Genomic DNA, 144,179 nt, shown 5'->3' with positions numbered 1-144,179 from the left:
CCTCAAAAGCTTATATAGATTTCATAGTGCTAGTAAAATTGGCAGCTACAATGCAGGGGGAGGAAAAGAAAAAAGAAAAAAATCCAAAAGAATCTACAGGACAAGTCAAAACATAAGAATAGTAAATGTTTTTCTTGAGTCACTGCTGCCAGAGTCCTTTCCCTCGCTGGGAGTCCCAGTCCACCTCACCTCCCTAGGTTGCCCTCCAACACTGTGCTGATCTCTGGACCTGCTGTGGGGGCAACTCAGATTCTAATCTGGCCCTGTGTGTTCTTACCTCCAGTTTCCAGAGCTATCAGAACTAGTGCGTTTCTGTTTACAATAGCCAGGACATGGAAGCGACCTAGATGCCCATCAGCAGACGAATGGATAAGGAAGCTGTGGTACATAAACACTATGGAATATTACTCAGCCATTAAAAAGAAGACATTTGAATCAGTTCTAATGAGATGGATGAGCCTATTATACAGAGTGAAGTAAGCCAGAAAGATAAACACCAACAGTATACTAACGCATATTTATGGAATTTAAAAAGATGGTAATGATAACCCTATATGCAGGACAGAAAAAGAGACACAGATGTATAGAACAGACTTTTGGACTCTGTGGGAGAAGGCGAGAGTGGAATGATCTATCTGAGAGAATACCATTGAAACATGTATATTATCAAGTGTGAAACAGATCTCCAGCCCAGGTTGGATGCATGAGGCAAGTGCTCAGGGCTGGTACAATGGGAAGACCCAGAGGGATGGGATAGGGAGGGAGGTGGTAGGGGGGATCGGGATGGGGAACACATTCAAATCCATGGCTGACTCATGTATGGCAAAAACCACTACAATATTTTAAAGTAATTAGCCTCCAACTAATAAAAATAAATGAAAAATAAATTAATTAATTAAGAAAAAAAGAACTAGTGCATTTTCTTTTATATTCCATAGACACAGAGTCTGCCTAGTTGACTGTGTGAATTTTATCTGCAACTTGTACAGCTGGTGGGAAGGTTTGGGGTCTTCTTCCTTAACCACACTGCCCCTGGGTTTCAATTGTGGTTTTATTTCCACCTCTGCATGTGGGTTGTCCACTGGTGTTTGCTCCTGAGGCTGCCCTGGAGGACTTGGGTTTGCCCCTCTGAGGGCCAGGTGTGGAGATGGTACAGCTGCTTGGGTTGCAGCAGGTACTCAGGAGAGTTGGTGGCTAGGGCAGCAGGAAATATAGTACTCTAGAAGGGTATGGTAACCAGTATTGACCAATACACTCCAGTATTCTTGCCTGGAGAACCTCCCTCCCTGACAGAGAAGCCTGCAAGGCCACACTCTGATATCTATCAAAGTCTTTATTTGAGCCTCTTGTAGCTGGTGATCAGAAGGCCTCTTTGGACAGTCTTTCTCCATAGCTCCATCCATTCAGGCACTTAGAGGGCTCCCTTTGCCTGGGATCCTTCTCTGTTGTTCCATGCATCAGGCACATAGAGGGGACCCCCTGGCTGGGGTCCTACTCTGTAGATCGGCACATCAGGCACTTAAAGGGGCACCCTGGGTGGGGTCCTACTCTATAGTTCAGTGCGTCAGGCATTTAATGGGCCAGGTTCTCTATTGTTCAGCTGCCAATGCTGGTGTGTGGAGAGAGGCAATGGTGATGGCTCCACCCCTACGCATGACTCAGCAGTATCCCCTTGCTTCCACGGCTACCTGGCTTTCCTCCACAGACATTTCCCACCACAATCTCTTCCCTCACATCCCCTCAATCCATCTCTCTGCAGTCAACAGCAGCCCTCACCCTGGGATTGCTCCACAATCCCTAAACTTCAGCTCCCAGCCACTGCACCTTCTAGGGGACCTGCGTCCCCTGTCCAGGGTATATCCAGGGTATGTATGTCTTGGCTACGGCAAGAACTGTCTGATTCTCATTTCATTTAGGCTGCCACAGATCAGCTGTTTCACTCTTAGTCTTAAATGTTTCTCCTCTGACTCAGACAATTGCCCCGATGTGGGGATCGGACCCCTGCTTCAGTTCCCCCACTGACCGAGGGTAGGTCCAGTCCTACTAACACTCCTGTTTTTCCCTCTAGTTCCTACTTCATCTTACCGAGTTTTGCGTCCTTCTATATATTCTTTCCCACTGTCTGCTCTCAGCTGGTGTTCTGCATGCACTTCTGTGCCTGAAGGTGTATTCCTGATGGATCTGTGAAGAGAGGTGTACTCCACGTCCACTTACTCCTCTGCCATCTTGTTTCTGGCTTGTGCTTCCTCCAGTCCAGCGTTTCTCATGATGTACTCTGCATATACGTTAAATAAGCCGGGTGACATTATACAGCCTTGACATACTTCCTTCCCAATTTGGAACCAGCCCATTGCTTCATGTCCAGTTCGAACTGTTGTGTCTTGACCTGCATACAGATTTCTCAGGAGGCAGGTATGGTGGTCTGGTATTTATTCCCATCTCTTTTTTTCCACAGTTTGTGGTGATCCTCATAGTCTAAGGCTTTGGCATACTCAATAAAGCAGAAGTAGATGTTTTTCTGGAACTCTCTTGCTTTGTCTATGAACCAATGGATGTTGGTAATTTGATCTCTAGGGCCAACTACTTTGCAACTTTCCAGAACAGAGAGGAGTCACTTCGTGTTTTAGTGCATTGTGGATAAGAAACGAAATTCCTCAGGCCTGAGGGTGTGGAACAGGAAGAGCTGGCCCTCCTGCTGTGACCTTGGGAACCTCAGCCACAATCCCACAGTAGGGCTTGGCACCATGGTGACCACTTCAAGTTGAGTGCCAGAAACTTTCACCGTTTTCCTGGACTGCATAAGCCTCGAATCTCCAACCATATTAGGAAAGGGAGCAACTGCTGCCCCAATACCCACATACACACTCAAATGACTGGTAATATCAGCCTAGTCAAGCTTGCCAAGGGGGAGGCTCAGCTAGGAGTAACATTTTTAGGATATGTAAAAAGTGCTGCACCCCACTTCGTGAAACAAATATATTGCCTACAACACATATTTCCTACTAGCACACAGGAAACAAATTTTTTATTTCAATTTCTTTAATATTAACCTTTTCCTCTCTTTCCTCCTCTTGGTTCTCTGATATTGTTCCTGCTGTACAGGTGATACTTGAGGCAAGTCACTTCTTGTTTCTTTTATATATTTGCTTGTTTCATTCCCTGTGGTCCTCCATAAAATCATTTCCATGGCATTTTTCTTTTATCAGATCAATATTTACGGAATGTCAACTGGCCTCTGAGCACTCACTGGCAAATTAAGACCCACAGGCCTGCTCACAGCCTGTGTTTGTGAATAGAGTTTTATTGAGCTATATCCTCTCCCATTCAATCATGTATTATCTATGAATTTTTCACACCTCATCAGTACATTTGGGTCTTTGCAACAGGGACCCTCAAAGCCTAGAATGTTTACTACCTAGTCTCTTTCAGAAAACATTTGCCAACCCCTGGTCTGGCAGAAGAAAAATACACGCTGTACTGCATATTATTAACCTGTACTCTATCCATTTTGGGGGGTGATGTTTTAATAGAGGTCAATGCAAAGTGTTCTAAGAAATATCATTAGATTCTAATAGGTCCTCCACACTTAGTTTATAGCTGTCATCTATACAAAGTTGAAGTTTAGTGTTGAAAATGACAAACTATTCAAGCTATATTTAGTCAAAAATAAGAATTTTTATGAAATAATACGATGCTGGTTTCTTCTCTATCAGTTAGTATTCAATTAGAAACAGAACCACTATCACTATTACAGAATATCAAATTTATTATTTATTATAGAAATGATATTTTGCACAATTGTGGGAGTAGCTGGGGAAAAAAAGTTCTGGAAAAGGCAACTGGAAGATGAATGGAAAGTCACTAACCAGACTACCTAAAGCCTAGCCTGGGGGGTCAAGCCAAAACAGAGTAGGGAAGCAATGAGGGTACAGAAAAGCTTGTGTCTACTAACATCTACATTGACATTAACTGCTACCCTTCCCCTCCCTCTCCTTTTATAAGAGTCCCACTTGCACCCATTCAAAGAACAGAAATGCATCCCCAAAGTCTAGGCTTTGGAGGCGTTATAACAGCTTGCCTTATATTGGAGTAAGGGTCCACATTCAAGCTCCTCATCTTTATCCTTTTATGTAAGAAGTGATAATGATATTCTCCTTTTACTTCTCTGCAGGAGTTTCTGTCTCACTCAGAGTAAGTGTTAAGTCTGGACTTAATTGATGTTGCAAAACTTCCAGCAAAGTGATTGGTTGAGTAATGGCTTTGAAATATCTTTGCAAGTTTGTTGACACTTCTCCCAGGAAATGTGGAGTCTAAATTCAAACTCCGCTTGATCACAGGCTGGCCTTAATGACTTCTTCAAAGGGATAGAATGCAATGGACATGACACCATAAGACTCATGACCAGATCACAGAAAAACAACACACCATCTACTTGGTTTTTCCTCTGTCCTTAGTACATGCATCTCTAGAGCTCTGAGCTGTCATGTGTGTATGTGCATGTGTGTGTGTGTGTGTGTGTGCGTGTGTGTGTGTGTGTGTGTGTGTGGTCAATTGTGCCTGACTCTTTGCGACCCCATGGACTGTAGCCCACCAGGTTCCTCTGTCCATGGGATTTCCCAGGCAAGAATACCGAAGTGGGTTGCCATTTCCTTCTCCAGAGGATCTTCCTGACCCAGTCTCTTGCATCTCCTACATTGGCAGGCAGGTTCTTTATCACTGTTCCACCCAGAAAGACCTGAGCCGTCATATACAAAGTCAAGTTACCCTGAAGGCACCATGCTGAATCATGCTTACTTCAGGGTAACTTGACTTTGTATATGATGGCCCAGGTTAGGTGGAGAAGGCAAAGGCAATCTACTCCAGTACTCTTGCCTGGAAAATCCCATGGACGGAGGAGCCTGGTAGGCTTCGGTCCATGGGGTCGCTAGGAGTCGGACAGGACTGAGCGAACTCACTTTCCCTTTCACTTTAATGCATTGGAGAAGGAAATGGCAACCCACTCCAGTCTTCTTGCTTGGAGAATCCCAGGGACAATGGAGCCTGGTGGGCTGCCGACTACGGGGTCGCACAGAGTCAGACACGACTGAAGCGACTTGGCAGCAGCAGCCCAGGCTAGGAGCAGCTTTCAGATGATTCCCTTCTCCAGCCTCCAAGCTGCCCCAGCACACAGCAAGCAGAGCGGAAATAAACTTTCTCCACCAAGCCCTAAGACTGCATATTTGTGAGCAAATTAGATGATGCTGAATTTAAAATCCCTGTAGCTCAAATGGTAAATAATCCGCCTCCAATGCAGGAGACTCAGGTTCTACCCTTGGGTCTGGAAGAACTTCTGGAGAAGGGAATGACAATCCACTTCAGTGTTCTTGCCTGGAGAATCCCGTGTGCAGAGGAGCCTGGAGGGCTATAGTCCATTGGGTCACAAAGAGTCAGACACAACTGAGCAACTAACACTAACACTACTACTACTAGATGTTGTTGAGGAGTAAAATCATAAGTTTTGGGGTTGATTATTATGTACTCATAGTAACTGAAATAGGATGCAAACCAAATTTTTCAAATAAGTTATGAAGTTCTAACTCAGAACAGAGTTATGAAGAGCTGCCAGAGATTTAAAAAAAAAATGTGCATATACCAATACCTCACTATGGAAGTTTATTCATCCATGTCATTTATCCATCTGCTCAACAAATATTTACAAAGCATCTACTTTGTGTTCTGGGGATTCAGTAGTAAAGACAAAAATAATCTCTGCCCTGATGGACCATTCAGGCCACTGTGGGTTGGAGAGACACTGTGGGTTAGACGGTGTAGTTTGCGAGTATTACAAAAGAAGCCCAGGATGTTCTGTCAGATAATAAGTCAAATGTCTTTCTGGGAATGTCTTAAAGATACATTCCCCTTAATTTATAAGGGTCTTTTAGATCCTGTCACTGTTCCAGACATATAGAGCAAAAGAAAAGATATCAATTTACCAATTCAACAAATACAGGCTTCCTAGGTTACAGGGGTTGTTGGTGGCTGCTTTCAACTCTGGCAGTCATCAGTCCTTTCTCTGGATCAGACATACATAGACAAGATGCTAAATATATGCTTTGTTCTGCACCTACTTTGAAATTATTTATAATGAAACTATAAGACTATCTTGTCTAAGAAACACTGCTATTCAGAGTGACCATAGTTTGGTTGCAAATTGAAATTACTCACAAGATCTATATCAGAAGCTGAAAGCTGTCTCATCAGGCTGCTGATAATGAAGCCTGCTAACTATCCTAGTGTGTAAAGTAGAATTATGAAAACTGATTCAGTCTAATTATCAAAGGGTGGGAGTTTTTCCACCATTCTCAAAATGCAGCCATTGAAGCAGCTTGAAAACTCACTGTCCAGAATTTAAATTACTTATTGCCAAGGCTCAGTGACTGCTCCAGGAATGAATGGAAGTGCTTAAAATCTCCGCACTGTTTGATATCAGGTACCCGTCGGTCATTTGCTCGGTCATGTTCAACTGTGCAATTAAAACAAATGGTGGCACATGAAAGGCTGCCTGAGGTAGATTTGGCCTGTGGGCAAAGTGCCAGTCTGTTAAAGGAAGTGCCAGGCATAGTGGGGAAAACAATAAAAAAGACACAGGCCCTCATGAAACATGCCTTCTTGGAGCTCATAGTCTCATAGGAGACAAAGACAAGTAAATGAGTATCAGTAACACAATGCCTAAGAGCTGTGCTTCAGAATGGTGTGGGATCAGGGAATGCTAATGCACAGAAGCAGCCTCTAAGCTGAAGGTTGTGAAGAATTCAGCAAGGCCAAGGTAAGGGGAACGTGGGGGAAAAGAAAACACTGGTCCAGACTGAGTCAGGTACAGCCAAGAGGCCGGAGAGACCAGATGTTAGAGGAACTGAGAACATTCAAAGTGGTTGAAACATTAATAGGTAAAATGATGAGAGGTAAGTCTGGACAGGTAGGGAAAAGGGTCAGTCAGGTCATGGCAGGCTTTGTATGCCATTTTAAAGACGTTCAACTTTCTATTCCCTTGATTTTATTTTTAACACAAAATATATATGTTCAACTAGCCTCAGAATTTTTTAAGAGATTGACTTTTATGAAGATCTCTAAAACCCAGATAAACAAGATAATCAGTTCTTCTGTGGTTGGAGGTCAAGAAGACAGAGAACATGGAGTTCCCATTCTCAAATTCAAGTGCTTTTCTTCCAAAGACCAGTAGCTGTTTACTGCTTTATCCACTCAGCCCTGAACTCTCTGCCCAGCAGATGGAGAGGGAGGCCACAGAGTGAAAAAATCATTGCTCATTTTCAAGAGAATTGTCCAGCAAAAACGATAAGGATTACTGTTTCTAAAAAGCACAGGAAGAGGTAAACATTGAGAGTTTAGAACTATCAAAGGTTTCCTTTTTAATGTAAGAAAGACTCCTGTGTAGGACATTTATGACATTTATTTGAGTCTCAGAAAAATCACTTATCTTATAGTTTAGTACACAGTACATACCATCATAGTACACAGTACTACCATCATTTGGTAATAATCATTTTTACTGTAGACAAAGTAGTTTACATATGCAAATTCACCAAGTAACAGAATGACCACTACTATTGCAAATTGCCCTGTTTTAGAAAGGACCCAAACCAAGTATAAAATGTCTCCTAGGTTGAGTGTTAGACCTTAAGTATACCCAGCATGGTGCCAGGGGATAAGAATTAGTGAATGAATTATGATGGTTTAAAGAATGATGGATTAATGAAATATGATGGATTAATCATAGTGAATTAAATATAAATTACAGTCTAAGTCTGGGCACAGGCTTGATGACATGAGGCAGGGAGGGCTTCCAGAGCAAACGTAATTTTGCATTATAAAAAAACTTCACACTTTCCTGAACCAACCAAGCAAAGCTCACAGTAAAGAAAGTCCTTAACTTAAAACTGACTAAATAAAAAGACAAGTGTATTAGTTTTCTATTGCTGCTATGACAAATTACCACAAAGTTAATGGCCTTAAACCATCCACATTTAGTATCTTACAGTTCTAAAGATCAGAAATCCAGAATGAGTCTTACAGGCTAAAGTCAAGGTGTCAAGAAGGCTATGTTCCTTCTGGAGACTCTAGGGGTGAATCCATTTCTTGCCTTTTCCAGCTTCTAGAGGCTGCCCACCTTCCCTGGCTCATGCCCCTTTCCCATCACCGTATTCTGTTGTATCATTTCCTTTTCTGACTCTCCTGTCTCCCTCTTTCTCTCATGAGGATGCTGGTAACTGTATGAATGTATATATGTATGCACATGCTCAGTCACCCAGTCCTGTCCGACTCTTTGTGACCTCATGAACTGTATCCCACCAGTCTCCTCTGTCCATGCGATTTTCCAGGCAAGAATACTGAAGTGGGTTGCCATTTCCTTCTCCAGGGGATCTCCCCAATCCAGAGATCGAACCTGCGTCTCCTGCACTGGCAGGCGGGTTATTTACCTTAATCCAAGATAATCTCTCCCCTTGACCAAAACCATAACATCTGACTTAAATAAATATCCTTCTTATTGCAATTCCCATAAGAGACAGGTGTGGAAACAGCCTGCCAATGCAGGAGATATGGGTTCAAGCCCTGGGTTGGGAAGACCCCCTGGAAAAGAAATTGACAACCCACTCCAGTGTTACTACCTGGAAAATCCCATGGACAGAGGAGCTTGGCAGGCTACAGCAAAGAGTCAGATATGACTTAGCAACTAAACAGCACCCTCGGTCTTAGGGCTGAATCTTCTTCTCATTAATTTATTTGCCTCCTAAAGCACTACAATTTATCACAGGTTATGTTCATTAAGCCAAAATGTTTTCATTATGCTTTTTAAGTTAAACTAATACAGAAGAGAGCAGTCAAGCAATCAAATGTCTACTTGAGCCTTTGGTTGGTTAATTTTTCTAAGTGTCCTCATTTGTCTGCATCATGGTTATAAACACTCTCTAAAACACATTCTAACACACGTACAAGCAGACATGCACACATCCGCATACAAAGCAAGTGTCCACATGGCGCCAAAATACTCTATGGGTTCACAGATGAAATCCAGCCAGGCTGTTTGGGCGGGCTTTCCACAGACTCAACAGTCAGGATGTGGAGTGAATCTTTCACTTATTTATCAGTTCATTTGGGGAAACTGTAGACACAGACTCAAACAGATCATTCTCAATTTTTGTCCCAAAGCAACAACTAGGAACCAATTAGAGCCGTTCATTTCAATGAAGCTTATTATTGGTGCTAATCTGTGAATAGAAGAGTCCAATTGTGAGGAAGGTTAGCAACCCCAAATAACACTCCCATAAGGTTTATTACACTTCTGCCAACACCTTTGGGTTCTCTTAATTGCTTCTTCAGGGCTGGTTTCACACAGAGAATGGAGTCATTTCCAGTGCTCTAATCTAGTTTTCCCAGCATCATAAGTAGAAGACGGGGAAGAGAATAGAAAACTTGGGTCACTCTACTAAACCTGGAGGAGAGATATTTTTAAGTAACAAGAACTGACTCATTGAAAAAGACCCTGATGCTGGGAAAGATTGAGGGCAAGAGAAGGGGATGACAGAGGATGAGATGGTTGGATAGCATCATTGACTCAATGCACATGTATTTGAGCAAACTCTGGGAGATAGTGAAGGATAGGGAAGCCTGCCATGCTGCAATTCATGGGGTTGTGAAGACACAACTTGGTGACTGAACAACACACAGTGTTACACAACTCAAACCAATAGACTAGAATCCTGAACCCAAATATGTCTTAATCAAAGTCTGTCATGTTTCTTCTATATCACATACTGACCCACAGCTATAGAGTCAGCTCCCTGGAAAAGAACGAGCTGATATTTTTCTTCAACAAATATTGAACACTTCTTCCTGTACCCTGGCCCCCTTTCAGCAGCCATGTCTCTCATGTTCTTGGAGGATTCCAGTCCCCCTGCCACATACCCCTGTTAAGGAAGAAAGCATTATGGCAAACAAACTTTCATGCCAACTCTAGCAAGAATTTACTGAGTGCTTACTCTGTTGCCTGGACCTGTACCAAATGTCTCATGTGCACTATAACATGTAAAATACATTTCTCAGATATGATTGGATGAGACTGAAGCCTAAGATGTCATTACCAAAACCAAAGCCTGAATTGATGACACCAGACTGAGTTCCAGGCCTTTTTATTCCACCACGTTACCTTTGGGGCCATGACTCCATCTTCCCTACTTTAGTCAATGTCAGTAAGTGGAGTACAATATTGACTTTGTCATATAAACCAAGCAAGCCAGAGTGGCAGTGAGGAAAGCAAAAGAACAAGGAGCCCTTAGCCAAGGAAAGAAAGGACATTTCTATAAACAATGCTCTCTTACATTTTGCTTTCAAAGAATTTCTTTATAACAGCAAGGATTCTATGAAATACATTTGTGTTGGAAAGCACAAGAATGCATCAACATTTCTTTTGTGCTTTCTATGCCTTGGTTTGGAGGAGCTTCGTAGAAATTATTCCTTCCAGAGTAAAGCTAACCCTGATCATAAGAGATACATAAGCAAAGATGAAAATCCAAAGTCAGTCTTCATAGCATCCCATGGCCCTCTCAATCCTCTAACCACCATCCAACATCTTAGAAAATTAGGCTATATGGTTCCTAAGAGATTTGCTCACAAGAGGTTCATTATTTTTTAAATGAGGCTAGAGTAAAAATCCTCTTGTGAAAACAACCTTTCTTTGGATAGTTTAATGTTATTTCCTGTCTCAAGATCTCCAGGGCAGAGAGCACCCCTTTGCAAAGTCAGGAGGAATGTGGTGTGCAAGGAGAAAAGACTTTTTATAGAGACTCAGGTTAAGGAACAAGAGAAAATTCAAGCTGGATCTTGATTTTTCCTTCTTTTTTTTCCCCTCTCAACCAGTAAAACCACCCAAGAGATTCCTGAATTTCTTCTACAGACCAAAAGACTGAACATTTGAAAAGAGGGATTCTAAGCTCTTAATTTTTAGCTTTCTGAAAAGAAATCTTTTTCTCTGAAATTATGCAGAGAAGCAGGGTAATGCCACACAAACAGTGGTAAACAACCTTGAAAGAAACTGACTGGGGCAAATCAGAAAACAATATAGTTGTCAGATACTAAGTTCCTATCCTACAATACAGGACAAAGGAGGAAACTTCTCATGGGTGAAATTAATACACAGAAACTCCCTAGGTGGGCTATATGTACTTCCCAGGGAAGTTGGTGCATGAGATCAGAAAGAATCAGAGTCAAAAGTAACAAACTGCTCCAGGTCTGAGCTAAGCTGACCAACAACATGACTTTCGCTGGAGCTTGTAAAATTTAGAGTTGAAGAGTTCAGTCTTCTACTGGCAAGACTCCTGGAGTGCTTGTTTCTGTTCCCCTGCTGGTTATAGCATTTGAAATCCCCCAAGTCAAGTGGTCCTAGTGGGGTGTGCAAGGAAAATTCCACTTCATTCAACTGACACCAGGCTAAGGTCAAGTTGTGAAGTTAACCAAAACCTTGTGATAAGTCAGAAAAAAAACCACATGGGTTTTTCCCACTGACCCTGCCTCCATATCCATGGGGAAATCAATTCTAGACCTCACTTTCCTCCTCTGCAATGAGGGATTGATTAGATCATCTCTAGCATTCCTCTAAATCTTCACAATCTAGGTTTCTAAATTTATCTGTGGTCCCCTTTTATTTCCCTCTATTTCACGTCCCTCTTCCCCACTTTCATCACTTGCCTACAAATTCCAAGGCAAAAGTCTGCAGGTACTTCTGTAAATGACTACATCTGTAAATATTGTGTGTGTACATAGTCATTCAGTCGTCTCCAACTCTTTGCAACCCCATGGACTGTAGCCCATCAGGCGCCTCTGTCCATGGGATCTTTCAGGTAAGAATACTGGGGTGGGTTGCCATGCCCTTCTCGAGGGAACTTTCCTGACTCAGGGATTGAACCCACATCTCCTGCGTCTCCTGCATTGGCAGGCAGATTCTTTACCACTGATCCACTTGGGAAGCCCTCTGTAAATATTATCCAATTTAAAATATATACACACACACACAGTCAACAGGATAAAGATTAGTATCGTCACTTAGTAGATGCAGAAAACTGAGATTCAGGGAGCACTCGCCTAAGGTCAAAGATCAAGAAAAGTTCTGTGTGTGGATTTGAATCCAGAACCATCTGACTCTCAAACTCACATTCTGACTACACCCTGCAGTCTCCCTGTGGGCCTGGACCTCTTCTATGAATCACGTGACAAAAGGCTTTCACTCAGCTTGATCCTCTAAGTATAGAGCCTCTGTTCCCCATCAGAGTTTACTTGTTCTAGCTCTCATTTCCTACAATGCCTACACTTTTGCATTTTCTCTCTAACCAATGGAGGACTTAGCATCTATTCCAATCCACTTATAAAAAAAGAGGAAGAAACCGAAGGCAGAAGGGGCAGCTTGCTCAATGTCACGGAGTATTTACAGGTAAGGCCCAAATATAGCCCATATTTATGTAACATCTCTTTTTAAGTTATCACATATCAATTAAATCACTGACAACTAAAATATCGCTGAATTCTCTTAGATCAATGTATTAACTCTCATGGATATTTTCTTTTAACAAAAAATGCATGTTTCTTCTTAATAAGAGCTTATTTTGGATAATTTAGGAACTAAAGTAAATAGTACAAGAAAGAAATCCATTCATAATCCACCTAGAGAAGAGCACAATTAACTTTATTAAATTTACTTCCAGTACTTTTTCTTTTCCTTGACATTATATAAGTTTTATTTATTTTTAAATAAAACTTGCTATTTTAAAAAATTTAAAAAATAAAACTTGCTATTTTATGATTACAAAAATATGTAGTCCACAATGAGATACCCTTACATACCCTTCAGAATAGACTGACACAAATGAGATACACTTCAGAATAGAATATAGGCGAGGATATGGAGCAACTAGAGTTTGCTGACATAGTCAGCAAGAGTACAGAACAGTACAGCCACTTTAGGAAAATGTGTGGCAGTCTCTTACAAAACTAAACATTCACCTACCCTATGACCCAGAAATCCCACACCCAGATATTTACCCAAGAGAAAAATATCTCCACACACACACACAAAGAATACCCATAACAGCTTTATTTATAACAGCCCCAAACTGGGACTAGCTGTCCATCAGTAGGGGACCAGAAATACAGTGGTGTAGTCATACCGTCCCCAGCAACAGAAACCAAGTACTGATACAAGCAACACACTGGGCAGACTTCAAAAACATTATGTTGCATTAAAGAAGCCCTACAGAAGACTATATACTATATTATACAATTCCATTTACATGAAATTCTGTAACAAGCAAAGTTAATCTCTGCTGGAAAGAATTAGAACAGCAGTTGCTTTGGGGACAGAGATTGACTAGGAATGAGGGAACTCTCTGGAGTGATGACAATGTTATGTATCTCGATAAGGATGTGTTGAGTGAATACATTTGTCAAACCTCACTGAATGCTACATTAGATTTGTGTATTTCATTGTAAGTGAATTTTATAAGAAAAAATACACGCACAAATATTGAATTTTAACAATATTTATGACGAAGTACTTGGGAAGAAGTATACCTATGTCAACAACGTACCCTGAAATGCGTAAAAAAATAAGATGGATTAAATAAAAGACTGGATAGACATGTGATAAAGCAGGTGTAGTAAAATGTTCATTGTAGGATCTGGGTGGTGAGTATATGAATATTCATTTTTAAAATCCTTCCAAATTTTCTGTAGATTTGGAAATTGCTACAATAAAATGTTGGGGAGAAAAGTTTTAAATATTATAGAAAGTATGAAAAATTCACGATGTTCAAAGAAAATAAGACTCTCCCAAAACACTAGTGCCTGCCCGATAGCAATACTGAAAACAAGAGTGAGCTGCTCTCCATGCTTTTTTTCTGTATTTATGGATATGAATGGGTGTTTCACAAAATTAGTATCAAACAGATTTATACCTTTCTATCATGAAGTAGCATTTTATCAATGGCCTTTTTCCAGATCATTAAGCATTCTTCAAAAATATTGTATTACAATTTATTTAAACATATTTCAAATATTTTAGGTTTTAACATTTGGATGAGCATACATTTTGCCTGGGGCCTGATAACAACCTAATGCTTTTACCAAAAGGAAGTGTTTTTAGGGCAGTACAGCATTGTGGTTTAACTAGTGTGCATGAACCCAACGTCACCCCCTGCTCCACTGTTACCTTGAAAAGTTTTCTAAATGCCTCTAGATCTACTTCTTCTGTGCTCTGAGGCAGTCAGTGGAAAATTCCTAGCACTAGGCATGGCATATAACTCCCCGCAAATGACAGCTATTATTTCACCCAGCCATGTTACTTATGTATTATGACAGCTGGTTGAGAATATATCTGACAAAGGAAATACTCAGTGATACAAAGCAAGAACCATAGTCATAACAAGGACCATATCTGATTTGACTTGGTATCACCATATCTTGTATGGATTCAATCACATAAGAGGTGCTCAATAAATACAAGCTGAATAAATGATGAGTGATATATAAAGAAGAGGGTAGCAACCTGGCTTTAATTTGTCTAGGCCTGAGACCAGCCTCAACCTCCCTTGTACATTTTTTCTGCCCCTATACCGCTCTGGAAGCAGCTGAACACATCTTTCTCTTGTTAGTTGAAATTGTATGAGACACTTCAATTAACTTACTGGGAGACCAGGGTTCAAAGTCTGGCTCCATCTCTGACTAGTGGTGTGTCTTTGGACCAAAGCTTTAGCAACAACATTCCCGTTGTTTTATTAGACTCTTAAAATAGTCTCCAGTGAGGGTGAGGAAGCAGAGCATGTCCTGCTCTGTTCAGAGGAAGAAACTGAGGCCCAGAGAGGTGAGATGATTTGTCCAAATTCTCTCCTCCAGACAGGAGACAGTCAGGTAAACAACCTCTACAGGCCAGCTTGACTTTACAAGTTAAAACTGCGATGTTTCCTCTTGACCACTGCCTGACTGCAAATAATTTCTCCCCTGCACTGTCCTTTCTGCTGTATCCTTCTACGCTGCCTTTCCTCCCCGCTCCCATCCCCAAAGCCAGCTGTGCCAAGCTGCGCGAGGGATTATTTACAGCAGAGGGGGTTGCTGAGCCAAGCCAGGTTTTCTCCAAATAAGGAAGCAAAAGAAGTAGTCTTGCCGGCTGAGATGCAGCCCAAGTTCCTCATTCTAACCCGAGTTCTGAGAAAGACACTTAGGTTGCAGTAGTACAAAATACCCGAGGGATCTGTGGTACAAAACATAATCCGTGAGGAACATGTGCTCTGGTCCTAGCTCTGCCAATAATAATTTGTCACACTGGGCAAGTCTCTTCATCAAAATGTAAAAAAGTCCTAGCTCAGGGGTTCTCTGTCTGAGCTGCTCATCAGAGGATCTCCAGGGCTGCGTATTAAAATAAACACACAATCTGGGGCCCCAAGCCACACCAACTAAACCAGAATCTTCAGGAGTAGAACCTACAAATCTGTCATTTTACAAGTTAAGCTCCCAGGATTTTCTAAAGCACAGACATGTTTGGGAACCACTAAGCTAGATACACTCAAAGGTTCTTGTTTTCATGCTAAGATTTAAAACTCAAAATATGTTGATCTCTTTTCCACTTCCGTAAAGTAGGACTGCTTTTATTTCTGGTTTACTGGTAACTGATTGCCTAAAGAACTGTCTTAAAAATGATTCGAAGGCAGTACAGGTAGTACTGAAGGTAGTACAGAAAACACAGGTCACACATGTGAGTCACATATACAATTTTACATTTATAACCACTTAAAAAAGTTAAAAGTCACAGGTAAGATTAATTTTAATAACATTTTATTTAGCCCAATACATGCAAACATTCTCATTTCAACTTTTAAAATTAAATATAATATATAAAATAACAATATAAAAATTGAGATATTATACATTTTTTTCTTTTGTGCTAGGTCTTTGTGATCTGTTATGAATTTGACCCATACAGACTAGGCTAAGTTGGACCAGTCACATTTCAAATGACCAGTGGTCACCAAATTAGACAGAGCTGTGAAGCTGCATCAGTAGGAGATATTTATCAATTAGAAGAATCCACCACGGGATTAGTAGGAGCGGAGGCACTTATAGTTATCATCACTGGGTAGTGACACCAAATGGCCTAATTACTAGTTCTCTGAAGATGAGGCAAAAAAAAAGATCAGAGGTGACTCAGCCTAGGATTTAATCATGAGGACACAGGAAATCCACACCAGTGATTAGTGGTTAGGAGCACTATAATTGAGTATAACATTAAAATAAGAAAAAGATTTAGCCAAAACAAGTGGTAGAATATGCCCAAGAACCAGCACTTGAAAATATACATTGTATTCTTTCTATGAAAATAATCTTCCTGTCAGGGTCAATATAATGGGCCTCTTGAAGAAGGGCTATTACTGATTGATTTGTAAGAAGCATTCATAGTATGGCTCAATCTCCACTATGAGAAATAACTGGCTGATACGCTGTGGAAGAAGTAGGAGAGAAGGGTACCTACAGCCATGAAAATAATAATGCAACCAGTAACAATAGTAGATCATATTTTAAATGTATCATTTTAAAAAGCACTTTATTCATTCTCATTTGTTCCTCACAACATATGGGGCAGGCAGGTGGGATGCAGGTCCCCTTTTAGACTGGGGACCTGAGGTTCTGAGTGTTTGCCCAAGTCTCATAGCCAGAGAGTGAGTAGCATAGTTTCTCCACATGAAGCTCTCTGGTCCATATGGGAATTCAACCTTGGCCTCATTATCAGCGAGCTCTTGCCAGCTACTTACCTGATGCAGCTATGAATATCGTTAATTCACTTTTCAAAGGCCTTTCCTCTTCTAACAGATTAACTTCCTGTTAGCCTCATATTCACTCCCTCCTCTCTGTCTGCGTCTGCATCTCCTCTGTCTCTAATCATATGTGTCCCTGGAAGGTGTAAATGCCTTTGCCTCGGGCAAGGATGCCTTTTTCTACAGCACCATGTGGAGCCGCCAGCCAGCTTGTAATGCGGGAGAGGCACTTTGCAGGCTGAGTCCAGATAACAACTTGCAAAGTCATTCAGGAGGCATGGAAGGGTTTTGAGCACAAAAGTGATGTGATGAGACAGGATAGTGTGTGAGGCAGGTGAACAGTTGAAGTGAAAAGAGAGAATCAGAAGTGAAAAGAGGAAGAAGAGAATCATCATCATGATCAATCTGAGTTCTCCTTGTCTTTCAGCTCTTAGCTTATATCACTTCCTCAGAGTCCAATCTATCTTTCCAACTTAACTAAAGTAGTCATCCCCTCACTATCTATAATATTATCTATAATATTAATGCACAGCACCTGTGACTCTCAGATGTTTTTGTTACTACCTATCCCCACTCCACAGAGAAGGCAATGGCACCCCACTCCAGTACTCTTGCCTGGAAAATCCCACAGATGGAGGAGCCTGGTAGGCTACAGTCCATGTGATCGCAGAGTTGGACATGACTCAGCAACCAAACAACAGCAGTGTTCTAAGGGCATCGAATGCAAAGTTTTGATGGCCAAGCAGGAATCAGGAAGGGTCCTAATATGCCAATGCAGTTTTTCTCCTCATCAATTTTTCTCAACCTCTCCCATTTTTCCTCTAACTCTCAAATGTGAGTTCCCCTAAGGTCCAGCTGCAGGCCTCTCTCTGTGTACATTTCCACTTGTGAAGGTGAAGGTGATTTCAATCTACCATAGCCTCTTAAAACAGTCACCTCTGTGCAAATGCCTCCTACATCTACTATCTCTAATATGGACCTTTATCCTAAACTCCAAATCTGCATTTCTTTCCTACTTGGACATCCCATTACCACTTGATCTCAATTCAACAACCCTAAAATGGAATCTATCCATGGATCTCACCCTTTCAAACTAGCTAGCATTCCTGGTTTCTATTCTCTCAGAGAAGAAAGAAACCAAAGGGGAAAAGAAAGAAAGACACTAAGGGGCAAACTAGCAGTAGAAGAACTGATCTCATAGTATGACAGTCAGATTGGGAGAGTCTGAAGTAGAGTGCCCTAGAAATCAGGGCTTTAAGTACAGTGGACACATATTCGGCTGCACTTAACGAACACAAAGAGGTCTAAAGTCTTCATTGTAGAAAGTGGGATCAAGAGCTCGTACAGAAATGTTCAAATCCTTGCAGTTAAATCATTATACACTAAAGCCCCCCTTTCATTGATTCCAATTCAATCCTCATTTAGGGATGGAATAGAGTCAATAAGGAAAACCTTTAACCAAATATGGGCTTCCCTGGTGGCTCAGATGGTAAAACATCTGCCTGCAATACAGGAGACCCAGTTTCGATCCCTCGGTTGGGAAGATCTCCTGGAGAAGGAAATGGCTGCCCCCTCCAATATTCTTACCTGGAGAATTCCTTAGACAGAAGAGCCTGGTGGGCTATAGTCCATGGGGTGCAAAGAGTCAGACATGACTGAGCAACCAACAATTTTAACCAAATATACTTTCTTCTAGTACAAATTCTAAAGTTGCCCAAAGCATTTGAGCTGCTAAAACAACTGGAATACCCTTGACCTAATCAGTCAGTCAGTCAGTTCAGTCACTTAGTCGTGTCTGACTCTTGACCTAATGGAGCCAGGTAAAAGGAATGCAGAGATTGCCTAAGACTAGCCTAAGAAGTCAACTCAACTTCCCATTACTGGTGGAGGAATTTCCTATACTAAAGAAAAGAAAAGCTGAGTTTACTGAGGACAACGGCTAACCAAAAAAAAAAAATACCTGTGTGCTGCACATTCTCTGAGAAAGAATGCCAGGATTAATGAATGATTTCTGCCATAGTGGGGAGGAAGACACAAGGTAATAACAGGATTACTTCACATGGTTGCCACCTGGGTGGTCAGACAGTTTTTAGATGTATTCTGCTAATCATACTCAACAAACATCAACATTTTCTTTTTGTACAATGAAAAAAAGCAGATTTAATTTTGACCAAATATATTTTATTTGAATTAAGCTAAGGAATAGCTGCAACAATACTATATTGCCAAGGCCAAAGCCATAGGTTTAATCCCAGTGGGCAAGCGAACTTTGCTCTAATGAACAATTCCTGATTTGATCCCTCATCAAAGTCACATATTTACTTATAACAGAATCTAGTCAGTTATGTAAAAACTAGATCAAAATGAAATGCACTGTTGGCATTTAGATGTAAATTCTCCGCAAATTAACCTATACATTCAATGCAATCCCAATCATAATCCAAGCTAGCTTCTTTACAGAAATTGATTTTTACATCTAAACAAATGCAATAGATAAGCAAAATAATTTTGCAAGAAGAAAAGAACAAAAGAAACACACACTGACCAATTTCAGGAGCCATTATATAAAGTTATCTTAAAAATAAAATGTAATATTAGAAAAAAGAAAAAAAATAAAAAAATAAAAAATAAATAAATAAAAATAAAAAAGAAAAAAGACATAACTACAGATCAGTTGAACAAAACAGAAACTCTAAAGAGAGATCCACACATATAGACTCAATTTATTGATAACAAAAAACAAGGCAATTCAAATGGAAAAGGATAATCTTTTCAACAAATGATACAACAAAATAAATTTCATCCTTCCTTTAAACAATAAACAAATAATAACTCAAAAGAATTAAATGTAAGAATCAAAACTATAAAACTTCCATAAGAAAACATAGGAGACTCTGGAGTAGATAAACATTTCTTAATTCAAACCCATGAATACAATAGATTGAACTTAATCAAAATTAAAAATTTTGCTCTACAAAAAACATTATGAAGAAAATGAAAAGGTAAGTCCCAGACTGGGAGAAAGTATCCACACGAAAGTGAAGTCGCTCAGTTGTGTCCAACTCCTTGCGACCCGACCCCACGGACTGTAGCCCGCCAGGCTCCTCTGTCCATGGGGATTCTCCAGCCAAGAACACTGGAGTGGGTAGAGACCTGATCAAATATTGTAACTAAAAAATATTGTGTTTGTTGTTGTTGTTGTTCAGTCACTAAATGTGTACGAATCTTTTGCAACCCCACGGTTTGTAGCCCACCAGGCCTCTATGTCCATGGGAATTCCCAGGCAAGAATACTGGAGTGGGTTGCCATTTCCTTCTCCAGAGGGTCTTCCTGACCCAAGGATAGAATCCGCGTCTCCTGCATTGGCAGGCAGATTCCTTACCACTGAGCTACCTAGGAAGCATGGGTTCTTTATCACTGAGCCCAACTAAAACATAAAAAACACTTAAAACTGAATAATAATGGCTTAAAAATAACATATGCAAATATTTGAACAGTCATTTCACACACAAAAAAAGATATACAGCTAGCAAATAAGCACACCAAAAGGTGCTCATCATTATTAGCAATTAAGAAAATGCAATTTAAACCACAATGGGATATCATTACACAATTCCTAAAATGGTTAAATTTAAAAACACTGACCAGACCAAGTTGATGAAGATATAACTCAAATTTGCACACATTGCTGGAAGAAATGCATAATGGTAGTACAACTTTGAAAACAACTTGATAGTTTCTTAAAAAGTCAAATATATATCTATTATAAACTTCAGACATTTCTCTCTCCTAGGGATATAACCAAGAGAAAACAAAGAATATGTCCACAGAAAGACATATGTAAATGTTCATAGCAGCTTTATTCGTAATAGGCAATTGGAAACAACTCAAATGTCTACCAATAGGTGAGTGGATAAACAAACTAAAAATTCATACAGTGGAATACTACTCAACAACAGAAATGAACAAACTGTAGATACACACAACAACATGGATGGGCCTCAAAATAATTAAACCAAGTGAAAAAAGTCAGACAAAAAAGACTCATCCCACTGTATGATCCTACTTACATAAAACTCTAGAAAATGTAAAATAATCTATAGTAAAAGAAAGCAGATCAGTGGCTGCTGGGGAATATATCAATTGTAGGAGACATGAAACTTTTGAGAAGTGTGAATATGTTCATTACATTGATGCCAGTGATGGTTTCACAGATGTAGACATTAGCGTAATCAAATTGAACACATAAGTGCAATTTATTTTATGGCAATTATACTAAATAAGCTGCTTTTTAAAACATGAGAAAGGACTAAAAATTTAAATAAAATGTTTAAGAAATTATATTTGACTACAGAATTACAGATACTATACATTTTCCTTTGCCTTATTTATATTTTCTAAAATTCTGATATTATTATTTTTGAAGGTTTTTTCCCCCTCAAATATACCTTTATATTTGCTCATGATAATAAAGTTAAACAATAAAGGAATTTAAAAGGTAAAATCTACTCATCACCCTTACTACCACTATTACATCCCAATCCCAAATTAACCACTGTTAACATCTTGGTATGAGGCTTTGCACATTTATATACCGAGTACATCATGGGAAATGCCAGGCTGCATGAAGCACAAGATGGAATCAAGATTGCCCAGGAGAAATATCGATAACCTCAGATATGCAGATGACACCACCCTTATGGCAGAAAGTGAAGGACTAAAGAGCCTCTTATTGAAAGTGAAAGAGGAGAGTGAAAAAGTTGGCTTAAAACTCAACATTCAGAAAACTAAGATCATGGCATCTGGTCCCATCACTTCATGGCAAATAGATGAGGAAATAATGGACACAGTGACAGACTTTATATTTTTTGGGCTCCAAAATCACTGCAGATGGTGACTGCAGCCATGAAATTAAAAGATGGTTACTCCTTGGAAGGAAAGTTATGACCAACTTAGACAGCATATTGAAAAGCAGAGACATTACTTTGCTGACAAAGGTCCATGTAGTCAAAGCTATAGTTTTTCCAGTAGTCATGTATGGATATGAGAGTTGGACTATAAAGAAAGCTGAGTGCTGAAGAATTGATGTTTTTGAACTGTGGTGATGGAGAAGACTCTTGAAAGTCCCTTAGACTGCAAGAAATCAAACCAGTCCATCCTAAAGGAAATCAGGCCTAAACATTCATTGGAAGGACTGATGTTGAAGCTGAAACTCCAATACTTTGGCCACCTGATGCAAAGATCTGACTCATTGGAAAAGATCCTGATGCTGGGCAAGATTGAGGACAGGAGGAGAAGAGGACAACAGAGGATAAGATGGTTGGATGGCATCACTGACTCGATGTACATGAGTTTGAGCAGGTTCCAGGAGTTGGTGATGGACAGGGAAGCATGGCATGCTGTAGTCCATGGGGTCGCAAAGAGTCAGACACAATTGAGAAACCGAACTGAACTAATGAGGCTTTCCAGACTTTTGTAAATGAATAAATTAACATGAACTATGTATGTGTGTGTGTACATATACACATATAGATTTTTTTCCACATTTCTGTAGGAAGTTAGATCGTGTTGGGTTTTAGAGATTCCTGAGATAACACTAATTCTTGGAAAGGCATGATGCATGATTCTACCCATTAGAAAATGGACTTTTGACTCAGGGTCATCTCATAGTGGGTCCAGTGCTTCCCTCATTCCACCCTGTGTCAAATACAAAATTTCTGCTTTGTGCATCCAAACTTACAAATTTGGATCTGGTATAATATTCCTTTTACCCTCACCCATCCAGATTGATTCCCTAACATATTCCCTAGATTTCTATATATACAAAATCTTTCAAAATTGTTGGCACTTATGATCCTTCCCCATGAGTTACACTTTGTACCTTACCTCCTGACTCCTGCCAAAACTAAGTTTGGGTTAAGTCTATAAGCAATGAGAGTGATAGGAGGTAGGTAGTGAGGAGGAGTGGCATTCTATTATAAAGCTACCACTTCAAGAGAGGCTCTTATAGGTACTTCAGTCAAGGGAAACAGGACTTCTCCAACATGAAAGATCACTGCTACTAACCAGAAAGATTCAGCAAAATGTGGAGTTTCAACAAATCTCAAATGTTGGCAAGGATGCAGAGAAAAGGGAAATTGATGCAACTACTGTGGAAAACAAAATGGAAGTTTCTCAAACGGAAATAGAACTACCATATGACCCATCAATTCCACTCCTGGGTATATATCCTAAAAGCAAAAACACTAATTCAAAAAGATACATGCAACCACCCCAATGCTCATAGCAGCATTATTTATAATTGCCAAGATAGAGAAGCAACCTAATTGTCCATCAATAGATGAATGGTTTAAAAAGGTATACATGTGTGTACACACACACACACAAATATACACAAGTCAGAACGAGAAAGACAACTATCATATGATATTACTTATATGTGGAATCTAAAATATGACACAAATAAATTTATCTTTGAAAGGCAGGGGTCAGAGCTCAGACTGCCACGCAGGTAGAAGAATAACCCTGGAGTGGACATAGACGGCAGTGAGGCTGGTGAGCCCTCTACCCAGAGGCATCCTCCTACCTCAGCTCCCGCCTTCCCTGGGCCCCCTTTCCAGAGACTGTGGCGGAACGCTTGCTCCAGCCCCCTCAGGCAGCACTTGGACCAACACCCTGCGGCAGGTGAAGGTTTATATGTTCAAGGAGGACCGGCAGAGGGATGACCAGGGCACCAGGAGGGTGTCGTCTAGCTACATGGAGAGGCTGAACAGCATGTCCCTACTTGTCAGGGCCAAGAGCAACATTAACCAGTGGGGAGAAGCTGGCAAATACCTTTAGAACCTTTCAAACATCCCTCCACCAGCGTGTAAGCTTCACAGATTTTTAAACAGATCTCAAGGTTCAAAGACCAAGTTGTTTTAAGATACGTTTTTCACATTTTTAAAGACTCACTCTTCAGGAATTGTCACTTCCCCAGTGGCTTAACCATGAATTTCCCTTAAGGAAAAAGTTCACCTCAGTTGTTTCAAACTGGAGAACAACAATACCAAAGAAGTTCTCCCACTACTGCGAATGTTCTATGCCCCACATCCGACTTCCCAACCTGAGGATTCGGCAGAAGGACTGGAATCCTCAGGAAATCTGACTTTGAAGGACAGGGGATTTGATTACAGAACTTCCACAGAACTGAGGGAAACAGAGACTCTTGCACGACACACAAAAAAATCTTGTGTGCACCAAAACCTAGGGGAATGGGCAGTGAGCACGCGAGACTGAGCCAAGCCTGCCTTTGAGGGTTCGAGGGTCTCCTGCAGAGGTGTGGGTCAGCAGTGGCCTGTCATGGGGACGGGGACACTGGCAGCAGCGGTACTGGGAGGTGCATATTTGCATCAGTCCTTTTTGAAGGTCACCAGTAGCCCTACCTTAGATCCTGTAGACTCCGGGACTGAGTCGCCTCAGGCTAAGCAACTAACAGTGAGGGAGCATAGGTCCACCCATCACCAGACAATTGGGTTAAAGATTTACTGAGCAAGACCGAGTTTTGCCCATAGCCAATCCTTCCCATCAGGAAGCAAGAACTATAATCCCACAGCATCCAGAACAAAAACCACAATTACAAAAAGCTAACCAAAATGATCACATGGATCACAGCCTTGTGAAACTCAAGGAAGCTACGAGACATGCCATGCAGGGCCACCCAAGACGTACATGTCACAGTGGAGAGTTCTGGCAAAACATGTTCCACTGGAGAAGGGAATGACAAACCACTGCGGTATTCTTGCCTTGATAAGCCCATGAACAATATGAAAAGGCAAAAAGATACAACACCAGAAGATGAGTCCCCCAGGTCAGTAGGTATCCAATATGCTATTGGAGAAGAGTGGAGAAATAACTCCAGAAGGAATGAAGAGGCTGAGCCAAAGTGGAAATGTCGCTCAGTTGTGGATGTGTCTGGTGGTGAAAATAAACTCCAGTGCCATAAAGAACAATTTTGCATAGGAATCTGGAATGTTAGGTACATGAATCAAGATAAATTGGACGTAGTCAAGCAGGAAGAATGAACTGGGAATGGGAAGAACAGGAAGAATGAACATATACATTTTAGAAATCACTGAACTAAAATGGAAAGGAATGGGCAAATTTAATTCAGATGACCATTATATCTAGTACTGTGGGCAAGAATCCTTTAGAAGAAATGGAGTAGCCCTCATAGTCAGCAAAAGAGTCTGAAATGCAGTACTTGGGTGCAACCTCATAAATGACAGAATGATCCTGGTTCATTTCCAAGGCAAACCATTCAATATCATAGTAATCCAAGTCTGTGACTCAACCACTAACGCTGAAGAAGCTGAAGTTGAATGATTCTATGAAGACCTACAAGACCTTCAAGAACTAACACCAAAAAATGATGTCTTTTTCATCATAGGGATTGGAATGCAAAAGTAGGAAGTGAAGATATATCTAGAGCAAAAGGAAAGTTTAGCCTTGGAGTACAAAATGAAGCACAGCAATGTACCTTGGAGTACAAAAATGAAGAGTTTTACCAAGAGAAGTCACTGGTCACAGCAAACATTCTCTTCCAACAACACAACAGATGACACAACACAAGACATCACCAGATTAGTTCCATTAGTTCAGTCGCTTAGTCATGTCAGATTCTTTGCAACCCCACGGACTGCAGCATGTCATGCTTCCCTGTCCATCACCAACTCCCGGAGCCTGCCCAAATTCATGTCTTTCAACACTGTGATGCCATCCAACCATCTCATCCTCTGTCGTCCACTTCACCTCCTGCCCTCAATCTTGCCCAGCATCGGGTCTTTTCTAATGAGTCAGTTCTTTGTATCAGGTGGCCAAAGTATTGGAGTTTCAGCTTCAGCGTCTGTCCTTCCAATGAATATTTAGAACTGATTTCCTTTAGGATTGACTGATTTGATCTCCTTACAGGCCAAGGGACTCTCAAGCGTCTTCTCCAACACCACAGTTCAAAACCATTAATTCTTCAGCGCTCAGCTTTCTTTATAGTCCAACACTCACATCCATACATGACTACTGGAAAAACCATAGCTTTGACTACATGGACCTTTGTCAGCAAAGTAATGTCTCTGCTTTTCAATATGCTGTCTAGGTTCGTCATAACTTTCCTTCCAAGGAGTAAGCATCTTTTAATTTCATGGCTGCAGTCACCATCTGCAGTGATTTTGGAGCCCCCAAAATATAAAGTCTGTCACTGTGTCCATTATTTCCTCATCTATTTGCCATGAAGTGATGGGACCGGATGCCATGATCTTAGTTTTCTGAATGTTGAATTTTAAGCCAACTTTTTCACTCTCCTCTTTCACTTTCAATAAGAGGCTCTTTAGTTTTTCTTTGCTTTCTGCCATAAGGGTGATGTCATCTGCATATCTGAGGTTATTGATATTTCTCCTGGGCAATCTTGATTCCATCTTGTGCTTCATACAGCCTGGCATTTTGCAAGATGTACTCTGCATATAAGTAAAATAAACAGGGTGACAATATACAGCCTTAACATACTCCTTTTCCGATTTGGAATCAGTGTGTTGTTCCATGTCTGGTTGTAAATGTTGCTTCTTGAACTGCGTACAGATTTCTCAGGAGACAGGTCAGGTGGTCTGGTATTCCCATCTCTTTAAGAATTTTCCACAGTTTGTTGTGATCCACACAGTCAAAGGCTTTGGCATAGTCAATAAGGCAGAAGTAGATGTTTGTCTGGAAATCTCTTGCTTTTTGTATAATCCAACGCATTTTGGCAATTTGATCTCTGGTTCCTCTGCCTTTTCTATATCCAGCTAGAATATCTGGAAGTTCACAGTACACGCACTGTTGAAATTTGACTTGGAGAATTTTGAGCATTACTTTGCTAGCATGTGAGATGAGTACAATTTGCAGTAGTTTGAATGTTCTTTGGCATTGCCTTTCTTTGGGAATGGAATGAAAACTGACTTTTCTAGTGCTGTGGCCACTGCTGAATTTTCCAAATTTGCTGGCATATTGAGTGCAGCACCTTAACAGCATCATCTTTTAGGATGTGAAATAGCTCAACTGGAATTCCATCACCTCCACTAGCTTTGTTCATAGTGATGCTTCCTAAGGCCCACTTCATATTCCAGGATATCTGACTCTAGTCCAGTGGTCACACCATCATGGTTATCTGGGTCATGAAGATCTTTTTTGTACAGTTCTTCTGTGTAGTCTTGCCAGATAGTCAGTACCAAAATCAGACTGATTATATTCTTTGCAGCCAAAGATGGAGATTCTCTATACAGTCAGAAAAAACAAGACTGGGAGCTGACTGTGGCTCAGATCATCAGTTCCTTATTGCAAAATTCAGGCTTAAATTGAAGAAACGAGGGAAAACCACTAGGCCACTCAGATATGACCTAAATCAAATCCCTTATGATTATACAGTGGAGGTGACAAAGAATTCAAGGGATTACATCTGGTAGACAGATTGCCTGAAAAACTATGAACAATGGTTTGTAACATTGTACAGGAGGTGGTGACCAAAATAATCCCCAAGAAAAAGAAATGCAAGAAGGCAAGGTGGTTGTCTGAGGAGGCTTTACAAATAGATTAGAAAAGGGGACAAACAAAAAGCAAAAGAGAAAGGGAAAGTTACACCCAACTGAATGGAGAGTTCCAGAGTATAGCAAGGAGAGATAAGAAAGCCTTCGTAAGTGATCAGTGCAAAGAAATAGAGGAAAACAATAGAATGGGAAAGACTAGACACCTCTTCAAGAAAATTAGAGATACCAAGAAAACATTTCATGCAAAGATGGGCACAATAAAGGACAGAAACAGCAAGGACCTATGGAAGCAGAAGAGATTAAGACGACAGGGCAATAGTACACAAAAGATCTATACAAAAAACGTCTTAATGACCCGGATAACCATGATGGTGTGGTCACTCACCTAGAACCAGACATCCTGGACTGTGAAGTCAAGCGGGCCTTAGGAAGCATCACTATGAACAAAGCCTGTGGTGGTGATAGAATTCCAGTTGAGCTATTTCACATCCTAAAAGATGGTGCTGTTAAGGTGCTGCACTCAATATGCCAGCAAATTTGGAAAACTCAGCAGTGGCCACAACACTAGAAAAGGTCAGTTTTCATTCCAATCCGAAAGAAAGTCAATGCCAAAGAATGTTCAAATTATTGCATAATTGTACCTACTTCACGTGGCAGGAAGGTAATGCTCAAAATCCTTCAAGCTAAGTTTCAACAATACATGAACTGAGAACTTTCAGATGTACAAGCTGGATTTAGAAAAGGCAGAGGAACCAGAGATGTAACTGCCAACATCTGCTGGATTGTAGAAAAAGCAAGGGAATTAAAAAAAAAAACACACACACAGCTTCAATGACTACGCTAAAGCCTTTCACTGTGTGAATCACAACAAACTGTGGAAAATTCTTAATGAGATGGGAATACCAGACCACCTAACTTGTCTCCTTAGAAATCTGTATGCAGGTCAAAAAGCAATAGTTAGAACCAGGCGTGGAACAATGGACTCATTCACAATTGAGAAAGGTGTATGTAGAGAATGTATATTGTCACCCTGCTTATTTAATTTCTATGCAGAGTACATTATGCAAAATGCCGAACTGAATGAATCACAAACTGAAATTAAGATTGCTGTGAGAAATATCAATAACCTCAGATATGTATATGATGCCACTCTAATGGCAGAAAGTGAAGAGGAACTAGAGTCTCTTGATGAAGGTGAAAGAGGAGAGTGAAAAAGCTGGCCTAAAACTCAGTATCAAAAAAACAAGATCATGACATCCAGTCCCATCACTTCATAGCAAATAGATGGGGAAATAGTGGAAACAGTGGCAGATTTTATTTTCTTGGGCTCCAAAATCAATATGGATGGTAACTACAGCCATGAAATTAAAAGACGCCTGCTCCTTGGAAGAAAAGCTATGACCAACCTAGACAGCATGTTAAAAAGCAGAGACATTACTTTGCCAACAAAGGTCCATGTAGTCAAAGCTATGGTTTTTCCAGTAGTCATGTATGGATGTAAGATTTGGACTATAAAGAAAGCTGAGCACTGAAAAATTGATGCTTTTGAACTGTGGTGTTGGAGAAGACTCTTGAGAGTCCCTTGACCTTCAAGGAGATCAAACCACTCAATCCTAAAGGAAATCAATCCTGAATATTCATTGGAAGGACTGATGTTGAAGCTCAAACTCCAATACTTTGGCCAGCTGATGCAAAGAACTGACTCATTAAAAAAGACCCTAATGCTGGGAAAGATTGAAGGCAGGAGGAGATGTGCACAGCAGAGGATGAGATGGTTGAATGGCATCACTGACCTGATGGACATGAGTTTGAGCAAACTCTGGGAGTTGACGATGGACAGGGGAGCCTGATGTTCTGTAGTCCATGGGGTCACAAAGAGTTGGACACAACTGAGCAACTGAACTCATTATACCAATATTTTTAAAAAGTGGAAGTGCACAGTACTGAACATTACTAGAATCTGCCCAAATATCACTACCTTAATTTCCAGGATCCCACTCCTGCCCACACAAAGCATAAATTTAATATAGGAGACCTTGTAAGATTTGTGGACACCGTTTGTGTTATAATTCAGCCACTCACAGGATTAGACTTCTGGTTTGATTTTCAAAAACCTAACCCCATGGCTACAAAAGGTAAGCTTTTTTTTTTTCCAGAGAAGTTGTAGAAGCTTTGTGTCTCTTTATTCAGCCCTTGAGCTAAGAATTAAAACCCCTGAGCCTATTATTTTCTTTATCCAAATTCTCTGGTGCCCTTCAAGTAGTTAATCAACTCCGCTGTCCTTATATTTTTATTTCCACTACAGCATTCTCTGGTAGCGGCTACTTGTTATCTTTCATAGTAGGCACTTGGCTCCAGGTGACTAGTCACTGATTAGCCACTATATACCATATATATCCGTGTCCCATTTACCACTGGCAACAGGCTCATTTATGTCATAAAATCAAATCAGATCAAAGAGCTGATTCCAGATTCTAATCTTTAAGGTTCAATTTCCTGGAACCATTCCAGTACCAACAGCTGTATCAGAGAGGGTTCAGTCAGGGAAGTGCACTCACCCTGAGTATATAAAGCAAATACTTTAATATAGAAATTGGATCTTACACAACTGTGAAAGAAATTGGGAAATAAAGGTGAAGTAGGGAAAACAAGTTGATCAGAAGAGCCGCTAACTCGTCAACCTGAGAAGTCAAGAACAATCAGCCTCTGAAGTATAACCGCAAATAAGGAGCTTGTGGAAAGGTCTGTTGAAAGCTGTTGTTTCTGTGCTACTATTGCCTCTGTGGGTCCACAGCCAAGCATCTGGTACTGAGTCTGGGGCCCACAGTTACGAGGACCTGAGAGCACCAAGGGGCTTCCCTGGTGGATCAGTCAGTAAAAAATCTGCATGCAAGGTAGGAGATGTGGGTTTCATCCCTGGGTCAGGGAGATACTCCCGAGGAAAGCATGGAAACCCACTCTGGTATTCTTGCCTGGAGAATCCCAAGGACTGAGGAGCCTGGGGGGCTACAGTCCATGGGGTCACAAAGAGTCGGACACAACTGAAGCGACTGAGCACGCACACACGAAACTGGAACCCTCCCAGCATCTGTCACTACAGCTGACCACAGCAATCCCCTGAGAGTAATGGCCACTTCTTCATTTCCATCTTCCCGATTTCACAAAAGTGCCCCTTTTGGCCAACTCTTAACACAGAACCATATAGGAAGGGAACTCTGGGAAATGATTTCCATTTAAACCAAGTTGACCCAGCATAATTTAGCACGTATAGCATATAGCTGTGTCATGCTTTCTTTGTTCCTTTATTTATTATGTACACTTAAGTGATCCTATAAGCTGTTTGAAATTGCTGCAACAAATATCCTTGAATATGTACATATACATATATTTATATTTATATTTTAACCAGTATTTTTAAGATAAATTCTTAGAATTAAAATTGCTGGGTCAAGGATATATGCATTTCAAGTGTTTATAGATGAGTCCTAATTGTCCTCCAAAATGGTTATGTCAGTTTACACTCTTTTCTGCCTTGCTTCCTTGTCCACACTATTATTTGCTAATGCTTCATTTCTTGGATTACTAAAATGATTGAGTCTTTTATATATTTTGTGTGTTAAGGTGTTTATAATTCTTCTTTGACTCATGTTTATATTCTTTTCTCTTTTTATACACAGTTGTCTCTTTCTTGCTGGTTTTAGGAGTTCTTTATCTTTTAAGTGTATTTTAGGTAAATATTTGCAGATATTTCCACTAAGTCTATAGTTTACATTTTAATATGATTTATACTGTTTGACTTTAAATTTGTTTTTGGTTACAATTCTATCATTTAATAATAAAAATTTCAATCTGGGCTAGAGGGCTTAGTGATACTGGAACTCTGTCAATGTAAAAATCCCCTACTTCAAGAGAAACCACAGATGTATAGATCCTATTGATGGCAGGTTGGAAGCAAAGCTGTGCTAAGTGAAGCAAAGAATTGTAACTATTCCTCTGCTCTAAACAACTCAACTGTAATTTTGAGAAAGTTCACAGAATACTAATTCTGAATACAGAAAATCTCTTTGAATATTTAACCAATAATCGCATTAAGTCTCAGGACTCCGATTGGAATTTCTTAAAGCCTATTCAACCAAGGAATACTAAAAATGAGGCCCCCATGCTAACATCACCACCACAACCCCCTTTTATCACTCATGGTGTATGTGTTAGTCACTCAGTCATGTCTAACTCTGCGACCCCAGGGATCGTAGTCAACCAGGCTTCTCTGTGGAATTCTCCAGGCAAGAATACTAGAGTGAGTAGTCACACCCTTCTCCAGGGGATCGACCAGACCCAGGGGGTGAACCTGGGTCGTCCCCTTTGCCAGCAGATTCTTTACCGCCTGAGCCACTAGCATCAGTTCAGTTCAGCATAGACAGTGCTAATTGATTATTCTTTCTTTCAGAGCCCAGATGTGATCTAAGAAGCTTTCTCTATGAAGCATTCAAGGGAGCTGCTACCAATCAGTCAGATAAAATCTGTTTTGCCACCTTGTCTGTAATCCAACCTTCCATTTTCAGAGGAAGAAATGAAAGTCTAAGGCAAGGATGTGACTTAACACAGGAACTTGCAGCAAGTTAGCTGCAAAGCCAGAATTCAAAACTAGCTTTCTGCCTCCCAATCTAACACGCCTTCTATGGGACCACTGTATCTTGTCTCTTTTGACACCACTAGAGAAAGCCCTTCACAGAGGATTTGGCGAAGACTCTTTCAAAGAGTGACTACTACATAAATGGTTTAATCAAAGCATATGTATTAATAGTATACTGATAGCTTTAGAGCTGGGTTAACAGGGGACTAAGTTTGCAATGAATCATCTGTAAGAGGCCCTGAAACACAATGACAAATATAAGAAAGTGGAGATCTTGTCTCAGCGAAAGCTCCACATGGAATTGCATGAAACAGTGAATAAGTTGCTTACAGAAGGAGTGAAGAGCAAGGGTCTTGCGAAGGAGCAGGCTCAGTACCTAGAGATCTCTACGCTGGTGCTCTGATTAAGTTTTGTTTTGAAAAGTGGAGCAATAATAAGTTGTTGGGGACAATCAAGGAGATAGTGAAGGCTAACAAAAGCTAGCCTTTGCTCGGTCCTTCCCTCACATACATCCCACTTTGCCTCTACACTGATCCTGAACGAGTATCTAAGGACTGTCAATTTAAAGGATCACCATACTATTGCTCTGCTCTGAGCACCAAACCACTGGTCCTCAGGAGGCAGTTCCCTGTCTCCAGACAGCTCTGTTTACCCCTGCCTCAAACACTACTACCACCCTTGCATCTTAACTATTTGACAACAGCTTTCCTGATTCCCACCCTGCCTACTGTTACCTGTTTCTCCTCTTTGTTTATCATGTGTAACCTGATTAGACCCTAGGAATGTGCCACCTGTTAAGAGTACCTCTCTATGAAGAGACAAGCTGCTGCTTCTCTACCAGGCACAGACTGAGCCTTTTCCTTATTTGCATGCCATGCGGCACCTGGTTGACATAGTCAGTGCTCAAAAAATGCCTGTTGATGAAACGGCGAAAAGGAAAACTCACAGTGACCTTGGGCTCGACTTTCAAAGGGTCTGCGGAGATCTTAGAAGCACATAGAGTTGCTTTTCCTCAAAGGCCTATCCGATTGGGTCCTGTGCCATTCGTGGAAGGATTCTGCTTAGAGAAGCATGATTTTTGAATGGCCTAAACTGTTTTTGTATTTTGACTGACTCCCATTTTATCACAGTACTATATAAAGAATAACAATTTGTTTCTATCTGCTCTCATGCCTCCGGCTAGCAACAGTTGTAACACCCACGATGTAATTTATTTTATCCTGTTTCATAAAGGCTGGAATTAGGGAGAGAGATGAGAAAGAAGGAAAAGTGGGACAGGAATAAGAAGAAAATGTGGTGGTTGGTTATGTGAGTTCACTGATAAATGCAATTCTTTATCTAGAAGAGTGGTTCATAACTAGGGGGAGATTCTGTCCCCCCAGGTAGATTACCACATTAAATACAGTGCATGCTAAGTCGCTTCAGTCATGTCCAACTCTTTACAACCCTATGGACCATAGTCTGCCAGGCTCCTCTGTCCATGGGATTCTCCAGGCAAGAATACTGGAGTGGGTTGCCTTGCCCTCCTCCAGGGGATCTTCCCTCCCAGGGACTGAACCGAGTCTCTTACATTGCCTGCATCGACAGGTGGATTCTTTACCACTAGCATTACCTGGGAAGCTCAAGTATTTCCAGTTAAATTTACTGATACTCCATTCTAAAATTTATTCATTGTCTCTCTGAAATTCAACTTTAACTATGCACCTTGTATTTTTAGCTGCTAAATCCAGTAATCCTACCCAGGGGACACATGGCAATGTCTGGAGGCATTTTTGATTGTCATGACTTGGGGGTTATTAAAAGATAAACTGAAGCATGCTAACATTTTTAAGTTCCTTTGAGCAAAAATCAATTCCTATCAGGCAATGCCAAAAGGAAAGTGATCAGGAACCTCCTCCAACAGGATCAGGGGGCAAGACTTTTACAGATAAGACACAGAAGCAGTACAAGGAAAGTATTTCATTGGCTATCACTTAAGCAGTTGCCTTATTTGGGAAAGCCTAGTTTAGCCTTTGTGCTTGGTTAAACTTAGGTTTTGATTCCATAACCTTGGGGCATTTACAGGCTTAGTTGTGGTTGCTTTCATAGACTGGTAAGGTATTATAACCACTTCAGTTTAATGGCCTTTTTGTTTAATTAATTTCACAGGGTGCTAGTAGGTAGAGGCCTGGGATGCTGCTAAACATTCTACAAGGACCGGGACTGTCCCCTCGTAGCAGAGAATGACCTGGTCCAAAATGTCCACACTGCCACTGTTGAGAAACCATGATGTAGAAAGATCATTTTCATCCCTAAAAAGTACATAGAATCGCTAAAATAGTACTGTAGGAAAACAGTGTGTGTATGTATATGTAAGCATACCTATTTTCCCCAGAAAATATGTCTGCAAAGCTTCTCTCATTTAAATCTACAAGCTGTGATGATCTAGAGTTTTATCACAGTAATTTCTCCAATTTCTCCCAGGGCAGATATGATGCAATTCAGATCAAATTTTGGGGGAAAATACTCAGAAACAGCAAGTGATTCTCCAGAACCTCACAGAGCCTTAAGGAAAATAGAACTAAAGCTCACAACTGCTAAACATATTATTCATTCCAATAAAGCCAGTCTGTCTGCTCCTCTTCTGTTCAGCTCTCACCATGCTCAGAATCAGGTGATTGCAATGGGTTTTCGTTTCCAAGAGATCAAAAGTTTTCACAACTGATTAGTATCCAGAAAGCAACAGCCTCCTTTAACCTTGAGATGCAAATAGCCTGAGATTGTCAAGGGATCTGAAGGGCTGGAGGATTTGATGGAAGATCAAATTCCCGACATTTCCAGGGCAATTAGTTTCACACACAAAGTCACGGGAAGGTCCTGCCTACTCTCCTCGAGCAGGGAAGCTGTAATAAGGCTCCGAGCTTTACAAACTTGGACTAATTGGTCTGAACTCACCCAGCACAGTTCATTATTGTTATCCCCATTTCATAAAACACAGAAGGTGGGTAGAAATCTTTTTACTCCACCACCGCTGGGCGCGGGCTTCTTTAATATTTCCCTCTTTGGATCACTAGACACAAACTCCAGTACCAAAGGTGGGGACTGCTCTGCTAATTATTCATACCAGAGGGAAGGAAAGATCTAGAATTGAGTCAAATCTCTTTTCATGTGCCTCTTTAACACTCCACTTGAAAGTGAGTCCTGGACTCAAAAAGGTTTAAAACAGTGCAGCACTCTTATCTAATAGTTTAGGAAACCAGGGAGGAAGTTGCTGTCAATTACAGTCAGGACTTTGGAGCATGAGCTAAATTGGTTTTGAAAGACCTGATTGCTGAACTGCTTCCTGGGCACTGGTGGCCCGGGACTGGAGCCGCTGCTGAGTTCTCCGGGCGTGCCATGGCAGTTGAGATTCAGCCAGGTGGCCGAGTTCATTTGATAACTCAAATGCAGCCTGTTGTCACAATGGATTTTCCACTCACAAATGTATAGTTAGGTCTGCATGTCTTTTGTCATCACCTTGGCTCTCTGAAGGGCAGCATGTCAGCTTCCTCCAGGGCTACTTAATGGCTGGAACCTTCCATCTGGGACTCTGCCTGATCGACGAGGTTTATGACAACCTCAGACTCTCTGGGGCTTTCACCTTGGTGTTTCCCTTCCTCTGGCACCAATGAGGCTTCATCTTATGCGAGCTGGCAGCTGCTTTCTCAAATCGGTCAAAGGATACTGGTCACAAAGACTTGTCCAGAGAGAATGTGGCCAGCCAAAGATGTTGATGGGATCTTTGCTGGCAGGATTGACTCTGAACAGCTCAGTACTGGCTTCTTCACCCCTTTGACTTTTCCCTACCTTTCAAGAAAAAGGTGAGGCTGATAACAGGAAGTTCAGGCCCTACAAAGGTTTCTGGCCTCCTCACCTCTAGGGGACACTTGTAATAATAAAGTGTGGTGGTTAAGAACAGGGCTCAAGTCTTTGCCACTTTAATAGCTTTGTAATCTCACACAAGTTACTTTTTAACTGCTACTTCCTCATCTATAAATGGGGTATGTTGATATTGAGACCACACAGAGTGGTGGGGAGCAATAAATGGACCATTGGCACATGGCAAGGACTCAATAAATGAGAACCTTGAATGGGGTGGTGGTGGTCTGCGCTTCCCCTGTCAATCAAAGTCATGCCAAATTTAAGCCTTCAGGCCCACTCTATGATGCCCACAAAAACCAATCAATCATAAAGAAAAAATCCAAACTCCCAAAAATCCAAACTCCAAGTTGCTTCATTTTCTTGTTTGCCTGTTGCTTTCTAAAAACCTGTCTGTAGCTCTTTCCAGCCCCAGCACCCTACTCCTGCCTTGTTTTCACTAGAAATCTACACCACCCTTTGACCTTCACTCAGTCAGCCCTGTCACAAGCACCCTGGCACACATTAAAATCCTGCTGCCCGTTACAGCAAAACTCCTGCCATCTCCATCTCTCTAGTCTCTTCCAGCATCACAGCATACACACTGGGCTGGCCCTGGGCACTGATAGGTCATACCACCACCTTCAAAGGGTGACTTGAGGAGTGTCAGGAGGTTATGCTTGATCAAGGACCTCCCCCCTGGTCAGTTCAAAGCCTTCCATTTGTCCTTACTGACCTAAAAGGTCCAGTGTGAAACAGTTAGATAACATCAACTAACCCAGGAACTACTGTAGAAATGTTCCTTTAATACATGAGTGATGAAGGAAAGACACTTCTCTTACTAGGTATCCAATGAGTCACTAGTTTACAAAAACTAATCAGATTAGTGCATCAAAAAGATAGAAGACTGAGAGAGCTGGGTCACAGATGGGGAAGTTCTACTGGGATCACAGGGAGAAAACATTTTGCTGTTTGAAGAACAGGCAGCTCTGAGGACCATAATTATTGGAGGAAGCATGCGGGCTTGATATGCAGAAACTCAAAAGGTAAGAGGCCCAAGATTGTAAGGTAGAGATGTAGGAAAGTTCAATTTCTCCCATTTTCTGACTTACAGCCTGAGTCTTGCCTCCCTGAACCAGAAGGCAACAGCTGGCTGGTTGACTATGCATATTCATGAACCCATGCTGCTGCAGACAGAAAGGTGTGAATATTTTAAATCTGTATTTTCTGTTTCTGTCAGGAGCTTGAAAAATTTTTGCGATCAAATTATGGAAGGCAGGAAGTTTGAGGGTAGAAATCATTGTCTTTTGGGGTTTAAAGAACAATAACCTTTTTCACCTGCAGGATCTGTTGGGTAACTTATAGCAAAAGAAAGGGGCAGGGAAGGGCATTCCATGAGGGGCTTTTACCATGTCCCTGTGGTGGTTCGCTTTATATGGGAAAAGAATTCAAGGGCAGAAAAAGCAATGATAAATGCAGATCAGAATACACAGACTTCTAAAGCATCTCAATTTATAAAGTTATTACTTTGGGTGACCTAAAGCAGCTGAAGTATGAAATGTGATTTCTTTGACTTCCATAGATGCCATTTGGCATCTAACTCCCTGATGCCTGCACACTTAACAATAAAGAGGAAAATAATGTAGGCACATACAGTAAGGTAAAACCTCTCCCCCTTCAACCCCAAATCTCAGTGATTTGAGAGAAAAAAGTTTATTTCTCATTCCCACCACAGTCCAGTGTGGAATGCAGTCCCTCAGGTACTTGGATCCTTCCAGTGATTTCTCTTTGGAGTTGATCGAGAAGGCAAAAGGAGAGTGCCCAAGAAAGCTTTCCTGTGTTTAAGCAGCTCAGCCCAGAGGTGACTGACATGGGAACTAGTCACATGGCCCAGATTTAAGACAAGAAACTAGAGAAATGTATATCCTCAAGCAGAAGAGAAAATGGTTTGGAAAGTACCTAATCTCTACCATAGCAAGTAACATTCATTTTAACATCTAGTCAGTTTCCCATTTGGTTTTCCCTCTATTAGCTCAATATATAATGTAGATCATGGCTGTGCTGAATAAGACTCAAATTCAAAGTATTCATAGGAATCATCTTCCCCTAGATGGCCACGTCCCTGCCAAGTTTGCTGTCACTTCCCATTTCCTGACCATAACAGACAGAGCTAATTAATCTTGACATTTTTCCCTATAATTCCAGTCACAGCCCCATAATCCTTCTCATTATGAAATACATAGATGCAGATATATAATCTAGTATATAGACACTCAGGACCAATGGATCAGAAGCAGCTTGTAATACAATATCTATTTTCATCAAGAATCACTTGATTTTTTTCCACATCTCACATTTTATATATGAAGGAACTGAAAACTTAGGGAAGTAAAATGACTTCATTCACTGAAAACTTTCTCTCTTGTCCCTACTATACACTAGAAATGCTAAGCTTAGACAATACTCCTTCAAACAAGTTACAGGCCTGCCTCCAGAAACTTAAAGGAAAGTGGAAGTCAGATGAGAGGAGGGTAGGTACAATGCATTGTGACAAGTACTAAGAAAGAGATAAGGGTGGGATGCTATGGGAGAACTTGGCAGTGACATCCAACTTACTACATCCAACCTGTTCTAGATGAGAGCTAGGCAAGATTTTCTAGAGGAACAGGCATTTCCACTAATCATAAAAATGGACAAACTTTAGCCAAGCAAGGGGTGAAGCTGAAGGATAAGAACATTTCAGGCAGAGGAACCAGCCTATGTAAAGCTCAAAAGGTAAAAATCAGGATGGCAATCCATAGAAAACAGTAAGAAATATATTTAGCCCTTCTGCACTCCACAATACAGAGAGATGAATTAAGGGTGTATCAATCAGCTACTGCTGTATAACAAACCACCCCAAAACGGTGGCTTAAAATAATAGCATCATTATTATTGCTCATGAGTCTGTAGGTCAGCTGAGCTATTCTCATCTTGGCTGGCTCATTCACATATCAGCAGAGAGCTGGGCAGGTAGCCTTTCTCTCGCAGGTCTGGGCATTAGCTAGCTGTAGACTGACTTAGGAAAGCCCTGGCTGTGACAGCTGGGCTGTCCTCCAAATAGTCTCTCATGCCCCTGCAGGCTAGCCTGGCCTTGGCCGCATGGCAGTGGCAGGGCTCCAGAAGGGAGAGCAAAAGCACTCCAAGCCTCTGATGCCAAGGCTCAGAAATTCCAGTGCCACTTTCAGTGCATTCAGTAAGCCAAAGTGACAAGGACAACTCAGAGTGAAGAGGTGAGAAAACAGACTCTGCCTCTTGATGGAAGAAGCTACACAATCTTTTTGCAAAGCATGTGCATATCAGGGGGAAGGATTTAGTCTGTTTTTTAAAAAGTCAAACTGCCACAGAGAGAGACCAGTGGCAAGAAGTAAACTGTAAAGATAGACAGGGCCAAGAAATAAAAAACCAAATTTTCCAAACTCAAGTGTTCAGAGAGGCAACAGAGAAACATGGAAGAGTGGCATGTACAGATGTGAACACTAGAAAGGTATTACTTTAACCCAAAAGATAGTTGAAGGCCTGGATTATGGCAGGAGAGATGGATTATGGCAGACAGATGCTACCTGTCATAGGAGTGAAAAAGAGGCAAACATCTAATGTTTTATAGCTGGCGAGTGGAGGAGCTTAAAGCCAGCCCTTCTACACTGCAATCTCATGTCACTGTCTTTTTTCCCCTAAGTACAGTATTTTAAGTTCATAGATTTTTCCATCCCTCCCCTACCAGTTAGTGTTTCCTTGATTGTTTTCTAAACCCATTACCAGGAAACAGGCACCAAGGCCATTGTAAGAAGCAAACCTCATTGAAATTTGCAGCCCTGCTTATCACATCTAACTGTCAGTGGTAGAAAGCCTTTAGTGATAGAGAAATAACAATAGACCCCAGTAACATGCATATCCACCTGGTGTGGCCTGGAAAATCATTAACCACTGTTAGATAAAGAAATCATGACTAGAGTCCATGGGGCCGCACAGAAAAAAAAAAGAAAGAAATCATGACTACTGCTTTCCCAGGAGCATGCTTCTCAAAGTTGCTTATGAGAGAAGAAGCTCAGTTGCAAATCAACACCTCTCATTAGGAGCATTCACCCTCTGGACTTTCAATTTAGGACTAACTCATATTTGAAACTATTCTGTTTTTCTCTGCCCATAGCATCTCAGTCCTTTGGCCAGTCTCTCTCAACCAGCAGTCTGCAGGCCTCAGTTCAATACCACAACTCTTCACAAGTCAATCCCATGCATGCCAAATCAATGTTGCCCATATTTTGTCTGATCTTTGTAAGTATACCCTCCAAATCCGATAAAGTCCACCTAATTGGTTTTGTAGATCATGGTGACAAACAGAAACTAGCTTCTGTTTATTTATTGTAGACAACTGACAAGGCATGAGTGCTAAATCTCTACAGTCGTGTCCAACTCTTTGCGACCCTATGGACTATAGCCTGCCAGGCTCATCTGTCCATGGGTTTCTCCAAGTAAGAATACTGGAGTGGGTAGCCATTCCCTCCTGCAGCGGATCTTTCTGACCCAGGAATCGAACCTGTGTCTCTTATGTCTCCTGCATTGGCAGCAGTTTCTTTACCACTAGCACCACCCAGGAAGCCCACAATTGACCATACACTGCACTTTTCTAGCAAGGGGTTCAAAATAGTTTTTGGTTGTTCTTTCATTTAATAGTACACCTTTTCAGGTATGAACCAGCTGTCATTATTTCTTTGTTTTCAAGTTCAGTGGGATAGCTGATCTGCAAAGACGGTCTGCCCACGTTTTATATCACATATCCTTTTTCAGGAATTCCCACCAGGAAATGGAAGCTGTTTCCCCACCTCTTGAATCTGATTTGTCCTCATCACTCACTTGAACCAACAGAATATGGCATAAGTGGCCCTGGCATCTCAACTGACCTTGCAGCTTCTGGTGTGGCTCTCCTGGAGTTGCTGCCACGTCAATTCATGAGAGTCAGCCAGGGAGCCCGCCAAGTTAGCCAACTGCAGGATTAAACAAGAGAACGTATACTGAGTCCCTATGGGAAACTAAACAAGAGACTATGTCCTGAGTCCCTAGCACACAGTAGGTGTTACAGTAGATGTGAGTTTCTTGCCTCATTTTCTGTAGTAATTGGTTCCTATCAAGGTAAGGCTTGAATTAAATCAGTAATTTTTTCACATTTCTCTTTAAGAGTAGGAGAATGGTTTTCCCCTTTTCCTTGTTCAGAAATGTACTAAGAACCTGGTGTGAGAATGGCCAGTTGAAGTATGTCAGATACGATTACCATCTGAAGGACAACAGCAGGGCTCTTCAAAAACCCTCTGCCCCTTACTGAGAGAAAGGGCTCACTTTGTAATATGTTCTCAAGCCATGGGCACAGAGAGGACTTTGAGTTCTGAATACTAAGTATAGTTCAAAAATCCAACTCATTGGAAAGGAAAAAGGAAAATCACAGGTTTTACAACAAAGTCGCTCTTCAGGTTTTCAGAATCACTTGAAAAGACCAATTTTAGTGTTTGCCTGCCAAATCTGAGTATTTCTGTCCCATGGCTGCTAACCACATAGGTCTCCATGGGTCACCAAGGCCTCAGAGGCTGGTCTGCTGCAGCAGGAAAAACCAGTCAAACTGGTGGGGGGCAGTGCAACCGGTGGTAACTGATTCCTTCCTTGGGAGTTCTTTGAGATTTACAAGGAGAAAGGGGTATGGGAGGTGGGTGGTGGCAGAAGTGAGGGTTGTGTGACACTCTTGCCAAGACAGTTGTGAGGGCAGCAGCAGCAGAGCTGATAACAGCCCAAAATCTGGATAGTCATAAACGTCCTAACTGCCAGCAGGAAATACAGTCAGCCAGGGTCTGCAGCCTTTCAGAAGCACCCATTCAAGACTTCAGTGTACACACTTCCATTCTCAGAGACTGTGCCTCCTATCCAGGGTGCCGTGGGCACTCGGGACAGAGAGTAAAGAAGGCAGTAAGAAAGTCAGTAATCCCCATACCCAGGTGCTTTAGCTGGGGCGGTAGGGTGGGGAAGGTGACTCCTATGCCAGTTTTCTTTGGCATATGAGTTGACACTTGCCAATATTTGCTATGAATTGAAGTCTGTATGAAAGTTATTTTAATGAGTAGAAATTGTGACTTGATACTCCAAATATGAGCAATGTCACGTATTTTTAGGTTTATAAACCACACAAAATCTACCTTCATGTCCCAGGCAACAAGGTCAGTGAGAAGATGACACCCATCATCAGTCATTTTTGTGGCTTCTCTCCTCTGCCTTGGTTTGCATCAGAGCATGGGTGGGGTGCGTTCCGGCAGGGGATGTAGGTAAAAGCCCTGGCCAGTCCCTACTGGTCACTCTCAACACCTCTATGCCTTTTGTGAGCCATGATGAAAAGCTGCTCCCTCTCCCTATGTCCCTAGACCACAAAGGCTGAGACACCCTTTCCAAGAGCGAAGCTTTCACACGACCACCTGGTGGCCAAGGGCCTGAGATTTTTAAAGGGTTTTGTATAAGAGGCAGCCCTGCATAGAAGTCTACAATCCCTATCCTGCCCTCGTCTCCAGCTCAGACCTTCAGCACAGCCCTCGCATCTGGAAAATAAACAAGGGTGTCAATGCACCTGTGGAGCAGGAACCTGAAACTCAAGGCTGCCTGCCCTTCCTCAGATGTGAATGGAAAAACTACCTCCTCATTCTTCGGCTCTGAGTCTACCACAATAAATAAAACAAAGCATAAACTAAATAGTTATAAATAGCAGCCTGTCTGATGCTGAACCATGCTCATTTCTCTGTATTTTCACTGTTGGTAAATAACAGTAAACTTTTCTCTATACTTTCTTGATGTGTAAAGTTGCTTGACAACTTGTCCATGCTTTCTTTGTCCAAGCTACTATGGTCTCTAAGACTGTCAATTCTCAGGGAGTCATCAATAATTATTTACGTTTCAATATAATTACAATATGATGCACAACTAGCTACTCTTGTATAATGATCCCTTCTAATAATCATCATTATCATATATTGCCCTTTATTGAGAGATTATTTTGTGATAAGCCCTATGTTAAAACCTATACTTGCATTATATAATTTTGTCCTCAGAGCAACCCATAGAAGTAAATGCTATTATTCCCATTTTCCAGTTGTGAAAATCAGAGCACAGAAAGACTATAAATTGCCCATGATCACTAGTTACTACGCTAGTAGGGTCAAGGATACCTTGTCTGACTTGAAAGCCCAAGTTTTCAACCTCTCTGATACATCATCTTCTATCACATACAGGATAAGCCCAAGTGTGGCTCCCCAAACCCCCACCAACCCCTCTGACCTTGTACAGCCACAAGGATAATTTCAGGTCCATCAAAGAACATGAAACTCCCTGAGCACAACCTGTTGTTTTACACCTTGGAGCCTTAGTTCGTTCTTATGGGGTCTCTGCTAGGATCGCCTGCTCCCCACTACTTTTGCTCACTCATCTCAGACAAATCAGCTGAAACACAATCTCCCCAGAACTTTCCCCAATCCTTTCACCAGGCTGGGTTTGTCTCCTCACTCTGCTGTCCCTTTGCACGCTAGGCATTCTTCTTTGTACTTACACTGAAGTATAGGATTACATTTCCTACTCATTCATCTGTCCTACTAGACCTTGAGCAACTTCAGAGACAAGAGTATGTGATATATATGTAGATTTTACATAATATAGAGAAATATACATTTATATAATATACATTTATTATATATATATATATAATATGTACAAGACCCTTGAGTCCACTGTTAATCAAAGCACAGATGAAAGACAAAGGGAGTTATGTCAAAATACCAAGGCATATCTGCATATCAATCAGTCATATAGTATTTATGTGCATATCAGTTCAGTTCAGTTCAGTCACTCAGTCGTGTCCAACTCTTTGCGACCCCATGAATCACAGCACGCCAGGCCTCCCTGTCCATCACCAACTCCTGGAGTTTACTCAAACTCATGCCCATCGAGTAGGTGATGCCATCCAGCCATCTCATCCTCTGTTGCCCCCTTTTCCTCCTGCCCCCAATCCCTCCCAGCATCAAGGTCTTTTCCAATGAGTCAACTCTTCGCATGAGGTGGCCAAAGTACTGGAGTTTCAGCTTCAGCATCAGTCCTTCCAATGAACACCCAGGACTGATCTCCTTTAGGATGGACTGGTTGGATCTCCTTGCAGTCCAAGGGACTCTTAAGAGTCTTCTCCAACACCATAGTTCAAAAGCATCAATTTTTCAGCGCTCAGCTTTCTTCACAGTCCAACTCTCACATCCATACATGACCACTGGAAAAACCATAGCCTTGACCAGATGGACCTTTGATGGCAAAGTAATGTCTCTGCTTTTTAACATGCTATCTAGGTTGGTCATAACTTTCCTTCCAAGGAGTAAGCGTCTTTTACTTTCATGGCTGCAATCACCATCTGCAGTGATTTTGGAGCCCAAAAAATGAAGTCTGACACTGTTTCCACTGTCTCCCCATCTATTTCCCATTAGGTGATGGGACCAGATGCCATGATCTTAGTTTTCTGAATGTTAAGCTTTAAGCCAATTTTTTCACTCTCCTCTTTCACTTTTATCAAGAGGCTTTTTAGTTCCTCTTCACTCTCTATCATAAGGGTGGTGTCATCTGCATATCTGAGGTTATTGATATTTCTCCTGGCAATCTTGATTCCAGCTTGTGCTTCTTCCAGCCCAGAGTTTCTCATGATGTACTCTGCATATAAGTTAAATAAGCAGAGTGACAATATACAGCCTTGACATACTCCTTTTCCTATTTGGAACCTGTCTGTTTTTCCATGTCCAGTTCTAACTGTTGCTTCCTGATCTGCATACATGTTTCTCAAGAGGCAGGTCAGGTGGTCTGGTATTCCCATCTCTTTCAGAATTTTCCACAGTTTATTGTGATCCACACAGTCAAAGGCTTTTGCATAGTCAATAAAGCAGAAATAGATGTTTTTCTGGAACTCTCTTGCTTTTTTGATGATCCAGCAGATATTGGCAATTTGATCTCTGGTTCATCGGCCTTTTCTAAAACCAGCTTGAACATCTGGAAGTTCTCGGTTCACATATTGCTAAAGCCTGGCTTGGAGAATTTTGAGCATTACTAGCATGTGAGACGAGTGCAATTGTGCGGTAGTTTGAGCATTCTTTGGCATTGCCTTTCTTTGGGATTGGAATGAAAACTGACCTTTTCCAGTCCTGTGGCCACTGTAGAGTTTTCCAACTTTGCATATAGACATATAAATATATACATATATACATATGTCCTGTTATATACATTAAATTTATATTTTATGATACATTTGTATTTTATATATATTTTTAATCTCCAACACTTCATAAATTCCCTATCGTATATTAGATACACAATAAATATTTGCTGACCTCCACTTCCAACAACATTAAGTGAGTTTCTAATGCTTATCTAAAAGTATTACCCACAGCTTTGAAACAATAAATTAAAAATGATCACCATTTAATCTAACCAGTATTTATCACAGTCACTTAAAAGAGCACAAGGAGACCTTGGAGAGAATTCAGGATGGCATATAGATGAAAGACTGTCTGGAATGGGAAGGAAGGGACTGAGTTCAAATCCCTTGTAGCTACTTTGCAGCTCAAGCACTACCTGAGCTTCTGTTGGTTCATCTATGGAACAGGGTGAATCATATCTTATCTATTAATACCATGAATGGTTTGTGTGAGGAACAATTAAGAGAATATTTATGAATCCTGAAAACATTAGACAATTAAATGGTTTTGTTTTGCTTTTCACAGAGCCTGGGACATAGTAAATATCCAATAATTTTTATTTAAATGAATTAATGATTAAACTCTTTATTCTCTGGTTGAGATTTCAGAGAACAGGTTAAAAAACTTATTTAAGTTTACCCCTAAACTATATAGTCACTGGAAGCAAGACATTTTTTTATTCCCAGCACCTAACACAGTATCTGGCCCATGGTAGATGTTCCATGAGTTTGTGGAAGAAAGGGAGGAAAGAAAGGAGGAACATCATACAGCTGAGAATGACTGAAAAGAGATCCTTCCATCTGATCATGGTATTGGGTAGTCAAGGTCAGCGGCTTTCAACATATGGCCTGAGAACCAGCAGCATCAGCATCCAGTGGAGACTTGACAGAATCACAGACTTAGGAAATGAACTACGGCTGCCAGGGGAAGAATGGGAGGAAGGGAGAGTTAGGAAGCTTGGTGTCAACATGTACACACAGCTATATTTAAAAAGGACAACCAAGGACCTACTGTATAGCACAGGGAACTCTGCTCAATGTTATGTGGCAGCCTGGATGGGAGGGAAGTTTGGGAGACAATGGATACATGTATATGTATGACTGAGTCCCTTTGCTATCCATCTGAAACTATAACAACATTGTTAATCAGCTATTCTCTAATACAAAATAAATTTGTTAGAAATGCTCAGGCTTCATCCCAGATTTGCTGAATCAGAATCAGTTGAGTCCCTGTAATCTAGGTTTTAACAAGACCTCCAAGAAATTCTGATGTGTGCCAAAGTTGACATCATTGCTGAAGGAGAAACTCTTCATCATTTGCTTACGTTTGAAACAAAAGGGACAGGGTGAATATATTGATATCTTTTAAATAATTTATTCAAGACACCTAATGAATATTATTTTCATTGTTATTTCCTTCTAACTTGATATATTTATGATACAAAGCAGGTACATTGCTGGAAAGATTGCATCAATAACGCAATATGCTTTTGGTTAAAAATAATATTTACTGAATTATTTTCTAAGTATAGAAGAGTACATGATCATTTCTAATAATATGTATAATACTGAGAATTGTAATCACACTTACATAGTGCTACTACATACCAGGCACTATTCTGAACACTTTTTCTATCTTAAATGACTTATTACTCAAAACAATCCCATAAGTAGGTATAGTTTTTATCACTTCCATTTTTCAGAGGGAAAACTGAGGCATGTAGAGGTTATGTAACTTGCAAATAAAGGTTACATGGCTGGTAGAGCCAAGATTTGTATCCATGCAGTCTAGCTCCAAAATCTATGAGATTAACCCTATTATACTATAAATCACCCATAATTTAGAGATAATCACTGATTATTAATATTTATGAAGAATTTAGAATTTTCCTTCAGGTTGGTAAAATATATATATATATATATATATATGCATTCACATCTGTGCATTTACATGTGTGTATAATATATTGGCAAACATATTTACTTACAATTTATTTATTTACATGTAAATAATTTTAATAGTTTTTACATTTTTAACTTATCTTTATATTTTTTACAAATACATTTTTTACATTTTAAAAAATAAAAAATAAAATTGGGTCATATGCTGCTATAGCCTAATTATTTTATTTAATAATGTATCATATACACATTCTAATATTACTTCAGCTCTAAAATAATTGTAATGGCTATACTGAATTCTCTGCTAATTTAATCAGTTTTCGTGTTGAACATCAGATTATATTCAATGTTTTGTATGATAACTTGGTAATGAACATCTCTGAACTTAAGGCATGATGATAACGCACTTCAGTTTTAAATCTCTGAATCATAGAGAAGGAAATGGCAATTCACTCCAGTACTCTTGCTTGGAAAATCCAATGGACAGAGGAGCCTGGCGGGCTGAAGTCCATGGGATTACATGACTGAGCATGTGTGCACGAGGGTGGAGGGAGATGGGTTGGTAGCAATAAAGTGGTAGAACTAAAAATAAATAAATAAATAAATAAACAAATTTATTTAAAAAAATAAATAAATCTCTGAATCACTCTTTAACATGGTCCCACATAAATAAAGAAAAATAACTCTCTCCAAACTGTACATACAGTCAATAAACTTTCTTGCTTTAATACTTTATGATAGCAACATCTAATTATGCCCTCCAGTCCAGCAACAAGACTATCTAATAATTATGCAAGTCATTTAAAAATACTCTAAGTGACAATTTTATTAGCTTTATATTAAGGAAACCACAGGCACTATCATCAGAGATTCAGAGATGCAGTAAAGGAAGAACTGAATAGCAATAAAAGGTCAAAATATTTATGAAGGAAAATAAAAACTCTCTTTGCATCTAAATTTATCCCAAAGGCTAGACAAAGTCTAGAACACAGCAAATGGTTTGTGAATGAGCCTCCAATGCAGGAGAGGCCAGTTTGATCCCTGGGTCAAGAAGATCCCCTGGAGAAGAGCATGGCAACCCACTCCAGTATTCTTGCCTGGAGAATCCCATGGACAGAGGAACCTGGTGGGCTAAAGTCCGTGGGGTCACAAAGAGTAGGACACAACTTATTAACTGAGCATGCACGCACACACCCATCTAACACCAATTAATAGAGGAAAATATGAGAGAGACTAGAGAAAAGGAGAAAACAGGTCCCTTTTCCAGACCTCTCTGAAAAAGGCCATTCATCCCATTGAGGCAAATAATTTGAATATGATTCATCCATCAACACTAGAGACTAATATAAATAGCAAAGTGATTCATTTACACACCACCACGTGTGGTGCAGCCTTCTAGGGCTTTGGTGTGTTTATTTGGATTTGGCCTGAAATCTCCCAAATCCAAACTCCCAAGGAACTTGAGGGAAACCAATTTATTTAAGTCAAACTGGGAGGGGCCCAGGATGTTTGCTGCAAGCTAATAATAATAATAATAGGACCTCTGTGTCCACACCTATTACAGTGGGAAGGGAAGGTATGACTCTACTGATCCAGATTTAACTAGAGAATCAGTGCTGGGGAAAAGGTGTGGGGAGGAGGCAGGCTGGTAGTGCCAAGTGTTTCAGGAAACTCCCTCTTCCTCTGTGTGTTGTGTTGTGTGTGTGGGAGAGGGGGGAATCTGGAAAAGGAAACACCCAACAGTTCCTAAAGTTAAAATGACACTGTAGTATGGAAGTGGAGCGTTATATTTGGAGTGGTTGTGATATCTGTAACTGGAGAAGAAGGAAATTTAAAAAAACAGATTGAAATAAATATATACTCCCAAAAGCAAGCAGGTCATTTCAGTGTCAGGACCTACCATAAACCTCTTTTCCTGTTATTATCTTGTGCACTTTCTTGCCAAAGGAAAATTTCATACAGCGGAGAGACAGGTTCTTCTGGTATAACTGATCCTTTCAGATCACGTAAGTAAATTTTTAAAGGCATGCTGTTGACACAAATGTTTGAGAATCCTAAGTCGCTGAAGTTGGAAGAACTTTCGTGTTCAACAACTCTCAATCTAGCATTTCTCATATGAGAAAATGAAAGTCTAAAGAGATGAAGTGACTTCCAGAATCACAGAACAAATTAGGGGCACAGCAAGGATGAGGGTCATAGCTTTGATTTCCACTCCCACACCACATGGCCACTGCCCCATGCTTGTGGCCTCAATGCTATGATATTACACTTCCTCAGATCATCACCTAACAAATTTTACTTTACCCCAATATGGCTTAATTCCTTTGTATTCTTTTATTCAACACCAATTTACTGAGTACTTTCTAGATGTCAATGTTCTAAATGAAAGTGAGAAAGTAATTAGCAAGTTGTGGTCCTTGTCTTCACAGATTTGTGGGGATACAGATGAGCAGTAAGTGAAGAAGATAAGTTCAGATGGTAATAAATGCTATGAAGACAATATAATAATGTGGCAAAGGGTGTCTAGGATTAGAAGAGGCTACCTTCTAGAGAGTAGTGAGAAAAGGCTTAACTGACCAAGATGACATTTGAGTTAAAACTTGAAATATGAGTAGGAGTGGTCAATCAAAGATCTAGGTGAAAAGCATTTCAAGCAGGAAAGAAAATAAGTGCAAAATCCCTGAAGCCGGAATTCCAGTTCCAGATAAGATGATGTAAGCATGTTCTCTCCCACAGAAGCAACTAGAAAGCCTCAAGTATTCTTAAACCATAGAAGGCAAATTGGAGAAGACCAGAATTTGAAGTACCAAACCAGCTGTGAATCTTTCCTCTTGTGTCCTCAGTCTGGTTTCTAGACATCCTGATATCCAGAGCTGGGCAGTAGGCACAGAAATAGAGGCTGAGGAGACTTCTAGCTCTACGGTAATGCTAAGGGAGAAAGGAAAATTTCTTTGGGTTTGTTTTCTCACGAACCAGTCCTCAGACAATTAATTCCACAATAATTGTTAATACTGATAGCAATAGTAACAACAGGCAGGGCCTACAGATGCCTACATTCTGAGGAAGGAAAGCTTTCTCTCTCATCGGAGGAAATTTGGTCCTAGGGAGATGGGGAGAACACCTATTGTCTCCTTCTATCTCGCTGTCCTCCCAACACTGATGCAGGCATGGTTGTAGGAAGTCCATGGCTGAGTTATACCTGAGGGCCTGAGGACAGAACAGGGGAACAGGGACCTGGGAATTACAGGGAGCTCATGGAAAGGGAGGAGTCAGAAAGAATTCTTAAATAAAAAAAAAGAAAATGCAAACGACTCAAACATATGAAAAGATATTCCATCTCTTTCAGAGAGGGAAAACAAAAACCATGCTGAGGTACCACTTCTCACCTATCAGATGGCAAACGGTCCAAAAGACTGACAGCATATTCTGTGATGTTGCTTTGGGGAAACAAATCCTTTCATTCCTTCATGGTGGGAAGGCAAAATGGTACAACCTCTACAGAGCTTAACTGGCAATATCTACAAAACTCTCATTTGACCCAGAAATTCCACTTCCAAGTATCAATCCCAAAACTACACTTTAAAAATATGAGAAGTTCTATGCATACCATATCAAATGCAAATTGCATTACTTGGAATAAAAATTCTTCCTCTTGTGTCCTCAATCTGGTTTCTAGACATCCTGATATCCAGAGTTGGGCAGTAGGCACAGAAATAGGAAGCTGGCTGCATAAATAACAGTACATGCTTACAATGGAGTTCTCTAAGCTGTAAAAATGCTATGAAGTGATTTCTAAGGTATAACAATGAGTGAGAAAACAAGGCAGAGAAGTTATTTCAGTAAACTTCTGTTTAAATGCATATATGTTTATGTATACATGATACTTATGGTATATATATACATATATATTAATACACACACACATATATATATGAGATTGTTGTTCAGTCACTAAGTCATGTCTGACTCTTTGTGACCCTATGAACTGTAGCCAGACAGGCTCCTCTGTCCATGGGGTTTCTCCAGACAAGATTACTGGAATGGGTTGTCATTTCCTTCTCCAGGGGATCTTGCCAATTTGGGGGTCGAACCCGTGTCTCCTGCATTGGCAGGAGGATTCTTTATCACTGAGCCACCTTGGGAAGCCCATATAAGAGATTACATATATTTAAAACAGAATGTTACCTATGGGAGAGAGAGGGAAAAGGAAACATGGAATAAGATGAAAACTAGACTCAATATAATTTGTTTTATAGATTAGACTTCTAACCATTTAAATGTTTAGATGATTAACTAACAAAAATAAAAGCACTCCCTGAGAAATAAAAACAAAGACAAAAATTAACAGTATATTGAAAAGGAATTATTTCACATGATTTTAAAACATAGTAATTTGGTTGTATATCCCCAGTGGAGAAAAAGAACTGCAAAACTACCTTAAACTATGTTTACTAATCATATTGCTATTATTATTCTGAAATTATTTGCTCATGGTAGAATAAAGCAAATAAATAATTGTTAATATTGTTAGGCACCAATATTTTCAGATTAGAAAAAAATAAATACAAAGGCTATGAAAGTCAAAGAAATTATGTAATACTCTGAAATAATAAATTCTGTATTATTATGAACTCATGATGTCTTTTCTTCTTAAAAAAAAAAGGATGGCCAAGATCTCTCCACTGAAATATCATAAAAACAATAACAACTCCAATAACAATGAGCACTGCTAATCTTCAGATCATGGGTCTCTAAATACCATTTCCTTGGAGAAATGTTCGACTTGAGGTTGGAGCAGGAAATGTAAAAGACAAGCTTGGGTATCTTGTCATAATAAAAAGCAAGGAAGCAATTAAAGAAGTTTGGTGTTGCCTCAAAAGGACTCAGGAACCATAGTGAAAAAGCTCCTCTTGGACAAAGTTGAAATAATTTGAACATTAAAAAGAATAACAGCTGTAATTAATTCAAACAAGTCAAAAGTATTAAACTTCATGAGTCCATTTTTTTTAAAAAAGCATTTTTGAAAGATGCCAGGGAACCAACTCAGTATTCTAAATACTGGTAAACACAAAGAAAATCAAGCACAGATTTTTGTTCTTAGGGTTTCCAAACAACTGATGAAGGAAACATTTCTCTTTAGAAAAAATTCCAGTTGCATGAAGTAATGATCAAATCAGAATGTGACCATTTTTGCAAACTCTGAATGAAACAATACTAGTTAATAATCATCAACGTCAGCTTATATCACCACAGAGAAAGACAACCTCTCACTATGTGCCTCATGATGGAAATTCCCAACACCACGTGTGTTAGTTTTCTAGGGCTGTCTAAACAAAGAAACATAACCTGAGTGGTTGAACAAAAGATATTCATTTTCACACAGTTCTAGAGGCTAGAAGGGTGAAATCAAGGTCTCAGCAGGGTTAATTTCTTCTAAGGCCTCTCACTTGGACTTGTAGATGGTCCATCTTAGGTTTTCTTACGGTTTTCCCCCTGAAACTGTCTTTTTCCAAATTTCCTCTTCTTCTAAGGACACCAGTCGTATTGGATTAGAGCCCAGCTTAATGACCTCATTTTAACTAAATCACCTCTTTAAGGATCCTATCTCCAAAAACAGTTCACATTCTGAGGTACTGGGGATTATGATGTCAACATATAAATTTGGGGGAGACATAATTCAGCCCCTAACAATATCCACAACATATTCTTGCCAAAAACTAGAATCTGAATTAGATCAAACCTCTACTTTACAGGAAATATACCAGTTTACAGTGAATATAGGGAGAAGAGAAACATGTTAAACAATATAATGGGAAGGGGTTTCCCTAGTTGCTCATGGTAAAGCATTTGCCTTCAATGCAGGAGACCTGGGTTTGATCCCTGGGTCGGGAAGATCCCCTGGAGAAGGAAATGGCAACCCACTCCAGTATTCTTGCCTAGAGAATTCCACAGATAGAGGAGCCTGGCGGGCTACAGTTCATGGTGTCGCAAAGAATCGGACACAACTGAGTGACAAAACACACACACACACAATCCGCAACACTCAGAATTTGGAAAACTCCAACTGACTTACTTCTGCAACAAATAAATTGCAAAGACAAAAGAAAAGAGGAAGAAAGGTAGCCATAGAGTGTCAGAGACCTAAGAAATACATGAATCAAATGCTATCAATGTGCCTCCTATGGATCTCAATTAAACCAAGCAATTTTTTAAAGGAGCTCTTTGTCCTTGGGAAATTTGAATATTAACCAATTCTGAGATTTTTTTACATTATTAAGGAATTGTTTTTAGCTGTGATAATTACTGTGGTTATGTTTTTAAAACAATTCATGTGTCATGACGTTAGATTCATGAGATTCATGTCATGTCAGTAGATTCAGTCAATCCTAAAGAAATCCTGAATATTCATTGGAAGGACTGATGCTGAAGCTGAAGCTCCAATACTTTGGCCACCTAATGTGAAGAACTGACTCATTGGAAAAGACCCTGATCCTGGGAAAGAATGAAGGCAGGAGGAGAAGGGGACAACAGAGGATGAGATGGTTGGATGCCATCACTGACTCAAAGGACATGAGTTTGAGCAAGCTCTGGGAGCTGGTGATGGACAGGGAAGCCTGGCGTGCTGCAGTCCGTGGGGTTAAAAAGAGTCAGACACACTGAGGGACTAAATTTACTTATTTACTTAATAAGGTGTCAGGTAAGTATGTGCTCAGTCATGTCCTACCCTTTGCGACCCCGTGGACTGTAGCTCACCAGGCTCCTCTGTCTATGGGATTTTCCAGGCATGATTACCACAGCGGGTTGCCATTTCCTACTCCAAGGGACCTTCCCAACCCAGGAATCGAACACACTTCTTTTGTGTCTCCTGCATTGGCAGGCAGATTCTTTACCACTTCACCACCTGGGATATGATGTCAGGGATCCATTTTAAAATAATTCAATGGGGAAGGAAGTACACAGAGCAGCAATGAGTTAATGCTCATAACTGGGTGATGAATACCATGCTCTCTACTTCTGGATATGTTTTAAGTGTTCCATAATTAAAGGTGTATAAAGCAAACTGTAAATGAATGAATGGGTGGACATACCACGTATCCCACTGGGCAAGAGCCAAATAACTGAGATGGAAACAGGGAAGATCACCACACTGAGGGAAGCAATTGGAAATAAAATGCGACTAACACATAACAGCAACTGCCCTTTGCTAAGTAATAGAAAGATTTCAGGACAAGGACTAGGCAACATCATCCATCTACATGCATAGTCACAAATTTCTACTGCTTTTCATCTTTATAATATTCCTGGAGCAGGGGACATGTTGGGTCATCTTACAAATAGGGAATCCAAGATTCAGAGATGCCTGAAATCATAAGTTGGTAAGGACCTGAGACAAACCAGCACCCAGGACTTAGATCTACTATGTATATCCCCTTTCCTTTACACCACACTGCCTCTGGGGTTCAAAAGAGAATGAGATAATGGCCAAAACTTGAGTCAAGAGGGAGTGGTCTTTTATTATCTGGAAACAAAACTTTGTTTTCTTTCTTTGTTCTTATGGAAATGTGTTTTAAGAGCTTCTCTTGCTTTGTCCTCTACTTGTACTCTCTTTTTCTTTTTTTAAGCACACTAAATGGTCCTCATACAAAAGAAACGTTTATAGTCATATTTCTTCTGCAGGTTCATTTTTTAAATTTATATATTTATTTATTAGGCTGTGCCGGCTCTTAGTTGCAGCATGCAGGATATTTAGCTGTGGCATGCAAACTCTTAATGGCGGTACGTGGGATCTAGTTCCCTGATCAGGGGTCAAACCCAAGCCCTCTGCATTGGGAGCAAGGATTGTTAGTCACTGAATCAACAGCGAAGTTCCTGCAGGCTCATTTTTACAGTAATGAATACCAAGCCTGTTTTTTTTTTTTTACCTTCATAGTAATATATAGAGAGCTATAACACCAATTTGAAAAGTATAAAGAAAACCGAGATAGTTTGAAAAATATATGTGCATTCTTTATCTTATGCTATGAGTTTCTTGGTATTCCTTTCTGCCAAAATAAAATTCTTCAGACATGATTCATATGCACGTTATCTCAAATAAAATGGCATCCATCTTTTTCATTTGTAGAGTGTGCTTTGGTTCCTTTTTTAATTTCACCACACTCTTTTTAATAATACAGAGAAGTAGACTCCATTTTTAAAAGATCTCCATCAAGACAGGTAACAATGAAAGGATCAGCCCTTGAAGCTGAAGCCTGGCTCACTCGTGAGTCTACACAACCAGGCATTACTCAAACTACTAGAATGTCAGTTTCTCTCTCACCCTAGATTTTTATCTCCCTCATGAAGGTTAGGGAAAGAGTTCAGGTGGAGGTGGACACAAATGATTTGTCCCTTCCAGAATCATGTGCTTGACTGCTCCTTCAAGCTGCTTGTTCTCTGGCCACTTCTTTATCTGCAAAGGTGATGGGAGGGGTCTGGGGAAAGAGAGCCTTTACTTTCCCTTTATGAATCTGCCTCAAACCGAACACAAAGGATTGGGAGTACAGGGGTACATAGAAGCCTTTTGGTCTGACATCTCACTTATGAAAGGACTAACGTTTTCCTTTACAGACTTTTCTAAGTGGGGTTACATATAAAGATAGAAAAAGGCTGACAGGACTGGGAGATACCGATGTTTGCCTTGCCTTTCAGTTTTAGGCTTGTATCCAATTCCTGAGCTACAGCATCCATAGTGTGCAATTTGTATACCAGGTAATTACCCTGTTAAGAGCGCAGTTTCATTGTTTGTATTTTGCATGTGTGTGTTGCAAAACACTAATTTGTGATATGTAAATGTTTAAAGCATACCAATATTTTGCAATCATATTTTGTAATTTCCTTGTGTTTTAATACAATAGGAGCCTCAAAAAATGGAAGTTGCTCTGGCCTCTTTGGATATCTGAAAGACCTCCGAGAAGAGGAAGAGGAGAAGGTATGGTAATAACAGTCACAACAGTGTACATATACCAAGAATTTCTATGAGCCAAATGCTGCTTGGTATCCTAATTTAACTTGTTAATTAGCATGTTAATTAACATGTAATAATAGATTTAATCCTTACCTAAGAGGTAGATATTATCTCCATTTACAGATAAGGAAATTGAGGCACAGATGATAAGAAGCTGTATATCAAACTTTACTGAAGAGTTGGTAGAAGCCAAAGGGAATTACAGAGTGTGAGGGAAATAGTATAAAACTAAATACTAACTACAGCTGTCTGTGGTTAAAAGGAAAAGCATCTAAGGTTAAACCCTTCATAAAGGGAACTTCCTTCCTGGAAACACCCCAGATCCTATCCTTGTTTCTGGACCCTCATATTCTCATATGAGAAAACAGCTCTCTTCTCTACCAATCTCTAGAACACTCCACCTTTCCTTACAGGGACTGTTCTTGACCCAGGGTTATACCTCTTCCCCAGCCTTTTCACTAGGGAGTGTGTTCGTGCTCAGTCATGTCTGACTCTTGGCGACCCCACAGACTTTAGCCTGCCAGGCTCCCCTGTCTATGGAAATTTCTAGGCAAGAATATTGGAGTGGGTTGCCACTAGAGAAAATATCTCAAATTCTGAGTTACACGGTCTGGCATAACACTCAGAAGTCGAGGAGGCGGGTTGTTGGGGAGCGGGATATTGGTACCCCGGGTGTCCAGCCCTCTTTGGTGTCTCTCTGACATGATAGGTGACAGTTAAAGATCGTCTATCTGGGCCTGTCAATAACTGTTGAATCTACCTGTATCTCCCTAAGCTTAACATTCATCATCAGAGGCAGTTAAATCTAAATCACTCCATAGGGTTACAAAGAACCGTACCAAAATGCTTCATAATTTGCAAACGTATCTTTCTCAACACTGGAGTTAGTGCTCTGAATTATCGTGGTTCCTTGCTTGGGTTCACTGCCCCCTCCCCTCAGTATGGTTTCCTTAGGCAAACCATCTTCCTCTCCATAACCGTCTGGAGTGGATAGGAAGTATGTCAGCGAGGGTATGAAGGCTTAGGTCTTCCAGCCCCACCACAATATAAATAAGGTCATCTGAGACTTTTTTAAAAAACATACTTCCTCTGTATTCTAAGACATCAGTAAAAGACTGTGGTTGGTATTACTCAGTTACATTTTACCCCAGCACCAAAAGTATTTGAGAGATCCCTGAGGGCTTGATTGTTAATAAATGCTGTGTAACTACTTTCTCTAAGGTAAGTACCAGGGCTTGGCCCTTACCCAGCTAAGTGGTAAGAAATCTCATGTTAATGTTTTATTACGGTAAACATTATTTGGGGCTGGCTCTAAACACAGGGTTAATTTAGTACAATAAACAATTCAAGGTCAGTTTTTAGAATGAAAGCAATGCACAGAATAATAAGTTCTCCAAAGCACTTTTACACCAACTACATTGCTTCAGTCTCACGATAACGCAGAAAGGTCTTTAGACTTGGCATTATTACTTGCATTCAATAGAACAGAAAATTGAAATTTTAAGTGATTGGACAAGGTCACCCAGCTAATTAAAGTGCAAAGCTTGCTTTCAGACAGCCTAGTCCAACTCTTGCCAAAGCATTGACGTTTGCCTTCTTTATATCTGTAAAGCATTTCAGTTATTCCCCTAATGTATAGTTCTATAGGTATCTATTAAAACTCATTTAATCCTTGTGGTGGTTAATCTTATGCATCAACTTGACTGGGCTAAAGAATGCCCAGATAGCTGGTAAAACACTGCTTCTGTGTCTCTGAGGGTGTTTCCAGAAGAGGTGAACGTTTGAATTGATGAACTGAGTAAAGCGGATGGCCCTCCTCACTGTGGTGGACACTACCCAATTTGTCGAGGACCCAAATAAAACAAAAAAGTGGAGGAAGGGTGAATTTGCGATCTCTGCCTGTGAGTTGGAATATCCTTCTTCTCCTGCCCACGACATCAGAACTCCTGGCTCTTGGGCTTTCAGACTCGACCTGGAACTTACATCATTGTCTTTCCTCAGCCACTTCCCTTAGTGGGTTCAGCAGTATGTTAATCAAGAATACAAGTCTGACATATATACACTATGATGAATAAAATAGATAACTAATGAGAACATGCTGTATAGCATGGGAAACTCTAATCAATGATCTGTGGTGATCTAAATGGGAAAAAAATCTAAAATAGAGTGGATATACTTATGTGTATAACTGATTGACTTCACTGTACAGCAAAAACTAACACAAAATTGTAAAGCAATTATACCCCAGTAAACAATAAAATAAAAATTAAAAGGTAGACATGGGGAAAAAAGAACATAAGTCTGAGATCCTGGAATGACCTCTGAAAGAAAAGTACTCAAATTGGAGGAGACAAAAATTCCTCATGGAAACTAGGAACCAGCAAAAAAATAATTCTAGATATTATTATTGACATTAGGAATAACTCCTGAGAGTTACCATCAATCAACTAAAATATGTCATTAGGGACAGAATAATATTTTCAACAAGTGATGTTGGGAAAACTGGATATTTGCACATGAAGAATGAAACTGGGCCCTACATCATTATACAAAATTAGCTCAAAATGAATCAAGGGCCTGAATCTAAGAACTAAAACTACAAAACTCTTAGAAGAAAATACAGAGGTAGAGCTTTGGGACCCTGAAATAATCAATACTTTCTTAGAATCAGCACCAAATGGACAAGTAACCAAAGAAGACATTGATAAGTTGGACTTCATCAAAATTTTTAAATGTTGTGCTTCAGAGGACCAATACCAAGAAAGTAAAAAGACAGTGCATAGAATGGGAGAAAGTATTTGCAAATCATTTGCAAATCCTCTAGCTAATAAATGACTTATATCTAGAATATACAAAGAAATCTTACAGCTTAACCATAAAAAGACAAAAAGTTCAATGAATATATGGGCAAAGGGCTTGAATACATAATTCTTCAGAAAAGATAAACAATGGTACTTAAGCACATACAAGGATGTTCAACATCATTAGCCACCAGGGAAACACAAATCAAAACCACAACAAGGTACCACTTTGGATGGTACCTCCACAAAGTAGGTACCACTTTGTATCTACTAGGATGGCTATAATCAAGACTTAAAGAGAATGTGATCAAACCCTCCATACATTGCTGGTAGGAATGTAAAATAGTGCAGCCATTTTGGAAAATACTGTCAGTTTCTCAAAAAGATAAACAGAAAAGTATCACGTGACTCAGCAATTCTGCTCCTGGGTTTATACTCAAGAAATTAACATATGTGCACACAAAAGGTTGTTGTTCACATTACAATTATTCAAAGTAGCCAAAAAAGCAGAAAGAATTTACATCAACTGATGTATAGATATAAAAAATATGGCATATTCATACAATAGAATAATATTCAGCCATGAAAGAGAAATGAAGAACTGATATATGCCATAAATGAATGAACCTTGAAAATATCATGCTTAGTTTAAGAAGCCAGACACAAAAGGTCACATATCACATGATTCCATTTATATAAGATGTGCACAATAGGCAAATGCATGGAGACAGAAAGTATATTAGTGGTTGCCAGGGGCTGGGAGGAGAGGGAGATGGTAAGTGACTGCTAATAAGTATGATAGCATATTTATTATGCTATCATATGTTATATCATAACATATATATATGTGTATATATATATCATAACATATGATAGTTTAATGATAATGTTCAGGAATTACACAGTGGGATGTGAATATGCAAAGAAATAGAGGAAAACAATAGAATGGGAAAGACTAGAGATCTCTTCAAGAAAATTAGAGATACCAAGGGAATATTTCATCCAAAGATGGGCACAATAAAGGACAGAAATGGTAAGGAACTAAGAGAAGCAAAAGATATTAAGAAGAGGTGGCAAGAATACACAGCAGAACTGTACAAAAAAAGGTCTTAATGACGTGGAAAACCATGATGGTGTGATCACTGGACTAGAGTCAGACATCCTAAAGAGTGAAGTCAAGTGGGCCTTAGGAAGCATCACTACAAACAAAGCTAGTGGATGTGAGGAAGTTCCAGCTGAGCTATTTCAAATCCTAAAAGATGATGCCATTAAAGTGCTGCACTCAATATACCAGCAAACTTGGAAAACTCAGCAGTGGCCACAGGACTGGAAAAAGTCAGTTTTCATTCCAATCCCAAAGAAGGACAATGCCAAAGAATGCTCAAACTACTGCACAATTGCACTCATTTCACATGCTAGGACGGTAATGTTCAAAACCCTTCAAGCTAAGTTTCAACAATATGTGAACCGGGAACTTCCAGATGTTCAAGCTGGATTTAGAAAAGGCAGAGGAACCAGAGATCAAATTGCCAACATCTGTTGGATCATAGAAAAAGCAAGGCAATTCAAGAAAAACATCTATTTCTGCTTTATTGACTATGCTTTTAAAGCCTTTAACTGTGTGGATCACAACAAACTACGGAAAATTTTTGAAGAGATGGGAATACCAGACCACCTGACCTGCCTCTTGAGAAATCTGTATGCAGGTCAGGAAGCAATAGTTAGAAACTGGACATGGAACAACAGACTGGTTCCAAATAGGGAAAGGACATTAAGGCTGCATATTGTCACCCTACTTATTTTACTTATATGCAGAGTACATCATGTGAAATGCTAGGCAGCATGAAGCACAAGCTGGAATCAAGATTGCCAGGAGAAATATCAATAACCTCAGATATGCAGATGATACCACCCTAATAGCTGAAAGCAAAGAGGAACTAAAGAGCCTCTTGATGAACGTGAAAGAGGAGAGTGAAAAAACTGACTTAAAACTAAACATTCAAAAAACTAAGGTCATGGTATCTGGTCCCATCACTTCATGGCAAATAGATGGGGAAACAATGGAAACAGTGAAAGACTTTATTTTCTTGAGCTCCAAAATCACTACTGACAGTGACTGCAGCCATAAAATTAGAAGACACTTGCTCCTTGGAAGAAAAGCTATGACAAACCTAGATGGTGTATTAAAAAGCAGAGACGTCACTTTGCCAACAAAGGTTTGGATAGTCAAAGCTGTGGTTTTCCAGTAGCCATGTATGGATATGACAATTGGACCATAAAGAAGGCTGAGCCCCGAAAAATTGATGCTTTCAAACTGTGAGCAAGAGAAGACTCTTGAGATTCCCTTGGACAGCAAGATCAGACCAGTCAATCCTAAAGGAAATCAACCCTGAGTATTCATTGGAAGGACTGGTGTTGAAGCTGAAGCTCCAATACTCTGGCCACCTGACGCAAAGAACTGACTCATTAGAAAAGATCATGATGCTGGGAAAGATTGCAGGCAGGAGGAGAAGCAGGCAACAGAGGATGAAATGGTTGGATGGCACCATCGACTCAAAGTACGTGAGTTTGAGCAAACTTCAGGAGATAGTGATAGACAGAGAAGCCTGGTGTGCTGCAGTCCACGGGGTCGCAAAGAGTCAGACACGACTGAACAACAGCAACAAATGTGAACGTGCTAAAAATCACTGAATTCATATGTTAGAAGACCAAATATGCCACGTGAATTATATCTCAATTAAAAAAATAACTTCCATCTTCTTATAGGCGCTACATTAAGGAAAACAAATAAATCAGTTAATTCATGGAATCTAAACCCATCACCTGGGGCTTCCCAGGTGGCACTAGTGGTAGAGAACTTGCCAGCTAATGCAGGAGACTTAAGAGAGACAGGTTTGATTCCTGAGTTGGGAAGATTCCCTGGAGGAGGGCATGGCAACCCACTCCAGTATTCATGCCTGGAGAGTCCCCATGGACAGAGGAGCCTGGCGGGCTACAGTTGATAGATTTTCAGAGTTGAACACGACTGAATGACTTAGCACTTATGAAAACCATCATCAGGGAACCCAGTAAGAAAAGAATAATGTTCAGAAAACCTCCGGGGAGGTCAGTTTGGCTGTTAAGACTCTAAAAGTATTCTAGGAGCACTCCACATCAGTCTCTAGGAAATCTGCATCATGCTTATACCATGACCAGCCCAAAAGTGAAGCTGCAGTCTTAGGACAAAGCTGATCTCATTTCTCATTAACCTCCATCTTGCCATCTTTCAGATGTTTCCTCTGCAGTATCAGAAAGAAGCAAGGTCAAGTTTATGACTCCTTCTCAGATAAATTAACTCAATTCATTCAACATATTTTATTGAGGTGCCAGATACTTCTTAGACCCAGGGAATCCATCATGATCAAGATAGATGTTCTTCTCCATTGATTAAACTCATATTCTAATATGAAAAATGGATAATAAAAAGTGTGGTGTTTTTCTTCAAGGGCCCTCCCATCCCCAATCTATTCAATAGCCTTTTCTGATCTGCTTCTGGAGAGGTGGGGTGCATGTCTGTGGATGGTACAAACCAGATTCCCTTTTACAAGCAGGAAACAGGCAGCAAGAAGAGAGAGATCAGGGTATTTCTTCTCCCTCAGCCGTACAGTTCTGGCAAATTTCAGCTACTACATCTCCTGTAAAATAGACTTTCTCCACAGTGCCAGGTCTCATTGGAAATTCTACTTTCTTCCTCTGACTTTTTATACCAAAGCACGTGTGGTAAATTATCTGAAAGAGTTAGTTGCTCAGTTGTGTCCAACTCTGCAATCCCAGGGATTGAGGCCTGTCAGGTCCCTCTGTCCATGGGCTTTCCCAGGCAAGAATACTGGAGTAGGCTGCCATTTCCTCCTCCAGGGGATATTCCTGACCCAGAGATTGAACCCGGGTCTCCTGCATTGCAGGCAGATTTTTTACCATCTGAGCCACCAAGGAAGAAAGGAAGATTATCTGAGAAGATAGTTAACCAATGATTCATTTCAACCTTTTATGTTCATACTGACCCTCCTCTTAATAGGTAGTATCTAGTTCACCTCCCCTTGAAACTGGACTTGCCTTTTGACTTCCTTTGACCAGAAAAATGTGGCAAATGTTATGCTCTGTAAATTGTGGGGTAAGTTCTTAAGAGGCCTGGCAGCTTCCACTTTGACTTTCCTGGGACCCAGATGCCTAATAAGTGCTCAGGCTAAATCATTAAATAAGGAGAGAAAGAGAGATAGGCCTAGTCCAACACTCACCAGTCCAGCCACTCCAGCTCAGAGGCAATGGATGTATGAATGCACTGATCTTGGACCCTCACTCAGCTCCAGGTGAATTTCCCCAGCCAACTCTATCAAGTAGAGAGCGGAGATAAGCCATTTCTACCAATCCCTACTCAAACTGAATAACTATAAGCAAATAAATGGTGGGTTTTTTTTAAGTTACCAAGTTGTGGGCAGTCTGTTACACAGACTGAAACTGATAGTAATGGGTCCTCACTGCTGCTAGTTCCAAATACTTGACATCCTTATTAATCCCCTTAACCCTGACCTTGACTCCATGAATGGTTCATTGACTTCATCCTCTTGAAATAAACCCCTCTGAGTTCTGTTTCACGAGAAAGAGTGGTGTCCCTGCCCTGGGCCACAGAGTTACAGCTTGGAATTGCTTTCATATCTCTGGATATAGCACTCATTTCATTTGTCCCACTAGGCTGCATATTTGAAGTAGAAGAAAAACAGAAAGAATGGGAACAGCTCCTTCCCCACCACGTGTGCTTCCTCTCCTCTCCCAGTATATCTGAAAGCATGATTTTTAAAGTTCATTTATTTATTTCGGTTACACTGGGTCTCAGTTGCTGCTCTCTGGCTTTCTCCGATTGTGGTGAGCAGGGGCTACACTTTGTTGCGGTGCACAGACCCCTCATTGCGGGGTTTCTCTTGTGCAGAGCACAGGCTTTAGGCGCTCAGGCTCAGTCGTCATGGTGTGTGGGCTTTAGTCTCCTGTGGCATGCGGAATCTTCCCGAACCAGGGATTGAACCCATGTCCCCTGCAGTGGCAGGTAGATTCTTATCCACTGGACCACCAGGGAAGTCTTGAAAGTACAACTTTGATGGGTGTGAGCCATACTGCCCAAGAAGAACCAGGACTTAAAAATGGGAGGGAAGTTGAAAGGGACTTTTATATAAGGTATGAAAGCATATTTTTTTCCCCACAGTTAGAAGTTGAAATTAAGGCAACATATTTTTATCAATACAATTGGCAAAACTTGTAAAGAGAAATAGCATCTAGTGCTGATGAGGATGTGGCAAAGTGGGCTTTTCGATATGTTGCTTGGTGAGAATAAGAACTGCTGTCCTCTCTTTAGCACACAATTTGCCGACATCCTTAAATTAAAAAAAAAAAAAAAGCAACATATCTTTCCCTGGCCCCACTTTTGAGAATCTATTCTAACCACCATATGTAAAGATGGATGTACAAAGATCTATTTTATTGCAATACTGTTTACAGTGGCAAAAATAAAAAGTAGGAACAACCTGATTATCCACCAATAAGAAAATGGTTCAATAAATTATGGGTCATTCACATTAAGTGTGATTCACAAGGAATCATGCTTGTATTAAAAAGAATAAGCTAGATTTGTATTTGTTGAACTGGAGGGATATTTACAATATACTATTAAGCAGATATTTTAAAAAGCAAGCATCATGTATAGCATGATACTAAAGCAAAACTTACATATGCGTTCATATAAATTTGTTTATATGAACATGGAGACAGTATAGAAAAATACCTATCATGCTTTAACAAGATTACCTTAGTGGGTGAAAGCAAATGGAAAAGGATTAAATTTCCTTTATGTATTTTTTGATTGTTTCACTTGTTGAGTATATGTCACTTTCATTTTTAATTCTCCTGTCCCAACCCTTCTATTCACCTTAGGCAACCAGAACTAATTTACTTAACTTTAGATTAACTTAAACTGTTCTAGAATTTTACATAAATGGGTTCATACATTTTTGTGTCTGGCTTCTTTTGTTCACTATTGTGTCTATGAGATTCATCTAGATTGTTATATATATTTGTAGTTCATTTCTTTTTGTTGCTAAGTTGTATTCCATTCAAATGGTATATTACAATTTGTCCATATCCTACTAATGGACATTTGGGTTGTTTCTAGATTTTGACTATTGTGAATAAACCTGCTGTGAACATTCTTGCACAATAATTTTTTTATTGAAGTATAGTTGATTTACAATGTTATGTTACTATCTGCTATACAGAGAAGTGATTCAGTTATACACATACATACGTCCTTCTTTATATTCTTTTCTATTATGGTTTATCAAAGGATATTGAATATAGTTCTCTGCTGCACAAGAATTTTGACATAGATTTCCATTTCTCTTGGATATATACTTAGTATTTGAATTATTGACTCAAATGATAGATATATAAGGATGCAAGAACATATTTTACTATTGAAAATTTAAAAAACAATAAAAACATTTCCAATGAAAACTTTGAAGAAAGAAAATGAATCTGTACTTCAAAAAGATAATAATCATTGCTATCTTTTTGTCTACTCCCTCCCCTCCCAATAGGTGTTTGCATCTATCTGTCAGTTCTTAGGCTTCCCAGGCCAGACCAGTGACCCACTACTTTTCAGGATGAATCATCAAAGATGAGGAAATTCTAATGCTATACTTGCCCAACAGGAACTCGATTTAGATAACACCCACGAGAAACCTTCAGATTCAAATGATAATTTAAGAGAACTGCTAACACACAGGAAAAGCAGCTTCCATAATCGGAAACTTCTTGCAAATCAAACAAAACAAAATTCATAACACTCCTTTTCTATAATAACAAGGTGCCACCAGAATAGATACTTAGCATGAAAAAGAAGAACTGAGTCAAACCAATACATTAAGAAAAAGAGTAGCAGAAGTAACCCTACTGCAAGGGAGAGTTTATAAACAAACTGTGAACTAAACCTTGGTAACTTTCCAAACTTAAACTGAAAGTCCAGAATGCTACAAAAATCCAGTCAATAACAATGAAGACCTATTCTAGGAAGGACTGGCTAGAATAAACACTTTTTTAAAAGTGTTAATAAAAGGGCACTGCTACACCATCAATGACAGATTTTAGGGGTACCTGCTAAACCCATGGTCCACCATCACCCTTTGTCTTAGAACTGGCCTCAAGTTTTAACCCATAGGAGGGTCAGAGTATCAGTATTTCCTCTAGGATATGGCTGTTTGGACTAGAGATGGGTCTCTTACAGTTCAAGTTTGGATTCTAAGTGTCATGGTAAGCCAATGAAGTAGTTACTACAATGCAAGTAGTAACATGGTTTGACATAAGAATTGAAAAGATCTTGGAGGAATAAATTAAGAGGCATTTGCAATAGTTCAGGTGAGAGGTAATTAAGGTCAGTGGTGGCAGTGCAGAGAAGCCCTAGGGAACCCTTCAACATCTACAAGCCAGGGAGAGGAACAGAGGATTCCTGAAGTAGCCGATGTGTAGGCCTAAAAGACTAAGGTAAGGGGTCATGAGAGCTAAGAGAGAAGGCGCTTTTGAGAAGGAAGAAGTGATTCACTGTGACTTGGGAAACAACAACAAGGAGCCTGTTTGAGAAGAAGACAACCTTTAAAGAGAGCAGAGAAACGGGGCTGTAGCAGGAAGAAGATACAGTGACAAGGAAGTGACTATAGCATGTTTGTACTTTCTTCTGCACCGCAGATAGAGATCTAAAAGGCTGTGTTCTTAACTTGACATATGAGAATGCAGGTGAGGAACCCCACAGAGGTCAGGAAGGCACAGAGCAAAGCAGAGAAATCCATGGAAAATGAGTTGAGCCAGAAAATCACCAACACAGCCTTGCTCACCTCCTCGGCTCATCTCTGCTCACTCTTCCTGTCCTCACTCCCACCACTGGGCCTTCTTTCACATCCAGAAAAAGCCAAGCTGCATGCTGCCTTGGGCCTGGGCACAGGCTGTTCTTTCTGTCTGGAGTACTCTTCCCCTATCCACCTCATTAACTCAAAATTGTATTTTCACCTTCACTTTAAATGTCTCATTCCCAGAGAGGTCTTTCCTGGCCCTTTTCTCTATCCCACCTGGAGGAAACACCACCATTACATTCTCTCATAGCACCTTGGTTTTTTTTTTTTTCCTTTTCTTTTTAAAAAATATTTATGTATTTAATTAATTTATTTGATTGCACCAGGTCCTAGTTGTAAAACAGGGGATCTTTTACCTGTGACCACCCTGTTCTTTTCTCCTACAGCATTCTTTATCACATACAGTGACAGATTTATCAAGAAATGATTTCTTTAACATCCATCTACTCCCTCAGACTAAATTTTGTGAGAATAGGAATTTGTGTCTGTTTTCACAGTACAGTTCTTGGCAATGGGATAAATGCTCAAATATCAATGTATATTTATTTTAAGACTTAATGAACCTGTTCTAGTACGCTCTCCACATCACCCATGACCTCTGGAAACTAACAGTGTAGCAATGACATGAAGTGAAGTTGCTCAGTCGTGTCCGACTCTTTGCGACCCCATGGACTAATGTAGCCCACCAGGCTCCTCCGTCCATGGGATTCTCCAGGCAAGAATACTGGAGTGGGTTGCCATTTCCTTCTCCAGGGGATCTTCCCCACCCAGGGATCGAACCCATCCAAGGTCTCCCACATTGCAGACAGACATTTTAACCTCTCGGCCACCAGGGACAGATCTTATTTAATCTGTTACATGTCAATCAGTATGCTAGGAATTTAATGTATACCATCTCATTCACCCAGGTAAATAGCAGGGAGGGAACACAGCTCCACCCATCAACAGAGAATTGGATTAAAGATTTACTGAGCATGGCCCCATCCATCAGAACAAGGCCCAGTTTCCCCCTCAGTCAGTCTCTCCCATCAGGAAGCTTCCATAAGTCTCTTATCCTTCTCCATCAGAGGGCAGACAGATGTAAAGCCACAATCACAGAAAACTAACCAATCTGATCATATGGACCAGAGCCTTGCCTAACTCAGTGAAACTACGAGCCATGTAGGGCCACCCAAGACGGACAAGTCATGGTGGAGAGTTCTGACAAAACGTGGTCCACTGGAGAAGGGAATGGCAAACCACTTCAGCATTCTTGTCTTGAGAACTCTATGAACAATATGAAAAGGCAAAAAGATAGGACACTGAAAGATGAACTCCCCAGGTTGGTAGGTGCCCAATATGCTACTGGAGATCAGTGGAGAAATAACTCCAGAAAGAATGAAGAGATGGGACCAAAGAAAAAACAAAACCCAGTTGTGGAGGTGACTGGTGATAGAAGTGAAGTCTGATGCTGTAAAGAGCAGTATTGCATAGGAACCTGGAATGTTAGGTCCACGTACCAAGGCAAATTGGAAGTGGTCAAACAGAAAATGGCAAGAGTGAACATCGACATTTTAGGAATCAGCTAGCTAAAATGAACTGGAATGGGTGAATTTAACTCAGATGACCATTATATCTACTACTGTGGGCAAGAATCCCTTAGAAGAAATGGAATAGCCATCATAGTCAACAAGAGAGTCCGAAATGCAGTACTTGGATGCAATCTCAAAAACGACAGAATGATCTGCTTTATTGACCATGCCAAAGCCTTTGACTGTGGGGATCACAACAAACTGTGGAAAATTCTTAAAGAGATGGGAATACCAGACCACCTGAGCTGCCTCTTGAGAAATCTGTATACATGTCAGGAAGCAACAGTTAGAACTGGACATGGAACAACAGACTGGTTCCACGTCAAAGCTGTATATTGTCACCCTGCTTATTTAACTTATATGCAGAGTACATCATACAAAATGCTGGACTAGATGAAGCACAAGCTGGAATCAAGATTGCTGGAAGAAATATCAATAACCTCAGATATGCAGATGACACCACCCTGATGGCGGAAAGTGAAGAACTAAAGAGCCTCTTGATCAAAGTGAGAGAGAGAGAAGAGTGAAAAAGTTGGCTTAAAGCTCAACATTCAAAAAACTAAGATCACGGCATCTGGTCCCATCACTTCATGGCAAATAGATGGGGAAACAGTGAAAACAATGACAGACTTTATTTTTTTGGGCTCCAAAATCACTGCAGATGGTAACTACAGCCATAAAATTAAAAGACGCTTATTCCTTGGAAGAAAAGTTATAACCAACCTAGACAGCACATTAAAAAGCAGGTTCATTACTTTGCAAACAAAGGTCCATCTGGTCAGGGCTATGGTTTTCCCAGTAGTCATGTATGGATGTGAGAGTTGGACTATAAAGAAAGCTGAGCATGGAAGAATTGATGCTTTTGAACTGTGGTGTTGGAGAAGACTCTTGAGAGTCCCTTGGACTGCAAGGAGATCCAACCAGTCCATCTTAAAGGAAATCAGTCCTGAATGTTCATTGGAGGGACTGATGCTGAAACTGAAACTCCAATACTTTGGCCATCTGATGCAAAGAACTGACTCATTTGAAAAGACCCTGGGAGAAGGCAATGGCAACCCACTTCAGTACTCTTGCCTGGAAAATCCCATGGATGGAGGAGTCTGGTAGGCTGCAGTCCATGGGGTCGTGAAGAGTAGGACACAACTGAGTGACTTCACTTTTACTTCTCACCTTCATGCATTGGAGAAGGAAATGGCAACCCACTCCAGTGTTCTTGCCTGGAGAATCCCAGGGGTGGCGGAGCCTGGTGGGCTGCCGTCTATGGGGTCGGTCAGAAAAAAAAAAAAGAAAAGACCCTGATGCTGGGAAAGACTGAAGGCAGGAGGAGAAGGGGATGACAGGATGAGATGGTTGGATGGCATCCCCGACCCAATGGACATGAGTTTGAGCAAGCTCCAGGAGCTGGTGTTGGACAAGGAGGCCTGGCATGCTGCAGTCCATGGGGTTGCAAAGAGTTGGACATGACTGAGTGAACTGAACTGATCTCATTCACTGCCTACAACAAACCTGCGAGTCAGGGACTCTTTTCAGCCCTGTTTTCCAACAAGGGCACCAGGAATTTAGTCAACATCACACAACTTTATGGTGTAAACCGAATTCTATCGATACCTTAGACAGTTCCCTGCCCTTCCTCCCTGCCCCTCCCTCATTATACTGCCTCATAAATACCTTTCAGTGCTTTTGCTTATTTGTTTATGAGTCTTTCTTCTATATTAGACTATAATCCCCTTGGATAACAACATGTTTTAGTTATCTGTTTAACCCCACTGCACGTGATGCCTAATAAACACCAAATGTCAACTCTTTCCTACCAGAAAGGAATGACTTGTGCTGCCCACCTCTTGCCCTACTCCCAGTCTTTAGCCACATCCATTCTGTTTATTAAACAGCAGCAGTTTGTCAATTGGACTCTTGGTGTCCACTCCAGTGAGCTCTTCCTAGAGCACAATTCTTTTGCTGAACTGATAAGAATTCAAGGACCAGCAACGTCTCCTGTGAAGTCTGGACATCTGGGGGCTTTCCCAGGACATTTGACTTTATCCAGAAGGACTCTGCCTCAGAAACCAGCCAGTCCATCCTTTCTGATATCCACACCAGTCACTCCTGACTCTGACTTGACAGCCAGATAAGTTCCCACAGTCATAAGCTACATAGTTGCTTCATTGATGGCAACTTGGCTTCCTGTGAATAGAGTTTTCAGAGATCCAGCCACTAGAAACAGTGCACCTACTCTGGCCTCACCTGTGGTCAGGAGACAGAAGGAGCGAGAGCACCCCAGAAGACAGGAAAATGATTCCAAGAGCACCTCTGCCTCCATCTCATGACTGCCAGCACCTGCACACTCTTGCAGAAGGACTTGGAATGTGTTAGCCCTTTAGAGCACCTACCAGGGTCTCTGAATAGATTCACCTGAACCCTGCTGACAGCCCTGAAAGGAAACTGAATTTCAGCCAAGAAGATCAGAACAGAGAGTTGGCGAGGGCATGCCCTGCTACCAGCTTACCTGCTGCATGACGCTGTGGCTCCACTTGACTCCTTCCTTCTTCACTGCCTCCCTTTCTTTTCAGTTATCCTCCATGGCATTCTTTCCTCTTTTGCTTTCCACAACCCAACTTTTCGGTAATATAGACCAAATTTTTAAAAAAATCAGAACTAGAAAGTACCTGTGTCATCTAACCCAAGACATCCCAAGTCCTGGCAAAATCACTTACGAAGATTTTTTAATTGCAGATTCATGCCTGGAAAATTCCATAGACAGAGGAACCTGGTGGGCTACAGTCCAGGTGGGTCGCAAAGAACTGGACACCACTGAGCAACTGAGCACGCACACATTCATGCAGACCCTACCTTAGACTTATAGTACCTCAACTATTGCTTCTGTCTATGTAAACAACTATGGCTTTCTTCAGTTTCTTCAGAGAGCTTTTCGGTTCTCACTCTACACAGTTCTCCTAGGGCTAGCAATCGCACAATGCATGGCAGCAAGATAGGTACGTGATCCAAACTGGACCGGTCATTCCCTGTGCTATTAGACTCAGTGGATGAAAGACTAAAGTGTTTCTTTCCCATTGGTTGCCTAACCCAAAAAACGGAACCTATTCTCCACAAGCTAATACCCTATTTCCTGCCAACTAGAAGAAACTTAACTTCAATAAAGGGACATGAAAATCAGAGAGAGTTCTGACCGTATTTGCTAAGATCCTGAGGCAAATTCTATCTCTGAACTCCTCTTTCTCCTGGGTCAATAAATTCTCTTACTCTGCTTAAGCTGGTTTTGAGAGTTTCTGTTATTTGTGATCAAAATTATAGGGAATATACCCACTGAATCAGGAACTCAGAAGTTAGGAAAGAGAACCTGAAATTTGAAAGCTGTGCAGGGATTCTGATGTCTAGTTAGGCATAGGATACTCTGATAGACCAACCCCTCATTATAAGGAAAAGTTGAGGTCCACATAAGTAAAAAAAGTGAAAGTGTTAATCGCGTGGTCCTCTTTGCGACCCCATGGACTGTACCCCGCCAGGCTCCTCGGTCCAAGGAATTCTCCAGGCAAGAATACTGGAATGAGTTGCCATTCCCTGCTCCAGGGGATCTTCACAACCCAGGGGTCAAACCTGGGTCTTCTGCATTGCAAGCAGATTCTTTACCATCTGAGCCACCAGAGAAGCCAGAGATACACATAACAGACTGATAATAATGACAAGGTAGAATTTAGTGAGGACTCACTGCATGCAGGACACAATATGAAACGAGTTATATGTATTACCTCATTCAATCCTCAGCATATCACTTTGAATTTACTATGTTTACCAAATCTATTTGCTTGTTTAATATGTCTGTTTTTTTTAAAATAGGGATACTATTTATTTCCCCTTAACATGTCTGTTTTATCTCTATGTGCCCACCACCTCACCACCTAGCACAGTGTGTAGAACACAGTAGGAGCTTACTAAATACTTGTAATATTGAATAAATTTTGCAGATTAATATAATTACTAGCAGCAGTAATAGTATTAATAGCAGCAGTGTGCTGTGATAGGTCACTTCAGTTGTGTCCGACTCTTTGCAACCCTATGGACCATAGCCCACCAGGCTCCTCTGTCCATGGGATTCTCCAGGCAATACTGGAGTGGGTTGTCATGCCCTTCTCCAGGGGTCTCCCTGACCCAGAGATTGAACCCGGGTCTCTTACATCTCCTGCATTGGCAGGAAGGTTTTTTTTTAACCACAAGCAATACCTGGGAAGCCCAAGTAGCAGGAGGATCACTAACATTTACTGAGTGCTTATTTTGTGTTAGATTTTATTCTAAGCTATTTTTAAACATTATCTTATTTAATTGTTTGAGAAAGCTTTTAAGATGAGTTTCTGTTATTCCCCATTACGATAAGAAAACTAAGTCACAGAAAAGAAAAGATAACACTTAAGTCAGGTCCGACTCTTGCAACCCAGTAGACTGCACCCTGCCAGGCTCCTCTGTCCATGGAATTTTCCAGGCAAGGATACTGGAGTGGGTTGCCCTTTCCTTCTCCAGGGGATCTTCCTAACCCAGGGATCAAACCCAGGTCTCCAGCATTGTAGGCAGATTCTTTACCGACTGAGCTATGTGAGACATCAAATAATTCCAAGGTCATATATTTACAGCTGCTGCTGCTGCTGCTCAGTCGCTTCAGTCGTGTCTGACTCTGTGCGACCCCATAGACGGCAGTCCACCAGGCTCCTCCAACCCTGGGATTCTCCAGGCAAGAACACTGGAGTGGGTTACCATTTCCTTCTCCTATTTACAGCTAGTAAGTAGCAAAACTAAGATTCAAACCCAGGCAATCTGGCTGCAGAGATCTAATTCACAACCTCTATGCTTTACGAGTTTACTTAACTTAACCAGAATGACCAAGCTACTGAATAGCAGATACAGAATTTAGACCTAGGTTTATTTGAGTACAGAACCTGCACTCTTGAACCACTACTTTTTACTTTCTCTCTGTGGTTAACTGACTGACAGTTCACAGTACTACATATAAATGGGGCCCTGGGGTTGTACAATACATAATCTGCCTAGCTCTTGTGGCAACCCTCATACTAATATCCAAAACCAAGTATCTTGACTTCTAGAGAAGAGCAATTATGTGTGACCAAAAACAACAGTCACTGGGTCAAATACTGAAACCAAGGTATAACTCTTTGCCTCTTGTTTCAGTTTGGATACTGCAAGAAGCAGAAGGCAACCTGGAATTAGAAGTGTAGATTAGAGATTTATTAAAGGATAAATGGAAGAAGGAACAAGAGCACATGGGAAGAGTCTCAGGCTACAAGAAGTTCTGTCAAGGGAGAAAGGAGAAGGAAGAAAGATTGGGTTGGAAGATAATCTGTCCAGTTGCAGCAAAACTGAGGAAATCTGGGCCAGGTGGGGTGGGGAGGGTGGGGGAGCCGAAGGCAACTGTTGGCCCAGCAGAGGAGTCTTGCATTGGCTGGCTCCAGAACACCTTGCTCAGTCATTGCCTGGGAGTAGCCCATTGACAGCACAGTCTTGGCATAAATGCTGTGCCTCATTCCCAAGAAGCAGAAGTGGCTGCTGGAGCTGTTGGCCACCCACACTCCCCTCAACGGGTTCTCTTGAAGAAAGATCTGGGAGGTGCCTTCCCATGGCTGCCACAGCCCTGTACTAGGAATTAAATTCCTCTGAAGGACACGCCAAGGAGCCAGCCATTGGAGATAAGCATACCTACAGTTGCTCCTCACACAGAAGTAACACTGCTGAGTACATTTGCTTTCAAACCTTGTGCTGGTTTGGCCTCACTAAAAGCCCATTTAGTAAAAAATATGTTTTCCTGAAGAGGGGTAGGTGGGACATTTTCTTGTTTATTTTTCTACTGTGGACACATTTAAATTGCCACAACGATGTTACTATGGAAACTGCTCTCAAACTTGCAAGATAAAGGGTAAAAATGGAACACTTTGTTAAAATGCAAATGATTAGTCTTTGGAGACCAGACCACTTTTTAACAAACTCTCCTTGTCTGGTTCTTCTATTAAAGGCTCTTTTGAATCTATGGTAGACAGGCAGGTTTTCTGGTGTTACATTCTAGATGGCACTGGTCAACTGTGAACAGACCACAGGTGACAACATTGGAATAAGTCTAGACACTTTCAAACTTGTAATCGGAGCAAAAACTTGTTATCGGAGCAGGCAAAGCAGGTAACAGTATTGTACTCACTGGGTAACTCTGGTGAAGCTGATCATGAATTACTATGAATGTGTAAACAGGCCTAGGGTGGGGAAGGCGGTTATTTTCATGCCAGGCTCTTTCTGCTGGTGTACCCTGGACCTGCTTGTTTGAAAGTTAACTTGCTGAGCTCTTATTTATGGAAAGCAGTTTCTCTTTCTTATCTTCCCTGGCCACATTCCACTCTTCGAATCTTGAGCTGGACAGTCCATTCAACATGAAACACAAAATTCTCATTTGAAAGCCCTATTTCTCTGCCTGTCTCTTTACCTGCGCCTCCCCACCCACCTCTTCAACTCACTTGACTTCTGCCTGCCTGAGCACTCTCTGTCTTGACAAAGGTCTCAGACAGTTTTGACCTGATTTCTGCTTTTTATACTTTTCTGCCTGGCAATTCTTTCAACTTGTCTTGGTGAAATCCTGAAGTCTTACCGAAAGCTCTTCTAGAGCTCAGTCAGTTCAGTCGCTCAGTCCTGTCCAACTCTTTGCGACCCCGTGGACTGCAGCACGCCAGGCTTCCCTGTCCATCACCAACTCCCAGAGCTTGCTCAAACTCATGTCCATCAAGTCGGTGATGCCATCCAACCATCTCACCCTCTGTCTTCCCCTTCTCCTCCCACTTTCAATCTTTCCCACCATCAGGGTCTTTTCCAATGAGTCAGTTCTTTGCACCAGGTGGCCAATGTGTTGGAGTTTGAGCTTCAACATCAGTCCTTCCAATGAACACTCAGGACTGATTTCCTTTAGGATGGACTGGTTGGATCTCCTTGCAGTCCAGGGGACTCTTCAAGAGTCTTCTCCAGCACCACAGTTCAAAAGCATCAATTTTTTGGTGCTCAGCTTTCTTTATGGTCCAACTCTCACATCCATACATGACTACTGGAAAAACCATAGCTTTGACTAGACAAAACTTTTTTGGCAAAGTAATGTCTCTGCTTTTTAATATGCTGTCTAGGTTGGTCATAGCTTTTCTTCCAAGGAATAAGCATCTTTTAATTTCATGGCTGTAGTTACCATCTGCAGTGATTTTGGAACCCCAAAATATAAAGTCTGTCCCTGTTTCTACTGTTTCCCCATCTATCTGCCATGAAGTGATGGAACCAGATGCCATGATCTTCAGTTCAGTTCAGTTGCTCAGTCATGACTGATTCTTTGCAACCCCATAAACCACAGCATGCCAGGCCTCCCTGTCCCTCACCAACTCCCTGAGTCCACCCAAACCCATGTCCATCAAGTTGGTGATGCCATCCAGCCATCTCATCCTCTGTTGCCCCCTTCTCCACCTGCCCTCAATCTTTCCCAGCATCAGGAATTTTTCAAATGAGTCAGCTCTTCGCATCAGGTGGCCAAAGTATTGGAGTTTCAGCTTCATCAGTGCTTCCAATGAACACCCAGGCCTGATCTCCTTTAGGATGGACTGGTTTGATCTCCTTGCAGTCCAAGGGACTCTCAAGAGTCTTCTCCAACACCATAGTTCAAAAGTATCAATTCTTCAGCGTTCAGCTTTATAGTCCAACACTCACATCCATACATGACCACTGGAAAAACCAGAGCCTTGACTAGACGGAACTTTGTCGACAAAGTAATGTCTCTGCTTTTTAATATGCTGTCTAGGTTGGTCATAACTTTCCTTCCAAGGAGTAAGTGTCTTTTAATTTCATGGCTGCAATCACCATCTGCAGTGATTTTGGAGCTCAGAAAAATAAAGTCAGCCACTGTTTCCACATTTTGCTCATCTATTTGCCATGAAGTGATGGAACTGGATGCCATGATGTTAGTTTTCTGAATGTTGGCCATGATCTTAGTGTTCCAAATGTTGAGTTTTTAGCCAACTTTTTCACTCTCCTCTTTCACTTTCATCAAAAGGGCTTTTTAGTTCTTCAATTTCTGCCATAAGGGTGGTATCATCTGCATATCTGAGGTTATTGATATTTCTCCCGGCAATCTTGATTCTAGCTTGTGCTTCATTCAGCCCAGCATTTCGCATGATATATCCTGCATATAAGTTAAATAAGTAGGGTGGCAATCTACAGTCTTGACATACTCCTTTCCTGATTTGGAACCAGTCTGTTGTTTCATGTCCAGCTCTAACTGTTGCTTTTGAACCTGCATACAGATTTCTCAGGAAATCTTCCAGAGCTCCTTCCAGTTATTTAGTGGATGCAGTATGAGGAACTGATTTGACCTGAAGAACTAAGGAGTCAGGTGCTCTAGATTCTTGATTTGGGATCATTTTTGACTAGCATCAATCAATTTCACACCTCCTTTGTGAATCAGTTTCCTGTAGATTAAAAAATATATATATTTTTTGCCATTTCCTTTTTATCATTCAAGTTTCAGTTTAAATAAAATGTCCTCAGGGGACTTCCCGTGCATCCACTGCAGGGGGGTGGGTTCAATCCCAGGTAGGGGAACTAAGATCCTACCTCCTCCCTAAAAAAAATGTCCTCAAAGAGGCCCTAAATATTCCCTAATACTATTTTCCTCTAACATCATTCTCTATAACATTATCTTCTGTTTTCTTCAAGCACTTTCCATCAGCAATTATCTTAAATGTTCCCTTGATTACTATGTTTTCCTCCAAAGACCTTTAAGATCCAAGAGAGCTGAGGCCTTGCCTGTCTTCTTCCCAGCTGTGTTCCCCACTCCTTCAGTTCAGTTCAGTTCAGTCACTCAGTTGTGTCCAACTCTTTGCGATCCCATGGACTGTAGCTCACCAGGCCTCCCTGTCCATCACCAACTCAATGCATTTACTCAAACTCATGCCCATTGAGTTGGTGATACCATCCAACCATCTCATCCTCTGTCGTCCCCTTCTCCTTCTCCTTCTCCCCACTCCTGGCACATAGAAAATGTTCAATAAAAATTTGTAGAATGTAAAGAACTGTAAAATTTAAGCAGTTTGACTAAATGAACTTTAAGAGTGTTTGTGGCTCTAACATGAACATTGTCAAAAAATGAGTAAGTGAAAAATAAAGTGACAATAATCATTGCAATAAAACAATGAATGCAGTGTAAGTGTATATCTACACTTTGGGAACATACACCTGTCAGGTTCTTGGGCCCGTCGTAATATTGTAGTGCTGTTTTTCTACAATTTCCCATGGAATGTAAACTGAGGTTCTGAACTTTACAGTAAGTATCTAACAAGGATATCAAGTATCTGTCTAAATACAAGAGCACTGTATGGTAGGATTAGAATGGAATAGGTTTTAAGATACAAGCTTTTCAATTTACAAGGATGGAAACTAAAGCCCAGGGAAGGAAGTATATTTAGGCATTTGGAACCAAATACAGAATTACTTCTGTCAATGAGGAGTACATATGCCAATTATACTTCTTACAGTCATCACGTGCATGCTGTCACTTTAGTCGTTTCCGACTCTGAGATCCTACGGACTGCAACCTGGCAGGGTCCTCTGTCCACTGTTGTTGTTGTTCTTGCTCAGCCACTCAGTCATGTCCGACTCTTTGCGACCTCATCGACTCTAGCACACCACGCTTCCCTGTCCTTCACCATCTCCTGGAGCTTGCGCAAACTCTTGTCTATCGAGTTGGTAACGCCACCCAACTGTCTCATCCTCTGTCGTCCCCTTCTCCTCCCGTCTTCAATCTTTCCCAGCATCAGGGTCTTTTCTAATGAGTCAGTTCTTCGCATCAGGTAGCCAAAGTATTGGAGTTTCAGTTTCAGCATCAGTCCTTCCAAAGAGCATTCAGGACTAATCTCCTTTAGGATGGACTGGTTGGATCTCCTTGCAGTTCAAGGACTCTCAAGGGTCGTCTCCAACAACACAGTTCAAAAGGATTATTCTTCGTCTCTCAACTTTCATTAAGGCCCAACTTTCACATTCATAATGACTACTGCGTAGCGGTGCGGAGAATCCGGAGAGCTCTTTTACCGAAGAGTCCTAACTTTACCTTTCCTCTGAAACTTTCAGCCTAATTTGGCGCACAGAGAACTACAAGTCCCAGCGTGCCCCGCGCGCAGCGGGCGGAAAGTCAGGCACTTCCGCTCCACGCAGCGCCTCTGCCCCCGCGTCTCGACGTGTCACTGGCGGCGCCGCGGCTGTGGCAAGAGAAGGAGCTGACTGGGGGAGTTTGAGGCGGCGGGTGGCGGCGGCGGCGGCGGCAGCGACCCCGGCCTGGATCTGCCCCGGCGCGGAAGTGTTCCGGAGCCCGTGGGGTACAGGAGAGGGAGGTAGAAGCCCGGCCCGCTCGGGCAAGATGTTGAACATGTGGAAGGTGCGGGAGCTGGTGGACAAAGCGTGAGTATCGGGGGGCAGTTGTGGCCGAGGCCCACGCGGGGGAGGGGCGGGGGGAAAGGGGAGCCGGTTCTGCGCTCCGGGCCGTCCGCGTCACGCCCCCCAGATGGGCCGGCCCTATCATGGCGGCGGGCGACTTTCTTCTCGGCCCGGGGCCGCGTCCCGATCCGCCAATCGAAGGGACCTTTTCTCTGTCGAAACATCTTAGTCCCCTTATCTCCTATCCAGGCCTTCCTCACCCTGCAGCTTCCCCACCCCTCTAGGCGCGGACACTTTGATCAGGGGCCGCGGCAGTGTTGTCTCGAGCTGGGTCACTGCCCTGGCCGAAGAACTGTCTTGGCCCCTGGCTTTTGGTCTGCTTCCTGGGCAGCAGTGAAAGCTCGAGGGTGAGAGAACTTACTTCAGTGGCTCCCTGTGCGCCTCAGCGTGTGTTGTAGAGACCTTAGGCCTGGTTGGGATGTGTCCTTTACCTCGCTGAGCTTCTTTTAATTCCTAATGAGCCTGAGGTATTGCAGTGGGTGGTAGGTGTAACAAGTGGCCATTGTGGTCAGACTGAAGTTACTCAGACTCTCTCCTTTGCTTTTCTAACACTAGTGAGAGTAGATCACCATGTAACTTACTGTGATTCCTCAGTTTCCGTTTTCACTACATTTCATTTTTGGAGGGCCATTTGTTCCATTTGGTTTAATTAACTAATCAATGAATTAACAAGAAATGTCTCCTAAAGAAGGAAACAACCCAGGTTTATATCCTGTTGATCTACTTGTAAGTACACTGACAGGTAAATTGAGTAATGTATAGCTGATATTCTTTAAGTGATCACTTTAGTATCTTACTACCCTAGGGAAACCTTAACACTTACATTGAGTGTATCATATAGATTATAACAGTGGTTAAGTAAGGTCTTCTAGGACAGCAGGAAGTAAAGTTTAAGAATTTAACTAGTCCCCTTCTTTTTGGGTTTTAGTGATGATGTAATAAGTGTAATGGCAAAAATAGTTCATTTGTGCCACTCATCCAACCTAAAATCAGGAAGTGAGGATGGCAAATTCTTGGCTTTCTTGACTCCTCAAAAAATAACTTATTGTAAACTGCTATGTATAAAATAAATTAGATCCAAGCATATAATGTACAGCATAGGAAATACAGCTACCATTTTATAATAACTTTAAACAGTATAATCTGTTAAATTATCATATTACTGTTTGTACACCTGAAACTAATATTATAAATCAATTATACTTCAATAAGAAAAAATTCAGTGGCTTGGATAATGCATCAGATAGAGTTTGACTGTATTTTCAAGTTTTCTGTGCTACCGAGAATGCAGTAGAGTGCCTAAGGAGCACAGATTTCTGAACCTGCAGAGCTGGTTTCAAGCTCTATAACCTTGGCAAATTGCTTAACCTTGAAGTGTCCCAGTTTTCTCAGGTGAAATATGAAAATAGTGATGGATATTTACCTTAGAATGTTGTGAGAATTAAGGGCGAAGGACTTAAATAGCATATAAAGGCCATATTGCAGTAAGTTTAGATCAGTATGCTTTTGATAATTATAGCACATGTTCTACAAGAGTAGTATTAAAATTCATTAAGAGAAAAGCTCCATGTTTGAAAAGTGATTTGGTGGTCTTGCTTTGTCAACTATTTATTTGACCATTAAGTCCTCAGCCCTTTATTTTGGTTTTGTTTTGCTATTTATATATCCTTTGCTTTCCAAAGGTAAAAATAAAATCATGTTTTTGTTTTTTGTTTTTTTTTATCCAAGTTTATTCGTTGTTCTTTAATATATGGTGTAAAGGATACCAGCTTAAACTGTCTCTGAAGATCCAAAAATCTCTACAAAACTATTTCTTAACCAGAGGTCGGTGGAAGAAAAATCACTAAAAAAGCACCTTCTTACCTTAGGGGACTAAACTTGTGGTACTCAAAAATTTGAAGACAAGGTGCACTTTTTCAGGAGACAAGTCAATATTCTTGTTCTTGTTCTTTTAATGTTGTTTTTCTCACCTTTGTTACTAAGTTTCAAGTATCTCAGATTAAATTTGTCATATAAATAGCTATCAAGTCAATCTAATAGAAGAACTGCTGTTGAAAAATAACTTCAGTCTTCCTTTTTACCACCGAAATAAGAATGGAAACCTGGGGATTTCCCTGGTGGTCCAGTGACAAAAGACTTGGGGCTTCAGTACAGGGGGCCCAGCCGGGTTCCAATCCCTGGTCAGAGAACTAGATCCCGCACACAGCGACTAAGACTACCTGCAGCCAAGTAAATAAGTATCTTAAAAAATTTTAAAAAGAATGGAAACTTAAACAAAGTTACTCAAGAACATGTAAGAATGTTGCCACCAAGGACTTTTTAAAAAACTTTCAGTGGTGTCTGACACATATTAGCATTAGAACATGAGGTTATTTTCCTGATGAGTACTTAATTTTCATCTTTCACTGACAGATAAGAAATAGTTCTTCCACCCCAAATACAAACATTTTACAAAACCAGTACCTGTGGCATTATGCCCATTTAGACTGTTCATCTTAAATTGCCATAATGGAAGTGAAACAGATTCGTAGAACAGCTATTCAGATTATCAAGGGGATAAGGTGATGAGGAAACTTGCAAAAGAGGAAACAATAAAGTGATAAAGGACTGCTCTGAGAGCTGTGTTGAATAGAAATGAGGCTTTATATGATGTAGCACTGGCTAGAGGTTTGGGGAGACCTGGGTTCACATTCTGATACTGCTTTTTACATTAGCCATATGTATAATTTGAGGCAGAATAATATGACTCTCCAGAGCTTGGATTCCTTATCTTTAAAATGATGGGATTGTACTAGAATGACTTTCCAGCCTTGTTGGCATTTTGGAGATCCTGTCGGGGAAAAATGGAATAAGTATTTCATAACAGCAGATAAATTTTAGAAAGTCATTATCCACCAGAGACAGTTGCAGCTGAAAAGACAATTTTTTTATGTGACAATCAATAAATGTTATATTTAATTGCTTTATGCAATAAATAAGTGCAATCCATGACTCTGGAAAATTAGGACTTTTATTTAGTATATATCCCTACCCAATGAAGTTTACTTCAGAAGGAAAAATGTGCTCTTGTGTCCTCTGAAGCACTGTTAGATCCAGTATGATGGCAGTTCTTAAGTGTGATGATATATTTTAAATAATGACTTTTGAGATTCTGAAAACTTTCACGGAGGGTTAGGGAGATACTTTCCACAAGTTTTGAACCTGCTTGTGGTATTAAATGCCTCTGTTTTGCAGGACATTGTGGAACTGAGGAAAGGCAGATAAAACCAAAAGCTCACTAGAGCTTGGAGTGCCAGTTTCCTCCCACATGTACTCAAGTTGCATTAAAGGGAGCTGTGGCAGGAAAGGATAAGTGGCACCACTCCCACCAACTGGGACTAGCTTGACCATTGTCATCCTTTGACCTGCCTCCCTTCATGTGATGCTGAGATAAAATTGAGCACTTTTATATTTTGTTATCCCATTTTTGGTATAAACTGAAAGTTGCTGCAGTTCTGTTGTCTTCGTCAAATTTTGGAAATGCAGTGAAGGTAATCGGGTAGTGGTGAATCAAACCACTTATTACTACTAACTGTTCAAGGCCAGCTAATCCTTCTCTTTCATGCAAGGAGTAATATTAATGGTAAATCTATTTCATCAGTGGCCCTTATTCTTTTTAAGATAGTGATTCAAACAGCGCTATCAGTTACTATAGATTGTCCATTTTAAGTTATTCTCTTAAGCATAGCTTGCATTTTTTTTCCTTTAAGGTGATTTTTGTTGGTGTATTTTCATGTTTTTAATTTCTAAATGTTTGCATAACATAATAGAATTGTGCAAATTTCTATTCTAGTCTAGCTGACCCCAGAAGGAAAACCCTTCCCTTTTAATAGAAAATATTTCATTCAGTTATTTCACCAGATAATACATTTATTATTTATTGGAATAGTACTGTATTTTTCTGGACTTGAAAAATACAATACCTGTCTTAAAAAAAATTTGCCACTACAGATATGCTACAACTTGAACTTATCATTGGTTTTCCCTTTCAGTCCTCAGATGTGTTCCCCCTAATTTCCCTGTCTTACCAGTAAATCTCTGTTCAGTTTGCTTCTTAGAACTTGAAAATAAAAGTGATTTTCAGCTTTCTCGCCTCACCATATCAAATTTTCTTTAAACCAGTTGTTATTGCTAAAACAGTAAATTCATTATCCTTTCTTTCTCTCTTCTAGTAACAAGTAAATACTAAGAATTTAATTCCAAAAAAAGATAAGTTTTCTCTTTTGCGAGCGTATCTTAGGAGTGATTTTTCTGTACTTTAGTCTAGTTAGTACTATTGCCAAGGTGCTTTTTAAAAGCTCTTAGCCGCCTCTTATATTTTCCTGTGCCCTAGTGTTTTTAAGTAGTTTTTCGTCTGTTAGTACTGATACATCCACTAAAAGTATTTGACTTTTTTAAGTACCTCTAACTAATACTCCTAGGTTTTACAGTATGGCTCTATAGTTGACCCTTTTTCTGTGCTCTTGTGTTATTTTCTTCTTATTTCCAATGTTTATTTAATATTTCCTTTAAGAAAAAAAGGAAGAGTATAGACAGCTTATGTAACTTTTTTTAATCGTGAAGAAATTTTATGTTTCATATTTAGATCTAATTGGAATTTAATTTGGGGCTTTTATTTTGGAAAATTTCAAATAGATCCAAAAATAGAGGTAGTGAAGCCCTGCTTACATAGACCTAGCTTCAAAGTTTGACTAGTCTTGGTTTATCTGTGTTTCTGCCTACAATCCCCCGCTCCATATTATTTTGAAGCAAATTCAAGACAATGTATCATTTCATTTGTATCAATCTCCAAAAGATAAAGAGTCATCTTTTTAAAATTATAATCATAATATCATTATCATACCTTTTAAAAAAGATGATTCTTTATATCGAATGTTCAGTCATCATTCCTTTCTCATTTACCTCATGATTCCTCTTTGATGTTTCTCTGAGTTGGTGGGTGTATCTTTTGATTCTCTTTTTGTGTAGGTTTAATCCCGGTCTTCTTTTTCCACTCTTATTGTTTATTTGTTGAAGAAATTAAGTTTTTTGTACTTTCTTCAGTTTGGATTTTGTTAATTGGTTCCCATAGGGTTGTTTGCTTCTCTAACGTCTATATGTCCTGCAATTTGGTAATTGTATCTACTCACTTGATAAATTCAAAATCCAATTTTGGGGACAGCAGGACTACTTCATAGAGTCAAAGTACATTTGTAGTACTTTTAATGAGTCTTGTGTATAAAGATTAGTTCTTTTTAGTCTTAGCTGACATTACCTAACATTCTGGGACGTATACTTAACTATTTATTCTTTTTTTTTTTTTTAAGGTGTCACTTCTTATGATCTTTCATTGTTAAGTCTAATTATGTATGCTAGTCCCTGTATATATTTTTATATTACTTTGCTAGCTATATGCACTGTCTTATATTTAGGCACTTCTATCTGGTGTTGAGTGAATCTGGGAAGAAGTTTGTGGTTCAGAGATCAGAACTGAATTGAAATCCTAGGTCCATCACTAAGAAATAGTGATCCTGGGGATTAGGACAATATCTCCAAACTTTCCCATCTATAAAATAGGATGGTATTTTGTTTTACTGAGTTCTAGTGAGGATTAAATTTATGTGAAACACTTAGCATAGTACTTGACATAAACTCTTGAAATGCTACTATTGTACAAAGCACAAAATAATTTAGAAAAATTTATAAAGTAGAAAAAAATCAAAGGAATATAGTGTTTGAAGGAATAAAGAAAATGTCAAACTAAATTATTTACAAGTGTGTAAGAACTGTGTCTTAATCTATAAATCATTATTTTCAATGTGTATTCACCTAAATAGACACATTAAGCAACCCATAGAACTCATAAAAATACCTCTGTTATGTGTGCCTTGTGTTGTGTTTAGCAAATCACAAATGCCTTTAATATCGTAAAGCATATTACAGAAACTCTTTTGAAAGACATGTTGAGGAATAAAGTCTTTGGAAAGACATATTGCAATTTCCATCTGCTAATTTTTTTTCAGCTTGTTTTGTATTTCTCAAGGTTTTAAAGATGCTGCTAATATAAAATATTTCTTCTAAAATATATAAAGATTTATGAAGGCAAATTGAAGTGGACAATCTATCCTTTAAGAAACTGAACAGAATCAAGAAAAGTAACTCTAAAATGTGATACCCAATTCATAATCTCTGATAGTAGATGAGCAGTATATACAAGAAAGGGGGCTTCCCAGGTGGCTCAGTGGATAAGAAACCCGCCTGCCAATGCAGGAGATGGAGAAGGCATGGGATCAATCCCTGGGTCAGGAAGATCCCCTGGAGAAGGAAATGGTAACACACTCCAGTATTCTTCCCTGGGAAATCCCATGGACAGAGGAGCCTGGTGGGCTACAGCCCCCATGGGGTTGTGAAGAGTCAGACACAACTGAGTGAACACACATTTACAAGGAAAGCACGTTACAGTGTGCTTTCCAGTTTTTCGATACACTGTCCCAAGTTGGTAAGAAATCATTTTGTCTTAGCAGAGTCCATTAGCCAGAAAATTAAATATAGGTGGAGTAACATAATGCATTCCCACATTGGAACCAGTTGATAGCTCCTCATGACTGTGGATAGATCTAGCTAATGAATTTTTAAATATGAATAATTTTGTTAATGTGCAACAATAGCCAGGTGTGTTTTGTACTTAAGTCCAGTTAGCCCTGTTTTGGAGTGTTTTGACATAGGAATTTTGCTTAGTTTATAAATTCTCAGGAGAGTAAGTTTCGATCCCTGGGTTGGGAAGATCCCCTGGAGAAGGAAATGGCAACCCACTCCAGTATTCTTTGCCTGGAAAATTCCATGGACAGAGGAGCCTGGCTGGCTGTAGTCCATGGAGTCTCAAAGAGTTAGATACAACTGATCACACATGCACACACCTGGAGAGTAAGTTATACATAATTCTAATTATGAATAATTTTTTATAGTGAAAGGCACTCAGTCGTGTCCAACTCTTTGCGACCCCATGGACTATAGAGTCCATGAAATTCTCCAAGTCAGAATACTGGAGTGGGTAGCCTTTCTCTTCTCCAGAGGATCTTCCCAACCCAGGGAGCGAACTTAGGTCTCCTGCATTGCAGGCAGATTCTTTACCAGCTGAGCTGCAAGGGAAGCCTAACTTTTAATAACTTCCACACAAACTCATCAGGTAAAATTTTTCAGTCAAAAAAAAAAACAACAAATTCTCATCTAGATACCGGCGACCCACCCCACCCTGGCCCTGCTTTTGTTTTTCTCTTTGGCTGTACCCATTGTGGCTTGTGGGATCTTAGTTTTCCCACCAGGCCTTGAATCAGACCCTCTCAGTGAAAGCGTGGAGTGCTAACCACTAGCCCACCAGGGAATTCCCTTAGATAGCCTTTATTTTTGTAATAGAAGATACACATTGAAAATTCAATTTGTTTTTCTTGCTATTTGTTTTCATGCAATATTAGCAAATCGTTAAAGAACATTCATCACTTGTAATTTTTAAAAGTGACTTAAGGTTGTATGATTAAAACTTTTTATTAACAGTTAAACCATAATGGTATGATATGTTTGGTTTATAGTTATAAATTTGGTACTGAATGGGTTTCTGAAGTGTGGCTCATTTCTAAATGAAGCCAAATAAAAATTTTAATCCTGTAATCTGCACACAGCAACAAGGGTGATTCTTTAAAACTGTTTAAGTTACATTAGTTCATAACTCTCCAGCCACTTTCTATTTTGCTGCTTACCAGCCTCTCTGTGGTCTAGCTCTGCTGCTCTCTCTGACCTCATCTACCACCACTCTCCCTCACTCACTGTTCTGTGTCAGTCTGATAAAATGCCTGCATTCACACAAGCTGCTCTGCTATTATTTCAGCACAAGCCACTTCTGCTACTTTTATTTACATCTGTCCATCTGCTGCCTCTGGGATGTAACCCTCTTGAGGGCAAGTCCAGGTACTTCTGATAAATCATTCTTGAGTATTTGCCATGTGCCAGTAACAGTAGTGACAGCATTATTAATATTAATTTGTGGTTGAGAAAATTGGTCACAGAGAAGTCCAGAAACTTGCCTGAAATAACACATCTAGAAAATAGAATCTAGATTTAAATCTAGTGTCTGCTTTTAGAACATATATTTGACAGTTTTTACTGACTTGTACAAGACATTACTGTAATAAAGGTGAATTACTGGTGAATGCCTTAAACCAGTTAAAAATTACTTGGAAGAAGTTTATAAGCTTCTGAATCAAATTCAATAAGCATTTATTCTTTTTTTCCCTATATATACTGATCATAAAAAATTTTTCTAGCCTCTGAATATTGTCTATAAGTAGGATGCCCTTCAATGATCGAGAAGCAAACAGTTGTTTTTGTCAGTGGAAAAGGAAATCTTAGCTATTATAATGAGCTTACTTATTGTAATTAATCCTAAAACAAAGTTCATGACAGTCACAAGCTGTATCATAGGTTCAAAATTACCCTGTAATGAGCTTCCACAGCTTTAATAAATTTCCCTCCATTCTTTGATCTCTATATTGTGTCAGTTAGCTGTGCCTGTAGTGCTGTGTTGTATTAATCCCTGATTTATGTCCAAAGTTTCCCAACTTTTCTTACACTCAGCTTAAATTGGGTAGTTTGAAAATAATTTTCCTTAGTTCAGTATGTGCCTATCCAAGGAGGATGGCCTAGGTTGTAAATATCTAAATGGTATACAATAACTGAAAATACATGACTGATATTCTTACTAATCTTATAGGGATCCTTCGGTGAGTGCTTATTAAATACCTCACATGAGCGCTGTACAGCACTGTAAGCTGAGTGACAGACCTTATGGTTCAGTGCGGCTTGTGGTTCTGTTACGTGGATGCACATGGCAAGCACGTGAAAAAGACAGAATAGTATAAGATGGTATGATAGCCAAATTTGTGGTATAGGTATAAATACTGTAGCAATTCAGGGAATGGAAAGAACAATTAAGACTGAGCAAAAGTTTAATGAAATAGATAAATCCTGATATTTCAAAAATGTGTATCTGCTGAAAGGACGATAAGGCCAAATAAGGTATTAAACATAGAATGAAACATCTGAAACACAGGTCAAATGATGTGGTTGCTAATGAGAACCTACTGCTGAGTGGTTCCAGGCAGGGGATGACATCAGTGATACTGTCTCAGGAGCTGTTCTGTTCGAAAAGAAAGTTCCCCTTCTATCCCCAGATAATCCAGATTAAATAAAGTCCAGGTGTTTGATGGTCTGTGTTTGTTTGAGAGTTTGAGGGGAAATAAATTATATAGGTTTCAAAATTTTAGTAGTAAGGTTCTGGGAACAATATTTTTTAATGTCAGAAAAGTTGAGTCTGGTTTTTGGGATTTGAAAGTCATTTGAGTAAATCTAAGTTTAATCGATCTTAGATAAATCTAAGTTTAATCATGGATGAAGGTGGGAGAAAATATTGCTGTCTTAATTTAAAAATTTTAAATAACACTTATAATTTAAAAACAAGTATTAGAGTCCACTTACAGGTAGTTCTATAAACTCAAACTATCACCACTGAGGTGCAGGATTTCTCATTCTATTCATAGGATTTCTTATATTCTTTCAGTTAGTATTTGATATTAGGCAGTACCTCTGAACCTAATCACAGAAGTGGAAATACCTATAAGTGATGTGGTCAAATTGTACAATGTCAAGCATTTGTGTCTACAAAGGTGTAGTTTTCACATATTGTCCCAGTGTAGGATGTTTCATCATTTTCTCCTCTTAGAAGGGTTTTATGCTTTTCTTTAAGCTTAACTAATTTTGATGCTTTCCTTTTACATTATTTTCCTGAAGGAGTCTCATAATACAGTTAATAATTGTTGTTTAGTCACTAAGTTGTGTCTGACTCTTTTGCGACCCCATGGACTGTATGTAACCCACCAGGCTCCATGGGATTTCCCAGGCAAGAATACTGGAGTAGGTTGCCATCTTCTTCTCCAGGGGATCTTCCCAACAGGGGACTGAACCTGTATCCTCTGCACTGGCAGGTGGATTCTTTACCACTGAATCACGAGGGAAGCCCAATACTGTTAATAAAATTATCTTAACTAGGATATTTTAAATAGGTTGCCACATATATATTTTAAAAGATAATTTGCTATGAGTATGCCCAAGCTGAGCTAACTTCTTTGAGTTTCAATTTTGTTTTTAAATGAGGAGTGGAAGGAGTAATTTGAGGGAAGACATAAGTCAAGAGACTTTGTACATTTCTGTATAGAATGGAAATAAGATCTACTACCTTCTGGGACTGTTAGAATTAAATGAGATAATATATTATAGAAAGGTTTACCATTGTGTTATCAATAAATTCTGGTTCTTTGGTCTTGTTTAGTCATGCTGCTGCTAAGTTGCTTCAGTCGTGTCCAACTCTGTGCGACCCCATAGACGGCAGCCCACCAGGCTCCCCCGTCCCTGGCATTCTCCAGGCAAGAACACTGGAGTGGGTTGCCATTTCCTTCTCCAAAATTAAAAGATAAAGGTGAACAAAAACTCACACCTTAGATTAGTTCCAAAGAGTAGGAATTTAAAAGTTGGCAAAACTTTTTAATAAACTTTAAACCCCTTTAACAAAATTTTTGCTATTAAATTTTAGTAGCTACTATTTTATTGTACCTGTAAAAACTGGAATCGGGATGTATAATGCTAATAATTCTTACGCTGTATCCATTTTTTAATACCCTGAGATATTTGATTTGCTTCTGAAACCAGTTTAACACGCACATCTCTTGATAAAGATAGACATCACACTGTCCTTTCTTTTTTGAGAAGAAACTGATTTACTAAATAACCTATTTAAGTGACCTTAAGCAGCTGTCAGCAATAGGAAAGATAGTTTCACAAGTAAACTTGTACACAAAACAAACAAAAAACCAAGTAAACTTGTACACAAAACAATGCAAGTCTGAAGCTGCTTTAAGTACAGCGTAGGGCTGTTTCTGGTTTTTGAATAGGAATAACATTCCTGTACTGAAAAAAATAGGGACCTCAGGAGCATATGCTTTCAAATTTATTAGAAATGGCATTTGAGAAACTTGTGCTTGCATTGATAATGTGTGTCATAACACATATAGTTGAGTTTGTAATTACTGGTATTTCCAGAACAATTTTCAAATAAATGTTTTATGCTGAATATTTCACTAAAAGTTATTCTGGCAAGTGGGAATCTGTGCTCAAGTTGTTCAGAGTCATAAATAGAATATTACTGTTGTATCTAGATGTAACATTTTACTAGCTTTTATTAACTTTTGTCATTAAAAATAATAATAGATTACTATTTTTCATGAACACTTTGTAACTAGAATAATCCTATACAGTCATTGAGGCTGTGATTGGCCTATTAGTTGCTTGGAATGTTTAACCTTTAGGATTTTTTACTCATGTGAATAATGAATAAGATTGCTTGACATGCTAACATGGTTGAGGCAAGGGGTGTGATGGTTGATGTACCAAAAGAATAAGATTTGCATACATTATATTACTAATTGTTCCTTTTTACTGTAACTTAATTATGAAATAAAATGACATTAATTATAAAAAAATCAGGTGAGCCTAAATTTCATGTTTTAACTGTAAACTTACATTAAAATTGATGCATTCTGTATTTAAAAGCATAACATACAATGTTCACTCTATTAAACTCTTTAATGCTTTAATGGAGGAATGATTATATTTGTCATGCTCTTTTATTTTTCTGAGCACTTTCTTACATTCTGGCACAAGCTGTTTCAAGCTTATCCTGTCTTTTCAGTACTTCAGCCCTGGAGTTGGCGATTTCTGCAAGGATCCCTGGTTTTGGTTGTTTTTAGCAGTGGGACACATTTTTAAAAGAAATGTATGGTGGACTAGAGAGATTTTTCCGTCACAGTTAAGAATGCTAGAATTTCCTATGTGTAGGAACACCTACAGTAAAAGAGTTGGCACATGGGATAAAGACCTCTTTGGAAGTGCGGTGGTGGTATTTTTCTTTTGAATAATTAAGGTTTTACATTTTTGTTTCATATTTTTAAACCTTAAGATAATTAAGATTTGTGAAGGGTGCTACATTGCCATTCTCTTACCAACAATGTAATTTGCTTTCTGTAAATCACTTAAGTATGAAAAGACAAATAGCAAAGCATTTTCTGTACAAGTATGTATATTATAGATAATGTGATTATGTCAATAAAATGCCCTCTAGAATGTACTTTTCCTAATGGTATTTCATGTTACAACCTGTAATTCACATACTAAATTCCTGTTTGGCTTTTGAATTGTTTATACTAGCAACTGATTACTGAGTAATTTAAGTCTCACTTAATTATGGCAGTACTATTCTAATTAGAGTGCTGAATGTTGGCACTTTATTTAGCAAGCAAATATAAAATACTTGTTTGTGACATTTGTGGAAATAAGTATTGAAGACTAATTTTCTGTAGATAATCTTAGGATATCTATCTTAAGTGTAAACTTAATTCCTACTTTACCCCCAAACCAAATAGATAACTCATTTGGAATATGAAATCCTTCTGACCTAAGTTGGAAAGAACTGGTCATATGTTGAGAATCTCATTTTCTGAACAATTGAAAAATTAACTTTGTATGTATAAATGTAAAAAGCAGCAAGATTACATAATAAATAATTAAAACAAATACAAGTAATATGAACATTAAAAGTTAAAAGAACTTGAGAAATTTGCTGGAGATCTAGCCCTGGTGTTGAAATTTAACATAGGTAATCTCTCTTTGGCTATGTTGAGATATATAAGGAATAAACTGAAAACAATAACTATATAATTAACATTCCTTTTAGACTGATAAGTTGTTTTTTTTTTTTTGGCTGAAGATCCATCACTTTATTTTCAGAAAGAGATGGCCAGAGGGGACAAGGGGGCAGAGATACAGAGGCATTCTGGCAACACAGGAGAAACAATCCTAGAATGATAACACTTTTCAGATATGAGTTTGTTAGAATAAATGGTGATAATCTTTTAATGAATGAGTTATATATTCTTAATACTTAGATAATCTCTTAATAAAGAAAACTCAAATTATAGGTCTGCTTCTCATGTCAGATTACCCATATGACAAGGAGAATGAAGTACACTAAAGGTTGCAGGGAAGCCACAGGATAACCTGGCTTATTCACTTACAAGGGCTTCCCAGGTGGCGCTAGTGGTGAAGAACCCGCTTGCCAGCAGGAGACTTAAGAGAGATGCAGGTTCAATCCTTAAGTAGGGAAGATCCTTGGAGTAGGGCATGGCAACCCACTGCAGTATTCTTGCCTGGAGAATCCCATGGACAGAGGAGCCTGGTGGCTACAGTCAGTAGGGTTGCACAGAGTCAGACACGACTGAAGCGACTTAGCATGTGTGCATGCATGCATTCACTTAGAATGACTGTTCCTTGAGCATTTGGAACTCTTTCAGATACTTAAAGTACTGTTGTAAGCAAGTTTTGGTGGGGAGAGATAACTAAAAAGAAAAAGTAAGCAAAATAATTACATTTTTTTGAGTGTTATGAAGAAAAGGGACTGAAGTAGAGAATGGTGAATGGGGCTGTTTCATTTAGGGTGGTGATAGTAGGCCTTTTTGGAGAAGGACATGGCAACCCACTCCAGTATTCTTGCCTAGAGAATCCTGTGGACAGAGGAGCCTGGTGGGCTGCTGTCCTTAGGGTCACATAGAGTTGGACACGACTGAAGTGACTTAGCAATCATGCATGCATTGGAGAAGGAAATGGCAACCCACTCCAATGTTCTTGCCTGGAGAATCCCAGGGACGGAGGAGCCTGGTGGACTGCCGTCTATGGGGTCGCACAGAGTCAGACACGACTGAAGCGACTTAGCAGCAGCAGCAGCAGGCCTTTTTGAGGATATGGTGTCTGTAGAGTTTAGAGCACACAGAGTCAAGGAAGAGTGTTTTATTCTTGGAGTGTTTTACTCATGGAGTGAGCAAATAAGGAAGGAGCTGGTGAGAATATTCGAGAACAGTATGGCAGGAGCATGTAGAAGAAGAACGGTAGGCTCGGGGATTTGTAGGTCCTTGCGTGGAGTTTGGATGTAAGTATGTTGAGCAGTGGAATTTTGATAAGCAGAGGAGTGAAGTATCCCATCTGTGTACCTTACTCTTGGTGCTGAGTTGAATAATGGGTTGGAGGTTGAGGTAGGGACATTGAGTAGAAATGGTTTAAATCATGGTTTAAATCAAGCACTGGTTTAAATCATGATTATAGCATAACAGTTCTGGAATAGAATGTAAAGTGGGCAATATAATGTGTGTGTCTGCCTCTTATTTGTGTTACTTTGGAAGCAGTACATGAGAATTACTGTTATACAGTCTTTACTTTGCTTTGTTCTTCTGTGGTACTAGATTGTGCAAAGTGAGAGCCTGGTCCAATATGTAGGAGTTTCAGTTAACAAGATGCCATGCAAAGGGAGGCCTTGTATATTACAATTCCAGCATCTGGAGAAGTGAAATCCATGATGCTTTCAAATTCATAGTTGATACTGAGCATGAGTAAGAGATTTAACAAAAAATTTTTAGCCTTAAATTTCATGTTTAGCTTTTCATATATTTATATGGGACACAGAACGCTTAGGCCAAGATATCTTACCTTTTAAAGTCTTTGCTGGGGGTCCGTAAGCTAAGTTTAGGGCTTATAATAAATTAACAAATCTTTCTGACTGTGACTCCAAAAAGCCTGGGATTGAAACACTTGTGACAGCTCTTTAAAAAGAAATTTTGTGAGGGTGTCACTTCTCATGTCATTCTGTTTGTGTATATGTTGGTCAGTGGGTGTTTATTTTAGTCCTCTCTATTCATATCTTATTCATATCTATTCATAATCTCAACATCCTTATCTTCCATCCCCCCTCTCTGTTACTCTCTGTTACCAAGAGATCATAGATTTCATTTATGTATTCACTGGTCAGTTATTAAGTATCCCATTTTATGTGAGGCATCCATTGTTAGGTACTGAGAGGGAAACAAAAATGCATAATATATAGGACAGTCAGTACTGATTAATTGAAGTAGTTATGTTTTTAAAAGTTACTGCAAACACTGAATCTTTGTTCTTAGAGGAAATACAGGATTAGGTTCCTGTGGGCCTCTGATAACATTTTCATCAACCAGTTAGTAGTAACCATGTTTTATGTGTATTTCTGTTTAAAGATGCTTTCTTTATTACATATATTGTTGATTCATTAACATTGAACCCAGGGCCAACTACATTACATGTCTTATATGAAGATGTTTTTTCTATAAGGAATATCATAACCTCTTGGAAACACTAGATAGCACTTCAGCACTCAGCTTGGGGGCCATGTTAAACAACAAAATCAAGAGAAATCATAAAGATGTGGAAAAATACGGCACTGAGTAAACCAGAGAAAGGACATTTGTTTACAGTATGAGAACTGAAACAAGAGCTTCACCTTTTTGACCTCATCTGGGACTGTAAGATAACTCAGAGTTTTGCTGCACACTGTTCACAAATGACCATGAAAGTGCTATGAATATTGATTTTAGTGTTGAAAATATATTTTGGTGAGGAAATAAACAGAGTCCTCAAATAGTCAACTCTACTTGCTTTTTAAACATACTAAGGAAATTAAACTCAGTTATAGCTGTTGTACAAGGCAGAATATAATTCATAAGAGTTATAAATGTAATGTTTATTTCTTCATAGGAAAGGAAAATTATGGGTTGGAAAAAGTCAGGAAGACTTCATTTCTGCATCTTTGTGTAAAACTAGGGTTGATTTTAACTGAAAGAAGAGGTGGGGATTCCAGGAGTGAACAGTTAGTCAGGTAAGAAAGTAAAGTGAAGTATTAGTTGCTTAGTCGTGTCTGACTCTTTGCATCCCCATTGACTGTAGCCCACAGGCTCCTCTTGTCCTTGGAATTATCTAGGCAGGAATACTGGAGTGAGTTACCATTCCCTTCTCCAGGGGTTCTGCCTGACCCAGGGATCGAACTCGCGTCTCCTGCATTGCAGGTGGCTTCTTTACCACTAAGCCACCAGGGAAGCATGCTTAAATTTCAACTAGTAATACAATATGATTATCTCATAAAGTAAATAGAACAGAAGTAGTGGGAGAAAAGACTGGAGAGATTGGTTGAGGACTACTATCAAAAGTCAATTAGGACGTTTTTAGTCAGAGGAAAGAAAATATTTAAGAATTATAATCTCAGTTACTCAATAAATATTTACTAAACATCTGCTGTCACTAAACCTGTTCCAGGTACTGAGGTTCTTAAGTGAGAAAGACAAATTTGTGTCCTCTGGATGTTTTCAGTCTAGAAGGTGAGAAAAGCAAGGAAACAAACATGCCCATTATATAGTGCCCTAGTTTTTGTTTTAGTTCAAGGTAATAGAAAGCACATATTGTTCTTTGCTATGTAGAGTATATAGGCAGTTCCCCAAAGTTGAAAGAAGATTTATTGGAAGAAGTAACATTTAAGCTAAAATCTGATAAGGTAGGAATTAGGTGTGGGGGATGGGATGGATAGGCAGAGGATTTAAAAACCGAAAGAAAGTATGTGCAAAGACCTGGAGAGAATGGCAATGGTGGGACTGAAAAAATAAGTTGGTATCTCATATGAAGGATTGTGGACTTCATCTTGAAGGTAATAAGGAAATCTTTGCTGGATTTAAAATGGGAGGTCAAATAGATAGGATTTGTATTTCAGCAGGAGTTCACTTTGGCTCTAGCCTGTTGGGAGATAGATGGGAAGCAGACTAGTTACATGGTTGTTGGCAATAATCCCTGTGAGAAATGATGGTCACCCTGGACTAAGGTAGTGAAGGTGCATGAGGGAGAAGTAGATGGACATATTTGAGAGATACTTAGAAAATGGAGTTGAAAAGGTCTGGGAATGGATTGGATGCTGGCTTGAAGAGGGGAGAGAATTAATCAATAGTGATGTTCAAACTGTAACCCTGGATGGTACGGTTCACTGTACAGGAGGAGGACGATGTTTCAGGGGAAGATGGATTTAATGAGTTTGTGGTAAGCTAACATGACCAACACTAAACACTAGGAAGATGAATCTGTTTTGCTTTGGAGGATGAATGAAAGGATAATACACCTGAATTGGAGAGATTGTTAAATGCTTTTGTAGGAGTCTAGGCTGGAGGTGAGTACCTATATTTTTAATGCAGAATGAACAGGTTTTGGAAATTAATAGGAAGGAGACACTGTGGGAAGAGACTCCCAAAGATAACTCCAAACATCCCAACAACTGCACCCAGCCTGCCCAGCTTTTATCATGTGCCCTGAGGTCATGTATCAGGGTGAAAAATGGTGAAGCTGCCTCCGTGTTGCTACCTCTTAAAATACATAGAGACATTTTCTTGTTAAAAAACAGCTCTAATTTGTAAGAATAGTCATTTTTTCCACTTTTGGGACTATTGGGGTATCTCATAAGGGTATTGATCCTTGCGAAAAATGTTAAGTCTGCATGAGGGAGCCTAGAAAAGCAGCTACTAGTGTGAGAGTAAGGCCTGTGGGGAGAGGTCATCCATCTCTTTTCCTGAGCTCTTTACTGTGTTTCTTTTTGTTTAGCTCTGCATTATAAAATATCATAAAATAAATAAAACATGCAGGAAATAAAGATATTTAGCTTTATTTAACTAGTAAAAATATTTAAATAAGATATTTAACATGGTTATTAAATGAAGATTAAGAAATTAAAAATTAAAGCTAAAATAAAGTGAAAACTTTGGAGAGGTTGGAATAAAGTTTTAAACATTTTAAAAACCCAATGCAGAAAGGGTTCAAAAAGAATAAAACAGATGAGACTTAAAATAATATTGAGGGAATTCCCTGGTGGTCTAGTGGTTAGCACTTGGTGTTTTCACTGCTGGGGCCATGGTTTGATCCCTGGTCAAAGAACTAAGATCCCTCAAGCTGCATGATGTGGCCATATTGAAAAAAGAAAAAGAAAACTAACATTAACAATAAAGATCAATCAGGGTTTGTTTTTTTTTTTTTTAAGTATGATAAAACTAGGTAAGAAGTAAAGCAAGGTAAAATACTGAAAGCCAACCAACAGTTTAAAAACATAGAAGGTTAAAGGAAAAGCTATTCATTAAGTTAAAAATGAGAAATAATAAAAAGTAAAAACAATGGTAAGATAAAAGGTATCAGCTGACCATATTTTTAGAAGTTTGGGGGAAAGGGGCCATTTAAAAAAAATACATTGAAATGGGTTTCTTGGGACACTTACGAAATGCTCCAGGGAAAAGGTATGTTGTCCCCAAAGTTTTAGAAATATTTAATATAGTCTCCTCTTGGAGACTCATAATGCACATGAGAATAGTAAAGCCTCCAAGAAGTGTTGCAGTTATAAAGTTGCCTTTGTTTTATGTAACATTTCCTAAACCTCACCATGGAACACATTTCTCACATAACACCTATTAATGTCTCCCAGAGTATTTTTCGCAAAACACTAGAGTACTGTTTCAGGAGAAAATAAAAACGGAAAATCTTAACAGTTACAGAGATATGTGTTAAAGGGGGAAAAAAAAGTCAGCTAGAAATAGAAAATGGTCTTGGGTTGGGGCTTGCATTCATGCTTGGGAACAGGCTCCTTTCAAGGCAGCAGTATCCTTCAGGAGCCAAGGGGCCAAGAGTAACTTGATACTTCTATCTACTGTCCATAGCTGTCTTTTCAGAAAGCTTTTATCTGTGCACACCGGGCATTGATACAGCACACAGGCTGCTGAGCCAGAGGAGTGGAAGCCGATCCTCGGCCGAATTAAATCAGCCCAGCCTGCGGGCACTTCCCTAGCAAGTGTAAAGAAGTTGTATGTACAAGCACTATTTTTCTTCCCCCCAAAATTAGTTTTTTTTCATTGTATAAATGAAATTTTAAATGTGTGCCTCCACCCCAACACTTTTTATGGGCTTTTTTACTTTAGGCTTTGTCCACATGCACACGTATTTTTATATAGTTGGTAGTAGGTAGTGTTCATACAATTTTGTGTTGTGAGAGCTTCTTTCTTAAGGCCATGAAGGGAAGAATTTCCTAGTGGTGGCTCCCTCTGCCTGTTCTGTTGCTGTGGTGATCCAAGCACACTGCTGCAACATTTTGGGAGCGGCTTCTCCTTCTGCTTTCCTGAACCACACACAATAAAAGTCTTCCATTTTGCCACCCTCCTCAAATCTTATTGCTGCCAGAGTACCTCTCTGGAAATAATAATTGGTAGCATCATGGGACTAGCCTATGTTGGGAAAGCTTTTCTCTAATCCTGTCATCTGCTGTCTAGTTCGTGTTAGCAGCACTTGTGCTAGAGAGAAGGGCTTCCATGTAAGACCTGTGAATATCCAGACACTTTCTAGGATAATAATTTGTGCTGTTACACAGGAAACCAAATGGAGAAACTGGTTGTAGTGGCTTTTCTAACATCCTTTGTTGAGGTAGACACTTCATGGAATCAATTACATGGACTGTGTTTTTGGCATTTTGAAAGCTTAAAATTCTACGACTTCCAGTATCTAAATTGTAGATATAAACTTCATGCTGAGAAAGTTTCTTTTTATAATAACCTAAACATGTTGTTTTTCATATAATTTGCTTTTGGGATGTCTGACTCTAGTAGCTGATACAGATGAGTTAGTTTAGTAAATCCCAGAAAATGTTAAAGACATTATCAGATGATATCATATTACCACTATAGGAGAAATTGCTGCTTAATGTAAAATAAAACCCTAGCACATGGTTGGTGGTACTGAGATTAAAGAGAGTGAACTTCAAAATACAAACTCTATTTGTAAAATGGCTTGTATTGATACTTGTCCTGTCCCTTAGAGAAACTCATTTCCAGATCTTTGGCCACTTTTAAATGATAGTCATCCTGCCTTGAAGTGTAATTATGTCTTTGAACTCTTCATTTCAACACGCATACTGTGGGTCAGATAGGCTGCCAGTTACCTTGACTGTAAAGTTCCACAACAATGAATAGCATAGCATGGGTAAGTAATAAGTATTAATGCAGTATATTCTAAGGGGCCATATAAAGAGTATCTTCAAACTAAAAATGATAAATACTGGCAGAAAAATAACCATGTGTGCTAAATGCCTTACATGTCATTCAATTTAATCTCAGTAATACATAGGAACTACCTTTCAAGTTAGGTAGCTGAGACACTTAAGTGGTTGATTTGTCCAGGGATCAGAGATAAGATATGGGCCCTATTCATTTCTAATAAATTATTGGTCAATTACTATACATATTTTCTACAAAATACCCATAAGAGATGAAGCAGATTGTGAAAATTAGTGTTTGTACAATGTTTTCCTCTAGTGTGGCCTTGTGTTTTGGACCAGTTCCTAGAGTCAGAGTCAAAGCCCAAGCCCGTTTTAATGTCTGAATATGGGCTGCCATCAAATGGATTATTTAATTTGGTATTGCTAACCTCTGAAGTTGTACGGGAAGGGAAATAGTTTTATAGTTTCTTCCTCCTACAGGTCATAATTTAGTTGTGGACATCAGGATGTTTTTCTTGACTTGTCTGATCCATATAGTTTTCCTTTGCACATCTGTTACATACATTACCAAACTACTTCCTTGAAAAGTTGCCAGTTTATCACACTAGTAGTGATGAAGGGGTGGTACATTTTGGAAAAAAGAATTAAATGACAGACTCTCAGGGGCAGAAATCCAACTACCATCCCAATTCCCAATTTAAGGTGTTTTTTTTTTTTTGGATCAATTCCTATATTTTTTTGAGGCATTGAAATAAAATTATATGTGGTTTCTAATGTGTTTCCCAAAAGACTTTATGTTGGACTATAAATATTTAATGATCTTTCGTATAAAATGAGGTATTTTAGTTACTGCTTCTGTTAAGTTTTTATCTTTCCAGTGATCAATTTATTTATACATTCTAGTCTGGTACAAAGTTTGCTATTTGATACTAAATTTGGAATGTTGGCTTCTTTAATGACTTTGCCCTTTCCTGACCTTGAATTCTGCATAAACCATAGAATAATGATTTTTCTGTGTTTTTCTTTTATGGGGGGAGGAAATTAGTAAGATTTATTATTTCTACTAGTTACATGTTAGGACCACTTTACACTTAAATGATGAAAAAATCAGAAATCTCAGGAATATTAGATGTGGGTCTGGTTCGTTTTGCCTTATGCAAACTGATACTGAATCAATACTGGAAATTTTCGTGGAAGGTTCAGTAAATTTACCAAAGCAAGGAACCAAGTTATTTTTTTAACACACATTGTGAAATTGCGTGGCTTTGGAGTGCTGGTTTTGAGCTTGTAATCTTTAGATAAAGATATCATTTGGAATACTGAAAATCTGTAATGGGTGTTTTTAGAGATTAAAAGAGAAAGTATGTTATAAATTGGTTAGTATCAGTTACTGATAAAAGTTCTTAGATTAATTTTTTTTGCATTACATTTCCTACTGTTCAGACCGTTCTTTCTAAAGTACAGTAGAATCTTGATAGATTTTTCTGTTCAGAGTTTTGAGTTTTTAAACTCTTCTTAAAGAGGATTTGTTAACAGGAAATAATGTTTAATTTTGTTACGATCCAAATCTGACTTGCATGTGTGGAAACTAGTCACTTAGCTAAGTCAGTCACTGGTATTCATCTTGCAGCGTAGATTTGTTGTGTTCCAACTCTCGGGCTGTGGTAACACCTTAGCTTTTTTGTGAAAAACAACTCACAGAGAGCTTGTGTTTAGTACTGGTATTGAATGTGGCAGAGCCTTATAAAATTCACAGACAGGAAGTAGAAGTTTTATACATATTAAAGAGGAATGCTTTGGGTTTGGTGGCACCTTGGATTGATGACACAATCAAATCTATATGGAATCAGTAGAAATTTATGGAACATGTTCTGCCATGCAAAAGTTGTTTACCTAAGAAATATAATTTGATTAATTTAAATATTGGTTATCTTGTATTGAGGAAGTATAATATACAGAGGATGCTTTAATTCTTGATTGAATTTGGGAGATTGTCAAGAGTCTGCATTTTTATACACAAAGGTCTTCAGTTTATTTTTCAACAGTGTTAGGGGTTTATTCCTATAGCTTCTTCTACCTTCAAAGTAATGCTTCGTTTGTTCTCTGTTCATTCTACTCCCCGCCCTCCTCCCCACTCCTGCCCCACCACTGCAATGAAAAATACTTCTATAGAAAATAGTTTCGTAGAATTTATCCTTCCACTTTATCTGTACAAAGTACAAATGCAGTATAAAATTTTGAGTTAAGATTACAAGAATATTGAGCTGTATCTGTTAGTGTTCAGTAATAGGAAGACACCACAGGTGATTAAAATTCTGTAGTTCAGTTTTCCAACCCCGTAATAGTACTGGTCTGAACTGTTGTTGAAATTGAAGGCCAGTATCACTCAGAATGCATCAAAGAATTTGGTAGTAGGGTTGATGTAATAATAGCTTTTGATTAAAAAGTATGTAGTCCTTAATTTTCTTAAAACTTAAAACAATTAGAATTTTTAAAAGTATATCGGGGTACTTTTCTATTAAAATTCAGTATTCAAAAAACGAAGATAATGGCATTCTGACCCCATCACTTCATGGCAATTAGATGGGGAAACGATGGAAACTTTATTTTCTCGGGCTCCAAAATCACTGCAGATGGTGACTGCAGCCATGAAATTAAAAGATGCTTGCTCCTTGGAAAAACAACTGTGACAAACCTTGACAGCATTTTAAAAAGCCAGAGATACTACCTTGCCAACGAAGGTCCATCTAGTCAAAGTTATGGTTTTTCTAGTAGTCATGTATGGATGTGAGAGTTGGGCCATAAAGAAGGCTGAGCACCAAAGAACTGATGCTTTTGAACTGTGGTGTTGAAAAGACTCTTGAGAGTCCCTTGGACTGCAAGGAGATCAAACCAGTAAGTCCTACAGGAAATCAATCCTGAATGTTCATTGGAGGAACTGATGTTGAAGCTGAAACTCCAATACTTTGGCAACCTGATGCGAAGAACTGACTCATTGGAAAAGACCCTGATGCTGAGAAAGATTGAAGGCAGGAGGAGAAGGAGAAGACAGAGGATGAGATGGTTGGATGGCATCACTGACTCGATCGACATGAGTTTGAGCAAGCTCTAGGAGATAGTGAAGGACAAGGAAGCCTGGCATGCTGCAGTCCATGGACTCACAACATGACTGAGTGGCTGAACAACAATTTTTCTATCACCTAGTAATATGTGGAGAGAAAATAATTAATATGGTGTTTTTGAACGTTAATACAATTTCTGTGGTTTTAATGTCATGTAGGCAGGCTGCTTGAGTTTTGGGCTTAGTTTTTCTGCCTGTGCCTTATTTTTAAAATGTATTCAGTATCTGGCTATTATATGATCTTCATAACTTGATCTTTAAGTATCCAGAATTATTTTTAAAGTTAGAAGCTTTAAAAATGATTATGGGACTCCCTTCCTCCCTCAATAAAACCTGGTAAATTGCTATTTAATATTTATTTGGTTTTAATGTTTCTTGACTGAGAGAGCCAAAGAATGAGATACAATATTTCAGTGCCTCTTATTCTTGTTGATTACTTTTAAAACTAGCAGGTTTTAGTATTTTAGCATTTTAACATTCTTCTCTTGAAAAGTGAAAAGGAAAACAGAAGGTACATAATCAGCACAGTCCTCTGTGTAAATAAGTGGTCATAAATAATATGCACATGAGCATACTGTCAGTACATACTTAGAAGTGGAAGTGGGTTGATATAAGGTAATTTTTTTTTAAGTAGCTTGGTTATTCTTTTCTGAAATCTTGTTACTGTGGAAGCATGGTTAAGAGAGCCTCAGATTTTAGATGTCTTCAATCTCAGTTATTTCCTATTTAAACTGATGTTTTCTTTACATTGCTTTTAAGAATATGTATGTTTAAGAGAGGAGTACATTGGTTTCCTCCTTTCCAACTGGCTAGTTTGTATTTAATTTTAGTAAAACCCCAAAGGAAATGTAATTTCCATGACCAAGAATATATTTTTTAAAATATTAATTCAGCATTTAGTTCTTTTTGTAGCATAACTTGTGATGTCATCATACATATAAACTATATTAACTAGTAGACTTTTAGCTTAGGTGATATTAATTCTCTGATTCTACAGCATTATGGCATAATAGCAAATGGGCTACATTTAATTAGAATTCGAAACCCTAACAGTTTGGACATCTATTGCTATTTACTAGTCATTTCATCCTGAGTGTAAGTTTATTTAAACTTCTCTACTAAGGAGATGCTATTAAATATTTTTTCTTTCCTCCTCTCTCAAATTTTTAAATTATTTTTTGATAGAGGGACTTTTGCTAGTAATGGCAGCACTGAAGAGAAAGTGGCAAGCATTGAGTTTGTTATTTTGTTTCTTCTGTAGTTTTCAATAGTTAATTTACTAGTTCTCTTATGCTATGGAGGGAGAACTGTAGTTTTTTTCTTTGTTTTAGCATTGAAGCTGTTTTATAATTAAGATGTTATGTAATCAAACATGATAACATTGGCTTTAGCAGCATTAATTCCTGTACTGAACCATTACTTGCATTAGGACATTATCCACGCTTTGTGTTTCATTTTCAGATTCAGAAAGGGCTTTCTTTTTTTTTTTTAATGGGTAGCAAATACCCAACCAAGCAGATGAACCAATTTTCCCACCTCCCTTCCCCATTTCTATACATTAAGATTTTTTTGATAAAAATGAAAGTTATGTATTTGTTGAATTTAGGAGTACTAGACTTCTTGGTTATTGACCATACATTTGATACCATTTGAAACCATAAATTTGATGTTACTGTAGTAACATCTAACTTGGTTTTAAAATATGAGTATTGAACCTATAATTGTTCAGCTTGCAAATAAGGGTAATGTAGTGAAGACCATCATCCATCCCCTGATGAAAAATAATGTCACATAGTCCATTATCTAGCTTTCAGAGCAAGTATTCTTAAATTTATTTCCCTGCTATTTTGGTTAGAAACATTTTTAAAAAGGAACAGATTTTCCTGGCTTAAGTAACTTTGTTACCTGAGACAACTGTCTTTTTTTCAGTGTTTATTTTATAAGGGTATGTTATTGTTTTTAATAAGTTTTTAAAAGGTTAATATTTTAGAGGGAACATGATAATTTTACCTATATCATAAAAGTGTATTCTGAAATCTGTGGCATTAAGATTGAGAAGTCACTTTTAAATATAGATTTTAATGTCTAGAATCATTCTTCCCTAATACAGTGTTTTTTTAAGCAAGTTAATTTCAATATTAGGTACCTAAGTTGATCCCTGTGGTTTTTACACAGGTAGCATTTGGTATACATATTTTAGTATTTATACATACATATGTGTAGTTACTAGTTTACTGCAATTATTAGCCTGATAATAATAAGACATTCAGTTGTTCAGTTCAGTTCAGTCACTCAGTCGGACATTGGAAGTATAAATTATACTCATTTGATCTACCATGATGCTTATTTGCCTATTAATAGTTAAAATGTTGCTAATGATGATATAGTACTCATTTGTATTCTTAATGACATTTTAATACTTTCCCCTTTCTTACAATATAATATTCATGGGGGAAATTTTGGAAAATACAGGAAAAAGAAAACAGTTTGAAGGAAAAAAAAAAAACATTATTTAAAACCATTACTTTGAATGCCTTGTTTGTTTCTTGTCTCTTGCCTCTGTTTTCTGACTCTCTTGTGTCTGTAAGTGTGGATGTTCGTATGAAAAAACACAAATTTAAAACCGTCTAATAGGAAATACTGCTAAATATTTTCTCCTGAACTCAGAATGAATAGTCTTTATGATAACTTTGAAACAAAAAGAAACTATTAAAAATATGGACCCATTTGATTTCATTTTTTTTTAAATGCAAAATTAACAAGCAGGCTAGGAAAAAGACTTTTTTACTAAATTGGTTTCAATTTTCATTATCCTTTGTTAGCAGTTAGGACTAGATTATACCTAAACTTTACCTTTTCTCTTGGTTTGTAGTTTTGTTTTAGCAAAGAATATTCTTGAATTTTTGGTAGGAAAAAAATACTATAAGACTAAGTTTTTTCTTGTCTGTTATTTTACTGATTATTCTTTAAGGACATTAGAAAAATCATTGACCATCTATAGGTCAAAACTCCATTTTAGCTTTTACTTTCAACCAATTTTGCCTCTAAAACCTGGACCAAAACTATTACCAAGTAAAATAACGTGGTATTTTATCAGTAGTGACCAGTGAAATAAGCAGAAAATGGGGAATAAAGAGGAGGGCCAAAATGAACACTTAATTATTTACAAATTGAATAATCAGACCTTAATTGAATATTGACTGTGTTCATATAGCCATAGAAGTGTATGTAGAGGACTTGAGGGTGCAACTTTTAGTAGTTGGCATTGAAAATCCAGTGATTGAGTGTAGTGCTGGGTTGTTCAGAGTTAAGTACTCCTCTTGGGGACTGGTAGTCAGTCTTGTATCTATTGCTGGGATGTTATAAGGAGCAAATGTGAAAGTGTGTAAGTGGTTTGATTGCAGTTCTGGGTTTTATCCTTACAAAAAGCAGTAGTTCTGTATTGCTTTAAGGTAAAAATCTTCAGCACATGAGCAACAGCTTATGTTCTTCACTCTGGTCATTCCCTGGTAATTTCCTATAATTTTGTTTGCAGAGCGGATCCTCAACCTTTGTCTGAATCTTCTGTGTTTTAAAAAACTGATGAGAGATCCCCCTCTAGTGTCTGAATTATCCATTCTTAAAACATTTGTGTCAGTCATAAGAAGTTTTAGGAATTAAGCTAGCTGTGTTTTCCTTTCACATCTGGACATGATTTTTTTTTTTTTACTTTTCATTTATGGGAGAAAGCGGGGAGTTATTCTCCTTTCTTTAAAAGGTCACTAGAATTATGGGCAGGGTGTGGATTGGGGGCAATAGAAAACATGGGACGGGAAGGATCAAAATGCTATTTTTACTTTTTTAGAAATAATTATTTTTAAATAACCTGGAATAAGGTCAAACTATACAGTGTTGTTTTGTTTTAGTTTACCTTTGTTTCTGAATTAAGTGCAGCTTTAAAATACTTCCTTTTGGAATTCCTGATGCTATTAGATCTCATCCTGAGTGGTTTCAGTTTCTGGAAAGCAATGGTTTTCATTGGGAAATGGTTTCAGAACAGAGCCTGATATTTCTCATGGAGTTTTCTGACTTTGTTCCCTTTTGTTACTGTTGTTGCCATATTTTTCCATATTGTTGCCATTTTATATTGTGAGTGTGTTCTGATGGCAAGTTGTCCTTTTGCATGGTTCCCATTGTTTTTCCAGCGAGGAAATAGGTGATTCTTAAGCTATTGGCTCTCTGCCACCTCTTCCTCTTAAACACACAGCGCTCAAACACACAGGCCTTCAGTTAAGGATCTTGTGAAGGGTTAGGGAAACAGGACCTTTCTCATTTGACCCATGGGCTTTTGTAACTTGAACAAGGAAAGTAGTGTTCTGAAAGCTGCAGCATTTATGAAGGCTCTTGTAAAAATATTTCATGTACATAGACTAGAGATTAACTCTTTTCATCTCGTTCTTCAACAAATTAAACAGTGCAAACAATTTCAAGTGCTTTCTTGGTCATGAAATGCTTGAATGAATTATAATCCTAATTGCTGTTGTTCATTCCCACACTGCATTTTGACACTATTATTGCCTAACCCATGCATTCTTCAACCAGTAAGATAAACAAAGCATTTTGAAATCTGTTATTTTGTGTCAGCTTAAATTGCAGATATGCCATTGGCTGCCTTGATTTTATTTTGGTTCCACTGTTAGCAAAAATTAGGGAAAAAGTTATCTCTTTTAAAAAAAAAAAATTGCCAACAGAATGATTACTGGGTTTTTATAAAAATCCATTCATTAATAGTCTTAAATTTTAAAGAGGCAATAGAGACCATGGATTTATTTTAGTGTTAGGGAAATAATTTGTATTTATGTTATCAAACCAGTGTAGCTTTCTCTAAGATTTGAAAGAAAGTAATAAAATTTCACTTTTCTACCTTAATAGAACTGAATTCTGAATGTAAACCTAGAAGCCAGATTAGTTTTGTGATTTGGCAAGTCATTTATGCATAATGGTTCCTTTAAGATTTGAACTAATACTGTTTATTAATTGAAGTATTTGTAATAAATTTGAAGTTTATATGCGAGAGATTTGAGTGCCAGTTATTAACAAACCTCCCTTACTTAAAACATAGAACTTGTTTGATAACTGAAAAACCATATAACAAAAGTGGGGTGGATATAACTAATGTCATCGTCACATCATGTTTAATTGTTCAGTCGTGTCTGACTCTTTGGGACCCCGTGGACTGTAGCCCACCAGGCCCCTCTGTCATGGGAATCGTTTCTCCAAGGCAGGAATACTGGAGTGGGTAGCCATTCCCTTCTCCAGGGAATCTTCCCAACCCAGGGATCGAACTAGGGTCTCCTGCATCACAGGCAGCTTCTTTACCATCTGAGCCACCAGGGAAGCCCATAACAGTTAGCAAATTCTCACTTTTTGACTATTGCTAAAACTCAATTTTAAGTGGACGATTTGAATTACCAAATTCACAGGAATCTGTTAAAATAATTTTTTCTGTAATAATTGGAGCTCTCTGTGTCAAATGAGCACTTCTACAGTATGTCACATTCTCAAAGTATTTATTCCTCAGAATGTCTTTGAATTCTTAAATCCATATAAGCATGAGAAATTCTTTTTTAACAACTAGATGTTTTGCCATCTCATATCTTAATTGTAAGGTGCTTTTTTCAATATTAGTTCTTTCTTATAAAAATATTACTTAATATTTTAAAATTCCAATAGGGGATATTTGCTAGACACTGTACCATGGTATACCATTTGATATGTTACTCTTTGAGGTAGTAAATAGTATTAATCCTTATTCCCATCTTTACATTTAAGGAAACAATAATAGAAGTAAAACAATTTTGCTAAAGATCACAAAGTAACTAGTCAGATCTCTCTGACTCCTAGAACATGTTTTGGACCACTGATGAAGTCTTAAGTGAAAGTTAAATACATTGTCATACAATCTTCTTATGGAATATTATGCAGCCATTAAAAGTAACGGTTACAGTGACATAGTATAGTGACATAGAAAATGTATGTGGTACAGTAAATGAAAAAAGGCAAGGATTACAGTTAAAATTCATAGTGATTCTAGATATCTTTAGTGTTATGTTTGATGTTTTATTGTGTTTTAATTTAAATACAGTATAAATAACATTCATCTTCTATATAATTTTGCTCAGTAACTTAAAGAATTTCTGTAAACAGGGAACCTAAGACTGAAGGTAAACCAGGTCTGGTCAGCAAACTGACAAGTTAGTTTTATAATAGACTTTAGCGTGTTCAGTTTCCTTTTTAATTTGACCTAAAGCCATTTTCTACTGGACTTATGCCAGCTCTAATGTGAGCTCTCATTTACATTCTTGAAGGCTGATGGAATAGTAAAATCTTCCTAAAGATGACTTAAACGTGTTATATAGTGTCCTAAGGGTAGCTGGTGCACAAAAGATGTTTTCTTTCCCGCCCTGTAGAGGTATCTCATTAGGACATCCAGTAGTGTCATTATTAAGTTTTCATGTGTTTCTCAGTTTTGATGCTAATCTTTGTGCGTATGTGCGTGCATTTTTTTTGTCTTCAGCACCAATGTGGTTATGAATTATTCAGAGATCGAGTCTAAGGTTCGAGAAGCAACGAATGATGATCCTTGGGGACCTTCTGGGCAACTCATGGGAGAGATTGCCAAGTAAGTGATAATTTGACTCAGCGGTGCAGAAAGAATGCAACTATCTTTACCCAGAAATGTGAAATTTGCTTTCAGTTTTAAACTGTTCAACTGCCAGATATAATAAATTTTGCATATAAATCATTCAGATATCAGTGCGGAAAATTTTATATGAGGATCCATTCCTCCTAAATATTAGCTCAATAAACTAAAACAAAATTTTTCCTTTTCAATGAAGTTTAGAGACTTTCTGTAGCTTAACTATGTAAAATTTTGACAAATGCATATAAACTGACTTAAAACTAGGAAAATTTTTTCCTGATAAACATCTGGTTGACTATGCCACTGAATGAAGGGCTTATGAAATACGATATTAATTAGTGGGATTTAACATGCTGTATACTGTATACAATAGACATTTTTAAGGTACCATATCTAAATTTTTTTTGAATTAACCTTATTTTTTAAAGCTCTTTAGGAAAATACAGTAACTTAGAACAAGCCTGCCATCTACTGTCAAAATCAACATACTACAAACTCTTGAGGAAAACTATTCTTTTTTCAGGGCTACCTTTATGTATGAACAATTTCCAGAACTTATGAACATGCTTTGGTCACGAATGTTAAAAGACAACAAAAAAAATTGGAGAAGAGTTTATAAGGTATGGGTATTAGTCTGTATTTATTACTTGACATGTAAAACACATGAAATTTTAAAGTGTACATACATAAGTGATTATGATGGACATTGAATCCTAGAATAGGATATTCTGAAACAAATAAAAAATTGATTTGGTATTTGAGTTGTGTTTTTTAGTCACCATAAACAGCTGTTCATATATTTGTGCATATCGAAAGTAATGAATCTATTGTAGTATCTATGTTTAGTGTTTGAGCATTTAAGATAAAAAAAACCACCCTCTAATATCATTTGTCATCTCTACATAAAAATTTTCCAGTAGTATTACAGTATTGTGCACCAGAAATGTGTTATTTTTAAATTCTAAATCTTTAACATTCTAACATTTTAAGACTTGCAGATATGTACTCTTCTGTTAGATTCCTTTCATTTAATTCTGATCTCATCATATAGTGTAGAATTCTAAACAAGATAGTAATCGGTTCTTCCACCTCTACTATATTTTATTGCTGCTTGGAAAGTTTTTTATGCTTTCCAAAATATCATTATAATATTCATATATGAAACTTTAAAAGTAACATTTCTGGCTTTCAGCGTTAAAAATTAGTGGCTTTATTTAGTTCCATGTTTTTGGTGTTGTTTGTTTCTGAAAACATTAACTGTCATTTCTTTAGCTTGTACAGTAGTAGTGATGAAATAGTTTAAATTCCTATAAATTAATTTTTTATAATTAGAGGGTTTTGTTTTAATAATTCTAGAGTAAACTACTTATTTAGAGAATAAATTCCTGGTCAGATAAGGGTTTTTTGTCCCTCAATTCTCCAGCCTAACTAGATTTTCGTAGGTCTAATCATCTTTATGTGAGGTTTGTTCCAAAGTTCAGAATTCATAATTCAGTGATTTTTAGTGCATTCACAAAGTTGTGCATTGTTACTACTGTCTAAATCAGAACATTTTTCATCACCTCAAAAAGAAGTTCTTAATGTTTTTTTCTCATATTTGTTGGCAGCAAGTTTTTTAAGCAAAAGCCACATCACAAACCTCCCAAGTTAAATTTTATCTGGAAAAGTGCTGTGAGATCATATAATTACCAAATAATTATTTTCTTAAAACTAATGTTTCTAGCAGTAAAACTGAATCAGCTTTCTGAAAGCTTAGTGTTCATTTATATCATACATTCAGATATTTCCTAACATCTAATTTTTTAAAAATTTTGACACATGTATCCAGTGGACAGTTTATAATTATTTATTATGCTTGGTGTAAGAGGAACTCTCAATTGAAAATATGAGGTTTTAAATGTACTTAAAGTCTAATGTATGGTAAAGAATGCCCTCTCCCCCTCCGCGCCCCCCACACACACCGCCACACACACACACACACACACACCGCCACACACACACACACACAATTTATTTGCTGTTCCGCGCCCCCCCCACACCGCCACACACACACACACACACACACACACACTCACTATTTATTTGCTGTTAGTATTTTTTTTTTTAAGCTATTTACCAGAGCTCTACCAGAATTTATTTCGTTAAATCATTTGGTGCTTTGTATTTTTACAGTCATTGCTGCTCCTAGCTTACCTCATAAGGAATGGATCAGAGCGTGTTGTTACAAGTGCCAGAGAACACATTTATGATTTGCGATCCCTGGAAAATTACCACTTTGTAGGTGAGCAATAGAAAAACCTTATAAGCAAATTAAAACAGTAGTTGGAGTTGTCAGTCACCTGAACCAGCTTAGAAGCTTCTCTGCTCTAATTAGAATGTGACTGTTGCTGGTTGTGTGACGAGTGCAGAATCCAAGACGTGGGGCCCTAGAGTATTAATTAGTGAAGACAAGAACTTGCAGAAAAGACTGGCTAATAACAACAGAACCAACACAACATGAGTGTTCGGGTTTATATTAAAATATGCACTGGAGACTGGTCCCCTGTGGTGTCCATAAAGGAATAGCTTTAATCATATGGGAAGAAAAGGTTAGAGCTCCAAAACACACACATCTGTTTGAAGCTTGGGTTTTTTTCCTCCCACCAAATAATATTTACTGTGCAAAGGCAGCAGGGCCAGCCAGAGTGTGTTCTGAATGTGAAAGAGGACACAAAATGAACCACATTTCATTTTGTAGTGTACCCCAGTTGAAAGCATTTTAAAATTTCAGTTTTTCAGCCATACTAAATCCTGGTAATTAGTGTTTCCAAACTTGTATTGGGGAGAGGAAGGCATTTAGGTGCTTTTCAGTCATTAAAATGTAGGTTTTGTTTTGTTAAAATACTATAGAAAGAGAAAATAACATTTTTGGATATTAGTCCATTTTTGCATGGTTATTGTTAGTAATTCTTTTTAATGGATCTTTAATTGATTTTGTATAGCACCATTATCTGTGGTCCTTTTTAGTTCATTTCTGCAACCTCTTATAAGCCAGAATTGCATCTCAAGACTTAGGATTTGATGAGGAAATGACAAAATTCAGTAACACAGTTTGCTTCTTTTTATTAATTTAAAAATATTGAAGGTGGTTTGTTATGTTGAAATTTTCATGTCTTTGTGTGTGTGTTAAAAAGTTTTATGCATATTAACTGAATTCTTAAGGTTTTGTTTCTCCCTTACCATCCTCACAGATGAGCATGGCAAGGATCAAGGTATAAATATTCGCCAGAAGGTGAAAGAATTGGTTGAATTTGCCCAGGATGATGACAGGCTTCGTGAAGAGCGAAAGAAAGCCAAGAAGAACAAAGACAAATATGTTGGGGTTTCCTCAGACAGTGTTGGAGGATTCAGATACAGTGAGTATCAAAGACAGATTAGCACCTGAACATCAGTTTAGCTTCTTGTGTATATTTTAAGAATCACAGAAGACAAAAATGCTATTTTGAATATATATGATACTAAGACATGTGTAATATTCATTTTGTTTCCTTTGGATCCTGTGAATCTATTTTTTTACTTTTGTGGTTCAAGAATATTATTTTAATCAGTAAGCATTATTGAATGACCCAACTTTGAGTTGACATTCAAAGAGTAAAATAGATATATGTCCTTTCCTCTTGGAGTTCACATTCTAAGAAGAAATGGATTCCGCTAACTTAACCATCTAGAGCATTAAAAAGAAGCTTGATCAGGAGATTCATTCTGCTAATTTGAAACCAGTTTAGTTATATTTTTGGTTAAAAATAGAGCTGCAAGTTAGTCCATCCTTAATTCCCTTCCTTAATTAAGCACTGTGTTAATTTGATGTAGAAAAAGGTAACAATACTATCAATTTTTCATCTAGGCCTGTCACATATATGTTCTTAATGTATTTAAGGACAGCTGGAACATTCATCTCTCATATTTTTAATGTATAATATAGTTTTCCTAAAATAGGTCACTAGGTAGGTGCTTGAAACAGCTACAGAAAGTAAGAACTTTGTTTCACAGTATGTTCTTTGGACTCCTTCTGTCTTCTGAGTGCTGACAGTTCCTTGCCATGTTGTGTAAGGGACTGGCCAGTGCTTTGTATATCCTTAGCAGCTGCATATTGGAACTCTTTAACCCCCCACAACCATAGCTGTTTTTTATATTTGAATTTCACTGAGATCTCGTGATTCTTCATTGTAAACATGTAAAAATCTTCTATTTCTTACTTTGTGAGTATCTACAAAATATCTTCACTCTTTTGCTCCTCTGCTTTTCTTGCCATTAAAGAAAAAGTACTGCACTTAATAGGCTAATGTTTCTAATGGCAGAAAAATTCATTTTATGTCTGATATCACATACAAGTCAGTTCTTGAATTGGCAAGAATGTTTTACTTAAATAAATCACATAAATATGTTTTGGAGTTCTTGTTTAGGGAAGTAAGAAATCTTTTAATTTTTTACCCACATATTCAATAGATACTCTAGATTTTTCAAGGTGGCTTTAGCAGATCAATGTGGTTTTTAGCCGAAATAGCTATTTGCCACTCATTTCCTCATTCTACTTGGTAGTAGTCCTTTTTTAAATCAGTGCAATATATAATTAGATGCATTTAGACAATTGAAAAAGTTTTAGACTTCAGAGTGAACTAATTACAGCATTTGCATTAGAGATAGAATTCAGTGTCCTGTGTATCTGCATAGCTTCTTTTATAAGTTGTTTTTAATGCTATATGTATTATTCAGAGACTTAAGTAGTCAACTTTAACTATTTTACATGGTTTTCATTTTGACATTAGAAAATGTCTTGCTAATATGCAGTCTCTTTGACACTTTCTTAGTATGATGCTCACCATGCTAATCAGTTTAGTTTTTATGTGGTTTTTTCATTTTTTCCTATAAACTTGTTTTTTTCAATGCCTGGTTCATTACACTGTTACTAAAGTGTACATATACATTGTTGGAAAGCTATTTGCTTTTATAATACCATCCTGACTTAAATTTTGTTTAGAAAACATTTTGTCATGTTCTCTTTAAGTTGATGATCACTTTCAGTTTAGTAGACGTATTTTTAAATCCTCAAAGTCTTACAGAAAATTTTCCTCTGTAGTTTTACTTAGTAATTCAATAAAATGGTTTTGTTCAGTCTCCAGTGGGCATGTATGCCATTCAAACTTGTTAACCAACTTTTAAAATAAAAGGTCAATTATCCACTTTTGGATTGTTTTGCTGTTTCTCATTGGTCTTTCCTTTTTCTCTGCACCCTACCTTAGTTTTCAGTCTTTTCTCCTTTTTAACCTCACGTGATTTCTCCAACATTTTACTCTTGGCTCTTAAGTTTGGACGTGGAAATGAAAAAGGTTCCACTTAGTGCCTACAATTCCTATCTCTCCTCTAGACCGTCAAGGACAAGGACTAAAACAGATTTGGGGGCTTTTTTCTGCTGCCAATGATCTACTGACTCAATTCACAAATTCACACAGAGGCTCCCTAGGTTTTGCCAGTCCCAGCATATGTTTGGACTTGGTGTTTGAATAGATCATCACTGTTCTGAACCGCTTGAGCATATTTCATCATTCTAGTCTGTATAGTTTTTGTTAGTTAGAATATTCTTTTCTTTTTAAAATAACTGAAAGGTGCTTTCCCAGGCGATGAAATACATTTATTTTTCTAGTTTGATAGTAAAGAATGACAGTTATGAGTCTTTATATTGAGATATGTAGCATTCAGAATAGTGTTTCCTATAGTTTGTGTCTTTTAAGAGATTGTTGCTGTCCAGATACTTTTCTAATAATTGAAAAACCATTAAGAGATGAGAATGAAATATAATGCAATAAGTGACTTCTGTAAAAATAAAAAGATTTCAAGACTTCCCAGGCAGTCCAGTGGTTAAGACTCTGCCCTTCCATTGCAGGAGTGTAGGTTCCATCCCTGGTCAGGGAACTAAGATCCCACATGCCTCATGGCCAAACAAACAGAAAACCCCACAAAACCACATAAAAACAAAAAGATTTCCATTTCTCTTTTGCTTATGCAGCCTGTGTTGGTTTTTGTGTTTTCTTCTACTCCTTTCAGCAGCCCTTAAGAACTTCCGGATATGCTGTGCTTTGCATTAAGGTTGTGTAAGTTTTCATAAACAAAAGCTTTTGAATCTGCATTCCTGCCACTTAATGACTGGCACTACATGCTGTGCCTTGCTGTAATTGTGTTGATTCAGCACTGTGGGAGCTTTCTGTTTTCCTTTGAAAACTTATTTTATTATGAGGAAAAGCTTCAGAAATAAAGACTATAGACCCCTTTTGAATTTAATGTCCTTAGAATCGCTTCTCTTTTTAATGCTTTATATAGGTGAAAGATACGATCCTGAGCCCAAATCAAAATGGGATGAGGAGTGGGATAAAAACAAGAGTGCTTTTCCATTCAGTGATAAATTAGGTGAACTGAGTGATAAAATTGGAAGCACAATTGATGACACCATCAGCAAGTTCCGGAGGAAAGATAGAGAAGACTCTCCAGAAAGATGCAGGTATTAACACTTTGTCTCCTGGGTCTCTCAGAAAGGGTACTAAATTTATGCAGTTGGGTCTTGGGTTTTTTTGTTTGAGTATTGACATTATCTGAAATTCAGCTTTTGTTGTTTGTTTATTTAATGGATTTTATTTTTTAGAGCACTTTTAGTTTCATAGAAAAATTGTGCCTAAAGTACAGGGAGCTGCCACATAACCCCACCTCTCTGAGTACAAGCGCACGTGCGCACACGCGCGCGCACACACACTTTCTCCTGTTACTAACATCTTGCATTCGTGTGTACATTTATTAACAATTGATAACCAGTATTGTTAACTAAACTCTTCAGTTTGCATTAGGGTTCACTGTGCTGTACAGTTGACAAATGCATAGTATCCACCATTACAGAACCACGTAGAGTAGTTTCAGTCCCCTAAAAGTGCCTGTGTGAAAATATGGAATAGTTTGTGAACTGTTGTCCTTCCACAGGGACACACGAGTCTAGTTCCCCAACCAAGGATTGAACCCAGGCCATGGCAGTGAAAGTGCCGAGTCCTAACCACTGGATGACCAGGCAGTTCCCAGGGCATGCAGATTTTCTCTGTTGTTCCAGTTTCTGTGTATGCTGATTTATGCATATATTGTGTGTGTGTGTGTATACACACACACATACACACATACATATAGACACAGTGTAGCTGTTTATAAGATGCTAGATCAGACATTGTTTGCACTTAGTATTGCACATTTTCCTTGTCTATGTCCATTTATTTATAAATTTGATCACATTTCCTATATGTTTTTATTCAGGCTATTTAATTGGATTTTTTTTTCCAGTAAGAACTTTGATGGTTTATTTTGTACTTAAGCATCTGATGATCCAGGGACCTAAGGTATTGCTGAGGGATAATGAAGTTTAGTATATTAGGTTTAACACAGAAGTTAAGGGATTTGAAATTTAATTCTTTCTGTGACATTTCATTTAGATTCTGTGTCACTGTATACCAGAAAAAAAAAATCCAGGTTGATTTTTGAGCTAAAATATCTTCACGTATCACCTGTATTTTTATAGATTTTATTTTCTGATGGGGTATTTGTATTTAGTTTTACATAAAATAGTACTTGTAACTTTTTAGCATTCACTTTTTGTTCTTACCTATCAGTATAGCTATTAATTATTGTCTTTCTGCCAGTTAAGAGGGTAATATATATAGCATTTAATTTGCAAAGCAAGTTTTATAAGATCTTTGTCATTTGAGTCTCACCATATTGCTAGTAGGTAGTCTAGAGCAAGGATTTTACCCTTATTTTTGGAAGTAAAACCTGAGGCCCAGTCATCTGTGTGGAACTTGCCTATAGTTACACAGAGATGCAACCACAACTTCAAGTGAGTTCGTTTAACTTAAGTACCATCTCTTTTTCTCTTGTTAAATAAACTCTTTGACAGTTCAGATTAGGGGTCATTAAAAAGAAATAAAAATACAATTTTGAAACTATTAAGGTTCATCTATGGAATTCCTATCTATTTATGGAATATGATCTTTGAAGAACCAGAATTTATTTTTAATAGTTTGAATATATTTTACAGCTAGATTTCTAACTCTTTTATACTGAAAGTATATGCATATAGTAATAATAAATAATTGAACTTTGGAAAATGATGCCTACTTCAAATACTCTGTGGTATTTTTCCCTCATTAGTGTTCTTGTGGCCTTAGCATTTACGTTTTTGGTTTGATTTAGAAAACACAATGGCCATATACTCTCTTGAAGAAGTATGACAATCAGGTAGGTAGGCTGGTTAGAGATCTAACTATGTACATTCTCGTTCTATTACTTTCTCTTTGCCCTCCACACTCAGTGTTTCTTTGTTTTGCTTTGTTTTCCTATTCTTTCTTTTTCTTTCTGTTTCTCCCTTGATTATTATTTTTTTTTTACATTTGCCTCTAAGACAGGATCTATTAGAGTTCTTAAATCTTTTATATAGAGTATTCAGGTTTAAAAGAGTGAAAATTCAGTGTGTGTTGTTTGTTTTAGTAACTAAAGGGACTTGGAGTATTTGTGAGAGAAGAATGGATTTTTAGACAAAGTTGCATGGGACCTCTTTGGCATGTTATTAGAATTTCAGACTTTTTGTTCATCATTAGATTTAGAAATTCTTGAACACTGATCATATATGAAGCTTCCATTTCATTGTGTGCTAGTCAGGTTTCTGTTCTCACCTTGTAAAGAAGTTATCTTGTACTTGAATCAAATTGAACATGAGAAAGGTAAGAAATTTCAGTTTTAGATACAGGACTGATGGGAATCTTTAGGTCATTTGTTGCTGAGAAGTTAGTGACAAGGGCTTTCGAATACTTAATCAGAACTAGTAGCTTCCTTAAAATGCTTGTAGATAAAAATACATTTAACCCCTTTACTCAGTGTGAGAAGTCATTCTTCTTGATTCTTGATTTATACAGGCTCCAAATTGATTTATATTTAAGTAGAAATTGCTTTAGTCTTAGTTAATTTGCATCAGTAATAATACTTATATGAGGATTTTAAGTATTTTATTTCAGAATATTTATAATTTAAACCACCTACTCTAAAATTAAGAAATAAAGGTAATGGAACATATTTCAGGTAATTTCTCTCTGTTTTACTTGCACCAGGAAAAAAACCCTCAATATGTCATTACTGGAGAATACATTATTGCTGACATTTTTAATTCGTGGCATATGAAATATGCAGTTTTTTACTCATTCTGTATTTTTATTTTTTTACTTTCACACTGTTAAGGAAAAGAAGTTTTTGTTTTTTTTTTTTTAATGTGCTGGAAAAAGAATTATTTCAAAACATTTAAAATACATTTAAATTTTCTGTAGAACAGTTTTCATAGTTTTGTAAAAGTTTGATCTCCTGATTCTATAAGATAGAGCACAGTTCTGCATTTACAGATGAGAGCTTAATCATTTGAATTCAGATAGGATGATATTTAGAAGATATCATCTTCCCACTTCCCCTCCCCAGTGCACACATATGATATTCAGATAGCTTAGATAACATTGTCTTAATCACTGTCAAATGAGTCAAAGTACAGAATTTTGGAGTGACTGCATTTGAAATTCTTTAACTCAAATCACTGAAGGCTCCATTTTAAAATAATCCCTTGTCTTATTATTTTCCTTCATTTTTAATATCTTTTAGTGACAGTGATGAGGAAAAGAAAGCAAGAAGAGGCAGATCTCCCAAAGGTGAATTCAAAGATGAAGAGGAGACTGTGACGACAAAGCATATCCATATCACACAGGCCACCGAGACCACCACCACAAGACACAAGCGCACAGCAAACCCTTCCAAGACCATTGATCTCGGCGCAGCAGCGCATTACACGGGGGACAAAGCAAGTCCAGATCAGAATGCTTCAGCTCACACACCTCAGTCTTCACTTAAGGTAGGAATGGCACGAGTTTACACATTATACACAATTTTATTCTTAAAAAAGAACTTTTAGATTTATTGCAGTAGTTGTCTCAGGCGTTTCTAGGTAATCTTATTAATTATAGATCATCTGGCATATATTATTCAGTCATTAATAATAAGAAATCTCTTTGGAGGAAGAAACCTGTCCAGTTGCTGAATGATTATCTATGCACTTTCTGTGAAAAATAGTAATGACACTCTTGGTTCATTTGGGAAAAGTTGTGAATCAGAATGTAGTGCCTTTATTTCCTACTAGACACTACCACTGATACCAAGTGCCAGATTCATTAAGGAAAACATGGTAGTGTTTGGAAGTTGTAAGAAATGACAGTGTGTATATATGACAAGTTGATATATAGGGGAAATGCTCTTGTTTAATACAGGGATGGTGCCTGTGATGGGAGGTTAATTTGCTTTGTGGTCAGTATTGATCAGTAGCAGCATTACTTCATGTACTGTCATCACTTTTTTTTTCCACCAAAGAAATGAAATCCACTTGCCAGATACCTGACTGCAAGCTAGAATTTTGGGCAGAAATCTGCCAAAGAGGGAGGTTTACCCCGAAAGGCTAAATAGTAGTTTTGTTACTGTACCTCTACTAGTGTTCTCCCAGTTTGTATCTTCTCATCAAATGTAGCCTATGGAAAATATTTTGCTAATGTATTATGTGAATTGCAGGTGGCTCTAAAAATAAAGCTAGTTCTACTTAGTGGCAAGAACTGTGTCAACTTTTCCCAAATATTTTCTGGTGTTTCCCTCATATTGTCCTTTTTATAGATTTGATGAAAATCTCAAAATTCAAAATTATAACTAAACTTTAGTTGCAGTTAAAAGGGGGAAATGGCACTGTTATTTCTTTGTGGTCTTAGCTTCCCCCTGCTGTGAATACAGTTAGTTTACTGATGACTCTCTAATATTTGGTAGTCATAATTAAAACCCAAATACATGATGGTTGTCATATGGAGAATTCATTTAAGGTTGCATGAGGAAAATCATTCAACCTGTATATTTTTTTTAAACAATAAACTGAAATTTTTTTCATCTTAAAGGATTTTAAATATCAATTTGTTGTACAGCCTGAGTGTATGTCACACCAAAAATATTTTATATTTGTGGTATAAGCTTTTTGACTTTCTTTTACTGCCGAACAGATGTCTTGAATTCTGAAGTTCTTGAAAAGTTACTCAACCACTTCAGATATCTTTCAATCTCAAGACCTTTTTGAACCACAGTATACAGTGTTTTAATCTTCAAACCTCAAATTAACATGCCTACTTAATTTACAGTGTGTCCCTGTTGCCAGCACTTTTGTTCTAATTTAGTGTGTTTGTATTGAACATATTGGACCTATTATTCGAGTGTTTAGGACTATGGAGAAGAGAGAAATTACATTACAACTCTAGGCCCACAGTTTCATTTGGAAACTAAATATAAAACATATGTCAAGCTATAGCAAACCAATATAGAATTATACTGACAAGCATGATATACAAACAGTGTTGCTAAACTTCACAGAATCTTAAAATTTTAGAGTTGGATAGGATCTTGGCCTCCAATCCAGTAGATCTCAGACGTTCTTACACATTGAAATTACCAAGGGAGCTTTGTAAGACATTATAGACCAGGATCCCACCCTGGGCAATTATGATTCAGCATATTGTGATGAAGCTGGGCATATATATGTATATGTATATATGTGTGTGTGTGTGTGTGTGTATAATGTGTGTGTGTGTATGTGTGTATGCTTCTCAAATGATTCTGCGTTAATATTTGCGTGGGATCTGGAAGGTATGTTTTTTCATAATGAAATACAGTAAGAAAAGAATTGAGAAAGTAACCCAGGAGTAGTGGACATGCCAAACTCATCTGATTTCCGAAAAGAAAGGAGTTAGGGGAAAGAGGAGTGTGGATAAGTTAGGAATAGAATTACTTAAAAATATCTCTTTAAAGGGATTCAAGTTCACTTTTCTTTTTTCAGTAAAGGAAATCTACCTTTATTCAGATAATTACAGGTTTTTGTGTCTAAGTTGAGAATTAGAGATGAGTAGAGCAGATTTTTTTTTAAATAGTAGAAATTTGTTTCCTAAGCTTATTAGTTCTGTATGTGTTTCCAGACTTCAGTGCCTAGCAGCAAGTCATCTGGTGACCTTGTCGATCTGTTTGATGGCACCAGCCAATCAACAGGTAAGCTTCGACATCGGCTTTTTGTTGGTTTCAGAGTAAATTTTTTTTAATGGTAAATAAGAGATGGAATGAAATTTTTTAAAAAATTTTTCTTACAGTAGATTTACTTTTAAAGTGAAATTAATGAGCCTTAAGCATTTTTTAGGAGGAAATATTTAATTGCCTAAAATAAGGAAAATGAGTACTTAAGTATTTGATAATTCAGTAATCTCTCAATTTCCATAGAACTGAGTATTTGGGGTCCCTTTGCTTTCTCTATAAGTGAAATATACTGCTCTTCTCATTTCACTGTCTTTTCATATTCTCAAATTAACCATGCCTAGAGTTCATTTACACTTTTCATTCATTTATTCAGTAAACATTTATTGAACCAGACATTGGCCTGGGTGCTTGAACATTGATATAATGCTTAGTAAAGAGTCGCAAATAGTTACAGACATACAGAGGAAAGGCGCATTCTGTGAAAGTGTGTAACTACCTTACGTATTTTAAGAGGGCTATATATCAAAAGAATAATAGTCCATTCATCATGATTTTCTCACAGAGAAGTTCAATGATTTCTTCAATTTGATTTCTAATGTGTGGTAGTTTCTTTCTCTTTTTTTTACTTATCCCCTATAAGTTGTTTTCAAGAAAATTGGTATTTTAGAATTACATTTGAGGATTGTGGAGTCATAATAAACTACTATAAGTCAAAGTAGCTTAATAAATAAAACTTTGTTTAAAGTTCATTTCACATTAAAATATAACTGGCAAGATAGGCATAGAAATAATGTCAAAGTAAATCTGTTGTTTCTAGTGTGTAATGATTTTTCAAAACTTAATTATTTTAAAATTTACATCAGAGTTTAAGTGGACATTTATGATGAAAATTACTTCTCACTGATAGTTCACTACATGTGATTAATTTATTTTAATAATTTATAGTGGGATTATTTTCTCCCACTCCTTACCTACTACCATAAAATTAATTCTTAGATTGGGTGTTAACTTACTAGACTGTCTGGTTCAAACAAATTTCTGAGATTCTTCAATTCCCAGTCTCTTTTTCTATAACTATAACTGTTCCTAAAATTATTCTTTAAACTCTATTGAACTGTCATGCCCAAAGTTACAAACAACCACATTAGTTGTTTAACAATTTATGCGCTGTCTTTTTGTATGCTGAAGATTTTAACTGTAGTATTAACTGGTAGTTAGCATGTAATCATATAATAGAGACTTATGTCACAGAATATCAACTATTTTGGACTTCCTGGTATGAAATATGTAAGAGCCTCTTTGATGCATCTGTGGAAAGTTTCAATGGAGCAATCAGAGAAGAATTAACTAGGAAGGTCAGATGAGTGAATCTAACTTTTCCTTGGTGTTATCAGGATTGCTTTGAACAGAGAGAATTACTAAATACCAACATGCTTCCTTTGCTTGGCAAGAAACCTTTGAGTAGTTTTTCTTTTCCAGTGCTAACAGTAGATTGAATAATTAAATAGAAGTAGCAGTTAATATTAATAAAGTAATTGAGACAAAGTCTGAATGAAATCCGAAATATTTCTTATCTTAAATTTTTATTTTAATATTTTCTAAAAACCATCTGATAGTGGGTTGACAACCTAATTATTTTTTACAGCTCTCTCCTATTTGAAACAGTTTGTTTAACCAGTTTGTGCAGAACCCCCTCCATTCAGTAAGATGAATTTCATTACCATGAAATTCTATTTAAATATTTTTAGTAGTAAAACATTTTAAATTGAATTCAGCAGTGGAAAAAAAATCGTATTTTAAATCTATAACACCTATATGTGAGAAAGTCTTAAAGAATCTACTATACTAGCATTGCTATTTGGTATGCCATTTGGGTGTCATTTACCAGCTGTGCCTATGTTTATAATGGTGCCATCATGCAAGTAATATGGGCATGAACTATAAACCTAAGCAGATATGACTTCTGTACCACTCACCAGAAAAATGTCTCCTTGGAGAAAATGGGTTTTCTTTTTTTATGTGTGGTTACATCCTTCTTGTTAGCATCTTTAAAAGTATATGTGGTAAAATCATTGTGGAATATCAACCAAGTTTAAAAATACACATATGAAACCCATTTATCAAGATTTATTTGAGACTGTCTTGATAAATATCCCACTCTGGTGATGTTCTTTTAAGGTCTGTACTCAAATGATATTTTGATGACTTTTATGTATAGTATATTTACTGTATTTAGAAAATAAGCCAATTACAAATATAATGCCAAGAATCATTCTGTTTCATTTTTTAGTGTATCTTGTCCTAAAAGTTTACGTTGTCTCCTTTGTCCCTTTTGTAATTAATGAATTTAGGTCTTGATTAACATACTACTCTGTAAGTTATTTCTAGTACAATTAATGATGTTGAAGAGAAAATACAAAGACTTCACAAAGCTTGCAATATGTTTTGAATTTAAAAAGTATTAACATACATCAAATCAAAAATCTTCACTATATATACATTTGAACCTGTTGCCCTGTATCTAGTTAGTTAGTTGAGGATATTTACATGGATATGAACTACCTTGTTATAGCCAAGTTACTGGTTGTTACAAACCATTTTAAATATTAGAATTCTATGGGAGTTGTCTCTAGTTTAAACCAAGTTTGCTAAAAATAAAATGTTTTACCATATTCTGTTTTCACTAATTAAAAGTAATGTATGCTCATTTTAGAAATTTTATGGAAAAAAGTGATTCACTGTAACTGAGATAAAGTTAACTTAATAATTGGGGTGAATATTCTTATTTTATATTTTCTATATAATCAAGTCAGTATATTTAAGCATTATCTTTCAAATCTTTTTCAGGCTTCTTAGATAAAGATTTCTATTATTATTACAATTTTTGTAATTTCTTTTTCACTTAAAATCACATGACCATTCCTTAACGATAGTTGATATTTGCAGACCTTTAATTCCTTTATAAAAATATGCTGTAATTTACTTGACTGGTCAGCATCTTATTTTTTGGACATTAGGTTTTGTTTCCAAACTTTTCTCTGTTATAAGAGTAGTAAAACGATATCTTTGAAAATATTGCATTTTGGTAAGGAGAAAAATAATATTTCATTTTATTTTGCATGTGTTTGATGACTGAATTTGAAACTCTTCATGTTTTATATGCCAGTTGTAACTTGTCTGTTCATTTCCTTTGTCCTTTTTTTTTTTTTAAATGGGGTTGTTTATCCTTATTTTTTTAAAAACTTATTTATATTATTCATCATATATTGATAATTTTTTGCATTTTCATTTTGTATTTATTAAAATTCCTCTTGCAAAAGTTTTCATAATATAATCTAGATTAAATTCTTTGTTAAAGAAAATGTTCATTTGTAGTTAAAGCACTGTCTAGTTCAGCTATGTTTTTTCTGTTCACAGTATTGCTTTGGAAATGCATGTTCCCAGCTGGTGACTGTAAATAACCTCCTTCTGCCCTGAAAAGGCAGATGGAAATGGTTCATTTATAATGACACCTCTCATGTGGGAATCTTGAAGGATAGCTCTTATTGTGAAATTTAGCAGTCTTCCCCATGCAGCAATTTTTGGTAGATTATTCTTATTTAAATTCCCTTAGATAGATGTTATCTAGAAAAATGCTTAAATATAGAAATTTTGTTAAATTTAAGCATTGGTATGCATAACATCACGCATATAGGTATAGATAGTCCCTTCTCAGAGTGAGAAACTTTTCTAAATGAAATAAGAGATTTTTAATTTCTGAGATAGTTTCCAAAGTTGAGGATCACATTATGTAAAACATAAGTAGAAACATAATCTGCAGTATTTCAAAAGATGGAGAAAAGTTAAATCCTTTCAAGGAAAGGTGGCTTCTATATGTAAAATATTTATATGTGTGTTTCTACTCTTTCCCTTCCAGTGTTCTTAAATTAGTCATGTTTGAAATTAAATTCCCTATAGTATATGGTTGGAGAAAATAATAATATTTGCTGTAGACACATTATGAACAGAGTATAATTTTAGCTTATGTGTTAGAAGGTAGAGCAGTAGAATAACTAAAATAGATTCTCATTTGAAATCTTAAATTCAGGATGTGACAAAAATAAAATATGTCACCAGTGTGAAGTTACGATTTCACGTTATTCAGTGCTTTTCTTCACAGCATGAATTTTCTTTGTAGCCTGGACTGGATAAGATTTGAAAATCCCTGACTTATTTGGCATAATAAATTACATATTGATATCTATTCACTGCTTAGATGAAGAAAATGAAAATAATCCCCAGTTTTTCTTCTTTTAATAATCCCTTAATGCTATAATAAAAGATTATCTTTCTGTTACCTAACTGTATGTACTTGGATCATATGTGCTTGTTTATATAATTTAAAAATATAGCTCACTGATCTTTTGTAACCATCATCTTTTATATATATTATGACATATATACCTTTAGAGAGAAATCATTGTGATATTTATCTTTGGATAGAGCAAAAGTAGACATGTGAGCTGTAATTGTTGTTTGGAGTAGAGAACCTCGGCCTTCACGGAAGTTAGTTCATGGTGAATGGGTATATATGTGAATATGTGCATCTGTTATGAGGTGAAGAAATGAGGAATTCATTAGACCTACTGATAGTTGACTATAGTAAATGTGCACTAAAAAGAAATACCAAGTATACATGTATCAGAAACTGATTTGTTCCTTTTATTACTGCTGGCCATTTATTAAGAAGGGGCGATGGTTCTAGTTTAATTAACCCAGTTGAGTGTAGCAGATGGGGCAGAGTGTCTTGCAGTGATAAGACAATTCAGAAATGGCACCAGATGTTGGAAGCTGTCCCTGGTGGTGTTTGAGTGCAGCCCAGATGTTCCAGTCCCACCTGGCTAGTTTCTAAGCACTGCAGGCTAAGCAGCTGTGATGTAACCTATATAATGTTCACATAACACTAAAAGCACTATAATTGAACTGCTGCTCTAAATTTCTAAGGTTGTGACTCTTTTAAGAGGTGAAATCTTTAAGGACAAACAAAAAACAAGGACAGCTATTTAAGGTTTTAGATCCGTTGACTATTGCTATTTCCTTGGTAACTGAATTGAGAAGTGGAATATAAAATTTAACAATGTTACTGTTCAAATTATAGATAAAAGTAAATATTCTTACTTAGGAAGTGTTTACAAGTGAAAATTTGTATGAGAATGTGATGTTATGCAAGCAGAGATTGACCTGTAGCCTTACAATTTGAATCTCACCTCTTTAGAAACACCAGTCTGGAAGTAGCAAAAAGCTACTATTTTTTCAATTATTAAAAATGCAAGTATTTGCAAGTAAATAGTAGGAGAAAAAAAGTCCACCTAAATCATTGCATTCATTCTTTTTCCTATAGTTATTAAAACTGACTTCTATGCAGATGAACTTCAAGTTTGGTTTTTTCCTGTTTCTATTTTTTTAAATGTCAAGCTGCAGAAAATGTGTCACATTTTCTTTCTCTTTCTAGTTCTTTTTTTTTTTTTTTCTTATTATACACTGTTTGAGAGAGAATTACAAGCATTGTGACATTTTACCCTAAAATACTTGAGTGTATGTCTCCTTACAACAAGGACATTTTCCATCATAATCATAATATAATGATCATACTTCTGGAATTTAACATTAAAACAGTATAACTGTATAATAGACCATATTCACATTTCCCTGGTATCTCAATTACATCATTTCATGAATTTCCTTTACTTGTCATGTTCCTTTAGGCTTCTTTAATCTGAAGTGGTCCCAGTCATTTTTGTCTTTTATGATGACATGTTCTGAAAAGTCTGGAGAGTTGTTTTGCAGAATGTCCCTCAGTTTGTATTTGTCTGATTTATTCCTCATGATTGGATTCTTGTTAAATATTTTGGGAAAGACTTTCTACATTGGTGATGATCTCTTTTTTTTAGTCCCTTACATTAGAAGGCCTATGAGTACTATTTTCTCCAATTATTAGTGACATTAAGTTTGAGCACCTGACATTGTTTAAGATGGTATCCATCTAATTTCTGCTTTGTAAAAATAGCTTCATCCCTTTTTACTTATAAATAATCTGTAGGGTGATGATTTGAGGAATATCATCTTATTATCTTATTATCTTATTACCCAGAAACATGTTTCCCAGGTTTTAGCATCCATTGAAGATTCTTACAAAGTGTGTGATTAGCCAGATAAACTGTATGCCTACATTAGGTTTGTGAAGTGTAAGTAAGGGATAACTTTAATAACAGTTGTATCAATCGGTAGATATAGAACTGAGGATGTTAGAGAGTCAGTGATAGCTTAAAGGGAACATGGTGGCATAAAAAGCTAGATCAGCTAACTAGCTTTTATGATAGGTCTTGGGGTCTAATATATTGAGTAATTTTTGAGTACTGTGCTAAAATAGCTTCCTAATAAAACTGCTATCAATTATGCTGTGGTCCTAACAATTTTTCCCTCATATTTAATTTCTAGGAGGCTCAGCTGATTTATTTGGAGGATTTGCTGACTTTGGCTCAGCTGCTGCTTTAGGCAACTTCCCTTCCCAAGGTATGATATGATTTGACTGGCCAGAAATCTAGAGGCAGTGAGAAGGTTACCAAAACAGCTCTTCCCCACCCTATTCCCTGTCTGCTTCTTTTGGCCATTTTTCTACTTGTAGTATTTGCAATTCCCAATTATCAAAGAATTTATTCACAAAGGTATTGTATTAGGCTAGTAACTTAAATGTGCCCAGTGAATTAATTTCATTGCAAACTACTCAGGTACACCTAAATAAAATTCTCCTCACTCATAAGTGACTCTTGTTTAGTTTTCTTTGGATGGAGGAAGTGGGTGGGGGTAAGTGGGCAGGAGTGTGAATAAATATAAATCTCATCTTAGCAAAAGAAAATATTAATGATTTTCTTGAATGAATTTCAGGGACATTGGAATTGGGCAGACTATTTTGCCAAAATTCATTTCTTTGAAATTTAGGTATCTTAAAAGAATTTTTATGAAAAATAACTGAACTTCATTTTGACATATCCTTGAATGTGAGGAAAATAAAACTTCCTCATTCCGTGTTAGTTAAATAAGAAATTTTGAAATACCCTAGATTTGCTGTGATCCATTCACAGTATTTGTAAAGATCAAATCATTATGTTGTCTACCTGAAACTAACAGAATGTTACATATCAATTAGACCCTCAATTTTTTTTTTTAATGGCAAAAAAGTGCTAACATCTAAGCAAAATACAGACTTAAACATTGTGGATTGAGTGAAGGGCTTGTATTTTTCCCCTTTTTTATTAATATGTTTTATCTGCCTTTGCCATATACTTTATTATATGAGCCTCCACCTTTGTAAGATTGGGAATAATGCTTCTTGTCATGGTTCTTTATAATGTCTATAGAAATGTGTAGAATGAACTCTTAAGTTCTTTATTAAGTGTCTCTTAGGTTGTAAAGTGTTGGTTCTAATGTTTGTTTTTTCTATAAAATCTGGTCAGTCTCAAATTTGAGAGATAAGATAAAAGATTTACATATAGAAATAAACATGAGATGAGGCAAGGAGAAAATATTTAACTTAGTCTTATTTTAAGTAGAGTTGTATGTCCCCATTATTAATTGGATTAAAATTTATATTTAGTAACAACTACTTTAGGTTTGTGAGGATTTAGGAAGAAAGTTGCATAGTTTTTAATGTGAGTTGGGTTATTTGGACAACTTGTATAAATTCCAAGTATTTCCCAGAAATTAGCATTGTGGAGTGATGAAGTGCTTCATTTTAAAAGTGTTAACTATGACTTCTAAACGTTAATACCTTACTTTAGGCAAATCAAAGTGGAAAATAAACATTGCCCCAGTTTTACAGGCTGTTTGTGTATATAAAGTTGCCTACTATGCAAATAATTCAAATATGTTAATGTTGGTAAGTGATGCATCTCTTCATCTGTATGCATGTGATTAATATAACCTGATCACCATTACGCAAGGGGCTGAAACTGTTGCAACAATGATTAATCATTTCTGAACAATATATGCCTCACTAGAAATCTCTTCCTCTCATGATTAATCATTTCAGATAAAGTTTTCAGAAGGGGCAACACATTTTGCCCCAGTTTCCATTCTTACTCTGTTTTCTAGATCAGGCAGATAGAAAATCAGCATACAGTTTACCTTTATCCAGCAGTTGTCCTTAAATTAATTTAAATTGCTTAATATATAGAACTAATTGTAAAACTCTTAATTCAGTCGTTTTTGTAAAGAAGATCAAAGACATGTTTTAGCAAAACCCTGAGGTAATGACTATTAGCCCAGTTCTTACATTAAATTGTTGGTAGAGCTTGGGGTTTCTAATGAATTATTTTCTCTTTTGAGGATGCTTATAATATAATATGGTAATAGAAGAATATAATTGTAAAAGACTTAATGTTATTGTTCTCTTTTGATATTCAGCATAATGAGATACAGTATTGTAGTGGTTGCTTACCTTTTAGGCTAGACAAAATGTATTTCCAAGTTGTAAGTGAAGATAGAAAGCAAAGAAATGGTGTTAATTAACTTGGAACTGCATACTATTTGCTTTCAGCTGACAGTTTACATGTAGCTCTTTCTTCACCTTTGCTTTTTTCAACTTCCATTAATTCATATATATCTATTTGTCCCTTGAAGTAAGGTTTGTTTATTTTGTATAGACTAATTAAAAAAAATTTTTTAAGTATAACTTGACTTTATTGTGTTCTAAATACTTAATATTGTATGCAGAATTTATAGAAGCTTGACTTACACTTTCATATGCCATGCCTGAAGGAAAGAGTGACACTTGAGCTCACCTCTGTCTTTTCACAATTAATCCAAAGTAACAATAACAAACCTTAAATGGCATTTACTATATATTAAGTTATTTAATCTTCTCAACTTAGATTTTTAAAAAAGTAAGGCACAGGGAGCTTGCCTGGCTGTCCAGTGGTTAAGACTCTGCGCTTCCACTGCAGGGGCACAGGTTCAATCCAAAGGTAAGGCACAGAGAAGATTAAGTAGGGCCATACAGCCAGTTAGGGACAGAGTCCATTCTCTTAAATATTTCAGTCTATTAATTAATCTATTAATTTTTATATTATTAAATACATTAAATTCTTAAACTTACTATACTTTGAAGCATAGTGATAGTTATTGTTCCTTTTTAAAAAAATATTAGCATGAGTTCCCCTCGTAAGACTTGCCCCACTTTTTAACTTAAATAGATTGAACAGTTCCATTTGAAATGAGCAGTTTTCTAAGGTTATGATATCATAGCTCCCTGTAGTCTCTGTATTGTAAGTGGAAGCATGGCCAAATGGGTGAGAACTTCTTACAGAAATTTACTAGTCCTACTCTTAATTTCCTTGCGTTTTTGTTTCATTTTTTAATGAATTTGGGATTTTATTTCCGTGAGATGGTATAAATCATAGCTTGTTCCAAATAATGAATGAACCCTCCCAGCAAAAAGGTTTAACCAGTTTAGCGTTTTGTTCTTGTTTTGAGGGAAGCTCAGGCTAGTTCGTGTTAATTTAGGTAGAAACATAGTTGATATGCATGCTTAGGTTGAAAGAAAGTTTTGGTTTCTGTCATTTCTTGGTGTCACCTTAGACCTGCCAGTGGCCAGAGATGGATTTTACTTTATATCTGGAAGTTTTTATTTTTTCTTTGCCACCTTGTTAAGTAACACTCATGGAATATTCATGAGAAAAAATAACGTCCAGATGGAGATGGTACCTACAGATGCTAATTTGGATGGACACAGATCAGCTCTAATTTGTTTCAGTTGGTAGATTGTTACATTTGTTCTGAGCATTTCAGAAACTTTCTTACCCTTATCATTCTTTCTTTCTCAGTAACAACAACAAGTGGGAATGGAGACTTTGGTGACTGGAGTGCCTTCAACCAAGCCCCATCAGTCCCTGTTGCTGCCGGTAGCGAGCTCTTCGGCAGTGCCTCACAGCCAGCTGTAGAGCTTGTCAGTAGCTCACAACCAGCTTTAGGCCCACCTCCAGCTGCCTCAAATTCTTCAGACCTGTTTGATCTTATGGGCTCATCGCAGGCAACCATGACATCTTCCCAGAGCATGAATTTCTCCATGATGAGCACCAACAGTGTAGGGCTGGGTTTGCCCATGTCAAGATCACAGGTAAGTGACTTGCCTCCCTTGGGAATCGTAATTCATCATTTTTGAAGTGCTGCGACTAATCTAATGGAAGATGAGCATAAAACAGAAAAATAAGCATGGGATACATAGATTACTTTTGTACATTGCATTTACCTTGTGCCCTTTCCCCTGGAATAGTCATTTGGTTCTCCAGGGCAAGGCTTTCTCACCCATCTGGCTGTCCATGCAAAGCCACGTGTGATGCCTTGCACAGAGTAGGCATTTGCTGAAAATTTTATTGAGCAAATAATTGGTATTTAATAGTTTAAAAAAGTTTTCAAGAAGAAGGAATAGAGATATATTGCTAATACAGAAGATTATTCTCTACAATAATGTTCTTCCCTATTCTGGGCCTCCTATACATTATATAATGTTTAAATAGGCTTTCAACTCTCATAAAGAAAAACAACTGAATAGGAACTTTTTAATCCACTTCTAAAAATTAAATCTAAACCACCTAATACTCATTTAGAATTAAAACAAGTGCATATTTGTCTGAGTTGTACCAGGAACTTGCTATTTTTGACTCAGGCTATTCAGAATATTTGCTTATGATGCTAATTATTCACATGAATGTGTAGATTATCTTCTTCGGGGTGTTAGGATGAAGGAAGAGATGGAAGAAACAGAAAGGTGACTGATCTGTATAACAGATATTAGACCTACTATTAAAAACAAAGGACATAAAAGCCATACCAGTACCATTAAAATGAATTGAACAAGCCCAAGCTAGTTTATTCTTTTTAGCGTTTCTTTCGTACGGTCTCATCATAAAGCCAGTCTACTTATTTACAATCTTAATTGCATCTGTGTTGTGATTCTTTGCATTGGTCCATTTAAAATTATTCCTCCTACTCCTATTTCTTTCCCCTTTTCTGTCCTTGTTGCAGTTATTCTGGTAGTAATTACCAAGTACCTCTGCTTCTTTTTCCTGAATTTCTCCTCCTGAATTGGTCCATATTATAGCAAGTTCCACTAGTGTTGCTCACTTTAGGCAATAGAAATGTACATGGAGCAAGGATATATCAGTTGGGTTTTCTGGAGTATAATTTGCTGTGTTGATGGTTTTGCTTTTTTTTTTTTTTTTTTTTTTAGCATGAGAACTTATACCCTGAATTCCATTTTGTAAGAATAAATTTCCACTTGTATATTTCCTTAAAGTTGTACCAACCTGAAGTTAGTAGTTACCTTGAGATGGTGGCTTCTAGACTTGGGGTGATGGGAGGATAATTGTTAATGTAAATATCTTAGTTTTTTCTCCAAATATGATTTGAACTTCAGGAGGAATATTATGGGAGGCTAGTGGTACAGGAAGGGTATTGAAGACCTTAATATAGAACATTAAAAGTTTCAGAAGTTTATTACAAAGTCTAGTATATATCAGTATTTGGAGTTACTGTGATTAAATTGCCATTTGATAACCTTTATAGATAAAGATACTTAATTTTTAGAGCATTTTTCTATTTTCCAGCCTTTGCAAAATGTTAGCACAGTGCTGCAGAAGCCTAATCCTCTCTATAATCAGAATACAGATATGGTCCAGAAGTCAGTCAGCAAAACCCTGCCCTCTACTTGGTCTGACCCCAGTGTAAACATCAGCCTGGACAACTTACTACCTGGTATGCAGCCTTCCAAACCCCAGCAGCCATCACTCAATACCATGATTCAACAACAGAGTAAGTTACTGCAAGACATCCATTTGTTTTTGTACTTGTAATCCTTTGCCCTTATACCAGGACTACTTCAAAACATACTGAAGGCAGCCTTGTGTTCACGTTAAGACTTTTTTCACATATGACCTGGTATCCCTCCTGCCACATTAAATTGCTTTGTATTTTGGTCTTAGCATGATAACCTTTATTGTATGATGGTGAGTTTTGGGAGCCTGATCCCTAAAATTAAAAAATACTGTTTTTAACATAGGCAGATATGTCAAGGAAACAAAACTCATCTGAACTCCATAATCCAGGGATAATCACCATTAATTGATGCTTCTTCACATACCATCTTTGCTAACCACATTTTTAATGTTTGAGAGCATTATGTCTATACTTTATTTCTTGGAGTTCACATTCAACATTAAATTATTGTTTTTTCTATGTTGAATATTCTTAAGAAAGTATGATTTTTGAATCTTTATAGTTATCCATCATATTACTGTGCAGTTCCTCTATTTCCATTGTTTCCAGCTTTCTGCTATAAATAACCACGATTTTGTGTAAATCTTTGTACCTGTGATTTTTTTCCCTTAGTAAGATGTTCTAAAAATAGAGCAAGTCAAAGGATAAAACCTTTTTAAAGGTTTTGCTACACAATAGCTCTTGACAACTTGTTAGGTTGGATTCAATAATAGATTTTATAAGAATGATTTTAAATTGCCTGATGTTTTTCCCCTAGGCCACTCTTACTGTTTCTACATCTTAGGGAAACCAGAGCTGACAGCCACTGAATATTTCTCAAGAGTAATCAATACAAGTTAATTGACAATTGACTTCTCTTATAAAATCACTATGAAGTAATTTTATTGGGGCTTACAAGTATTGATGGTCAAGAAGAAGATTGTATTATTTTTCTGCTCTATAAATCTAAGAATTCAGAATGGTAAAGTTCTTCTGCCTCTCTTCTTCTGTTAGATATGCAACAGCCTATGAATATGATGACCCAAAGTTTCGGAGCTGTAAACCTCAGTTCTCCATCGAACATGCTTCCTGTCCGGCCTCAAACTAATCCTTTGATGGGGGGACCCATGCCTATGAGCATGCCCAATGTGATGACTGGCACCATGGGAATGGCCCCTCTTGGAAATAGTCCAATGATGAACCAGAGCATGATGGGCATGAATATGAACATAGGGATGTCAACTACAGGGATGGGCCTGACAGGCACAATGGGAATGGGCATGCCCAACTTAGCCATGACTTCTGGAACTGTGCAACCCAAGCAAGATGCCTTTGCAAATTTCGCCAACTTTAGCAAATAAGAGAATATAAAGGAACAGATTGAGTGAAGAATTTTTAGCGGTGTAGATAGGTGATGTTGGGATGGAAAATGCTAATCAATTCCCCTTTCTTTTATCAATTAATTAAAATAAACCTACATTAAGAGCCAAAAAGGCTGTTTTATAAAAGTGAAATGTCTAGTATTTTAGATGGCCAGGCAAGGGCACTTCAGATGAGGCAGTCTGAAACATTTTTCCAGTGAGACCACAAATGGGGTAGTGAGATTGTTGAAAGCCTTTATAAATTGAAGAGCCAATTTTAATATCATAATATGTGGGAAGACTAGAATAGGGCTGAATAAACGTGTTTGAATCTCTAATTTTATACTTTTCTTTTCCTGAAGAACTTGATTTTTCTGTCCCTGAATCACCTAGTCACAATTGGGTCTGTTCCTTTTACTACCACTCTTGAGTCCATATATGAAATCATTAAAGTTGGATGATCAGTTTTTTATAAAAATATATATTTTTGTCCAAAAAAGGCATACATATGTGATTATGGCTAAATCAAAGGTAACTGGAATGTATATACTTTTGCTAATGTTCCAACAACACTGCTATTATACTATCCAAATTTTTATTGTAACAAAACCTCTAAACCTCTAAACCTCTTTAAGCAATTGGTGACAGCTATGGGACTTTTCCCATTTCTTCTGCTATAATTATCCTGTGCAGAACTAGAAAAAATATTTTTTTGGGGACTGCTCTATGGTTTCCTTTAAAAGAAAAAAAACCTCCAGTATTTTTGTTTTTAGCAGTCATTATTTACACTTTGCAGTGATTAACTTGGCAAGACTTCCCTTCCATGTTTATCCCTGTAGCCACCGAGTAATAGTCAGGAACAGTCAAAAGAGAAAAATATTTATTTTTTTTGGTGTCTTTTAAAAAAAATTGAAAAGGTGAAAATTCATTAAGACCTTAAATATAAATGTAAGAACTCAACAATGTTGGCTTTTAGATTTTATACAGTATTGTTTTGTTTTGGTTTTGAGTGTATATAATATGGCATTAGCAATATGGTTCCAATAGAGGCAAGTTAAATATCTATATTATTAAAGGAGACCTGTAGCAGTCAAAGATTTTATTGATTTAATGCAAATAAAGGAAATTAATTAAAATGTTTTTGTTTTCTTGCTGTAATTCTGCATTAAGCTCACATGAAAATCATGATTCTAGAGTTTGGAATGCAAAATTGTTTCACCCTCAAGCTGGGAATATTTTTTAAAATGAATACTATAATATAGGTATCAAATTATTACCTCCCCACTTTGTGTTGAAATTTTTTAAATTAAATTGATGAAACTTTGTTTCCATTGTATTCATAAAGTTCTGTTATACATAACATTAAAATGTTCATTAAAATCAATGTTGAACTGATTTTTCTTTCATTATGTTAGACATTTGAGACCGTTTGGGGAAAAAATAATTATAATTTGGGTAAAGTAATTTTTATAAATAATTTAAAATTATTTAATGACTTCTCTATTCCTTCCTATCAGACTCTACTGTTAGGAATTAAAAATGAAGCAGCAAAGATACCCTGACCCGCTCCATTTTTGCTAATGTTCCATCTACAACATTTCTAATTAGGCAGAAATTCATGTACTTCTGCTAAGCAGTAATGAAAAGTGATTCATTTGCTGAATAAGAGATGAGAGAGTGTAATTAGCTGACTGTGGTTTTTAATCTTTCAACAATTCAATGTGTTTAAATTAGTTTCAAAGAATAGGAGCTTTCAAGTGCTGTTACTTCAGAGCAATCAAACCGGGCTCTGGGAGCAGCATGGAGAGTATCTTCACTGATATTTGAAATCTGTAATCATGAATTTTTTCTTTAAATCGAGAAGTATAGCATCACCTTCTCAAATATATGCGGTTCTTAAAAGAAATAGCTTGTTTCTAAACTTTTGTGTTTAAAATTTTTTTTAATAAAACTGAGATTTATCTCAAGCATTTTCTGTACTATGGCTTCTTCCAGTGTTGTATTTCTGAAGACAGAAGTGAGCCCCTACCTCAGTTATTACTGTGTCAACATACAGTTTGCTGTTTTACTAGTAGTTTTTGTTTCAGAGCCCATGAAAGGAAAATAAAACTTGCTTCATTGGGGTTCCATTCAGTTTATTTTTATTTATCAATTTATCTCTGAATATCTGCTCAATATTTGGGGGAGTGAAGGAGAATTCGTTCTTGTTTTTGCAGTTTACATACACTTGTGTGACTGCCGTTCCAGATTCACTTTTTTCCCTCCTCAGAGTTTTTTGCTTCTCTGCTGTGATCTTCAGGAACCACAATGTATACAGTGTTCTTGTACAGTACTTTGGACGTTTACTTTTTTTAAATTTTAATAAATTGCCTGAGTGATATCCATAATGATATTGGTTAGGGGCTAGTCACTAATAAATTGAGGCCTATAGTTCCTTATATTTTGGAGGGAAGGGTTAGTACTTTTTTTCCTCAAATATTTATGAAATAGTGAAATAAAGCTAACTGTCCTGAGCACAGAACATACTTTAACAGTGAATAGATTTCTGGAACAAACTGGCTTTGTATGCTCTCCTAGGAGACAGCACTGCATTGTAGAAAGAGCATGGGCTTGGAAGCAGATCTAATCCTATTTCAACCTCTCACTTTCTGTGTGACACCTTGATCAATTCATCTGACTTTTCTGGGCCCTCATAGTTTTTTCTAAAATGAACTTAAAATTGGACAGTGTTGAGTAATTAAATGGTGAGATCAGCAGCACTGACATATATACTATAAATGTTTGTTCTCTGCATCTTGTTTTTATTATTTAAATGTGCTTAAATGTCAGGAACTTCCTATGCGCCAGTCACTGTGCCAACCATTTCACCAAATGTCATTTTAACCTATATGTCAAACTCCAAAACTTCATTTTCCTAGAATATGAGTGTAGTTAAGGAAACAGCACCCCACTCCAGTATTCTTGGAGAATGCCATGGACAGAGGAACCTGGCAGGCTACAGTCCATGGGGTTACAAAGAGTCGGACACAGCTGAGCAACTAACACTTCCACTTTTCAAGAAAGCATGAGAAGGACTTCCCCTGCTGGCACAGTGGATAGAATCTGCCTGCCAATGCAGGGGACAACAGTTCAGTCCCTGGCCTGGGAGGATTCTACATGCCAGGGAGCGACTAGATTGGTACCGCACAGTTCCTAGGCCTGCACTCAAGCACAGAAGCTTCAATTACTGAGCCTGTGTGCTGCAGCTATGGAAACCCACGCTTGAGCCTATGCTCAACGAGAAGCCACCTCAGTGAAAAGCCGACATAGAACAACGAAGATCCAGTACAACCAAAAATAAAAATTAAAACCTGAGAGACCAAGTTGATTTCTAATTGAGGATTTTCCTATTTGCTTGCATTTAATTCTTTTTAACTAGAAAATTGTAGATGAGCTGTTTTGTTAATGTATTGACTCCTACTTACTGCATTAGTGCAGATGTGATGGAGAGAAGTATGAAAGTGAGCTCTTAATTTGCCACACAAATAACCCTCGTTAGAATGTTCACAGCTTTTAGAAGCAACAGAGATCTCAACTTTTCTACTATTTGCAATTTTGTTTACTAAGATCTTAACTATTCTTCCAACATCCAGAGAAGCAATCTGATATAAAGACTTAAAGCATAGAAGAATTTTATGTGTACTTTTACCTCATTATCACTTTAATTCTTAAGTGTCTTCCTCCTATTACAGTGGCAACCTTGCTAATGCACTGTTTTCATAGACATAAGTAACTCCTGGCACCCTGTCACACTGCTCTGGCTTACCCCAGTAGGTGGGGAATCAGCATGCAGCCAATTCAAATGTTTATAGCTTCCCAGGGACTTGGGATGGATTTGAAAGTTCTGATGGGCAAACATAATTCAATAAAGTGTCATTACATTAAATAATGGAGTTCTGGACTATGGAACGTTACATTTCCATTTGATTTTCTTAACTGTCCATCTTGCATCTATTCTTTATATGCTCCAAGGACATTCTTTTTGAGATAAAAGTGCTTACAGTTGGTGTATAGAGTAGCTTGACCTCAGGACACCTTTAATGCCATTAATTAATGAAGACCCCAAAGAGCTTTTGTTTATGTGGGTCATATCTAATGATATTAACTATACTTGAAATAAAAAGGAGAAACTTGAGGGGCTTTGCTGGTGGCACAGTAAGAATCCACCTGCCAATGCAGGGGGCATGTGTTCCATCCCTGGTCTGGGAAGATCCCACATGCTCTGGAGCAATTAAGCCCCTGAGTCACAACTACTGAGCCTGCGCTCTAGAGCCCATGAGCCACAACTATGGAAGCCCGCATGCCCTAGAGCCCACACAGCGCAACTACTGAGCCCACAAAACCCCTGCTCTGCTCTGCCGCAAAAACCCCTGCTCTGCAACAAGAGAAGCCAACAGTGAGAAGTCTGCACACCTCAACAAAGAGTAGCCCCCAGGCACCAAGCTAGAGAAAGCCCACACGCAGCTATGAAGACCCAGCTGAGCCAAAAATAAATACAAATAAAATATTTCTTAAAAACATTTTAAAAAACTGAGAAACCTTTAAAAATATCAATTGGTTTCACAGTAACAAGCCCATTATCTGCCAAATTACACTTTTATTGAAAAATATGTTTTTCAAAATAGAATTTGTGGGAAGAGTGGCATTGTTTTACATTTCTCTTTATTACCTGGCTTAGTGAAACTCAGCTGGATTCTCTTACGTGTTTCTGCGATCAGTCTGTTACGCCATGTTGATTTGGTGGAAATACATGAAAAAAATCCAGCCTCAGGAATAAGTGGTTGGAAAAGGTGGAACCTCATAGGTCCCCTGAATGGGTCTCAGGGCTTTCCAGTGGTCCTCTGGCCACACTTGGGGAACTGCTGCTATCTGTTGAGAATTAATAGGTATTTCCTGGTAACTATGTATCCATTTACTTCATTTATTCTAAGGTGATCTGCTTGAGGTACAAAGAATTTAGTTTTGCCTTTCACTTTAGTCACAAGTAAAATGCCTGTCATGAAATTGCTCTCTGGACCCTGAATATAAAAATTGGTGACCAGAGCTTTTGCTCAGATTTTGAGATTATTTCTTCTGATACATAGTTTATATTTACTAGCTTCTTATAATTATGAAGAAGTAAGTTTCTTACCCACCCTATGTTTTTCAGGAAAGCTTAGACTGAGAGACTGAGTGTTGAGTGCTTAGTGAATTATGAAACTTTTGAGCCTCCTTTCAAGGTTCAACCATCCTTTGAGAAGAAAGAGTAAAATGGTCTGAAGGTCTCTGAGTTGATCTTTTGTGTCTGGTAATTTATAAACCAGTTTTATTGGACTGTATTTTCTAAAACGTAGCTAAAGTATTAGGTAGTAGACTGTGTTCAAGTATTCCTAGATTTTTTTTCATGATATTTCACTTACTCATTAAAAATTAAAGAAAACAATCCCAAAACAGTCATGATAGAATTGTAGAAAGTCCAAACCCACCCAGCTGGGAAACAAGACTGCGATATGGTAATGAGCCACTTAACCAGAGAACGACTACCCACATTTTCTTCCATGTGTTTATTCATGCAGAGATCTAAAGAATAATGAGAGGGAGGCAGCCCTATGAACTACGCATGTGAAAACTCCAAGTAGACAAGTAACATTAGAAGTTTAGAAGGGTGTATCTAGAGCTCCATATAAAAGGAGAGGGATTGGGGAGATAAGCAAGGACATGGTGACAGTAGGTGCTTTGGGCCATCTACCTATCAAGTTATCTATGACATTTTTCACAGAACTAGAAAAAATAATCCTAAAATTCATATGGAACCACAAAAGACCCAGAATTGCCAAAGCAATCCTGAAGAAAAAGAACAAAGCAGGAGGCATAACGTTCCCAGACTTCAGACTACTCAAAACTACAGTAATCAAAACAACATGATATTGACAGGAAAATAGACATATGGATCAATGGAACAGAATAGAGAGCCCACAAATAAACCTATATACCTACCGTCAATTGATCTTCAACAAACAAGGCAATAGGAAAAAGTCTCTTTGGCAAGTAGTGTTGGGGAAGCTGGACAGACACATGTAAATCAATGAATTTAGAGCACACCCTCTCACCACACACAAAAACAAACTCAAAATGGCTTAAAGACTTAAACATAAGAAGAGAACACAGGCAAAATATTCTCTGACATTAACAACACCAATATTTTCTTCGGTCAATCTCCCAAGGCAAGGCAACAGAAAAACAAACAAAAATGGGACCTAATCAAACTTGCAAGGTTTTCAGCAGCAAGGTAAACCATAAGCAAAACAAAAAGAGAACCTACAGAATGGGAGAAAATATTTGCAAGTGATGTTGACAGATAAGGGCTTAATTTTAAAAATATACAAACAGCTCATACAACTCAACAACAAAAAAAACAACCAATATATAAAAAAAAAAAAGAAAACAACCAATATAAAAATGGGCAGAAGACCTAAATAGACATTTCTCCAGAGAAGAAATACAGATGGCCAAGAGACTCATGAAAAGATGCTCAACATGGCTAATTATTAGAGAAATGCAAACCAAAACTATGATGTGAGGTGGTAACCTCACACTGATCAGAATGGCTGCCATTAAAACCTCTACAAATAACAAATGCTGGCAAGGGTATGAAGATAAGTGAACCCTCCTACACTGTTGGTGGGAAGGTAAGTTGGTGCAGTCACTGTGAAAAACAGTACGGAGGTTCCTCAGAAAACTAAAAATAGAATTACCATATGATCCAGCAATCCCACTCCTGGGCATATATCTGGACAAATATATAATTCAAAAAGATATACACACCCTGATGTTCATAACAGCACTATTCACAACAGCCAAGATATGGATATCCATCAACAGATGAATGGGTAAAGAAGATGTGGTATATATAAATATATGTGTATATATATTTATACACACATATATATATAATGGAATACCACTCAGCCATAAAAAGGAATGAAACAATTTTATTTGCAGCAACATGGATGCAACTAAAGATTATCATACTAAGTGAAGTTAGTCAGAAAGAGAAAGACAAATACCATATGATATGTGGAATCTAAAATATGACATAAATGAACCTTTCCATGAAGCAGAAACAGAATCACAGAGAACAGAATGGTGGTTGCCAAGAGGGAGGGGGTGGGATAGAGCGGGAGGTTGGAGTTGTCAGACGTAAACTTTTATATGTAGAATGGATAAACAACAAGGTCCTAGCACAGAGAACTATATTCAATAGTCTAGTCTAGTATTAGTCGCACAGTCGTGTCCGACTGTTTGCAACCCCATGGACTGTAGCCCGCCAGGCTCCTCTGTCCATGGATTTCGCCAGGCAACAAAACTGGAGTGGGTTGCCATTCCCTTCACGGGATCTTCCTGACTCAGGGACTGATCCCTGGTCTCCCGCTATTCTATCATAAACCATAATGGAAAAGAACATATATATATTTTTTAAATGTTCAGTTCAATTCAATCACTCAGTCATATCCGTATAACTGAATCAATTTGCTATACAGCAGTAAATTAACTATACCTCAATTTTAAAAAGTCACAAATCCCTCCCTTTAAAAATGTACACTTTATAATCTTTTAATAATCTATGCTAAAGCATTTGAAAGTTTTAAAAAATAATTGGTGCTTTGAGGGCTGAAGTAAGTAAGTACTTTACTTTCCTCAAAAGTTCCTCAGAGGCAACTATGACCACCAGAGATAGTGTATTCTGAAGCCCTAGCCTGTTTTCATTGCCATGGTTGTCACAGGGTTCACTTTATTTATTTTTAAATTTTTCATTGGAGTATAGTTGTTTTACAATGTTGTGTTAGCTTCTGATGTACAGCAAAGTCAATCAGTTATACATATACATATATCTATTCTTTTCTAGATTATTTTCCCATATAAGTCATTACATAGTATCATAGGGCTCACTTTAAAAACCTGAGTGGCAAATTGCATGGCAATAGTTTGATACTTATTGTTGAATCAGAAATACATTAATAGTGAATTTATATGTGAAAGATATGGATTTTGGTATCTCAGGGGCATTTACAAAGACCAGCTGAGTATTTCAAATAGTCATAACCTGTATTTGCATATTAGTTTACAGAATGGCTTCATAGTCATTTCCTTCTTGATACTCATAATAGCCCTAAGCTAAGAAGGTAAAACAGTTATTATCTCCTTGTTAAAGATGAGGAAACAGGCTCCAAGAGAGCAAAACTGTGACTGAAACCACATCTCCTAGGATAGGTTTTTGGAATCTAAATCCAATTTTATTACACTATCCCACATTACTCCTCTATTAATATTTCAGACCTTTTAATCTAAAGACTGTCATATCCTACAGAGATACTATCGGTTTTTCTTATATATCCCTGATCTCTGACCACATTGGGCCAGATGCCATATGTAGTAGACAGCTAGTAAATGGTTATTAACAGCTAGTAAATGGTTGTTAACTACTATGTTTTTTAAGTAAGCACTGAAATCTATTTACATTTTCTAAAGATTACCAGCAGGATATAAGCCACAGAGAAAATAAAAACTAATCTCTTCTAAAGAGTAAAACCTTCACTTCTTTTGTAGAAATAGTGATATAACTTGTGTAGGACCTTAACCAAACCTCAAAGGCAGGAAATCCCAATAGCTTTGGAATAGCATAACACAAAGGCTCCTCAAGGGATAGGAAGAGATATAAAGAACAAGCCATAGTACAGTTGGATGGCCTTGGATTACTTGTTTAGGGAATCCATTTCCAAAAAGAGCACTGCAATGTTTTCTAAAGATTATGTGCTCTTGGCAGTTTTTAATTAACTCCTGTGATCCTTGCATTTGAGAAATAGAATTGAGATGCTCAGTCACCAAATAAAAGTAGAAATGGATTTTCTAGATTTAAGGTGCTCTTAAGGGACTATCTGAATTGACATCTATAGGACAGGATTTTTACAGGGCATTTGGAGACATTCAGGGGCCAAGATGCCAGAGTAGAAAGACCCTGGAGGGGGAAGCAAGATGGCCGAGGAGTAGGTGGATGTGGAACACATCTCTTTCCACGGATGCATCAGAAATATATCTTCAGATGCAGAAGATCTTGCAGAGCACCAGCTGAGTATTGGCAGGAGTCCTTGACCACCGGAAAGGATTATATAGATCCATGTAAAATTTAGTAAGATGAAGGAAAGAAGAGAAAAGGAGGAAGAGAGTGAGTGGGACCAGACCGGACACAGCTCCACCCACCAGCAGACAGTCTGTCTAAAGACTTTCCAAGCCCACAGCCACCTCCAGACCTGCCCCCTAGACACACTGCTGCCCACTAGAGGACTGAGACTCAGTTCCACCCAACAGTGGCCAGGCACCAGCCCTGCCCTCCAGGAAGCCTGCACTAGCCTCTGGATCAGCCTCACCCACCAGGGGGCAGACACCAGGCACAATAAAACCACAATCCCATAGCCTGCAGACCCAGTCCACCCAGAGCAGGCCAGACCCTGCCCTGGGACCAGCTGGTCTCTGGCCCTGTCCACTAGCAGGCCAACAAAAAGCTTCAGGACACCCCAGACCCCATACCCAAATGTGTGCCAGGAACCAGCCCCCCACCCCCACCTCATCCCACCCTCAGTGATCTGACACTAGCTCTGGGACCCCCGAGCCCTGCAGCCAGACTCATGGACCCAGCTCTGCCTGCCAACAGTAGTCTGGCACTAGCTCACCTGTGGGTGAGCAACAGCCCTAGAGTCTTCTTCTGAACCCTGTCTTCACCCACCAGTGAGTTAGCACTAGCCCCAGGGCCTCCTAGGGTTTAAAAGTCAGCCGCCTAGTGACCAGACCCTTCTAGCCAGCAGCAACCACACAAAGCAGGGCCCGGCAACCAACCAGGTGAGGGGCCAGCCAAGCCTACCAGACTACCCACATGGTCAGTCGCCATATAGAAGGTCCCACACATCCCTCTTAGACAGAACCTCTAGAGCATTTAGCTTGGGTGACCAGAGGGGAGTGCACTGCTGGGATGCATAAGACACTTCCTACAGAGGACCACTTTTCCAAGGTCAAGAAACATAACTAACCACAGACATAAATAAAACAAAGAG

The 144,179-nt window shown here is 38.2% G+C and overlaps 1 protein-coding gene across 2 annotated transcripts; it reads left to right on the top strand.

Annotated features, from left to right (window-relative positions):
- The first annotated feature begins 78,649 nt into the window (after positions 1-78,649).
- Positions 78,650-135,379, top strand: CLINT1 (clathrin interactor 1). 2 transcript variants are annotated; one of them, XM_065919002.1, is made up of 12 exons: positions 78,650-78,883; positions 108,635-108,739; positions 109,284-109,380; positions 110,933-111,041; positions 111,991-112,155; positions 115,115-115,292; positions 118,463-118,709; positions 120,853-120,922; positions 127,382-127,456; positions 130,765-131,057; positions 132,601-132,751; positions 133,709-135,379. In XM_065919002.1, exons 1-12 carry the CDS (start codon positions 78,843-78,845, stop codon positions 134,053-134,055), a joined length of 1,878 nt encoding a protein of 625 aa, XP_065775074.1. In that variant the 5' UTR covers positions 78,650-78,842; the 3' UTR covers positions 134,056-135,379. The 2 variants fall into 2 exon arrangements, with proteins under 2 accessions (XP_065775074.1, XP_065775073.1); XM_065919001.1 differs by having other exon boundaries at positions 132,547-132,751.
- The last annotated feature ends 8,800 nt before the right edge of the window (positions 135,380-144,179 follow it).

The sequence above is a fragment of the Muntiacus reevesi genome, chromosome 1 (assembly GCF_963930625.1).
Source record: "Muntiacus reevesi chromosome 1, mMunRee1.1, whole genome shotgun sequence".
NCBI lineage: Eukaryota > Metazoa > Chordata > Mammalia > Artiodactyla > Cervidae > Muntiacus > Muntiacus reevesi.
Note: the sequence above shows the minus strand (reverse complement) of the source record. Positions and strands in the feature narration are given on the sequence as shown.

Excerpts from the sequence above, each read along its gene's own strand:
- CLINT1 (XM_065919001.1), top strand. The coding sequence starts at position 78,843 with ATGTTGAACATGTGGAAGGTGCGGGAGCTGGTGGACAAAGC. Across the intron at positions 111,042-111,990 it reads GGAAAATTACCACTTTGTAG|ATGAGCATGGCAAGGATCAA; the intron begins GTGAGCAATAGA and ends CCATCCTCACAG. Across the intron at positions 131,058-132,546 it reads TGCCCATGTCAAGATCACAG|CCTTTGCAAAATGTTAGCAC; the intron begins GTAAGTGACTTG and ends TCTATTTTCCAG.